Source organism: Lucilia sericata, unplaced genomic scaffold (assembly GCF_015586225.1).
Source record: "Lucilia sericata isolate MDLA Ls3-8-SP2 unplaced genomic scaffold, ASM1558622v1 Contig000813F_arrow, whole genome shotgun sequence".
Taxonomy (NCBI): Eukaryota; Metazoa; Arthropoda; class Insecta; order Diptera; family Calliphoridae; genus Lucilia; species Lucilia sericata.
In genome coordinates this window covers 30,453-174,631 of record NW_023994805.1, presented here as the reverse complement: position 1 = coordinate 174,631, position 144,179 = coordinate 30,453, and the positions used below count along the sequence as shown (strand labels likewise).

General features: G+C 30.4%; 1 protein-coding gene across 2 annotated transcripts; it reads left to right on the top strand.

Annotated features, from left to right (window-relative positions):
* The first annotated feature begins 42,379 nt into the window (after positions 1 to 42,379).
* LOC119608248 (transcription factor Sp9) lies at positions 42,380 to 113,578 on the top strand. 2 transcript variants are annotated; one of them, XM_037962577.1, is made up of 3 exons: positions 42,380 to 43,718; positions 110,878 to 111,233; positions 111,347 to 113,578. In XM_037962577.1, exons 1-3 carry the CDS (start codon positions 43,605 to 43,607, stop codon positions 112,755 to 112,757), a joined length of 1,881 nt encoding a protein of 626 aa, XP_037818505.1. In that variant the 5' UTR covers positions 42,380 to 43,604; the 3' UTR covers positions 112,758 to 113,578. The 2 variants fall into 2 exon arrangements, with proteins under 2 accessions (XP_037818505.1, XP_037818504.1); XM_037962576.1 differs by having other exon boundaries at positions 111,332 to 113,578.
* Positions 113,579 to 144,179: the final 30,601 nt, after the last annotated feature.

Below are 144,179 nucleotides of genomic sequence, written 5' to 3'. Positions count from 1 at the left end.
GAGAGTATTCGGTTAAAGGTTTCATACAATCCAATATGGTCATAGATTTAACATTGTCACCTGATATCGCCCTAATTGCCTTCTGGCTATCGGCAAATTTCTTTAATCCCTGTTGATCCATATTATTGCTTGGACTTCAGCCTGGAAGCTAGTATTATGTCTATTTCTGTGTCTTCAATTTAGAACCCCAAGCTCGCTTTGACCCCCAGTATAGAGCCATCCGAGTAGCAAAGGATTCCTACGGTTATTTGCGCTAATAAGATCAATGTTTCGAAGTTCCCATAATATTCTGTTTCAGGTATATGATTGGGCACGTCCGATGTTTGTATATAGCCTTCCAGTTCGTCCAGTATACATTGATGATGTGTCCTATAGCCGTCATTGATCAGTACGCCTAAAGTTATGAGTTTTAATGGGTGGACTATCTAGCAACGTTTCCAGAGCCTTGATTGTCTTAGTGCTTAAGGCAACGCTTTTACCCAAGCAGCATGTACGCTGAACTCTCTGTAGTGAATGTACTTACTTTCCCGGATTTAATCCCTGCCTTACAGTTTCTGGGTTTCTGTCTTTATTAATCTAATCGCTTACTCAATGCTTCTTTTGTAGTGCTATTTGGAATGATTTGAGACAACAAAATTAAATAATGATATTTATAACGACCACTCATTACCAAGTAATGTAAGAAATAATTGCATTATCTACTCATTACCATAATTTTATAGCTGCGATGTTTAAGACAAAAAATTCCTTTCAGAAGATATGTTTTTTAAAAACCTTATTTTTAAGTTATATACCCAATAGTGTTTGATAATTTAAAGAAAGTTCATGCTGACCATTGACCATCATTAAAACCCCCCAAAAAAATAATCTGCAAATATTTCGGTTTTTTACTGTTCATCTTAAAAAAAATCTATAAATATCAACAATTCCTCTTCAGAGCCACTACTGTGTTAAGTTTAAATAGTGAAATGTAAAAAAGCCAGTTTATACTCTTTGTTAAGCTTTCTTAACCAACTTAAGAAGACAACGCTTTGTTGTTTGTGTTGTCCTTCTTCTCTTGTATATTTCTTCTTTGTTTTTGCGCTTTTTGTAGGCGCAACTCGTTAGAGTCTAGACGTGATTGTATCACGATTTCTATCGCCATTTTTATATTTTATTTAGTTTCCTTTTTTATTATTTTTAAAAAGTTCCAAGTTTTTGTTTACCCGCACCATTAAACTCATCATCAGCGGCTGGTAATGTTTTTGTGTTTTTAATAAGGCTTTTGATTTTTTTTAAGTTTTAAAATCTTACTTTTTTCTTATTTAATTTTGTAGAAATTTGTTTTTATAGACATTTCTTTATGAGGTTAATTATAAAATTTCTCACAATATTAAGTTTGAAACTTATTTATTTGCGATAAATGTTTTAATAATAAAATTCCCAGTAAAAACTTTCATTACCATGTAAGCGGTTAAAATGCCAAAATTTACTTACACAATACCATTTTAAGTCATTATTTTAACACGGTGATGTTATTGGAGGCAAGTACTTACCACTAACGATTACAAGTAATTTGAAAAAGTAGTCATTGAAAATCGCCTGAAAAAACGTATACAGCTTCTATATCTTCACTGGCAAGATGACTAATGATTTAGAAAGTATTTATATAATACATTATTAGTAAGACCTTATTAGACTACTTCTATGTAATCCAGACGATATGTAGTAGTCATTGAAAAGTATATTGTTAGGTAAGTAGTTACAATTGAAAGCTATTACCCAGTTTTTGCTGGGTTATTTTTAAAAATATATTATATTAGTAAGTAATTTTTATTAAAAATGTATACAAAATCAAATCTAAAATTTTGTTATAAAAATAATATAATACATTATAGTTCAGACTTACCCAGTGACAAGCAACAATTCTGAAATGAAATAAAAAACAAAAAATTAGCTCAGAATTAGGACATCTTTAAGACATAATTGGAACAAATTTAAGAAACGTTTTGTTGGAGAATTTTTACTGAAATCAGATCCATAAAGGTTTGTATGTTAATTTTGAAGCCTTATTTATTTCTAAGACTAGATCTAGCCTTGTCTGTCTGTTGTACACACTATAGGACCTTAACGAGAGAATCTTCTTTCTTTGAGATATCTTCACCTAAAGCTGGAAAACTTATTGTTTTCAGTATTTTTATGGTGTTTATACCCTACACTACTATAGTGCGGAGCGTTTTATACTTTGTAGGTATTGTTTATAAACTAACAAAAATATTAGATCCACACCTACTGAGAATGTTATATTTGCTCAAAATCACTTCTGATTCGATTTACAGAAATTATAGTAAAATTTTAGTTCTAGTTCAGTTCTAGTTCAGTTCTAGTTCAGCTCTAGTTCAGTTCTAGTTCCGTTCTAGTTCAGTTCTAGTTCAGTTCTAGTTCCGTTCTAGTTCAGTTCTAGTTCAGTTCTAGTCAGTTCAGTTCTAGTTCTAGTCAGTTCTAGTTCAGTTCTAGTTCAGTTCTAGTCAGTTCTAGTTTCAGTATAGTTCAGTTCGTAGTTCAGTTCTAGTTCAGTTGTTCAGTTTAGTCAGTTCTAGTTCAGTTCTAGTTCAGTTCTAGTTCAGTTCTAGTTCAGTTCTAGTTCAGTTCTAGTTCAGTTCTAGTTCAGTTCTAGTTCAGTTCTAGTTCAGTTTCTGTCAGTTCTAGTCAGTTCTAGTCAGTTCTAGTTCAGTTCTAGTTCAGTTCTAGTCAGTTTCTAGTTCAGTTCTCAGTTCAGTTCTAGTTCAGTTCTAGTTCAGTTCTAGTTCAGTTCTAGTCAGTTCTAGTTCAGTTTCTAGTTCAGTTCTAGTTCAGTTCTAGTTCAGTTCTAGTTCAGTTCTAGTTCAGTTCTAGTTCAGTTCTAGTTCAGTTCTAGTTCAGTTCTAGTCAGTCTAGTTCAGTTCTAGTTCAGTTCTAGTTCAGTTCTAGTTCAGTTCTAGTTCAGTTCTAGTTCAGTTCTAGTTCAGTTCTAGTTTCAGTTCCAGTTCGGTTCCAGTTCAGTTCCAGTTCAGTTCCAGTTCAGTTCCAGTTCAGTTCCAGTTCAGTTCCAGTTCAGTTCCAGTTCAGTTCCGGTTCAGTTCTTGTTCAGTTCTAGTTCAGTTTGTAAAATAAAAAATAACTGCGATTTTGATGATACAATATCTTGAGATTCGATTAATATTTTATTCGCCAAAAATGTTAAAAAATTCCGTTTTGAAACAAATCTCATATTTAGTTTTCATATCTAACAAAAATTTAATAGATTCTTGTATGTAGTTTTATAAAATCTGAAAATATTCAACTAATTAGGACTTTGCTTAACTTGCTAAGAAAACTATAATTTCAAAAACATATTTGCTAATAAATAAATTCACACATTTTTGACAAACCAAAAGAGTAAGTTAAAAATCATAAAACAACCAAAAAGGCTTACAGACAGATAGTCATTCAGACAGGTATTGTACAACTAAACATTTACATTCCTACATACAAATCATCTAAAGTCTGTGAATATTTTGAGGCTATTTGTATGCAGTTGAAATACAACAAAGAAAATAAAGTGTAGGTCAAAATTCAAAGACGCATAATTACAGGTTAGAGAGCTGGTTGGTTGGTATGAGCCCTTTGGCCAAGTAGAAACAACAACTACGGCCACAACAAGACATATGAAACTATGCTGAAAGAAAGAAAACTATGGTTATGAAGTTACTAACGCTGTTTGTGCTATTGCTGGCTGCTGCTGTCGGTGCTTCTGTTACTTAAAACCACTACTGCAGAGGATTTCATAAAAAGGATACAACCAGAGACACAAACAAAATTCATATGAGATGAGAAACTAAGAAACTCAGCAACTCACACATAATGATGATGATCATTTGTTAGAAGGCATCACATTTTTCTTTTAGATTTTTTTTTCATTTTTTGGTTGATGGATGTTTGAAAAGAGAAACATACAAACAAAATGTTCATATAGTCCATGGGAGTATAAAGTAAAGAAAACTACAATAGAGTACATGAACATGATGCCTTCAATCTTAAAAGACAAACAGGTGTCAAAAGGATGTTTTCTTTTTAAGCAAAAAACTAAATATAAAGAACATTTTACATGTTGTTTTTTTGTTGCTTTGTGTTGCACTGCAAACAATTAGAGATGAAAGTATATATATTTTTTTTTGTACCTTAGACTAGTAACAATAGAAAGGGCGTTGTAACTGGAGCAATCTAAAGGTTGTCTTCACAACAGGAGTATATTTATTTATATGTTTTTTCTTTCTACTACGATGCATTAAAATTTTAGTTTAGTTTTTGAACATAAAAACGCCCTTTTGTTTGTTGTTCAATTAATTGTCTTTGAGGATCATCAAATTTTCCATTAACTCAACTACTGCATTCAGTTTTTCTTTTCATGCACTACAATTATCTCTCTAGTAAAATATCACACATCCTTTTCTTTTGGTTTTTTGCTCTGGCTGCTTAAAGACAGGTTAACAGTTGCAATTGGCAAATTACTGTCTGTTTGTAAAAATAATTTGTCAAAAATTGTTCTCTCAAAAAAAAAAATTGTTTTATGTTTTTGTAAATGATGTATGAATAAAAATGCAAAAAGGATATTTCTTTTAGCTTGTGAAATAAAACAGTAAACTGTTTTGTCTGTCCATCCTTACTTGTGTCTGTTTGTTGTGATAAATGATTCATTTATTATCAGTTTTTGTATTTCGACGTTAATTATAGGTGCTGGGTTTTTTCCTTCTTTTACTTTTAGTTCATGAAAGTCAATTCAGAAAGCTGTTTAGTCCATTTTTATTATTTATACGACTTTTTTTGAATAAAACAGCAGGCTTGCTGCTGCACTACTGGTCGTTATAAAGTAAAAGTTAATTGTGATAATGAATGAATATATTTATTCAAGAAGAAAGGTCTAAATGAAATTAATTTGACTGAAAAGAAATTTGTCAAAAGAGATATAAGCAATAGTATTTATTAAAATAACAATTTTTATAATATAGAGCACTTTACTGCATAAAACCAATGTTTAAAGCGACAATGATAAACCTATTACATTTTGATAAATTTTTTTTTATAGAAAATATATTTTTTTTTATAAAAATTTTTCGAGAAATTTTCTTTTTTGTAGATAATTTTGCTTAATTTTTTTCTAGAAAATTTTTGATAAATTTTTTATAGAAATTTGTTTGATTAATATTGTTTTCATAGATTTTTTTATAAATTTTCTTTTCCTAGAATAATATTTTGACCAATTTCTATTTTACAGAATTTTTTTGATACATTTGCTTTTAATATAAGTTTAGTTCTAGTTCAGTTCTTGTTCAGTTCTAGTTCAGTTCTAGTTCAGTTCAGTTCAGTTCTAGTTCAGTTCTAGTTCAGTTCTAGTTCAGTTCTAGTTCAGTTTTAGTTCAGTTCTAGTTCAGTTCTAGTTCAGTTCTAGTTCAGTTCTAGTTCAGTTCTAGTTCAGTTCTAGTTCAGTTCTAGTTCAGTTCTAGTTCAGTTCTAGTTCAGTTCTAGTTCAGTTCTAGTTCAGTTCTAGTTCAGTTCTAGTTCAGTTCTAGTTCAGTTCTAGTTCAGTTCTAGTTCAGTTCTAGTTCAGTTCTAGTTCAGTTCTAGTTCAGTTCTAGTTCAGTTCTAGTTCAGTTCTAGTTCAGTTCTAGTTCAGTTCTAGTTCAGTTCTAGTTCAGTTCTAGTTCAGTTCTAGTTCAGTTCTAGTTCAGTTCTAGTTCAGTTCTAGTTCAGTTCTAGTTCAGTTCTAGTTCAGTTCTAGTTCAGTTCTAGTTCAGTTCTAGTTCAGTTCAGTTCTAGTTCAGTTAGTCATTCTAGTTCAGTTCTAGTTCAGTTCTAGTTCAGTTCTAGTTCAGTTCTAGTCAGTTCTAGTTCAGTTCTAGTTCAGTTCTAGTTCAGTTCTAGTTCAGTTCTAGTTCAGTTCTAGTTCAGTTCTAGTTCAGTTCTAGTTCAGTTCTAGTTCAGTTCTAGTTCAGTTCTAGTTCAGTTCTAGTTTCTAGTTTCTAGTTCAGTTCTAGTTCAGTCTAGTTCAGTTCTAGTTCAGTTCTAGTTCAGTTCTAGTTCAGTCTAGTTCAGTTCTAGTTCAGTTCTAGTTCAGTTCTAGTTCAGTTCTAGTTCAGTTCTAGTTCAGTTAGTTCAGTTCTAGTTCAGTTCTAGTTCAGTTCTAGTTCAGTTCTAGTTCAGTTCCTAGTTCAGTTCTAGTTCAGTTCTAGTTCAGTTCTAGTTCAGTTTCTAGTTCAGTTCTAGTTCAGTTCTAGTTCAGTTCTAGTTTCAGTCTAGTTCAGTTCTAGTTCAGTTCTAGTTCAGTTCTAGTTCAGTTCTAGTTCAGTTCTAGTTCAGTTCTAGTTCAGTTCTAGTTCAGTTCTAGTTCAGTTCTAGTTCAGTTCTAGTTCAGTTCTAGTTCAGTTCTAGTTCAGTTCTAGTTCAGTTCTAGTTCAGTTCTAGTTCAGTTCTAGTTCAGTTCTAGTTCAGTTCTAGTTCAGTTCCAGTTCAGTTCTAGTTCAGTTCTAGTTCAGTTCTAGTTCAGTTCTAGTTCAGTTCTAGTTCAGTTCTAGTTCAGTTCTAGTTCAGTTCTAGTACAGTTCTAGTATTTGAAAAAGGTTTTCTATAAATTATATAAAAATGGAACATTGTTATAAAAGAAAATTTACGATAAGCTCTTTATTACGATACATTACGTTGTTGGACGCATCTGATATTTCTCTAGTATAGGTATCTTTAATATTTTGCCCCACAGCTTATGTTTATGCAATTTTGGTCCGATAATTTTAAATTTTAAACCTTAGAAGCTCAACAGTATTTAAGTATTTTTTATAATGTTTTCATTTATTAAAAAAAATTATACAAAACCATAAAAAGTTATCTTAATTAAATTATCAGTAATAAAGCTAATTTATATGATAATTTTTCATTGTCATGTTAATATTTTTAGCAGTAAATCTTTTTATCTATTCAATATTTAATTATGCAATGCAAAACAATAAATAAAAATCCTTAAAATCGCATGATAAACTTAAGTAAACTACAACATTTGTTATACGATTTTATTAACAAGACAAACATTTTGTCTAATCTAACAACAAAATGGAAAATTAAGCCAAGATAATGAAGTAAATAAATAAAATAACGAAAACAACAATGCAATGTTGATCGGCCATATTGTATAAATGTATTTAGATAAAAAACTTGTAGTTTTTGTTATTTTTTTGTTATTAAGACTGCAGAGTTGTCATGTTAACTTCAAGTGGTTTTAATACTTGTTGTACTCCTACCTCCAAATTCAAGCCTAAACGACTAAAATAAATAAAATAAAAAAACTTTTTATAGAAACGACAGCAACAATAACATGAAAAACACAAAAACATAATGTCTGCAAAAAGTTAAAACGTACATAACCATGGTTGGATTTTTATATTTTTTTTTTTAACATATTTTAATACTTATGAGCGCACCAAAGAAGACCAACAACCAATAAAGGCGGTTTTGGCGCGCACAAGCGAAAATAATTCACAAATTATGCGAATAAAATTTTTAATAATTCTCATGGTTTTAAAAGCAGAAAAAGAAAAAATTTGTATGAATGCAGATACATGGTTTTTTTTGTGCTAATTTTTTTAGATTTTTGTGTGTCTGTTTTATATGGAAAATTAAAAGTAAATGAGTCCTTAAGATAAATTTTAGATTTGCACAAAAAATTCTATAAGAATGTACATACATATTTTTAAATTTGTAAAAAAAAATGTACAAATGATGGATTGACTTAAAATTCTAAACGCTTTAGAAAACTATTGAAAATGTTTCTGTGAAATCAAAATTTATAGAAAATTTTCTACGAAAAGGAAATTTATCGAATAGTTTTTATACGAAGAAAATTTATCGAAAAATTTCTATGGAAATTTTTCTATGAAAGAAAAATTTATCGAGAATTTTCAATAAAACCAAAATTGTTCGAAAATTGTATAGAAAAGAAAATTGATAGAAAATTTTTTATAAAAAGAAAATTGATCTAAAATTTTCCATAAGAAGAATATTGATCGAAAATTTTCTGTAAAATAAAAATTGATTGAATATTTTCTAAAAAAGAAAATTGATCTAAAATTTTCTATAAAAGAAAATTTATCGAAAATTGTTTATAAAAAGAAAATTGATCGACAATTTTGTATAAAAAGAAAATTGATCGACAATTTTGTATAAAAAGAAAATTGATCGACAATTTTGTATAAAAAAAGAAAATTGATCGACAATTTTGTATAAAAAGAAAATTGATCGACAATTTTGTATAAAAAAATAAAATTGATCGACAATTTTGTATAAAAAGAAAATTCATCGACAATTTTGTATAAAAAGAAAATTGATCGACAATTTTCTATAAAAAGAAAATTGATCGACAATTTCGTATAAAAAGAAAATTGATCGACAATTTTCTTTAAAAAGAAAATTTGCCGACAATTTTCTATAAAAAGAAAATTGATCGACAATTTTCTATAAAAAGAAAATTGATCGAAAATTTTTTATAAAAAGAAAATTGATCGACAATTTTCTATAAAAAGAAAATTGATCGAAAATTTTCTATAAAAAGAAAATTGATCGAAAATTTTCTATAAATAGAAAATTGATCGACAATTTTCTATAAAAAGAAAATTGATCGACAATTTTCTATAAAAAGAAAATTGATCCATAATTTTCTATAAAAAGTAAATTCATAGACAATTTTCTATAAAAAGAAAATTGATCGACAATTTTCTATAAAAAGAAAATTGTCTATGAATTTACTTTTTATAGAAAATTATGGATCAATTTTCTTTTTATAGAAAATTGTCGATCAATTTTCTTTTTCTTTCTATAAAAAGAAAATTGATCGACAATTTTCTATAAAAGGAAATTGATCGACAATTTTCTATAAAATGAAAATTGATCGACAATTTTCTATAAAAAAAAGAAAATTGATCCATAATTTTCTATAAAAAGTAAATTCATCGATAATTTTCTACAAAAAGAACATTGGTCGACAATTTTCTATAAAAAGAAAATTGATCGACAATTTTCTATAAAAAGAAAATTTATCGAAAATTGTCAATCAAGGAAAATTTGTTGAAAATTGTGTATAAAAGAAAATTTATCGAAAATTGTCTATAAGAAGAAAATTTATCGACAATTGTCTATAAGAAGAAAATTTATCGAAAATCTTCTATAAAAGAAAATTTATCGATAATTTTCTATAAAAGAAAATTTATCGATAATTTTCTATAAAAGAAAATTTACCGAAAATTTTCTATAAGAAGAAAATTTATGGAAAATTTTCTATAAGAAGAAAATTTATGGAAAATTTTCTATAAGAAGAAAATTTATGGAAAATTTTCTATGAGAAGAAAGTTTATCGCAAATTTTCTATGAGAACAAAATTATCGAAAATTAAAAAACAAAAAATTATCGAAAATTTTCTATGAAAAGATTATTATTATTATTATAAAGATTTTATGATTTATTAAAAATTCATATTACAATTATTTTAAATTTTCTATCAAAAGAAAATTTATCTGTGCATTTCTTGCATTCCAGCTAAAAAATTTTAATATATAAATTAGTATCTAAATTTCAAATTAATTATAAATAAAATTTCTACAAATTAAAATATCAAACCGTTATAATAATAGTACTCGTGTAAATATCTAAATTCACTTGAAGATAATAATTAAAATCCCATTTGTTTTGAACAGCCCACTTTTTATGACTCTAATTGGTTATAACACCACCATACTCTCGCAAAATCATCATCATTTGCAAAAAGCAGCAAGTGCAAATAATTTAAAAAAAACATTCAATTCAAATAAACTTAAGTTATTAAAATAAAAAAACAAATCAACAACTTTGTTAAAACATATGAATACGAGTAATTAGTATAAATCTGTTACGCTGTCTGTCATTTCATGAAATTCAAGCGTGTGTATGTATCATTTCAAAAATATAAATATTCATTCATTTGTTATTTTTATACTCCAAGATCCATCATATTTTGTTGTTAAGATTAACTTATGGGGGCAAAATGTGTGAAGTATGACAAGTCTAAAGTCAATAAAGTGTATAAATAAACATCTCCACCTCCCTCCCCTTCCTTGATTTTGGTTATTTGTTAATGTGAACATATAAAATAATCAGTCAATATAGTTTTATGATATTTGTTTATATTTCGTTCACACTCATTATTGTTATTTTTACGAGTGTTGTTTTTAAAAATTGAAATACAAAAAAAGGCTGACATCTGTCAGTGAGCTGTCATAACAAATCAAATGGGTTAACACCCGCATACCACAGAAAATTTAAATGTTTTTATTAAAATCTGGACTTCACATCAAACAATCACTCATGTATGGAGAGATGTTTTATTAGCAGATGAACAGTAGTCATGATAAGTTTAAATGACTTTTTTTGAACATGATTAAGTGAAAAGTTTTTTTGGTAAATTTATTTCAGTTCATAGTTCAATTATCTGAGTTGATGCATTCTGCTGATTACTAAACATTCCTAAATTTGGAACTTCAGTATTAGATTTTTTTTTCAATAAATACTTTAGCAAAATATCTAATTACTTAATTTGCTTTGATTTCATTATTTGTCAAAATTTTTCTCTAATAATCGAAACTTTAATTGTTGCAATTGAAATTAAACGTATAGATCGCACTGGCAAGATCATTTCATGTGTCGTTCAACAATATCTGTCCATGTTTTTGCATACAAACAATTTCTATTGACTGATCACACTCATTTTGTTGAAGAATATTTTGATATTTTCTTAAAAAGGTAAATAAATCTTTCTTGATAGGAAATATGAAAGATCAGATATCATGTTTGATTAAATGCTTATTAACAACACCATTATAATGGGGAGGATATTATGCGCTTGTGCTGAAGTTGGAACACCCAAAAATATTGATCCTACACCCTCTCTAATGTATACCAATCGGCACAGAGTCACTTTCTGTGTCGATTAAGCTATGTCCGTCTTGCTGTCTGTCCGTCCGTCCGTCTGTGTGTCTCTGTAAACCTTGTGCTCACGCTACAGGACGCAATTTTAAAGATACTTTAATGAAATTTTGCACATACTCTTCTTTTGATCTAAGGAGGATTGAAAATTGTTGATTGATCGGGCCTCATTTGATCCTAGGCTCCATACAAAGTCCTCTTGTGAAAATGACTTAATGATCAATATTTAATTCATTTATAAACACTAGTATCATGATAAAATTCTGCAAAAACAACTTTAATAAAACGTAAATCCCAGTACCAATATTTTTACCCTTGCCCCCGTATAATCAATCCCATTTTCAGAAAAATAACTTTTTTGTCAACAAATTGTTAAAATATTTGGGAATTAAGGCAATAAACAACTTAAATCGTTTATTATTAAAAATAATTGATACTTTTTACATACTTCACACAGGTGTAGGGTATCATATGATCGGAAAGGTCCGACTTACTTGTTAAACGTGCATTTTTGATCTATAATATGTGTGATCATAAGACAAACTCGATTTTTGTTTAGGAATACTTGCAAATTGCAATCGATCAATATATTTTTTGAACAAAATAGTTGTAATATATCGATTTATTTCTAAATATTTGTGATCACCGTTCACGGTCCCTTTTTCTTGATTAAATGCAAATACATTACAAAGTATATCATGATTTAAGAAATATGTGTCTTTACAATTACGATCTAGTTTTTAGAAAACTCAATTTGTTCAAAAATGAAATGATCGCACATTAAAGGTTCTTGAGATTTTCATTAATTAATTTTTGGTTTATAAAAGAAATGATCACTGATCGATCTTGACTTTTGTACTGAAATATTTATTATTACAGATCGACCGCCTTTTTACTGTCATAATTTGCAAAGTTATGATTTAAAATTTTATAAAAATATACATTGTATGGCTGATTACCGATCGATTAGTGATCTCAGTTCAGATTTCACTATTAAAAGCTAATTTACAAACTTATTCATGATTTAAAGGTTTTTAAGATTTTCATTAATTAATTTTTGGTTTAAAAAAGAAGTGAACACAGATCGATCTTGATTTTTGTGTTGAAATTTTTATTATTACAGATCAGCAGACTTTTCACTATTAAAATTTTTCAAGTGTTGATTTAAAATTCTATGGAAATATACATTTTGGGTTTAAAGTTACCGATCAATCTTACTGATCGATTAGTGATCACAGATCGGATGTCAAAATATAAAAAATCACTAATCGATTTAGATTTTATGAATGATCACAAGGAGAATTATTTTTTCAAAATTTTCTGATTCTAGATCAGTAATATGTATGATCACTGATCGAGTATTTTTCCTCGCTTGTCGAAATATAGAAACAATATACATACATATGTATTTAAATTTAATGAGAGGAATGAATGTTCAGAAATCGATACTCTTTACTAAATATATAGGAAATTTTTGATCAAGCTTTCTTAACGATTGATCTTCTACTATCAAAAGTAATGCATAATGATGATATGTTTTGATTTTTTCTTCAATAATAGTTATCAGGTCTGAAACCTGAGAGATAACTGGTCAAGTTCTATGCAAACAGCATAGAAACAGTTATTATCAGTGAAATCAAAAATATGCTATAAGACAATAAAAACATATACATACATATGTATCAAAATATGCTATAAAACTAGAAGTATGCCTTAAATATGCTATTCAAATAAAATCATGGAAATGTATGCTTTTATTGGTTAAACCAATAAATACAAATTTAAATTCCATTCCCTTAAATTTGCATTCTTAAATTGTTTTTCTTTTTACAATTTCATTAAGCTTCTTGTTATTGCCCTCGTACTTGTATTTGAATTTACACTCATACATACATATATTTGTATATTTCTTAGATGTGTTGACAAATTTACTAGTTTTTCTATATTTCAGCGGCATCATAAAAAAATACGAAACATTTCTTGTTGATGTTGATGTCATTGTCGCATGTATGAAATTGTATTGTCACAACAACATCATCATCGTCGTAGTCGTCGTCATCATAGTCATCATCAACATTGCTGTAGCTGGCCACGCCCTTTTTAAGTTTTAGTCCAAATGAAAATGCTGAGTATTGCATAACAGTTTTTTTTTGCTGCTGAATTGTTGTTGTAGCCTATTTTGCATTTTCTGTACAAGTGTGTATTTTAACATGATGATGTTTATGTATGTGTTCTGTAAGTTTATTAAAGAAGGGGGAAATAAGATTTGTTGGAAATTATCATAAATTATGAGTTTCTCTAAATGCCGAAAATGCTTCTTTAAATAAAGCTAATTTATATCAGATTACAAATATGATTGGTGTTGTTGGCGGTTGCAATTGAATTATGACGAGTGAAAGAAAATTGATTATGTAGAGATTGAACATGAGGGATTACATTCCCAATATAAGTCCATATGTACTAAGAATAATTTAAAATACTGCCACATTTTCTTAAATTAATCTTAATAATTGCAGGGATTTAATGTACAACGTATGATTAATGTTAATCAAAACCATATAATGGCGTATGAGTAATATTTAATTACAATATTATCATCTTATTAGTTGGAAAAACCGACAAGAACATAAAAAATTGAATATGAAAAACCACAATAACTAAAACAAAATCATACAATTAATAGTAATTTAATATGTGTAATGAACACTTCATTGCTTTAAATATATGGCTACTGGTTAATTTTATACACTCCGTATGGTTTGCTGTTTTTTTGTTTTGTATTTTCTAGGCCAAACAACCCTATAACATATAATCTTGACTGTAATATCATTATAAAAATGCGCCAAAAACTGTAAGTAATAAAAGAGTTTTAAAAGAACACGTACTATTTTATACACAGAGAGAATTTTTTCTGAATTTTAAAAGAATATTCTAAGAAGCTGTTTTCAATCAGGTATCGGCAAAGAGTAATAAATGAGAGCGGAGAATGTTTTCTAAATTTTAAGAAAATATTCCATGAATTCGTTTTAAATCAGGCATCGACAAAGAGTGATAAATGAGCTCTCTGTTTTTTTAACATGAGTGAGTTTATGTATGTGCCGATGTCTTCTTTGAATGAGGGATGAATAACTTGTTTTCCAATCAAAAATCGTCCTGATGAACCTCTTGATTTTCGGTCGAAAATATAAGTGATCTTTTTCATTAAACTGTAAGAAAAAACGTTTTCTAATGGGAAATATCAGGGGAAAGATTTCAAATCTATTGCGTATTTATCGAATGAAATAATGTGAGGAAAATATTTTGAATAATTTTGGATAAAAGTATGAGTGATATGGTTTTTTTCTCTCCTTAATAAAAATGTTATTAAGGATATGGATTACGATTATGATTATGATTACAGTTTTACACACCAATTAAATATCACTTTTTGATCATAAATTAGATCAGCTATATAGTCAATAAAAATTATCAAATTTTATTCACCGGGGGAAAAAGGTACTGCCAATATTTTAAGTCTTGACGAGACTATAAACTGGCATTACCTTGAAGTCATCTGACTTGGAGTTTGACAAGAGAACCATTCAATCTGGTTCTATAGACCGCATCATTTTCCTGGTTTCCGGCTATTGGCTCAGGTCTCTTCGGGATTCACATAGAAGATAATAAGAACTAATATACCTCAGAAGAGTGACTTAGGGATGTTGGAAATTAGTTGATAGAAATAGAATTGAACTACACAATGAAGAAAATGAATGTGGAGCTCAGCCCACCGTGTACTCAGATGAATGTTTTCGATGTATTTATCTATGAAAGTGTCGGATAAAAGACAGGTTTGATGGTACTTTGTTATGGTTGTTCAGGGTTTTATTACGATTTTACCAATCTTACAAAAGAGTCTACCCTGTGAGTAAAAATCATGTCTCAACATATTTGACTTTTCGATCCACCAAATCTCTCTGAAAATTATCTCTTGAAGACTCTATGTGTTGTTCCATAAGTGCGGTTGTGTATTGCTATCGAAGAATATCTCAGATATGATTTGTAGATTGCTGATCAGGGAATATATAGCTGAAATACTTAAGCAAAGTGCTTATATATGGACCGGGTCGGTGGTAAGTCGTTTCTAGCACATCATTTGAGTAGAAATGTAGAAATGTATAGGGGTAGGGCTATACGACAGGTACCTAATAAAGCTTTTTTTAAGCTTTATCTGACTAATGGCTAAATCGCATACTGAAGCTACAAGTCAGTTATGTTGTTCATATGAAGCAGAACCTCCGTATTTCGATTCGAAATAAAAAACTTTCGAAACACAATGTTTTTTAACATAAAAATTCGAACATTTTTTCTTTCGAATCAAAATACGGAGTAACCGTCCTGGACGGAAAGTTATTGAAGTTTTTAAGAAATTTATAAACTTTCCTGTAAACTGAGTTGATTGGAGGGAATCGCACCACTGTACAACAACTTTTCTCTCGGTGTACACATAAATTTACTTTACAATGGAAAACACTTCAAGAAAACAAGAAAGAACAAAACAACATTTATGATTCCACCATACATGACGATTGTTGCACATACGATGCGACTGTTTGTGTAACCAAAGAAAACTGCCTCAAATAAGGAGTGGTAATAAAAAGAACTTGTTTTTTGTTTTAAGTAGAAAAAAGAAAGAACTTAAATATTAAAGTAAAAAAAAAAATACTTGTTAAATAACATTCAAAATATAAATAATAACCAAAAGATGATATCTAGAATTTAAAATTTTTTTTATACTTATAGCACAGCGATTCAACAAGAAATATGAAATATTTATAAAGAAAAAGAATTCTTAAGAAAAAACCTGACTGGTTTGGGGTTTATTTTTTTATTTGAAAAATATAAACATACATATATGTATGTATGAATGTATTGCAGTTGCAAAAAGAAAAAAAAAAAAGAGTTAAGTGCAGCATGCAACACATAATTCATGTAAACATATGTAGGATTTGCGCAAAAAAGAAAAACTTTTAACAGGCAGAGTTTTCAAGCAATAAAAACTTTCAGTTGAAAGCTTTTATAAGCTATATAGTTAAGTAGTCTTTATTAATAAGGCATATGGTGTTTCCTCTCAAGAGTGTTAGAATTAGAAATGGTCCTAAATGACCAGTTTAGGAACCAATACCACTTTCATTTCATCAACTCATCTTAGTTAGCAATTTTCAAAGCTTTCTATTGTATATTTTGTTTATTCCTTAGAGTGTATGAATTCATTGCTTTCCATTCATGCCACATCAAAAACAAGTAGTGCTACATGTTGGAGACTACACAATACACACAAACCAAAAAATAAAGATAAATGTTACCTTAGCATTCATTTCACTCTACTATTACTTACTCACTGAATGAAATGACGGACTGACTGCTGCTGCCGCTTTTTTTTCGATCAGTTGCTACTACTACTTACTATTCTTTCCTTTAAATCTATACGACGACCATTACGAATGTTGCAAAACTGACGTTATTTAAACTCTAACAGACATACGAGCAAGAAACCAAATAAAATTTATTAATTCACAATAATAAATTTGTATGTCTTTCATTTCGATTGGTATCGAACGATAATTACAGGTTTCATGCCACAACAAAATATTTTTGTTTCATTTTAGACTGCATTTTTATGTAGCAACATATAGCAGTTATGTGTATTCCTGCGTTACTGTGTCCATCCGTTTCTTGACCATTAATAATTAATTGTGCCGTTTGGTTAGTTTTTTTAGTACGATTGAGCTCAATTGAGCTTTATTGTGAGCTCATGTGGATGGTCGTTTGTCTTTGAAACAAAAAATACTAATACGGGACTAAAACAAAAGAAAAACAGGAATAAGTAAAGTAATGGTTGTACTAATAAAGGATATAAAGAAATGTTTTGGTACAGTGGTAAGACGAGAGCAAATTCTTTAGTCGAAGTTTTAACTTTTTTCGACTATGTATAGTCTAGTCAATAGTCTAGTCAATAGTCTAGTCAATAGTCTAGTCTATAGTCTAGTCTAAAGTCTAGTCTAAAGTCTAGTCTAAAGTCTAGTCTAAAGTCTAGTCAATAGTCTAGTCTATAGTCTAGTCTATAGTCTAGTCTATAGTCTAGTCTATAGTCTAGTCTATAGTCTAGTCTATAGTCTAGTCTATAGTCTAGTCTATAGTCTAGTCTATAGTCTAGTCTATAGTCTAGTCTATATTCTAGTCTATAGTCTAGTCTATAGTCTAGTCTATAGTCTAGTCTATAGTCTAGTCTATAGTCTAGTCTATAGTCTAGTCTATAGTCTAGTCTATAGTCTAGTCTATAGTCTAGTCTATAGTCTAGTCTATAGTCTAGTCTATAGTCTAGTCTATAGTCTAGTCTATAGTCTAGTCTATAGTCTAGTCTATAGTCTAGTCTATAGTCTAGTCTATAGTCTAGTCTATAGTCTAGTCTATAGTCTAGTCTATAGTCTAGTCTATAGTCTAGTCTATAGTCTAGTCTATAGTCTAGTCTATAGTCTAGTCTATAGTCTAGTCTATAGTCTAGTCTATAGTCTAGTCTATAGTCTAGTCTATAGTCTAGTCTATAGTCTAGTCTATAGTCTAGTCTATAGTCTAGTCTATAGTCTAGTCTATAGTCTAGTCTATAGTCTAGTCTATAGTCTAGTCTATAGTCTAGTCTATAGTCTATTCTATAGTCTAGTCTATAGTCTAGTCTATAGTCTAGTCTATAGTCTAGTCTATAGTCTAGTCTATAGTCTAGTCTATAGTCTAGTCTATAGTCTAGTCTATAGTCTAGTCTATAGTTAGTCTATAGTCTAGTCTATAGTCTAGTCTATAGTCTAGTCTATAGTCTAGTCTATAGTCTAGTCTATAGTCTAGTCTATAGTCTAGTCTATAGTCTAGTCTATAGTCTAGTCTATAGTCTAGTCTATAGTCTAGTCTATAGTCTAGTCTATAGTCTAGTCTATAGTCTAGTCTATAGTCTAGTCTATAGTCTAGTCTATAGTCTAGTCTATAGTCTAGTCTATAGTCTAGTCTATAGTCTAGTCTATAGTCTAGTCTAGTCTAGTCTAGTCTAGTCTATAGTCTAGTCTATAGTCTAGTCTATAGTCTAGTCTATAGTCTAGTCTATAGTCTAGTCTATAGTCTAGTCTATAGTCTAGTCTATAGTCTAGTCTATAGTCTAGTCTATAGTCTAGTCTATAGTCTAGTCTATAGTCTAGTCTATAGTCTAGTCTATAGTCTAGTCTATAGTCTAGTCTATAGTCTAGTCTATAGTCTAGTCTATAGTCTAGTCTATAGTCTAGTCTATAGTCTAGTCTATAGTCTAGTCTATAGTCTAGTCTATAGTCTAGTCTATAGTCTAGTCTATAGTCTAGTCTATAGTCTAGTCTATAGTCTAGTCTATAGTCTAGTCTATAGTCTAGTCCTATAGTCCTAGTCTATAGTCTAGTCTATAGTCTAGTCTATAGTCTAGTCTATAGTCTAGTCTATAGTCTAGTCTATAGTCTAGTCTATAGTCTAGTCTATAGTCTAGTATATAGTCTAGTCTATAGTCTAGTCTATAGTCTAGTCTATAGTCTAGGTCTATAGTCTAGTCTATAGTCTAGTCTATGTCTAGTCTATAGTCTAGTTATAGTCTAGTCTATAGTCTAGTCTAGTCTATAGTCTAGTCTATAGTCTAGTCCTATAGTCTAGTCTATAGTCTAGTCTATAGTCTAGTCTATAGTCTAGTCTATAGTCTAGTCTATAGTCTAGTCTATAGTCTAGTCTATAGTCTAGTCTATAGTCTAGTCTATAGTCTAGTCTATAGTCTAGTCTATAGTCTAGTCTATAGTCTAGTCATATAGCTAGTCTATAGTCTAGTCTATAGCTAGTCATAGTCTAGTCTATAGTCTAGTCTATAGTCTAGTCTATATAGTCTAGTCTATAGTCTAGTCTATAGTCTAGTCTATAGTCTAGTCTATGTCTAGTCTATAGTCTAGTCTATAGTCTAGTCTATAGTCTAGTCTATAGTCTAGTCTATAGTCTAGTCTATAGTCTAGTCTATAGTCTAGTCTATAGTCTAGTCTATAGTCTAGTCTATAGTCTAGTCTATAGTCTAGTCTATAGTCTAGTCTATAGTCTAGTCTAGTCTATAGTCTTTCTAGTCTATAGTCTGGTCTATAGTCTAGTCTATAGTCTAGTCTATAGTCTAGTCTATAGTCTAGTCTATAGTCTAGTCTATAGTCTAGTCTATAGTCTAGTGTATAGTCTAGTCTATAGTCTAGTCTAAAGTCTAGTCTATAGTCTAGTCTAAAGTCTAGTCTATAGTCTAGTCTATAGTCTAGTCTATATTCTAGTCTATGGCCTAGTCTATAGTCTAGTCTATAGTCTAGTCTATAGTCTAGTCTAGTCTAGTCTATAGTCTAGTCTATAGTCTAGTCTATAGTGTAGTCTATAGTCTAGTCAATAGTCTAGTCTATAGTCTAGTCTATAGTCTAGCCTATAGTCTAGTCTATAGTCAATTCTATAGTCTAGGCTATAATCAATTCTCATGCTTAAGACGCCTGAAAAGATGATCAATGTGACAGTAAACGAAAATGGATTATGACTTCTTTCGCAGATAAAAGTAGATATTGGTAATGTTATTTCGAAATGTAAGATTTGTGGACTATAAAATCAATCTATGGACACCGTAATTTCTCCTTTTCCCGCTTAAGCTACTGTTCATTAGACATTCAGTTTTTGCTGGCAAAAAAATACACAAAATCATGTCGAAATGCAGTTGTTAAACAAGTCAAATTCCTAAGAAATTATTTTATGAAATTAACACAAAAATATAAACTACAAACTAAAATGTGCATATTTATGATCTCAATCAGACGTGTAGGTAGAAGAAATAAATTTTGCAAAAATATGAGTGTGAAAAAAAAACTAAAAATACTAACGATTGCAAACCAATAAATATTTATTTCTTTTATAATAGATTTAAAAAAGCTCAAATCTTACTATAAATTAAAAATAATAAAAAATAATTATATACATTTAAAGCACCAAGTTGTAATTAAAAATAATTAAATAATTTATATTACCAAGAAAAATAAATTAAATTAAAATTCATTGTACACTAAAGTGACGAAAGATGACAGCTTTTAAAATTACATATAAAAACCCTTTTAAACACTTCCAGTCAAGCGTCTGTCTCTCTTATATTTCTGTTACAGTTTTCATTTTTAATGTTTATTGTAATTTAGTGTTTATTAAATGTTTCATATTTAAATAAAGTAAACAGTAGCGTTTATATTCTAAATATCAACATGCTATTAATTACAATAATTTTTATTTAGTTAAACATCTTACACACATCCATATGTAGTATGTATGAAAAACTTTAACACTTACTTTACTCTACATATGAATGTATGTAGGTACAATATTCTCGTGATAGCCTCCAGATATAATCCATCAATTGAGTACACAATTTATTCCATTCCATTTTCATTAATTTCTTTCATACCTTTAGTAATATTCAATCACTTTGTTTGGGTATTCACACTTACTTGCGAAACATACATCTGGAAAGTCGTTAACACATTTTTTTTGCACCAATCAATTATTGAACTGATTGTCCCTTTTTATAGTAAGTATTTGCAAAATTTTTGCATAAGGTTTGTATGATATCGTTTTTTTTTTTTTTTTTTGTATAACAATTCTACACTCTGTATTTCTTGAGAGGGGAAATATGCCGTGATATTTGTGATTTTTATTCTTAAAGAAAAATTGTGAATAAGACTTAAACACGATATAAATTTGGAGACTTTTACTCTCTAAGTAGATCGTAATATGAAGTACCATTAATTCATCCTGATAAAAAAGATCGTTACCATTGATCTTTAGTATTAGTTTACTATAAATGAATGAAGATCAGAAACCTTAATCAAGAATTTAGAAGAAAATAATCAAAACCTACATTTTTGATCATGAGCTTGACCAACATGATCAATATCGAAGTGGTTCCGGATTTTATAGTATCTATCTATTGAATATAGGCAATAAATAGTGCTTCCTGCTTGAAATATTTGTTCTTTTTTAACTATTGTTTATTATAAGATACGAGATTTATAGTCTAGTCTAGTCGAGAAAAAGTTTGAATTAATATGAATCCAGCGAAATTGCTCGGAAGCTTCTTGCTACATATTAAAACAACCATTGTATCTAAAACTGCGAAAGGCAGAAAGTAAAAAATTAGTTCTCTAACTGGTTTTGCTTGTTTTTTATACATGTGTGAGCATAGTACGTACGCGTGAAAGAGTACAAGAGAGCTCATTTGAGAGCTCACTGCGTTTCGCTGATCTAAAATAAAAATCCCTGAGAGAGACCTTCATCTAAGTATATGACCGTTAATATAGCAGTGAAAAATTCTTATCGGATCGTATCGTATTAGTTTACAAACACTGGATCTAGTTATCTCTTAAAACTTAAAAGATTTGAAGACAAGAACTTTAGAGAAAAATGTGTCTTAAACTATCAGAGTCTAGAACATTACTTTCCTTGAGAGATCCAAAATCCATATAAATGTCGATGCTTAATACCCAGACAGATTGAAATACTTAAGAACTAATTTGTGCAGACATTTATGAACTACACTAATTATCTCGGAAAACTAGTTCTATTGATCTAGTTTATAGAAAGATTGTGCCTCAAACTATCAGAGTCTAGAGCATTTGTTTTCTTGAGAGATTCAAAATCCATGTAAATGTCGATGCTTAAAATCCAAGGCAGATTGAAATATTTAAGAACTAATTTGTGCAGACATTTATGAACTACACTAGTTATCTCGGAAAACTAGTTCTATTGATCTCGGAGGGAACAAAATGCACTACTAAGCTTTGAAGGCAAGAGCTTTAGAGAATGATTGTGCCTTAAACTATCAGAGTCTAGAACATTTGTTTCTTTGAGAGATCCAAAATCCTTGTAAATGTCGATGCCTCAAAACCTAGGCAGATTGAAATATTTAAGGACTAATTTTACCAGTTTGTGCAGACATTTATGAACTACACCAGTAGAGCCTGGTTAGCATTTCAAGACGGAAAATTAGTTCTATTGATCTCGGAAGAAAAAAATGTACTACTAAGATTTGAAGTCAAGAGCTTTAGTGAAAGATTGTGCCTTAAACTATCAGAGTCTAGAGCATTTTTTTTTCTTGAGAGATCCAAAATCCATGTAAATGTCGATGCCTCAAAACCAAGGCAGATTGAGATATTTAAGGACTAATTTTACAAGTTTGTACAGACATTTATGAACTACACCAGTCGAGCCTGGTCTGCATTTCAGGGCGAAAAACTACACCTAGTTATATCGGAAAACGAGATCTAGTGATCTCGGAAGAAACAAAATGCACTACTTAGCTTTGAAGGCAAGAGCTTTAAACAATCAGAGTCTAGAACATTTTTTTCCTTAAGGGATCTAAAATCCATGTAAATGTCAATGCCTCAAAACCAAGGCAGATTGAGATATTTAAGGACTAATTTTACCAGTTTGTGCAGACTTTTATGAACTACACCAGTCGAGCATGGTCTGCATTTCAAGACGAAAAACTACACCTAGTTATCTCGGAAAACTAGATCTAGTATTCTTGAAGGAACAAAATATTCTACTGATTTCGCAGTGGATGTAAATGATTTATCAATTAGTCCTTCTCCAAATTTCAGAATGTGATCGCAGAGAAATTTCACAAGATCAAACAAAGATCGTGAAATATTTGGGCAATTGTGATAGCCAATTGGACGATTTTCCTTAGTATGTTTAATGATACGATTTTGAAATAGTCCAAATCAAAAATGATGCTTGAAAATGATAATTGCTTCCTCCAGAATCGCAGGACGAGAATTATAGAGATTTATTTTTCTCTCAAATATTCGACCTTATTCAAATACCGCTTGGTTATGTTTATCTATATGAACTTTTAATAAAACAACTAAAAACCCTTCATTAAAACACGAAAGAACATGTTTAAAATCAACATTAAGATCATTTATGAGTTGTCGTTTTTATATAGTTAACTGATATTGTTCTTTTCGTTCCTGTTGCAGTTGGTTTATGTTGTTGCTGTTGTCGTTGTTATTATTATTATTATTATCATTATTGTTATTATTGCTGATGTTGTTGAAGTCTTTTCATCATCGTTATATTTAAAACCGAAACAACTGAAAATTTATTTAAAACAAAATAATAAATTACAATAATTAAGAGTAAATGAAGAGCAAAAGGTTGTAATTCACACACAAAAGCGCCCATGTTGGCACCCTCTTAAAGTTAAACATAGGTTTTATACCACTTTGGTGTATTTACTGTTGTTTGCAGTTGTTGCTGCTGCTGCTGCTGATGATGATGTTGTTGTTGTTATTATTATAGTTGTCAGTGTTGCCTTAGTTTGAACCTTAACAATAACAGTTCAAGCAACAATTTTAAAGTGAAAACTTGTGATCTCCCAAATGATGTTGATCATGATGAAGACGAAAGAGAAAAAGACATCAACCATCAGCGTTCACAACATCAAACATGTACTTAAACAGCAAAAATACTTATAAAGAGTATTATTTTCTTTTTATAGACCTTATACCTTAAATATCAACTACTATGACTTTAAGTACTTTAAGACACTAACAACAAAAAAACAACACAATCAAACTCAACACGTCACTCCCTCAAACGTCAACGCAACCAAAGCATACCCAAAGCCAACTGCAACACTAACGGAGAGTAACTCTTTTTTTTATAGTTTTCAAGTTTCTCAAGTGGTAGCGCCATCATTGTGTTCTGGTGCTAGTGGTGGCAAGATCAACAACTTTTCAATGTGGAGAATGAGTCAATGTTTTAATGTAACCCAAATAAGCTGCATAACTGGCTAGCAGACAACTTAGCCTGTCGATTTTGATGTGTTGCGATTTTTTGTTGTTGTTGTTGGTTTGTTTTGTTCAGCTTTTGTCTTCTGAACTGTCCATAATGTTGGCTGTTGTTGGTAGTATGTCTGGTTTGATGCGTAGCATGGTAAAAACTAAATGAGTGGGTTTCCTTTCAAAATCTATAGCTTTGAGTCACAAGTTGTCATGAAGTTACTCAAGTTTGAAGTGGTTATTTAATGAAAATATATAAATTAATTTGATAGAGTTGCCAGCATTAGAGGGAGTAATGATTTATATAATGGAATAGGTAAAAATTGTTGTATAGTAGTTGATTATGCCGTACAATTGGACGAAATGGGTCTAAATAGCGACATGAATGTTAGTGCGTTTCGGAAGCGATTGTCCTAAAGAATTGATTAAAAATTTAAGATAAATGGCTTCTCTTTATATTATTTAGTGACACTAAAGTGACGATTAACTCTCCGTTGCATTACATAGAAACATAAAAAGACCGATTGTGGGAGTCTTTGCCTTACGCAGGGTTGGCACATGTGAAGTGATCATCAGCTATAGATACTTTAAACCACCAAGAAATCTTTTTAAAATTATTTTATATTTAGATCTATTAAACTTCAAAGTTTGCTTTCCTTTTCATTAAAAAAAACAAGTCTAAAACATTATTCTAATATTAATTAAAAATTGTTTATCACTTACAATGCTCGATCAGACATCAATAAATTTAAATGATTTCAATCTTGAACAGCTGTAGAAAAGGACATACACAAAACACACTATCGATTTGCCCTCAGAAACAACATAAACAACGAAAACCAAAAACTTCAACATCAAGTGATGATGTTTGACATAAACAAGCGTTGCATTTCATCAAGTTAATTTGCTTAATAACAATTATTAACTGGGTTGCGCCTGTGCAACCGCCGTTAAGCATTAACGCATGGATTGGGCTATAAAAATACAACAAACTTAATAAAATAATGAATAAACGGCATGTGTTTTTATTTTGGCAGATGATTACTATATACAAGAGTATATATATTAATGATTGGATAGATGGATATGTGCGTGAATGAATAATCAACTAAAAATGATTTGTCAAGTTTAGGCTATAGACAATTTTATTGCTCGAAATTATGATATATAGCTGGCAAAATACATGCAACTACTAATTTGAGATTTCTTTTGGAACATTTTAGGAATTTGTGGAAGAATATAATGAAATTAAAATTTATCGATTTTGCAATTTATGGAGAATTTGAAGAGTTGAGTAAGGGACGACTTTTATGCATCATAACTATGTATAGGAGTACTTCAATTCTCTTATTTCGTTTACACAGGTCAACGAAAATTGAAAAAAGTCGAAACCCTGGCCAGGGTCCAAGTTATACTTTTTAAAGGATTGAACCGCGCTGGGATTTGAGAAATCGTGTCCATTTTTGGACCTTTTTGAGATGATATAACAGTGCGAAGACAACTTTATTTATGAAATGATGTATGTCATCTGATAGTCCATTCTGACAACTTTAAAATACAGGCTTAATATCTTACATATCTTCTTTCTCCCTCGAGATATTTTCACTTGTGTTATTCAAGAAAGGGTTTCTTACCAAATAAACATATATATGGAACGTGAGGAGAGAAAAGTTATTGTGATGTTAAAGGAAGAATTATCGTTCGGTTTCAAAACTCAGTCTCCTACCGAAAAGAACATCTTTCTCAATGTGAGAAAGAAGAAGTGTTCTAATGTTTTAGTGTCCTCTAAGATAGCCTAACATTCATTAACGTCTTGTGGTCTACAAACTATATATTTATGTTCGTAACCCAATATGTTCTGTCGGAATAAATACTAAAATTTGTCCTCTAAGGTAGCTTAACATTCATCAAATCCAGTTGGTCTCAAATGGTATATTTCTGCTTGAAGTCCAATGTAACCTTAAACTAACTCCTCTTGTGAAGACTTCTCACCATGCTGTTGTTTGGATTACCCCCTGGGATCTTTATAGTCCCCTAGTTCCATTAGTTGCATTTGTTCCTATCGTCCATGCCTACGATTGCGCTCTCCTTGCATCAATGGTTTTTAATCTTTCAGTTCAATACTAATTTATTTTGAGGATGTTTCTAGTTTGTCGATCTTTATAGCCCAAGCTTTTAGCTTTGCTTTAGTTGTTAAAAAATTAATAATTTATCAGATTGACTTCCTTAAGTTTTCTACTCTTTATAGCAGGTACGTAAATTCTGTCATACATTATGACATAGTGGCCTGGTGCTCAAATGGTAAAGAGTTAATCTCTTTTAGAAATGTCGGTTAGAGCTTTCTTATAGTTCAATACAATCCTTAACATTATCGTTTGATATCATTGTAAAGCATTGGAATACATATTCAATCCTATATGTTTAGGAAGCAATATTTCTACCAGGAAGCCAGCGTTATGATTGGGAAATACGCTAGTAGATGTTAGTTTCTGGAAACTTATGACTCATCCTTTGTCAGTTACGCCAAAATTTGGAGATTGTAATCAAATATTTGAAATGTATTGATCATCTTTAGCTTAACAGTTAGCATCAACAGTTACAAGCTTAGCTTTCGTCATCTGAACAAACTTGAATGAAAAATTTAGGAAAAAGATATTAAAGGGTCGTATGTCCAGAGGAGGAAGGCCATCAAAGTTATTTTCGTATTTGCAGTAACACTAAACTCGTTCGTATCACGAAAGATATGAATATATTGGGAAACTTGTTCCGCACTTAGCCCGAACTTTAAGTCGATATTGAAATAAGTATAAGTCACCAACTAAGTAGCTTCAACAGACAATATGATCTTCTAGAATTGTCCTATTACCGAAAAGTGTTTCGGTGAAGTTTTGTGGAGAATCAAATTTCCTAATGAAAGGAGATAAGGGAGAATCGAAGTTTCCATAATAAAAAGAGAGAATCGCTTGATTAATTTCAAAGTTTTCTTGAAGAAAGGTTGGATATCTGAAAAATATTCAAGGGTCTTGAAAATAAGGTCAATATTTCAGAAATTTGTCTTACTCGGTTATTCGTTATAGGAAGAAGTGTACGGTTTATAAGGCGTAAGAAAATGTGTTTTTAAACATCTGTCTTATGCAGAATATCGTTGGCTACAGTAAACTTCATTTTATTTCAATATCATAGAAAATTCCCGTTACTTTTCTGCAATCTTGTCACCAACTTCTTCTCAAACCTAAAATTACCACAACTCTCTATACTGAGTTCTAAAATTAATTGAGCTCATAACTGTGATTTATTGTTTAAAGGAATATGTATATCTGTGTGGATATATGTATATCATCAGCAATAGAGTGTGAGTGTATTTTATTGAAGTCATCATAACACACATATGAAGAGTAGAACAAATATTTCAAGATACATTGTAACATGTCGCGCCATCTGTTGTGTTTTTGGTCAATTTGTGTGTTGATGTTTCTTCTCAAATTGCTTTTGATGTTGTTGTTGTTGTTTAATTGGTACGCTTTGATAAATGTGAGTGAGACGGAGTAGGAGTAGGAGGGGGTTTTTTCTACTCGCACTAAATATCAGATGTTTTAGTTTTTGTTTCTGTTTCTCTTGTTACTCCAACCACATACACTTACTATAACTTGTGCTTTTCGTTAAACAATTCATTTGTTAGACGTCTACGACCCACTTCAAAGTGATTTACGATTTTTTGACACGCCTTTGCCTAGCTAGAGAATTTAGAGCCTTCGAAGTTGTACAAAAAAAAAATTGTAGTATAATGAAAACATTCTAAACATTTTCAAAATAAACCCATATTTGAATGGAATGACTATTGTGGTTGTACAACACAAACAAACAGAATTTTGTATTTCATTTATTTCTATACTTTTTCAATCTCTTTTGAGAGAAGTTTTCTATTGTAAGCATTACTATTGTGGTTTTCATTTGTTTCGTATTTAACTGCAAATAAAAAAACTACTTGACTTTTTAGTCAAGTATCAAGTGTCTGTATAATGTATATTGTATTCACAGCTTTTAGTTGCAAGTATAGATATTGGACAGTAACAAGAAGGGGGCGGTGGAGTCCTTAGGCATAAGGGAGGAAGACTGATAGTGAGATGTTTTCTAATGTGTGTTTTGTATTGGATATTGTAGGCCTTAGTTAAATTCATTATATGGCTGGTTGTTGGATACAAATTAAACAGAGTTGTAAAAGACTTGACTCATTAAAGTTATTTATGGGAAATTTTCCTAGTGAAATTTTTTTCTATGGCAAACTTGTCCAATCAAAGTTTTTTATGAAGTTTTACTAAAGAAAACTATTCGATTGAAAGTTTTTCTATCGAAATTATCCACATTTTGTATAAAAAACTTGTCGAATGAAAGTTTTTCTATAAAAACATGTCGAATGAAATTTTTTTATAGAAAACTTGTCTAATGAAAGTTTTCTATAGAACACTTGTTGAATGAAAGTTTTTTTATACAAAATTTGTCGAATAAAAGTTTTTCTATAGAAAACATATCGAATTAAAGTTTTTCCATATAAAACTTGTCGAATGAAAGTTTTTGTTATAAAGCTTGTCGAATGAAAGTTTTTTATAGGAAACTTGTCGAATGAAAGTTTTTCTATAAAAACTTGTCGAACGTAAGTTTTTCTAAAGAAAACTTGTCGAATGAGAGTTTTTTCGATAGAAAACTTGTCGAATGAAAGTTTTTTCGATAGAAAACTTGTCGAATGAAAGTTTTTCGATAGAAAATTTGTAGAATGAAAGTATTCTATAGAAAAAACTTGTCGAAAGAAATTTTTTTATAGAAACTTGTCGAATGAAAGTTTTTCTATAAAAAACTTGTCGAACGTACGTTTTTACATAGAAAACTTGTCGAATGAAAGTTTTTCTATAGAAACTTCTCGAACAAAAGTTTTTCCGTAGAAAATTGTCAAATAAAAAATTTTTTTTTCTATAGAAAACTTCTTAAATAAAAGTTTTTCTATAGAAAACTGGTCGAATAAAAGTGTCTTACAGAAAACTTGTTGAATGAAAGTTTTTCTACAGAAAACTTGTCTAATGAAAGTTTTTTCTATAGAAAACTTGTCGAACAAAGTTTTTCTATAGAAAAAGTAGTCGAATATAGTTTTTCTTTGAATATTTAAGTCCTTTATAAATCTGGTTGCTGTATGGCATTTGATGGTATTTTTAGTAATAAACTTGTACTCAAAACATTTGATAACCATAAAAATGGCCTTAAGTTTAACATTGAAATTTTCTTACTCATTTTAGTTGTGGTCTGTCGGTCTGTCAGTTCTGTATGACCAATGTACCGCCTCTACTTCTTTTTAATGTTTTCTCTTTATTCTCTTTATTTGAACAAAAGTCCTCTGGGATTCATTGTTTTCTGTGGCTATTTTCAAGATTTCTGACAATATAACAAAAACAAAAAAGAAATCACAACAATAAACCCCCATCCTTTTTTTTCCCTTTCCACCCATTCATTGCTCTGATCGAAAGAAAAAAACACTTTCGCTTTTTCGTTAAGGTTTCATTGTCTCTTAGTATTGAAATAATTTGTATACAATAAGTACAATACTTGAACTTGTATTATTTGTGGTACGTTTTTCAAATTAATCGCAAATTGAGTTCGTTGTACGTTTTGTTGGTTTTAGTTTTATTTCTGTCTTTACTGCTCGTTTTTTTTGGCAATTTTTTGGTCCATTATTACGAGTATTATTATTAGTTTGTAGTAATGGAGTCATTTTGGGGTTGGAAAAATTAAAACAAATTTTTATTGTTTTACTCTGAAGATTGTTTTTTCGTTAAGCTTTTTGTTTTGAATTTTTATGTTTGCAGTAGATTAGAGGTTAAATACTGTGTAAGCTTTAGGAAATCATAAAGAGTTAATGATTATTAATATTTAAAGTAACTGGTGTAATTTAAATTTATATTTTTTATGGTGTTTTCGGCTATTTCAAAGTAGTTGCCTAAACTATAATTTTTTTGTATTTAAATATGACGACTTAGTTATGTAGAGCATGGGAATATTCGTTTGTGATTTAAGGTTTAGTTTGAAACTAATATCCGGCTTTTTTGTAACTTTCCCTTTGGCGTTTTTTGTAAATGTTCTTGTTTTGAGGGTGATCTTTAAGATTTTAGCGGTCTATACTTTAAATATAACTCTTCATTAAATAATTTAGCATAATTATATTATCGAGTGAGAAAATTTTCGAAGTAATGTATTCTATAGAAAACTAACCGAAACCAGGATTTTCTTGTCAATGGAAAGTTTTTCTACAAATAATTTGTTGAAATTTGGTATTCTATTGCAACGGTTCCCAAATGGGGTCCGCGGACCCCTAGTGGTCCGTAGTAAAATCCTAGGGGGTCCGCGAAGACGAACGAAAAAAACCATGAATAAACAATATTCTGCTTTTATATGTATGTACAAATATATCCAATTTTTGTGCAATAATCCCAAATTTTTGGTGACTTTTTGAATTTTATTTTTTCGGTTGTTTATCAGGAAGAAGCTAGGCCCTACAAATTTATTGTATAACTTTTATAAAGTAAAGTACTGCGTGATTTGTAATTTTTATTTCCTGTATATGTACTGAAATAATGGTTTTTATTTCAAACAAATAATACTCTGCCTTACAATTAAATTAGGGATACTGGTATTCCGGAGTATGAAGTTCAATTCAAAGACAAGCTTATTACAGATTTAAGTTATCAAATTGTAAGCAAAAGTGTTCTCGTTTGAAAGGACAACAATTATATATTTCCAAAACAGAGGTGACTCTTTATGCATCTCTTTATAAATATTACAATCTGACGTGATACACAGATTTTAACTTGATTTTGTCGACCAATACATATTATTAAATTAACATCAGAAAATCCATAGCGTTTCGCGTAAATATGTAGCCAAAAACCATGAAGTAAAATAATTCGTTGGTATTTTAAAATTCAAATTTAAGTTCCAAATTCACACTACTTTAACAAAGAGTTCAAATCATATATTATGCGGATAACGCATTCCGCAACAACATAGAAGAAGTCCAACTTTCTTACTCAGTTCACCCTTTGCAATCGCAACAAATTTTTGAAACGTGACTCCTTAAGCACATGTCGACAATATTTGATAAAGAACCTTTTCGCTACCTTGAAGAAAAATGAACATGAAAGATCTCACGATCATAAAATTAAACATCATGTTAACATATCAACAAAGAAGTCATTCTATCTTCAAAACATGCAATTGAAAACCTATCTGAAATATTATATATTCTCAATGTACGGGAAAAAAAATATGTATGGGGGTCCGCGAAATTAAATAAGCTCTTCAAGGGGTCCGCGAAGTAAAAATCTGTGGGAACCGCTGTTCTATTGGATACTTGTCGAGAGTAAGATTTTCTGTTGAAACAATAACTTCGTATAGAAAATTTGTCGAATGAAAACTATTCTATAGAAAACTTGTCGAATGAAAGTTTTTTTATTGAAAACTTGTCGAATGAAAGTTTTTCTAAAGAAAACTTGTCGAATGAAAGCTATTCTAAAGAAAACATGATGAATGTAAGCTCTTCTATAGAAAACTTGTCGAACGAAAGTTCTTCTATAGAAAACTTGTCGAATGAAAGCTTTTCTATAGAAAACTTATCGAAGGAAAATTTTTCTATAAAAACTTGTCGAATGAAAGCTCTTCTATTGAAAACTTGTCGAATGAAAGTTTTTCTAAAGAAAACTTGTCGAATGAAAGCTTTTCTAAAGAAAATATGTCGACTGAAAGCTTTTCTATAGAAAACTTGTCGAATGAAAGCTTTACTATAGAAAACTTATCGAAGGAAAATTTTTCTATAAAAAACTTGTTGAATGAAAGCACTTCTATTGAAAACTTGTCGGATGAAAGGTTTTCTATATAAAACGTGTGAAGTGAAAGTTTTTCTATAGAAAATTTCTCGAATGAAAGTTTTTCTATAGAAAATTTCTCGAATGAAAGTTTTTCTATAGAAAACTTGTCGATTGAAAGTTTTTCTAAAGAAAACTTGTCGAATGAATGCTTTTTTAGAGAAAACATGTCGAATGAAAGCTTATTTATAGAAAACTTCTCGAATGAAAGTTTTTCTTTAGAAAACTTGTCGAATGGAAACTTTTCTATAGAAAACGTGTCGAGTGAAAGTTTTCTATAGAAAACTTGTCGTAATTTCTTTTTTAAGGAGATCTTAACAAATTATAGCTTTTCTATATGTCGAATGAATGATTTTCTATAGAAAATTTTTCGAATGAACGTTTTTCCATACAAAACATATAAAGTTTTTCTATAAAAAATTGAGAATGAAAGTTTTTCCATAGAAAACATATCGAATAAAAGCTTTTTTTAAAGAGTATTTGTCAAATTAAAGTTTTTCTATAAAAATCTTGTCGAATGAAAGTTTTTCTATAGAAAACGTGTAGAATGGAAGTTTTTCTATAAAAACTTATTAAATGAAAGTTTTTCTATAGAAAATACTTCGTGTAGAAAACTTGTCGAATGAAGGTTTTTGTAAAGAAAACTTATCGAATGAACATTTTTCTATAAAAAAAACTTGTCGAATGAAAGTTTTTCTATAGAAAACTTCTCGAATTAAAGTTTTTCTATAGAAACTAGTCGAATAAAAGTTTTCCTAAAGAAAAGTTGTCAAATGGAAGCTTTTCTAAAGAAAACTTGTCGAAAGAAAGCTCTTCTATAAAAAACGTGTCGAGTGAAAGTTTTTGTATAGAAATCATGTCGAATGAAAGCTTTTTTTAAAGAGAATTTGGCTAATTAAAGTTTTTCTATAGAAATCATGAAGTATGAAAGTTTTTCTGTAAAAAGCTTATTGAATGAAATATTTTCTAACGAATATAAAACTTGTGGAACGAAAGTTCTTCTATAGAAAACTTGTCGAATGAACGTTGTAATATAGAAATATTTTCGATAATCTGGTCGAAAGAAAGTTTTTTTTTCTCTAAAAATTGTTGTAGGAAAGCCGTTCTGCAGAAAACTGCTTCAGGACATGACAGCCATAGACAGCTTATAGAATGAGTGCTTCTTAAGGAAGGATTTCCTTTAGAAAATTCGGCGAAGAATAATTGTTTCCATATAAAACATATCGAATAAAAGATTTCTGTAAAATATAACCATTTGAAACCTTAATTTAATGATTTAAATAAAACAATTTGCAATATTTTTAAACAATTATCTTAAATATTTAACTTTAACCCTATATTAACTGATTTACTGCACATTGTAATTGAGAAAAACTTTTAACACAAATAACGCCCATCATTTTCAACAACAATAATTTTGTATTTTCAATATTATATTTTTTGTTTTCGAAATACATATAAAAAACCCCTTTTTATTCGTAATTAGAAAACATTTATAGCTCAATTAAATTGACAAAAACACAGACACACACAAACCCAAATATTCCCGTTGAAACACCTACAAAATGAAAATATCTGCATTAGCACGTAACAATTAAATAAATAAAATGCAAAAAAGTCAAAAACAAAAAAATATTCTGGTGAAAATTAAACCATTTAATGATGATAATGATGTTGATGGCGAAGGCAATGAGGCAAACTTGTAGCAACAATTATTATTTTGAACTTCAACATGGTAAAATTTCATTATTATTTTTTATGTTTTTTTTTCTGTCTTTTTAATTAAAAAGCGCAATAATAAAAATAAAATTAATTAAGCAAATTTATACGTGAACAAGAGTTTGAAGAGGACTTCAAACAAATTTTATGAAAAAAAAGAGAAAAAATATGAAGAACTCAGTGTAACAACACGTCAACACCCCGAACAACAATAAAAACAACAAAAAATATGACAAAAGAACAAGTGGCTCATTCAAATTGAAATGACACAACTTGTATAATTAAATGTTGAATGAAAAATTTAATAGAAATGGAGAAGTAGCAGCAATTTAACTTTGAGTTTAAAGTATCAATTAAAAATTTTAGTTTATTAAAGAAAATAAAGTTTGAAAATTAGAAAGAAATTTTTGAATAAATTTTATAAGGATTTAAAGAGTTTGAGAATTATAGTAATTAAAGTTTTAAAACTTTAGAAGACATGGTATGTGAGTTTTTTTAACATATAGAGTAGTGATAGGAAACTTGTCGAAAGAAAGTTTTTTTATGGAAAACTTTTCGAAACAATGTTTTAAGTAGAAAACTTATCGAAGTATACTTTTCTATAGAGAACTTGTAGAAGGAAAGTTTATCTGTAGAAAACGATTTTGCATAGAAAACTTGTCGAAAGAAATTTTCTTTTAGGAAAAAACTTGTCGATTGATTTTTTTAAAGAAATCTTGTCGGAGTAAAGCCTTTTTATAGAAAACTTGTTTTTCTTGTTGAACTTGTCGAAGAAAAGTTTTCCTAAAGAAAACTTGTCGAATAAAAGTTTTTCTATAGAAAACGAGTCGAATGAAAGTTTTTCTATAGAAAACTTGTCGAATGAATGTTTTTCTATAGAAGACTTGTCGAATGAATGTTTTTCTATAGAAAATGAAAGTTTTTCTATAGAAAACTTGTCGAAGGAAAGTTTATCTGTAGAAGACTTGTCGAATGAAAGTTTTTCTATAGAAAACTTGTCGAATGGAAGTTTATCTATAGAAATCTTGTAGAATGAAAGCTTTTCTATGAAAAACTTGTCGAATGAAAGTTTTTCTATAGAAAACTTGTTGAAGGAAAGTTTATCTATAGAAAACATGTCAAATGAAAGTCGAATGAAAGTTTTTCTATATAAAACTTGTCGAATGAAAGTTTTTCTATAGAAAACGTGTAGAATGGAAGTTTTTCTATAAGAAATGTCGAATGAAAGTTCTTCTGTAGAAAACTTCTCGAATTGAAGTTTTTTTTTTATAGAAAACTTGTCGAGTGGAAGTTTTTCTATATAAAACTTGTCGAATGGAAGTTTTTCTATAGAAAACTTGTCTAAGGAAAGTTTTTCTACATAACACTTGTCGAATGAAATTTTTTCTAAAGAAAACTTGTCGAAGGAAAGTTGTTCTATATGAAACTTCTGGAATGAATGTATTTCTATAGAAAACTTATGGATGGATCGATGTTTTGAAAAAAATACTTGTCGAAGAAAAGTTTTTCCATCGAAAACTTCTTGAATTCTTGAAGCATTTCTATAGGAAACTTTTTGAATGATTTTTTTATAAAAACTTATCGAGGAAAAGATTTTCTATAGAAGACTTGTTGAATGAAAGTTTTTTTTACAGAAAACTTGTCGAAAATTTGTTAAAGGTATGTTTTTCTGAGGAAATCTGATTGCTCTCAGGTAAGTTTTTTTATAGAACACTTATCAAAGGAAGGGATAGAAATTGTTAAATAAAATTTTTGTGTTTTCAAAGAAAAGAAAGCAGGTCCAAGAAGAATTATTCTATAGTAAACATATGAAAGTAGAATTTTTCTTAGATAAATGTCCGATTCGAAACATTCGTTTTCTATTACCAGCCTTAATTTATTGAAAGGGTATTGTACTTAAGTTTAAAATATTTTAATTTTTTTAAGATCCCACATAAAATGTAAATTTTTCAATTGTAATCGTAAAATTGCCTTTTATGCTGATCTAAGTTTCTCTAAATTCCTTTTCAACAAATTGTGTCATTTTTTTAATGACACCATTCCTTCGAAAAAAGAATTGTGGAAAAAAAATAAATTTATATTTTTTTCCAAAGACACACCCAAAAGCATACACCCCCTAGAAATGAAACTGTTAAAGTGTATACAGTATACAGATGGGAACACGATGGAACGAGTATGGGTTAAAAAGGAGGAGAATGCCAATTGTGTAGTCTTACACACATACCCACAAACTTATAATAAAGTGCGTGTTAGAAACTCATAAAAAATTACTAAAAATAACTAAATAAAAACCACATTTTACAAAGAAAGTCAAAGGCAATAGGAATTTGAAGAAGAGTATGAGTGGAAGACAAAAAATACTAAAGATTAGTACATGCAAAGACATGCGTTAAGTACAAGTGGTTTTAAATGTTCAGACTCGTTGTATACGAGTATTACACAATATTTTCTGAAAACAAATTTTTGTTTGGAGAAAAAATATGGAAAATATATAGTTTTTTTTTCTTTCTTCGTTGGCAAGTTACCACCCATTTTTCTGTTGTTGTATTCAACTTTAGATGGTGGCATTGTGTTTTTGTACAAAAATTATACAGTTTCTGTTTATTCCAGTTTTATCGGGTTCTTTACGTTGTAGAATACATACTTTATTTAATTTTTCTTTTTTCTTCAGTTTTATTTAGGGAATGTTGTAAGAAGTAACAAAAAAGGCATCAACATTTGACGCACTTCAAGCGTAACCATGACGCATGCGATATTAATAGGAATGTTTTTTTTCTTGATTTCTTCATATTTTCGCTTAACACATTTACATATGACCGAATGTATGTGAATACATATTTTTTGGGGTTTTAATGGAGGTTACATGCCAAAGATTGCAAGCTGTTTGTGTGTGATGGTTAAGGCAAAAGTAATTTCTTGAATTCCTTTCTTTATAGAAAATTTGTCAAATTTGTCCATAAAAAAAACAACTGTTTTATAGAAAAAACTTGTCGAAAAACTGTTTTCTATAAAAAACTTGTCGTAAATCAGTTTTCTATAGAAAACTTGTCGAAAATCAGTTTTCTATAGAAAACTTGTCGAAAAACAGTTTTCTATAGAAAACTTGTTGAAAATCAGTTTTCTATAAAAAAACTTGTAAATGAACACTTTTCTACAGAAAACTTGTCGAAAAACAATTTTCTATAGAAAACTTGTCGAAAAACACTTCTCTATAGAAAACTTGTCAAAAAAAAGTTTCTCATAAAAAACTTGTCGAAAAAATGTTTTCTATAGAAAACTTGTCGAAAAACAGTTTTCAATAGAAAACTTGTCGATTTCAAAAAACAGTTTTCCATAGAAAACTTGTCGAAAAACAGTTTACCATAGAAAACTTGTCGAAGAACAGTTTTCCATAGAAAACTCGTCGAAGAACAGTTTTCCATAGAAAACTTGGCGAAGAACAGTTTTCCATAGAAAACTTGGCGAAGAACAGTTTTCCATAGAAAACTTGTCGAAGAACAGTTTTCCATAGAAAACTTGTCGAAGAACAGTTTTCCATAGAAAACTTGTCGAAGAACAGTTTTCCATAGAAAACTTGTCGAAGAACAGTTTTCCATAGAAAACTTGTCGAAGAACAGTTTTCATTGAAAACTTGTCGAAAAACTGTTTTTTTGGAAAACTTGTCGAAAAACAATTTTCCATAGAAAACTTTTCGAAAAATAGTTTTCTATGAAAAACTTGTCGAAAAATTGTTTTCTATAGAAAACTTGTCAAAAAATTGTTTTCTACAGAAAACTTGTCGAAAAACAGTTTTCCATAGAAAACTTGTCGAAAAACAGTTTTCCATAGAAAACTTGTCGAATAATTGTTTTCTATAGAAAACTTGTCAAAACTATTTTCTATAGAAAACTTGTCGAAAAGCGGGTTTCCATAAAAACTTGTCGAAAAACAGTTTTCCATAGAAAACTTGTCGAAGAACAGTTTTTAAAAGGAAACTTGTCGAATAACAGTTTTCTGTAGAAAACTTGTCGAATAACAGTTTTCCATAGAAAACTTGTCGGAAACAGTTTTCCATAGAAAACTTGTCAGAAACAGTTGTCCATAGAAAACTTGTCGAATAACAGTTTTTATAAAAAACTTCTCGAAAAACAGCTTTCAGTGAAAAACTTGTCGAAAAACAGTTTGCAATAGCAAACTTGTCGAAAAAAAAATTTTATATAGAATACTTGTCTAAAAACCATAGAAAAACTGTTACCTGTAGAAGACTTATAGAAAACTTTTCAAAAAACAATTTTCTGTAGAAAAATGCTGGAAAAACACACGAAAACAGTTTTCTATAGAAAGATTTTTAAAGAATTATATCCACTAGATCATTTGTCGAAAGAAATATATAAGCAAGTTGTTAATGGAATATTTTTATAGGAAACAATTCGAAGGAATGATTTTCTATAAAATCTGAAACTTTTCTATGAAAAATTGTCAAAGGAAAGTTGTTGAAAGATTTGTGGAAAAACAATTATTTTTAAAGCAACTCTCAAAAACAAAGAAAATACCTTTACCCTTACTCCTTCTTCAAATCTTTCAAAACATTTTTAGTACACTTTGCTAATTTCCTATAGGCCATTTAAGTACTTCCACTTCCAAGTTCAATTGAGTAGCATTATAAACAGCATGAAATTTTCCAAATCTTAAAGACATATCATAGTACAACAACAACAACATTTTCACTTTTTCCTTTCTCGCTTTACAAAGAAAATCAAAACAAGCAGAAACATTTTTCATTTTGTTTATATGATTTGCTTTCATCTTTATAAGAGGCTTCTTTTGGTTATAAATATTTTGCTTATTTTCCTCCCAGCATTCAGATCTTCTACACATGCGGAGTTAAACTACGCCTCTTAGGCCCACCTCAATCACCCGGTTGGAAAAGTTTGTTTATATGCTGCTTATAGTTGTTGTTCATTTCTTTTGTTTTTTGCCTTTTGGTGGCAAAAAGATTTGTTGCTTATGATCTCTTTTAACAATTGTCTATGTAAGAAATAGATTTTTTTTTACAAAACAGCAATTGTAAGATATTTGTTGCAACTTTGTGGGTTTTTAGAGTGTATGGCGTTTTTCTGTTGGTTTCTATTACATACGTGGCCAAAAGGAAACTGGCGCTTGATTTGTTATAGATGTACTCGTAAGTATGTAGCAAGTATGGAGGGGAGAATGTGTGTGTTTGAGTATGTATTGTTTGGCTTGCTTCAAGAAAACAACCAACCAACCTCCTCCTTTGGCCATATTCATGATGTGTATGATTTTCTTGTTTAGTTTTTTTTTCGTGTGCAAAATTTTCCTAAACTAGAAGTTGGCTAATTTTCAATACAAGTCTAAGTATTTGTGAGTTAAAGTGTGAGGGTTTTTTTTCTTTGATTGTTATTTGAAGATATTTTGAGGGCTTAGAACACGTGCTATAGTTTATCTTGTTGAAGTTTTTAAGTTTCTAAGTAGATTTTATTTGAAAGATTTAAATGAAAATGTACGAATTTATTTTTATAGTGTATAGATATAATTAAAAATTGTGGGTTCAGTTTATTATATTTATTTAAATGTTCTATACTATAGAAAGATTTTCTTATGGAAGTTTTTATCTTATCTATAGATAGATAGATAGATAGATAGATAGATAGATAGATAGATAGATAGATAGATAGATAGATAGATAGATAGATAGATAGATAGATAGATAGATAGATAGATAGATAGATAGATAGATAGATAGATAGATAGATAGATAGATAGATGATAGATAGATAGATAGATAGATAGATAGATAGATAGATAGATAGATAGATAGATAGATAGATAGATAGATAGATAGATAGATAGATAGATAGATAGATAGATAGATAGATAGATAGATAGATAGATAGATAGATAGATAGATAGATAGATAGATAGATAGATAGATAGATAGATAGATAGATAGATAGATAGATAGATAGATAGATAGATAGATAGATTAGATAGATAGATAGATAGATAGATAGATAGATAGATAGATAGATAGATAGATAGATAGATAGATAGATAGATAGATAGATAGATAGATAGATAGATAGATAGATAGATAGATAGATAGATAGATAGATAGATAGATAGATAGATAGATAGATAGATAGATAGATAGATAGATAGATAGATAGATAGATAGATAGATAGATAGATAGATAGATAGATAGATAGATAGATAGATAGATAGATAGATAGATAGATAGATAGATAGATAGATAGATAGATAGATAGATAGATAGATAGATAGATAGATAGATAGATAGATAGATAGATAGATAGATAGATAGATAGATAGATAGATAGATAGATAGATAGATAGATAGATAGATAGATAGATAGATAGATAGATAGATAGATAGATAGATAGATAGATAGATAGGATAGATAGATAGATAGATAGATAGATAGATAGATAGATAGATAGATAGATAGATAGATAGATAGATAGATAGATAGATAGATAGATAGATAGATAGATAGATAGATAGATAGATAGATAGATAGATAGATAGATAGATAGATAGATAGATAGATAGATAGATAGATAGATAGATAGATAGATAGATAGATAGATAGATAGATAGATAGATAGATAGATAGATAGATAGATAGATAGATAGATAGATAGATAGATAGATAGATAGATAGCTAGATAGATAGATAGATAGATAGATAGATAGATAGATAGATAGATAGATAGATAGATAGATAGATAGATAGATAGAATAGATAGATAGATAGATAGATAGATAGATAGATAGATAGATAGATAGATAGATAGATAGATAGATAGATAGATAGATAGATAGATAGATAGATAGATAGATAGATAGATAGATAGATAGATAGATAGATAGATAGATAGATAGATAGATAGATAGATAGATAGATAGATAGATAGATAGATAGATAGATAGATAGATAGATAGATAGATAGATAGATAGATAGATAGATAGATAGATAGATAGATAGATAGATAGATAGATAGATAGATAGATAGATAGATAGATAGATAGATAGATAGATAGATAGATAGATAGATAGATAGATAGATAGATAGATAGATAGATAGATAGATAGATAGATAGATAGATAGATAGATAGATAGATAGATAGATAGATAGATAGATAGATAGATAGAAAAAATAGAAAATCTGTTTAAAGACATCGGCACACCCCAAACTCATTAAACGTATGTCGCATTTTGGAGCTTGTTTTGAATTTACAAATATATACTTAACATAAACATTTAATAAAAATAAAAACATTTCAGGAAAATATTCCATTAAATTCTTAATAAAAACAATAAAATGTTCCTAATTTTTAAATTTGTGACATATTCCTCACGTGCCACAAAATTCAATTTTCAAATTTTGTCATAGACAAATTCACACACAATAGCGACAACCACAAGTTGACAATGGCCATTACAAATGCGAACAATAAAAAAGGGACACAAGGACATGATATTGAATAAAACCCAAAAAATAGACAAAGTCATTCAAAAACCATAAATTATAGAAAGTGTACTAAATAAATATTTAACTTGAAACCTTTAATAAAAAATTTTACAAACATAAACACATGTATTACATACATACATAACAGAAACAAAGGCGAACAATAAAGAGTTAATAGAAAAATAGCAAATAAAAGATTAAAATATAGAAAAGAAACAAAATTAATAAAAATAGAAAAAATAATATAAATAATAAGAATTTTTTATGAAACAAACAAAAAGGATAATAGGAATATGTTAGAGAGTGAGAGGGGGAATTGTATAAAAAAGCAAACTGAGAATATTTTGTATTGAAGAGAACATGATTGTGGCATGAGAGTGATTGAAAAACCGGAAACAGGGGTTATTATATGAAAGCAATAGTGTTGTGTGTGAGAGGAAAAGAGACAGCTATAGCTAGTGGTCTTTGTTGTTAAGCGGCCATCGTTATAATTATAGGTTTGATGATGCTGCTATACAATTGGTTGTTGCGCTAGCACCCATACTAGCACACTTATACGCCATGGGGCGTCTACTTAAATTAAAAACAGACAAAAAAGAGGAAATAAAACTAAAACAACAACAAAGTAAAAACGAGTTTTGTGTTAAATACAAAGAGATAGTGGCAAAAAGGAGAGCATTTTTGTTTAAGTGTGTGTGTGTATTGAGGAGTTTTTATGAATGAATTGTGTGTTAGTGTGTTTTGGGGTGATAATTTAGAGTTTTTGGGATTTTCTTTGGGTGCGACTTTTCCCTAACATAAGAGAGTATCTATAGTTGGGAGAAGAGAGTGTTTGTTTGAGAGAGTAGTTGAATATGCTGGGTTTTCAATGGTTGGGTCGGTCGGTCTGCAATTGTTTGTTGTTGTTGATATTGTTAGTAGTACTGGTTTTTTGATACCGGTATGTTTATAAAATTTATACAATTTATTAAGGCACAAAAACAGAATAGAGTGAAATAAAAATTTAAGCCATAAATAATACGAATGGGAGAACAACTATAGCAAAAAAAAACGATACAAGTTTAACGAGTTTGCACACACACACACATACATAAACTCATACAATTGTAAACATTCATATTAGTATCTGTGTGTATTATTGAGATATTGATGATTATTTTGCATGATTGTTTTTTTTTTGGTTTTTTTGTATTTTGCTGTTTTCTCTTTTAACTTTGTATAAGGCAAACGCTAATGCTGCTGTTTTATTGTTGTATATCATATTGTTTTGCTGCTGCTGCTGTTGGTGGTGCTGTCATTGTTTTCTTGTTATTGTTGTTGTTGTTTTGTATCGTGTTGAAAGCTTTTTGTTTGCCAACGTATCATGCGAAACAGTTGCAAGTACAGAAACGATCAGCTACGACGATTTTCAAATTTGCGCGGATAAAGTAACACACACAATACAAGGAATAAATAAACAAAAAAACAACAGAATAAACAACTTATACACTTAAAAAATATTCTAACTGACAGACAAAAACGCATCCATTTTGACTGGCAAGCAAACATCAATCAAATGATTGTTACAGTTTTTCCACCATAAAAGAAGAAAATAACAACGTCTTCAAACAAAAGTGCGAGTGAATGAAAGAAAAAACCTTAAAAAAAAAGGAAACAAACCCTTGATAACGAAATCAAACACCAAGAAAAAAGGGTTACATTTGCCACATACTGAGTTGCTATCTCATCATATGTGCGTAATTTGGCAGCTCACAACACTCTAGTGTTATAAAACAATTCTCTAAATAAACAACTATTTATTAACGGTTAAATCAATATAGTCCTTTTAAATTTATTTAAATAAAACTTTAAAGGTTAAAAAATCTAAAACAACAGTTTAAAAATTGTATTTTATTAAAATAAAATTTATTTATTTTTATTAACGAAAGAAAAATGCGCCATGCAGTGAGCAAATAACAAATAATTTATTTACTACCTGTCATCACTCCTCATCAACAACTTACACATGACGGATTACTATACGGTCTAACAAATTTCAAAAAATTCAAAAAAAAGAAAAGAAAAATCTAACTAAAAGAACAACAATTGCTGTAAAGAATATAATCTTTTAATACAAAACAAACAATAATTCATTCAAACTGTGGCACAAGTAGAAAAAAATCAAGTTTTATTTTTCTTAAACCCCGAGTGTGAGCGCACACAGTAAGAGGCCAATAAGTTTTTAGCAAAATCTTTTAACAAACAAAAAACAAAAAAAGTGCAACAATAGTTTAACCAGCAAGAGCAATAAAGTCCTTTTAATAAAAACAACCAAACAAAAGAAAATTATTACATTAATTTAAAACAAGAAACCAGAATTTATGTAAAAGTAATTTCTAAAGAATTTCCTAAGAATTTTGTTAAAAAGTGTTTGAGAATAAAAATAATCAATCTTTTTTTTTTTGTGTAATATTTTTTGCCATTAAGATCATTTTGTTTGAAGTGTTTACGGCTATGACAATACTTCCGGTTTAAAGTTTTACAAAAAAAAAAGAAAACAAGAAAAATTTAAATAAATTACAATATTTGACATTGTTGTAGAGAATAAAATTTAATTAAAAATTCAACAAACATGTTAACTGACATGACACCGACGGCTGGTCAATTATATGGCTCACAAATACCCACCATGGGCATGAATATCACTAACATAGCAACACATTTACAAAAGCCAACTGTTAATCCGGTAAGTATTTATATTTAGAATTTAAAAGGATTAAAAGAGGAAATTTTATAATTTGTATTAAAAAATTTCAAATCTTTAAATAAATATTGTAAATTTTGCAACTGAATAAGATAAAGTTACGTCTCCAAAGTTGCATCGGGTAATATATATGGAATTGTGTTTGTTCTTTGGATCATTAAATTTTATATTTCAGAAATCGAAAACTGTACACGATTAGCTTTCTAAAAAATTTAAATGACACCAATCGGTAGAATAGTTTTTGAGTCAATCGGTCAATTTGTCCGTAATGAACTTTTTTCTATAATGTTTTGAAATCGAGTAGAAATTGGGCTAAAATTAAGAAATCAATTCTTGAAATAAGAACATATTGGTATCATTTTAATCTTGATCATACTTAAATCAATGTTAGTTTTAACTCAATTTAATAAAACCGAAATTTTTAAAAATGTGTGATCAAATTGATTCAAAGAAGTGCCAATAACAGCTAAAATTGAGAATTTTTTTAGTACTTGATAACGTTTGCCCTGGAGTAGCATTTTTTGATTCTTCCTAAATTGAATACCCATTATCCAAACAAAAATTTTTCAAACTGAATTCAACACATAACATTTTGATTTGAATTAAGAAATTACCAAATTCTTCACAAAAAGGGATTTCTTTCGTAGAGAGATTTACGCCTACATCAGTTATTTATGCAGAATATCATCATGATATTAGTGTTTATATGTGAATTTTGATCATCAAGTCATTTTCTGAAGGGGGATACGGTCAAATGAGGCCCGAAAATCAGTATCATTAAGACTTATATAAAACTAAGTTTTGTCGTTTTTTGGAGAGACATTTAACATATTTATGAGCTCAAAAGCCTTATTCGAGGGGTAACGGTTGTATGAGAGCTATATGAAATAATGGGCCGATTTTAACCATTTTAAAGAAATGGTACCAAATATGTGACAAATTTCATCTAATTATCTTAAAAATTGCGACCTGAAGAGTGCGCACAAGGTTTACATGAACACACAGACGGACGGACGGATTGACAGACATAGCTAAATCGACTTTGAAAGAGTTTCTGACCCGATTTAAGGTGGATGTAGGACCAATATTTTTGGGTGTTACAAACACCAGCATAAAAAATTGTCGGAATTATTGTAGGACATCTTGTTTAAACAAATTTATTTTGTTGACGACATCATATTTGGCTGGAAATTATGTTTTTGCAACTGAAATTGTTTTCTCTGTGAGGAAATTCATTAAAGAATGATGCTCTTAATAAAAAAGTTTAAATGTTTTGAAATAAGTAAATTAAAATAATTTTCATTTAAAATAAGAAAACGTGATTTTTTGTTTACGAAAGTGGTAAAGTAAAAGCGTCTAGTTACGTAATCCATGACCTTAAAGATCAAACCTTTGGGATTCCGCTAGGGGTTTTCAGTCTTAGAATTGTCTAGAAGTAGCATATTTTGATTCTTCTTTAAGATTTGAAGATCAACTTCGCAAGATCAGAGTAGAAACGTTCATTTGTTTCTTAGAATCCTGTCAGAATCAATGGATCATAAAAATCATAATTACTACACGATTTTAATATTCATCATCATGGGGTTGTAGTGATTTTGTCATGGCATTGGTAATATATCGAAAAAGTATATTTTGAGCCCTAATTAGTATCTAAGACGATCTAGTCATGTCCGTCCTTCTGTCTGTCTGTCTGTCTGTTAAAAACATGATAAGTTCTAAACGAAAGCAGCTAGATGGCTGATATATTCCAGTTATATAGCTGTTTGGTATTGAACATTGAAAAGCGACCCATATTTGGTCCCTATATATACGTTCCCTTTAGAATCAAAATCTCCCAAATAAATTTGTTACACATTTGAGAGGTTTTAAGAGAAATTCAATAAAAATGTTTTCCATCGAATTCTGAAGAGTTCAGTCGATAATTGAGCCACTGCCCACCGAATAATATGGATATAAGAAAAGCTTTTCATGTTTTCTTATTTTTCCAAATCGCTATTGTCCGTTTTTAAAGGATGGAATTCTAAGATCAATTGAATTAACTGAATCGATAACTTATACGATCTGGGATATTGTTGCTATACCGTCGCAATGTGATTTGAATTCTACTAATAGCTGTTTCCGATTCTTTAAACTATTACTGATTACTTGGAAATCCGACGGGAAAATTGCTGCTGATATGATAAGAAACTTTATCTAATCAGACATCGCAATATAAGGTGCTCACGAAGGGCGCGGTAGTGGTTTTGGTGTATTTCATCGAATCAAATGTAATATAAACAATTATCTATTAGGATCTGAAGTCTTACATAAAATAGATTTCCATGCGGTTCCATCTTCAGCTTCGCACATTAAAGATGTTTCTCAACTTAATCTTTCCATTGGAGATTTGATCACTCTCTTTAGCCTCTTTTCTTTGGGACATATTCGAAGGATTTTATTGCTGGATCATTTCAAATCATTTTCTAGTGTTAACAGCTTTCTTAGTCTAATATCTAAAGGTTAAATCTTAAAAATTCAACAACAAAACCTTACAAATTTATAATTTTGTGGAACAACACAAAAATCCGGCATTAAAATAAAAACTGCAAAAAAAAAAAACATTAAAATAATTCGCAGCAGAAATAAACCATAAATTCCGTACTCCAGGTATTCAAACATTTAACGCCCTGGCCCCGTTTAATGTTGAAAATAAATACTCATGTACAAACAAACTAGAAAAACTTAATCGATTTGTTACACCTTATTGACTACATCAAGTGGAAATTTTATGCTTTAATACACAATAAATCTAACAGAAATAAAAGAATACAAAACAAAATATAAAAATTGAAATAGAAATAGAAAAAAACCCTTGTTCCGTTTTAAACATTAAGAAAAAAGATTAAACCAACAAGATATTGGCAAATATATTTATAAAATTATTTAACAATCTTTATTCCTATGAGTAATAAAACCTCAACCTTATTTAAATCTCTAAGAGAGAGTAGAGAAAAAGATCAGTTACGCTTCTTAACAGGATATTGAAATTAAGGTGTGAAGTGGTGATGTTTTCCTTTTCTTCTACAGATCGCTCTATCTTTTCGATCTATGTTTAACACACAATTGTTAGAGAAGAGTTTAGTTTACCATAAAGTGATTTTATTTTTGGGTTTTCTTAGATAAGATTATGACTTTTTCAATGATTGTTTTTCTTTTCTTTTTGCTTCTTAAATAGTTATAAAGAGCAAATGATGAGTTTTGATAAGATTTTTGATGATGAGAAAGATGCTTGCAAGAGTGTGATTTTTATCGGTATTTTTACTAGACAGAAGTTAGTTTTTATTGTTTTTTTTTTTTTTTTTTTGTACACAAAAAGATTTTGTGATATTTGTAAAAAATTAAACATGACTTTTTGATTTTCTTTGGTTTAATAATCTATATTTTTGTGGTAAGAAGATTAAGGATATACGCTTATTGTGTGGATTAAATATTTGAAATCATTAATAGATTTAGTGTGGGAAATATGAGATTTTTTGTAACTGTTGAAAATTTTGAGATCTTTTATAATAAAATAAGCAAATTTGTTGCAATAACAACTATATATACTTCGGATTTTGTACATTATCCCGTTCAATGGAATATAAGGATTTGGGTTGAATAAAGTATGTGTATGGAAGTGTATCCTAAGGTACTGTCGTTGAAGTCCTTCAAGTGTTTCAATTTTATTTTTAACGTATGGACGGACAACTTCTCCTAACATCCTAACATTCTCTAACATTAGGATTTTTTGGAGAACATTTTATATTTCTAGCTCTTAGATTCTATCGACAGATGGACGGACCTAGCTAGAACTACACTTTGCCGAAATTAGATCAAATATCTTGAGGGTAATGTTATTCCTGACATTACATCCCTTACACCGATTGGAAAGTTCTAAAAAACTACGTCCAGGAATCTGAGTTTCTGAACATTGGACGAAAACTCTTTTCTTAGATCGCTATATAAGGTTTTTGATTACAACTTTTTCACAATTTGAAACTTCAGACTATTGTACTTAATCATGTAGAGTTACACTTTTCAAGGACGTATACAAATTCTGCAATATATTTATCAAAATTCACTTTCTATCATTGTTAAGGCATCCGACAAGACGGACGGATATGGGATTTAACATCAAAAGACCGTTAATTGAAAAAAAGTAAATGTTTCGCTCTTAATGAAAGTTATGAAAAGTTAAGTTTCTCCGTTGGTTAGTTGGTAGTGTTCTAATCTATCAATACGGAGGTCTTGAGTCAATTCCGATCAGAGTTAGCAACATACGGCGCTCACAAAAGGCGTTCTTTTGATATATTTCTTCGGATTAGATGTAATATACATATATATTCTCCTTTCAAACTAACTAACCTTAGCAAATACAACAATTATCCATTAGGATCTTAAGCCGTACCTAAAATAGATTTCCATGCGCTTCGATCTTCAGCGTCCCTTCTCCAGCGTCGCATACTAAAGATGATCCTAAACTTTCTATGGAAGATTTGATCGCTCTCTTTACCCTTTTTTTCTGGGACATATTGGAAGGATTTTATTGCTATGTCATTGTCATCCTATCGCACAATAGGCACGAACCATCGTGTTGATTCACAATGTTCATGTCACCATGTAACAGTTCGTACAGTTAATGTTTCATACGGTGCCGGTATTCTCCATAAATGCATGAATGTTCTGCAGAGAGTGAATTTTGTCTATCGAGAGGTTAAGTCCGAAGGAACGCTCACAAAAGTGCTTTTGGTATATTAATTCAGATCAGATCAGAGATAATATACATATATTTTCCTTTCAAACTAACTAACCTTAGCAAATATAACAATTATCCATTGGGATCTTAAGACATGCCTAAAAGAGATTTCCATGCGCTTAGATCTTCAACTCTCCTTTTCCAGCGGCACATACTAAAGATGATCCTAAACATTCCATCGGAGATTTGATCGCTCTCTTTAGCATCTTTTTCTGGGACATATTGTCATCCAATCGCACGATAAGCACGAACCATCGTGACAATTCACAATGTTCACGTCATCATGTAATAGTTCTGCAGAGAGTGAATTTTTGTCTATCTAGAGAGGGATCTATTTCGAAATTCCTTGCCAAGTCCATAGGAACTTCTGTTCACTTTATCTCCTAAAAGTTATGACGGCACCAAGGTATATAAACTCTGTTACTACCTCGAAATTATAGTCACCACCATTCACATATTGATTTAGTTTAATGGATTCTCTGTTTGTCGAAACCATTAACTTTGTTATACCCACTTTTGTTGATTCCTTCGCTATCCTTATAAATACAGCAGTTTCTTCTCGCAATGTTCAACACAGAGGGAAAAAGAAATATACACGCCTGTTACCAAATTGACACCAAACTGCTTATAATTTTTCAATAACATCCGTTGTCAATGTATATACATACGTACGACAACACTATGTAATGTTGACATCAATTCAACAATTCGTTGTCGAAATCTAAATTTTATACACATCCGTTGTCTAGACGTTAACAAACGTGGTAAGCTCACTATTGACAAACAATCCGTTGCCAATAGAGAGCTTACCACGTTTGTTAACATTTAGACAACGGATGTGTATAAAATTTAAATTTCGACAACGACATAGTGTCGTACATGGTGTTGTCTTACGTATGTATAAATTTTGACAACGGATGTTATTGAAAAATTATAAACACGTTGAGGTCAATTTAGTACCAGGCGTGTATATTTCATTTTCCCTCTGTGAACCAATAATATTGATGTCGTCCTCATATCAGAGAATCATTTAGTTTCGTCTGTAGTTTGTATCTGTGCTTATTAATCGCAGCATAGCGAAATACCTTTCTGCGAGATCTTTACAATTTTAACTGATGATCACTAAAGGTCATAGGTATACCAAAGGTTAAGGGTATACTAAACTCCCGCATGGTTTCTAAGGTTTTTGCACAAATCGGACTATCGAAAGTAATCTTATAATCAACATAGACTGCGGCCGATAGTTCTATCCTGGGGAAAAGACTTAAAGTTGGTACATCTATATCTGAGTTGACAATCTTTGACTGAGTATGACTCAGGTCGTTCCGAAACAAAGAACAATTTGAAAGGAAATAATTTGGCGTTTTAACGACATCTAGATACAATTTTTTTGATACAATCTGAATGATCAGCACGTATCCTGTTGATCGACTTAGACTCTGATAGTTAGTTAGTTTGAAAAGAGCATGTATATACATCAAATCCGAAGAAATACACCTAGGCCTCTATCGGGCCTGTTGTGCGCTCCTTAACCAGTGCCTCAGGTGGGAATTGAACCCACCACCTCCGGTCTACCAGACTAGAACACTAACCACTAACCTACCGGAGGCCAAGTGAAAACTACTATAAAAGTGTCGTGCTCCCGGAATTGGTTCTACAATTAATAATCATTAATAATTTCTTATTTTATTCAATGAGAACGAAAACAAATTCTCCCTAATGTTTGAAACTTATCATAAAACTAACAAAAAGTACCGGCTTAAACTTTTAAATCTAATCTACTAAAGTAATTAATTGAATAAAAACGTATCTGTAAGCTTTATAAATGCACTCATAAATTTTTAAAAATATTTTTTCCCAAGTAATTTATCATTTTTTTTTGTTGTTCGTTACGTTTGTTACTCTAAACCTTATTCTTTCAACTTTGAGAAAAAAAATATATATTTATTGAAATATTAAACTTAATGTGTGTAAGCTTTAATTAAAACGAAAAATATGAACAAAACAACTACAAAATCAAAATCATAAGTTAAAATTACTAATATATACAAATTACCAATAATACAAACACACTCATAAATGTATAAATTAACTGATGTATGAGTGGATTTATATGAGTTTTGCATGAAGTAGATCCCTGTGCTTTTTTTTTAATGTTTAATGTGGCCTAAACATGGCTTATATGTAGTTAGTAGTTGTAAATAGCATTTAAGCCAACTTTTAAACAGACATTTCTGAAAGCAACAACTTTGAACTTGGCCGCTTCGATTGTTGTTAAATGATTGATGTGTTATTAATTTTTTCTTCTTCTTCAACTGCTGCCATCTTTCTCTTACAGTTTAAGTCTTTCTCTCAGTATCTGTGTTCTTTTTTTTTTCCTTTCTGTTTATATTTTAAATAAGCCGCTGTTTTTCTTTTTATACTTCGAAATATGATACATGTGTGTGATATTTAAACGATTATGAGTTTGTCTATGAGTTTGATTTTAGTATAGTTTTCAGCTAGACCTTACTAACTAGTTTAGATTTTTTGTATTTTGTGTGTTTTTGTTAAGAAATTTTTGCTTTAAGCTTTTACATGTTTCTTAAGCGTAAATGTCTTTAAGGCTTTTTACACACGCTGTGGCTCATGTTTCACTTTTTTCAGTTTGTTTCTAAAAAGTTGTTTATTTTTTATAATCATGTTGTTTAATAATTATTATTTTTTATAGTTTTTTTCTAATAATTTATTCCTTTCTATCAGCTGTTTTTTTCTTTAAGTTTTAATGAATTTGCATAACTGGTCTATTTTAGTGTTCATAGCTGGTTTTTGAGAATTATTGGAAATTGAGAGATTTATTAAGTAATGACATAAGTTAAAGTAAACCAGGGTTTTGGATTTCAAAGTTTTAATGTGAAAATGTCATAATATATGTTATAGACTGGAGTAGGAAAAGTAAAAAAATTAAAGAAAAAATATAATTTTCTCGAAAACGTTCTATTAAAAGAAAATTTTTTCGAAAATCTTCTATAAAAAGAAAATTTTCCCGAAAATCTTCTATAAAAAGAAAATTTTTTCGAAAATCTTCTATAAAAAAGAATTTTCACGAAAATTTTCTATATAAAGAGAATTTTCACGAAAATTTTCAATAAAAAAGAATTTTCACGAAAATTTTCTATAAAAAGAGAATTTTTTTACGAAAATTTTCTATAAAAAGAGAATTTTCACGAAAATTTTCTATAAAAAGAGAATTTTCACGAAAATTTTCTATAAAAAGAGAATTTTCACGAAAATTTTCTATAAAAAGAGAATTTTCATGAAAATTTCTATAAAAAGAGAGTTTTCTCGAAAAAATTTCTATAAAAAGATAGTTTTCTCGAAAAAATTTCTATAAAAAGAGAATTTTCTCGAAAAATTTTCTATGAAAAGAAAATTGTCTCGAAAAGTTTTCTATAAAAAGAGATTTTTCTCGAAAATTTTCCATGAAAAGAGAATTTTCTCGAAAATTTTCTCTAAAAAGAGAATTTTCTCGAAAATTTTCTCTAAAAAGAGAGTTTTCTCGAAAATTTTCTATAAAAAGAGAGAATTTTCCCGAAAATTTTCTAAAAAAAGAGAATTTTCCCGAAAATTTTCTAAAAAAAGAGCATTTTCTCGAAAATTTTTTATAAAAAAAGAATTTTTTCGAAAATTTTCTATAAAAAGAGAATTTTCTCGAAAACTTTCTATATAAAGAGAATTTTTTCTAAAAATTTCTATAAAAGGAGAATTTTCTGAAATTTTTCAATAAAAAGAGAATTTTCTGGAAAATTTTCTATAAAAAGGGAATTTTCTCAAAAATTTTTTATAAAAAGAGATTTTTCTTGAAAATTTTCTATAAAATTAGGATTTTCTCAAAAACTTTTTATAAAAAGAGAATTTCTCGAAAATTTTCTAAAAAAAAATTTTTCTCCTAATTTTTTATGAAAAGAGTATTATTTTCTAAAATTTTCTATAAAAAAGAAATATTCTGGAAAGTGAAATTTTCTCAAAACAATTTTTTAGAAAAATTAGAATTTATCGAAACTTTTTTTTTACAATTCATAGAAAAATTTTCTTAAATTACAAAAACTTATAATTAAATGCTCCCGTAATCTTATCTCTTAGAAACCCCATCTGAGTTTTTAAATTTTAAAAAATTAATAAATATAAATTTTATTATCAACTCTTGCAAGTTTGTGGTAATTTATTAACGAAAAAACCCTCAAAGTTTGATGGCCAAGAACACCCAAAGCAAAAACAAATATTAATAATAATAAATATTCATATAAATATTTTTCCCATGATCATCTTTCATAAATATATTTTTTATTTAATTTGTTTTAACATTTAAACAGCAACATTATACAAACATACATACAAATTTCTAAAGACAGAGTGGCAGAAAGAGAGAGAGAAAGATTGGCAGCAGCAGGCGGCGGCTTTGGTTATTTAATCAGCATAACAAAAGAAATTAAGAAATAAAATAATGATGATAATAATCATCATTATCATCAACATCATTGAAATACAAAAGAACCATCTACAATTCTTTCTCTCTTTAAGTTTTGTAACTTTTTAACTCTTGAAAATTAATTTAAAAAAAAAAAAACCGCCGTGTCATTTACTAATTTTTGTGATTAACACAATGAAATACATTTGTTTGAAAAAAAAAACCAAAAACTATTTTATTAAAAAAACATGTAGGAAAAAAAAAATAAATAAAGGAACCTACTAGAGTGTGTGCTTCAGTTTGGAAGCCACTGACTCGCCCCAAAAATATGCTGTTGCATTGTCTGCCAACAAGAGTATTGTTGGGCTTTAAAAAACGGCCTATAAGCGCCGCTCTCAGCTGGAGTTATGTAGAGTGAGTTTGTACCTCACTTTACGGTATCTACAAACAAAATGTATTTTGATTGTTCTTTATTATTATTAATATTAAAATATTTATAATTATCACTATGGTTTTAATGATCTTTTTTTTGTTGTATTTTTGAATATTAAATATTCAAAATACAAATATTTTCACTTCGTCACTTGGTGTGCGGAGAAGTGGATATTTAATGTTTGGGATTTTCAGTTTTATTTAATTTTCAAATATCAAAAATGACCGGCCACTTTCATTAAAGAATGTGGTAAAAGTAACATTTGGTGGCTTTAGTAATTACGTATGATGATTTAGCACAAAAATTAAAAGTTAATTGAAAAATTATACTTTTTAAAAGAATGGTCCTTCATTTTTGTAGTAATTAAATAATGCATTTGTAATTTATTAGAAAAATAATATGTAAATAAGTTTATATAAAAAGAGATTTTTTCGAACATTCAAAAAAAAAGAGATTTTTTTCAAAACTGTTTATAAAAAAAGATAATTTTCTTGAGTTTTCTCGAAAAATTTTCTATAAAAAGAGAATTTTCTCGAAAATTTTCTAAAGAAAGAGAATTTTCTTGAAAATTTTTCTATAAAAAGGGAATTTTCTCGAAAATTTTTTTATAAAAAGAGAATTTTCTCCAAAAATTTTCTATAAAAAGGGAATTTTCTCGAAAAATTTTCTATAAAAAGAGAATTTTCTCGCAAAGTTTTCTATAAAAAGAGAATTTGCTCGCAAAGTTTTCTATAAAAAGAGAATTTGCTAGCAAAGTTTTCTATAAAAAGAGAATTTGCTCGCAAAGTTTTCTATAAAAAGAGAATTTGCTCGCAAAGTTTTCTATAAAAAGAGAATTTTCTGGAAATTTTCTATAAAAAGAGAATTTTCTCGAAATTTTCTATAAAAAGAGAATTTTCTCGAAAATTTTCTATAAAAAGAGAAGTCTCTCGATCATTTTCTGTAAAAAGAGAATTCTTACGAACATTTTTTATAAAAAGAGAAATTTATCGAAAGTTTTCTATAAGAAAACAAATTTATATAAAAAGAGAATTTTCTCGAAAAATTTCTATAAAAAGAGAATTTTCTCGAAAAATTTCTATAAAAAGAGAATTTTCTCGAAAATTTTCTATAAAAAGAGAATTTTCTCGCAAAATTTTCTATAGAAAGAGAATTTTCTCGCAAAATTTTCTATAAAAAGAGAATTTTCTCGCAAAATTTTCTATAAAAAGAGAATTTTCTCGCAAAATTTTCTATAAAAAGAGAATTTTCTCGCAAAGTTTTCAATAAAAAGAGAATTTTCTCGCAAAATTTTCTATAAAAAGACTATTTTTTCGAAAATTCTCCGCACACCAAAGAGAAGAATTTTCTCAATTTTTTTTTTACAAAAAGAGAATTTTCTCCAAAATTTTCTACAAAAAGAGAATTTTCTCAAAAATTTTCTCAAAAAATTTTGTAAAAAAAGAGAAATTGCTCGAAGATTTTTTATAAAAGAGAATTTTCGGGAAAATTTCTTTCAAAAAGAGAATTTAAAAAAAAAATGTATAAAGTTTCTACAAGAGAAAAAAATTTCAAAAAATTTTCTACAAAAATTTTTTAACAAGAGAATTTTAAAAAATATTGGTTAAGATTCCAATTAGATAATTCTTTTAAACTTAATAGATTTCAACTTTATTACAATAAAACTTCAAATTTCTTTTTCATACAACTTTAATGAAATCATAAATTAAAAGTTAATGCGTATTTTGTTTACTTTTTATAACAATACCCAATATCAAAAACACACAACACTATATAAATTAATACAAAATAATTTCAAATGAAAAAAAAAACTGAATTGTTCATTAACATACAACAAGCCATAATTAAGCCCGCACAATCCACATGCTACAGCCGCCACTACTACCACACAATTCACTGGTAAAAAAATACAACCAATGTTTGAAGTCATTTGCAAACGACAAAATTCTTGTACAGAGTTGGTGGTTTAAATTACTCAGTTATTAAGGTTGAAAATTGGAAAAAACGTACGTATGCCACCAAGCATATAAAACCAACCCAGACAGCCTAAACTACCTCTCACTTACTTACTCACTTACCTCTAGTCAGTATTTGAACGTTTGAATGTAAATTTTTCATTGAATATTTGTAATGGCATAACTCAAGTCTGCTCTACTACTACTCTTCTCACTACTTACAATATAACTGAATTTTAATAAATATTATATGTACATGAAAACAACTGCAAAGGGGGAACCCCCTTTTGAGAATGAAACTCCAAAACATTGACTTGAATGTCGTCAGTTGTCACCTTGTATTACTTAATGTCAAACAAAATTAGTTTAACAACACAAGAGAGTAAAAGTAAAAGGAACAACAACAAAAATATCAGGGAAAAAAACAAGAGAAACAGGAGAAGAAAACAAAAGACCTTAATTTATAATGGGAAAAGTAATCACTCGTATATATTTACACAACACACCGTACACAGTTAAACAAATTATTCCAGTAATTAGGCTTATTACTCTACTCTGGGTTTTATTCAAAACAGTAAATTGAAATTTGAACTTTGAGATAAATTCAAATACAAAATACATGTAGACTTATAAAACACAAGTGAGAAAGTATGGTTGATTATATACGACTAGATTATGCGCTACAGGGGTTAATTCTGAATCAAGGCTCACAAAGTTCAGTATAGACATTTGCATCCTAACAGCAATTTTTTAAACTTAAACAATTTAATCGACTCAGGAAGTCAGATTTTGAGCAGATTGAAATACTTTAAGTTAATAGTGCAACCAATATATTTGAGGGTTACAAACAACAAAACAAACACATAATACCAGTTATAGTTGTGAGGGGTATAAATAATTTGAAAAATGCAAGTAACAAGAGAAATTTAATTAAAATACTTTATTAATTAATAACAATAGGGTTAATTTGTTAATAACATTAATATTATCCAAATTTACACAAGTTCAAGTACAGTGATATAAACAGCAATAAAATATATATTGTATAAATTTCTATTAAGATAATAGGTATTCTAAAATAGTTATTAAGTTGTAAAGTAATTAGCAAAACGTCAGAAGAAGAAGTGGTTTGTTGTTCTATTAATTGACTAATACCGACCTATTAGAAATATGTACAAAACAAGAAAAGTCAGGAACAACTTTTTCAATTACAAAATTTATAAAATTTTCTACCAAAACAGAGAATGAAAATATCTATTGAAATAGAATTGATTGATAATTTTCTATATAGAAGAAAAGTTTTGAAAATTTTCAACAAAAAGAGAATTTTCTGGAAATTTTTCAAAAATAAAAAAATTTTCTAAAAAACGAATAATTTTCTCGAAAATTTTCTAAAAAAAGGAAAATTTTTAGGAAAATTTACTATAAAAAGATAATTTTCTCGATAAAAAAAAATTTTCCAGAATTTTCTCGATAAAAAGAGAATTTTCTCGAAAATTTTCTCGATAAAAAGAGAATTTTCTCGAAAATTTTCTCGAAAATTTTCTCGATAAAAAGAGAATTTTCTCGAAAATTTTCTCGATAAAAAGAGAATTTTCTCGAAAATTTTCTCGATAAAAAGAGAATTTTCTCGAAAATTTTCTCGATAAAAAGAGAATTTTCTCGAAAATTTTCTCGATAAAAAGAGAATTTTCTCGAAAATTTTCTATAAAAAGAGAATTTTCTCGAAAATTTTCTATAAATAGAGAATTTTCTCGAAAATTTTCTATAAAAAGAGAATTTTTTCGAAAATTTTCTATAAAAAGAGAATTTTCTCGAAAATTTTCTAAAAAAAAGGAAAATTTTTAGGAAAATTTACTATAAAAAGATAATTTTCTCGATAAAAAAAAATTTCCAGAATTTTCTCGATAAATTTTCTCGAAAATTTTCTAAAAAAAGAGAATTTTCTCGAAAATTTTCTATAAAAAGAGAATTTTCTCGAAAATTTTCTATAAAAAGAGAATTTTCTCGAAAATTTTCTATAAATAGAGAATTTTCTCGAAAATTTTCTATAAAAAGAGAATTTTCTCGAAAATTTTCTATAAAAAGAGAATTTTCTCGAAAATTTTCTAAAAAAAAGGAAAATTTTTAGGAAAATTTACTATAAAAAGATAATTTTCTCGATAAAAAAAAATTTCCAGAATTTTCTCGATAAATTTTCTCGAAAATTTTCTAAAAAAAGAGAATTTTCTCGAAAATTTTCTATAAAAAGAGAATTTTCTCGAAAATTTTCTATAAAAAGAGAATTTTCTCGAAAATTTTCTATAAAAAGAGAAAATTTTCTATAAAAAGAGAAAATTTTCTATAAAAAGAGAATTTTCCATAAAAACAGAAAATTTTCTATAAAAAGAGAATTTTCCATAAAAAGAGAAAATTTTCTATAAAAAGAGAATTTTCCCGAAAATTTTCTATAAAAAGAGAATTTTCTCGAAAATTTTCTATAAAAAGAGAATTTTCTCGAAAATTTTCTATAAAAAGAGAATTTTCTCGAAAATTTTCTATAAAAAGAGAATTTTCTCGAAAATTTTCTATAAAAAGAGAATTTTATCGAAAATTTTTTATAAAAAGAGAATTTTCTCGAAAATTTTCTATAAAAAGAGAATTTTCTCGAAAATTTTCTGTAAAAAGAGAATTTTTTCGAAAATTTTCTATAAAAAGAGAATTTTTTCGTAGAATTTTCCCGAAAATTTTCTATAAAAAGTGAATTTTCTCGAAAATTTTCTATAAAAAGAGAATTTTCTCGGAATTTTTCTATAAAAAGAGAATTTTTTCAAACATTATCTCTAAAAAAGTGAATTTTCTCAAAAAATTTCTGTTAAAAAGAAGAAAATTATCCATAAGAATGAGAATGTTCTATAAAGAGAAATTTTCTATAAAAGAGAGAATTTTTAGAAAATTAAAAAAAGGAATTTTGCCGTTAATTTTATACAAAAAGTGAAATCTTGTAATTGAGCGATAATGATGTCCGCTGTAGGACAAGAGACTAGACACTCTGGTGGGAACTGAACCCATATCCTCAACCAGTCTTTTCTTCTTTAAAACTGAAAAACAATGATTGAAACCATATTAACGTTTGTTTTAGAATATCATAATACCCAGAAAGTTTCCCGTTTTACTAACACCCACTGTAGTCCCTTTCTTGAATAAATATGTATCACTTTTACTTATTCCTAAACGTATGTCTTATTTACGACAAAAAATTAAAATATAAATTTAAAAAACCTTGGCAGTAAATTTACCACAACACGCAATAAAATGTTAAAAGAAATATTTTGCAGCCACAAAAAAAAAAATTAAAATAAAACAGCAGAAGCTTTTTGTTAAAAAATTTCATAAAGAAAAATTGTTGAAAAAACAATTTAATGAAGCCCAAAGTGCTTTGCATGCATTTGTCAATTTAGCATGCCATCAAACATCCTTTCAATTGGAACACTACTACTGTTTAAACACACTTTCCTGCACCCTGAACAAATATACTTGCAACTTTGACTTAATGTGAGTTCTGGCTGGAAGTTTTATTTCCTAAATTCGCATACACGGGTATAAACGCATTAACAAGAGCATCATTAACATTTTGAAAAATGTTTAAATGAACTACAACACTTGTTTTTTTTTTGAAAATTTTTAACGACTTCATTTATGATTTAGCATACAATTTCTTTACTTTACAACAGCTAATAAAATGGATATTTGTATTTAAATATATTTTTGACATCAACACCAACTCAACTGAAACTAAAATTTGTAATAAAAAATTAAAAAACAAAACTTTACCACAGATTTGAGTTGTGTAGTTTTGAAAACGATTTCATTATGCGTTGACAAAAAAGTTGACACATTTAGCATGTGTTGGTAAATGTGGAAAACACATACTTCATACATATGCAAATAAGTATCTGTGTCTTTTTTTAACATGTATTTAGTACATATTTAATAAGCCTCATGATTTGTTTTCCACTTTCATGTCTCCTAAATGTAATAAATATTCGTCGCTGTTTAAACATCTCCTCTGTATGGTTGGTTGTCTGTTTGTATATATTTGTGGTTTGGTGCCAAACTGCTATAAATCAATGCAGTAAATGGCATAAATGAGTTCTAGTGTAAATCATTTAATGTTTTTCTTGTTTTATGTTCTTCTTGAAAGACAGATAACAAACCTGTAGCATGGGGGGGGGGGTGTAACTAAACAACTCCTTACTTATTTTATGTCATGTATAGTGTCAAGTAATAAGATACTGTTAGTTATGGTATTGTTGACATTTTTCTAAAACATTTATGATTTTCAATAATTTTTTTTATAGTTGTGGTGTTAAATTTACTTCCGTTTGAATTTTTTTTTAAATTAATTTCCTAATGGACAGATAAATATTTTTAAGTTTTTTTCAAGCTGAAGTTTAATATCATAATCTCCAAAAAGAAAAACTTCTCCAGTTGTCTCCAGTTTTCTCGATATAATAATTTTACAATCATTTTACGGAGTGCATCTATTGTTATAAGATCAAGTTCAATGTCATAATCTCCAAAAAGAAAAGTTTCTCCAGTTGTCTCCAGTTTTCTCGATATAAAAATTTTACAATCATTTTACGGAGTGCATCTATTGTTATGACTGTAGACTGCTCTGCAGTCTAGGCTGTAAACTGCTCTATAGTCAAGACTATAGACTGCTCTATAGTCAAGATTGCTCTGTAGTCAAGACTATAGACTGCTCTATAGTCTATAGTCAAGATTGTAGAATTTTCTATTCCCTATAGTCAAGCCTATACACTGCTCTATAGTGGTGTTTATAGACTACTCTATAGTCAAGACTAATACTTCTCTATAGTCAAGAGTATAGACTGCTTTATAGTCAAGACTATAGATTGCTCTATAGTCAAGACTATAGATTGCTCTATATTCAAGACTATAGACTTCTCTCTATACAAGACTATAGATTGTTCTATACAAGACTATAGACTGCTCTATAGTCAAGAATATAGACTGCTCTATAGTCAAGAATATAGACTGCTCTATAGTAAAGACTATAGACTGCTCTATAGTAAAGACTATAGACTGCTCTATAGTAAAGACTACAGACTGCTCTATAGTCAAGACTATAGACTATTCTATAGTCAAGACTATATACTGTTGTATAGTCAAGACTATGGACTGTTCTATAGTCAAGACTATAGACTGTTCTATAGTCAAGACTATGGACTGTTCTATAGTCAAGACTATAGACTGTTCTATAGTCAAGACTATAGACTGTTATGTAGTCAAGACTATAGACTGTTCTATAGTCAAGACTATAGACTGTTCTATAGTCAAGACTATAGACTGTTCTATAGTCAAGACTATAGACTGTCAAAACTTCTCTATAGTCAAGATTGTAGATTTCTCTAGACTTCTTCTATAGTCTGTATAGTCAGGACTATAGACTACTCTAGAGTCAAGGCTATAGACTATTCTATAGTCAAGACTATAGACTACTCTATAGTCAAGGATACAGACTACTTTACTATAGACTATAGGCTGCTCCATAGTCTATAGTCAAGACTTCTCTATAGTCAAGATTGTAGAATTCTCTATAGTCAATACTATAGGCTTCTCTATAGTCAATCCTACAGACTAGACTATAGACTACTCTATAGTCAAGACTATAGACTGCTCTATATTGAAAAATATATACTGATCTATAGGCTAGACTATATTCCTATAGTCAAGACTATAGGCTTCTCTATAGTCAAGACCATAGACTTCCCTATAGTCAACACTACAGGTTACTCTAAAGCCAAGCATAGAGTCTATATAGTCTATAGTTAAGACATCTCTATAGTCAAGATTGTAGACTTCTCTATAGTCCATTCTATAGACTTCTCTATAGTCAAGACTTTTGACTGCTCAATAGTCGAGACTATAGACTGCTCTATAGTCAAGAACACAGACTTCTCTATAGTCAAGACTGCTCTATAGTAAAGACTATAGACTGCTCTATATTCAAAACTGTAGACTGCTCTATAGTTAAGACTGTAGACTACTCTATAGTCAAAACTATAGACTACTCAATAGTCAAAACTATAGACTACTCAATAGTCAAAACTATAGACTACTCTATAGTCAAGACTATAGACCACTCTATAGTCAAGACTACTCTATAGTCAAGGCTATAGACTACTCTATAGACAAGACTATAGACTTCTCTATAGGCAAGCCTATAGACTTCTCTATAGTCAAGCCTGTTGACTACTCTATAGTCAAGGCTATAGACTGCTCTATAGTCTATAGTCAAAACTTCTCTATAGTCAATACTATAGGCTTCTCTATAGTCAAGACTATAAGCTACTCTATAGTCAAGATTATAGACTGCTCTATATTCAAGACTATAGACTGCTGTATATTCAAGACTATAGACTGTTTTATATTCAAGACTATAGACTGCTCTATAGTCAAGACTATAGACTTCTCTATAGTGAAGACTAATTTTGCCAATTTGTACACTGTACGTTGCACATTTGTATTTTTTTACTTTGGTTTTAACATTTGAAATATTTTGTATATTGTAAAGAAATTTAAAATTTTATAGAATTGTTTATATGAACAGAAATATTTTGTGCAATGTTATTTATTAATTTGCTAAATAACGTTATAAATTCTTTGCAGTTGTTGTTGTTTTTTTTTATTTCATTTCACATATCAGCATTTGTTGGGTATGATTATTATCACAATTATCTGTAATTCAAACGATAAATCATTTTTTTGTTTCCTTTTTTTAACTTTTTTTTGGAGAAGCTATTAAATTTTTGTGTGTTGAAAATAAATTGCAGCAAATTATGAAACAGAGGGCAAAAAAAAAAAAAAAAATGAACCTTAAATAAATGATAAACAACAAAAATCAGTGAGAGTGTTTTTATGTTTGTAAAGCATGGACGGTCAGGCGGTATTAAGTGAGTCATCTTAAAAAACGTTTATTATACATATAAAACTGTTCTATAATGTATTAAAATAAAAATTCAAAATAGCATTTTATTTGAAATTGGATCAGAATATTGCGATTTTAAATTGTAGCAAAAACAAGTAAATTGCTAAATTTACCCTTGAGAGTAGAGTAGTCGTTTAAAAGAGTACTATAAAAATATGACTATCAAAGTCCCTTTCTTGTTAAAGTACCAATATTTGATGTTCTTTTTTTACTCTCTTTCTCTCTCTCACTCTGCCAAAAACATCAAGCTAATCTTTTAAGTAAATAAATTATAAAAATCTTTGTACAATATGTAATGCCTGCAAAATCTGTTAACAAAAGAACAAGCTAACAAACGGGCGGACGGACAGACATACAAACAGTCAAATGGGACACAGTTACAGTAATCATCACACATCATGACACTAAGTAGCCGTAACAATAATAACAAAAACAACAATAACTATAGTATAAAATACAATAAACTATAAATTTTTTTTGTACAGAAAGAGCTCCTGCTGAGCTGGACAAATAAAAATACAGTGTTAAAAACACAGATACTAAGCACACACAAACTCATATACCTCACAGATATACACACAAGCCTAAGTTAAAATTAGGGATGCCAAACGGGACTGGCTTTTACAAATCCCGGGATTCGGGATTTTGAAAATTGCAATCCCGGGATCCCGGGATTTTTCGGGATCCCGGGATTTTTCGGGATCCCGGGATTTTTCGGTATTTCGGGATTTTACGGGATTTCGGGATTACATGAATTTAATTATTTTATATATGAAAATCTTTAAATCATCATATTTGTAAAGAAAATTGTTTAATTTTGTGGAAATTTAACAGACAGAAGATATATTTAAATTAAAACAATCCAATTAATTCCAATTTTTAAATAAAAACTTTCAGAATTGTATAATTTCTGAAACTTTTTAAATACATACTTACTTCCTAAATAAAAATAAATATCAAGTTCCGAAATTAGACATAAGCACTTTTTAAAACCTCATACTGTTCCATGTGAACTAATAATTATAACAGATACCAATTCAATTATTCGAACATCAATTTAGAACCTATTCTTTGAAAAATATTTGGAATTTTACTCAAAATACATATTAGTTTTGGAACATATTATTATATTCGTAACATTAATTTAAAATTTTAGGTGCATTCAGAACAAGGTAATTTACCTTTACCGGTATCATTCAGATTTGTAGAAAGTTAGAAATGTAAAATCCTCTAGTATTGAAAAATAAAGTTTGTTTTCGACTGTGCCGAAATTAAATACCCACCATCAAAATATTGTAATGTATTGATATTAATATCAGCATCAATGTGATTTTCAGAGGAGGTCCAATTAGGTTTTTTTGTGTCAATTTTGGTCCAAATTTGCAGCCCAAATAGAATGAGTCTTCTAACTCGTGTTTTCAGCTTACAGACACAGAATGTGTATACTTTTTGGGTCGGTCTACGACCAACATTGCAATGTGCTAACAAGTAAAAAGTTATAGTTGGGCGAAGCCTACCATATAATACCCTACACCAGTTATAAAAATAAAATGTGATTTATTGTTCATAATAAAGCATCTAAGTTGAATTGTACCTTGCCTCAGATATAATTTAGCTATTTTTTGTTGAATAAAATTGTGTACATTTAAGTCATATTTCGAAGGGGGCTTTGCATAGGGGCTAGGGTCAAATGAGGCCGCATCATCAAAAAATACATCAGGGTCATGAAGGCTAGTATAGAACTCGGTTTTGCAGCTTTTTGTCGAGTTACGAGTATATTGAACATAATTATGAACTTAAAAACCCTATTTGGGGGGTTCAGTTGTATGGGGGCTAGGTCAAATATTGGACCGATGTTATCCATTTTCAATAGGAGATCATGCAAAATTTCATTGAATTATCTTCAAAATTGCTGTAGTTTGATTACAAGGTTTACACGGACGGACGGACGGACATAGCTAAATTGACTCAGAAAATGATTCTGAGCCGATTGGTATACTTTAAGGTATAGGACCAATATTATTGTGTGTAACAAACATCAGCACAAACCCAATATACCCTCCCCACTAAAGTGGTGCAAGGTATAAAAACGAAGTGAATAAATAAATTTATATGTGCTATGTGTATGGACTCATACCACTTTAAAAAATAAAAGGTTCAAATATGTATAAAATTAGCTCTGCAGAATTTTGTTTTGCATGAGTCAAAAATAAAATAAGATCGTAATTTTCAAATTAATGAAAATTATGGCTCAAAAAAGAAAATAAAAACAGTTTTTTGAAACAAATCCTAATCCCGAAAAAATCCCGGGATTTATTTTCCAAATCCCGGGATTCGGGATTTGCCAATCCCGAAAAATCCCGGGATTTTCGGGATCGGGATTTCGGGATTGGCATCCCTAGTTAAAATCAAAACAAATAAATGTTGAAAATCGAAAAGAGAGCCTCTTAATAAAAGGACACTTTCATCTTGCAACACAATAGAATTATGTTTGTTCTATTGGTATCTATAACAATACTTGTACATTAATACATTTATTTATTTAACAACAAAACTAAGTGATATTTTTTTGGTCAAATATTTTTTGTGTTAAATCCCCTGTCTTTATAATGAAACACTTGAGATTAGCAATATCTGTATGTATATATATTTACTATTTTGCTCTTTTGTAAAAAAGAGGATTCTAAGGATTTGCTGGATAATGAAAATAATTTTGTTTGATTTTTGTTTAAAAATGTTGTAATTTGTTAAAACCAGAAAAAATGGCAAACATTATGTGTAAAACAACTAAATCCGCTTAACATTTTTTGGCAAAATCTATAGAAGAGGATGGTCGTGGAGGTATAAAATATATTATTTGTCAAATTATGTTTAATTTTAAATAATGATTAGTTTAGTAATGGGTGTAATATAATGCTTTAATTAAGGTTTTTATCATAATAGCATAAATGGAATAATGATATAATTTCGGGAAAATATCAACGTTTCTTACAATATATACAAGAATGAATGTCGAAGTGCTTTACGTGAAAAACTGCCGTGTTGGCCTAATTTCAAGGTGGTCTTTTTCACCCACTGGGTGAGCTTTTGTGACTACTCACCAAAGTCCCTTAGTGTATCTTACAGTTAGGTGTTAATTTTTGTACATGATTTTGCCAGTACATGTACAAGGACTTTGCTCAAGTACTCGAACTATCCAATCACCGACCATTGCTGTCCGTTGCTTAACTTCTGAGATGTAAAAACGTCACTTCAGTTTACAACCATGCAGATGGGATGGCCCCTGTTGAATCGGAAACAGCACCTAGAGACGTATTCGGTAGTCCAAAACACGGATCCATCAAATAACTCACAGAGATAACACTGTGGTAAATCTGGTATGAACAGAGATTTCCCTGAACATACCGGAACAAAAAAGGATCTCTTGTATAGGATACACACACTCCAGGTATACGGATCTTACCCGCCCGTAAATATAGATTTCACCGTGCATCAGATTTCACCGTGCATCAGTCCTTTAACCGACATTCTCTTCCCGAGGATTTGGGTTTAAACGACAGCCACCACGTGGATCCCGAAGGAACCTCAACCAACTGGACAAAGTCTTGGGGGCAACTGGCCACCCGTAGTACCAGATTATGTGGTTTTCTGATTCGACCCCATGTCAAATCAAATCTTTGAATGTTAGAAAAGATCTACATTACGCTACGCTTGGTTCCTATGTGGTATAGAGATTTTATAAGCATTCATTGAAGATGGTACACAGTTTAAAGTCCACTCTGTGTGTAGAATAGAATAGACAAATCCGACCAAAAATGAAATCCAACTCTCATGTATTGACTGGTGTTTCAAATTCTTTTTTGAGGTTACTCGTCTGCGTACTTCTGTACTTATCGGAGAATCTAGAATATCCAATTGATTCTTTTGATATTCGCCGTTTCACTATTCTCTCGATATAACAATGGAATGGGGTCGCCTGAAATTATGCAACTAATTTTCGATACTCTACAACGCACTGCAGGGAAACACGTTCTGTCCACATTTTTACCCAACACCTCTATAGTGGTTTGTAACAACCAAAAATATTGGTCCTACACCCACTCTACAGGCCGCAATTTTCAAGATAATTAGATGAAATTTGGCACATACTCTTCTTTTGACCCAAGCCTATTGAAAATGGTTAAAATCGGTCCATTATTTCGTATAGCTCCCATACAACCGTACCCCCCGAATAGGGCTTTTGAACTCATAAATATGTTAAATGTTATTGTATCACTCCAAAAATCGGCAAAACCCTAATATCACAAAGATATTCTGCATAAATAACTGATGTAGGCGTAAATCGATAATAATCAAAATTTGTAACACAATCACTGGTGTAGGGTATCGTATGGTCGACTATAAATTCTTACTTGTCTTAAATTATGTACATATCTTTTTGAATAGCTAAGAATTTGCGATTTAATTCAATCTGAAATCAATTTGGAGCTGTTTCCTTAAACCAAGTACAAAAATACAAAGAACGATTAACCTAATTTAGGCCTTTTTGGGTCAAAGTGATTTTACAACGTACTTATTTTGAGAATTTTCGGTCTGATATAACATCAAATGCTTACTAGATTTAAGATAAAAATTCTAGAGATTTAATTAAGTAAAATATTGAATTAATCCCAAAATGGTCTTGATTTGAGTTCTATTCGCACTTGAATTCTATTCGTACAGAATTAGAATTTTTTTTAAAATTAAGTAGGAAAAGAGACTAAGAATATCCATGTATAACTCGCTTATAAATAGATTCTCATTTTCAGTTATTATTACTAGTGATCACTCAATTCCGTTCTGTAAATATTTTATGAAAATTTTCAATCGTTCTTAATTTTTTAAATACGTTTTTGGCTAAAGTTAAGAAAAACAAAAGTTTAATTTACTATGCAATTTTTCTTTCGGTGTATTATTTACTTAACATTTTCCTACAACTTCTAAAAGTGTTTCTTTATCTTCAAATCATTATTTGTTACTTTTGTATTATTTTTAACTAAGTATTGTTAATGCTATAAAAAGTTTGTTATAATTACTGCCTAATGTGTGTTGCATAAATTAAATTTTATGTTAATTATTCCCCTTTTACACAAACCAGGCTTAATTTTTTTTTAGCGAATACTCAGTACTACAATTTCCAAATAAGAAAATATGTTTCTTTTGTTTATTGAAGAAGTCATGCAATCGTATTCGTTACTTTGAATACATTTCCCACTTCTAAACAAGTATTAAGTTTTTAATTTAAAATTGTAGCACCTAGTGGAAAATAGAACAAAAAAAAAAAAAACAACAACAATAATTTTGAAAAAATCGTGCATTAAGAGAAAAACAAGAGAAGTAGTAAAAAGAAGAACTATTACAATTATTAATTTCAAGTTAAAACAAGTGAATTGCCACATATTTTTGCGAAAATCAAAACAAGGGAAGGCAGAAAATAGTTGCTAAAAAAAAGGTGACCAGAAATGATAAAAATCTGGTAAAATTTTTTCACTAACTAAGTAACTCCAAAATTATAAGTCAGTCATCCTTACTATGTGATTTTCATTGCTTCTGATGCTCTCACTTAATCCTTTTAAACTTTTTAGGAAGCTCTTTTATCGTTGATTTGTTATAATACGGTCTTCCTTAAACAATCATCATCCTTGTGAAATCTTTAAAACATTTTCAGTACAATTTTTTGTTTCTTTCTTGTATTGTCTTTTTTTTCCACTCTGTGAACATTTAAGGTCATTCATAGTTTAAGAAAAATTATAAAAAAACTCTAAAAAACGCAACATCACAGCGTCATCATACGCCACATCATAAGCCAGTTACGTTTGTGCTTCAAGCTTTTTATATGCTTTTTTTTCTCCCAGATTTTATTTTCTGAATTGTTTAGTATTTTCTACATTTTGTATGGAATATTGTTGCAATATTAAGTTTATTGTTGTTGTTGCTGTTTCAGTTACTTAATTGTTGCATTATTCATAAACGATGCCAAAAGAGCAAGGCTGTTGTTACTTGAATTCATATTCATGTACTATCTGTGTTTAGTTCTCTAGGTATTTGTTAACTGTTTTATAACAAATACTTATACTTAAACACATACACTTATAGAAAATGTGGTTTACCTACAACTCGTCATCGTAAAATTGCCTTCAAGGCGCCAAATCAAAAATGTTTAAACAAAAGCTTAACTTTAAGTGCGCTTAAACTTACTTATAAAAGCCGGTATAAAGTTTTTTGTGTATTATTTAAACAATGAACGTGTAGTTAAAAATTTTTCATGCTTTCAAGTACAAGTTGGCATCTGAAAAAAAAATCAAACTGAAACCTACTGTCAGATGTTAGAAATACTGAGTAGGACTGTTGTGTGTATCGAAGAAAATAGAATAGTTTAGATGACAAATATTTGGGGAAAAGTAAATATTCAAAATTTGTTAGACAGCGTCGAAGTTTAAACTCCTTACACTAAAAAAAAAAGAATTGAGTAATTTCTACTTAAGTCAAACCAAGTTCAAAATAATTGTTCCAGTTACGGCTCCATTAAGTATGAAAACCCTAATTAAGGTTTTTTTGGTCAAAGTGATCCTACTTAAGAATGTACGGTTTGAATTAATCCCAAAATGGGCTTGATTTAAGTTCAATTCATACTTGATTTTAGAATTCGGAGCAATCCAATCCAGAGTGTTTTCGGAATTAATGTGAGTACACAGAGGGAAAAAGAAATATACACGCCTGGTACCAAATTGACATCAAACTGTTTATAATTTTTCAATACCATCCGTTGTCAAAGTATATACGGCCTTTAAGATAATTAACCCTTCTACACTCATGTAGACAAAAACACCCATTTTTTCTACTTTGACATTTTTAAACAAACTTTTCAAAATTAAAGAAATTTATTTTAAAATTTTTATTTTTTATCTTGACCTAATGGAAACATTTTTGACGAATCATTAAAGTTTATATAACGTTTCTTAAACCTTTTCGTCGGTTTTAGTGAAATTTTTCAAATTACGTCGAAAATTTCACCACTCATAGAGAGTTCGATTGTGAGTGAAGTTACGTAAATTTTTTTGTCGGCCTTTAGGATGGGCGGGCCTCTAAAGTTCAATATCATTGCGCCCGGCCGTAGGTCGGCTATTTTGGAAATCTTTATTATGTGAAGCCGGTATTGGACACACCATAGAGAACAAAATGCTTGCGCCCGCCGAAGGCCGCCTATTTAGGAAATCTTTATTAAGCGAAGCCGTTGTTGGACATACCACAGAGGAGAAAATCCTTGCGCACTCCGTAAGACGGCTATTTAGAACAACTTTATTAAGCGAAGCCGGTGTTGGACATACCATAGAGGACAAAATCCTTAAGCGGAATCTGACAACTCTGATGATATGTAAATTATCAGAGGTTTTTGAAATCAAATATCTCTTTCAAAAGCTTAATTCATTGGCTATTAACATATAGAAATTTAAAATATAGAATAGATGAAAAAAAGTCGGACAAAATGTATATTTTTCGGGAAAAACCCAAATTATCATATTTTATATTATTGGAAAGGTATTAATACCTTTAATTGATGTATAAATTTTTATTGTAAACAAAACAGTTTTCGAGATATAGTCAAAAATGTATTAAACTTTGGAGCCCCGCCCACTCAAAAGTAGGCGTGACCCACAAAACTTTTTTTATATCTTATATCCTCTCCAAATTTTCTATATTGTTTTATTTTATATTTTTTTAAGAAATGTCACTAAAACCGACATGATCCAACCTTTTTGACCCTCAATAAACATTTATCTCCATAACTTATAAGTCGCAAAGCAAGCGACCTTGCTTGATCAACAGGACAGGAAACATTGATTTATAACTAAAAATAAACATAACAACATCCAATTTGATCCTATTATGGTTCTTGTAAAACCCTAAGATGATCAAATAAAATTAGTTTGTGTTGATATTTGTTTAAGTAAGTAACGTAATGAAAACATCAGCGAAGATTTGAACATGTCATTAAATAATCGCCTCATAAACCTTTATAAATGTTCAATTAATCAATCCTAAAGAAAATCTAGAAAATTTATAAAATCCAAGAAAAATTTCATTTGAAAACAAACATCTAATTTTGAAAAAAAACATCTCTTTTTAAAAATATTATAAAATAAACATAACATTTAGTGATTTTCGCCGCCTTTAACTTTAATAGGCTTTTGGCAATTCCTTTTTATTTTGGCATGTAAACACAGCGACGTCATGGATCGACGCTTGGATCATGCATATTACTAAGATCTATATTAATTTCAAATTTTCTCTGTATACTCTGTATGTATAAAAACTTGTGTGTGTGTTGATTTTAAGAATAATGATGATGCCAGTTTTGCCAGGCTCTTTAAAGATTTCATTTGATGTCTGCGTTTCGTTTCATGGCAATGAAGCTTATGATGATGACGTTGATGAAGCATAGCAAATAGCGATTATCTCTACAATGCAAAACGAAAAAAAAAAAAATAAAAAAAAATCTGCAAAAAAATCAACACACATAAATTGATTGATTTGCTCTCGAGACGTTGTCTTAGCGAGACACAACACACCACAACACACCACAACACCTAGTGCCACAATATTTCGTCATTTAAGCCATAAAAAACAAGTTTTTTTTAATGTTTTAAGTTAAAATTCTGTGTTAACAGCAAGATCAGTAACTGACTGACTGACTGACTCAACAATCAATGTTTTGATTTTAATACAAAAAACAATTTTAATTAAAAGTAGTTTATTTCGATTAAAAACACCAAAAATTTATTAATATGTTTAATGTTATTTTGTGGCTGTTCAATAAATTTTGTTGCTTTTTTCTTTGTTGTTGGTGTTGTTGGCGGTGGTGTTGTTTTAATTTCAAAAAAATTATTAGCGGCTTAATTTAAAACTTGCTTGTTTTTATTATTAATAACAATTTTAATTTACGATGCGTTGTATATTAATTATTATATATTTTTTAAATACTTTTGCCCGGTTTTTTGAATTGTTGCATTTGTATTTATTTAAAATGTTGCAAAATTTATTTATCGTTTCTGGGGTCTTTTGTGTGTTTTAGTTGTTTGTTTCGCTTGTTTTCGGAACTTAGTATAGACATTGTTGTTTGTAGTTGGACGTTTTTATAACTCTTTTTTAGGTGAATGGTGTTGAAGTAAAAAGTTTATGATCTAAAGAGTTAACAGGTGTTGGTTATAGATTGTATTCTTAAGAAGATAAATGGATTTCTCTTTTTATAGGAAATTATCGACATTTCTCTTCGAAATGCTAATTTTTTTAGACAATTTGTATATATATATATATTTTTTTCTAATTTCAAATTTTCTCTTTTTAAAGAACTTTTCAAAAAATTTTTTAGAAAAAGTTTTAAAAATGATAATTTTTTTCTCTTTTCTTTAAAAAAATGTTTCTTTTTAAAAATTTTCGACAAATTATCTCTTCCCTTTACACAAATTTTTTTAAAAATTTCTTTCTTTTATAGAAATTTTTTGGAAAATTTCTCTCTTTAAAAAAAAATTCTCTTTTTATAGAAAATTTCTCTCTATTATAGAAAACTTGCGACAAATTTTTCAGTTTTAATAGAAAATATTCAGAATTTTTTTCTTTTTTCAGAAAATTTTCGAGAAAATTCTCTTTTTATAGAACATTTTCGAGAAAATTCTCTTTTTATAGAACATTTTCGAGAAAATTCTCTTTTTATAGAACATTTTCGAGAAAATTCTCTTTTTATAGAAAATTTTCGAGAAAATTCTCTTTTTATAGAAAATTTTCGAGAAAATTCTCTTTTTATAGAAAATTTTCGAGAAAATTCTCTTTGTATAGAAAATTTTCGAGAAAATTCTCTTTGTATAGAAAATTTTCGAGAAAATTCTCTTTGTATAGAAAATTTTCGAGAAAATTCTCTTTGTATAGAAAATTTTCGAGAAAATTCTCTTTGTATAGAAAATTTTCGAGAAAATTCTCTTTTTACAGAAAATTTTCGAGAAAATTCTCTTTTTATAGAAAATTTTCGAGAAAATTCTCTTTTTATAGAAAATTTTCGAGAAAATTCACTTTTTATAGAAAATTTTCGTGAAAATTCTCTTTTTATAGAAAATTTTCTTTTTATAGAAAATTCTCTATAGAAAATTTTCGAGAAGATTCTCTTTCTAAAAAAAAATTTCGAGAAAAATCTCTTTCTAAAGAAAATTTCAAAAAAATTCTCCTTTTATAGAAAATTTTCGAGAAAATTCTCTTTTTATGGAAAATTTTAGAAAAAATTCTGTTTTTATAGAAATTTTTCGAGAAAATTCTCTTTTTATAGAAATTTTTCGAGAAAATTCTCATTTTATAGAAAATTTTCGAGAAAATTCTCTTTTTAAAGAAAATTTTCGAGAAAATTCTCTTTTTATAGAAAATTTTTGAAAATTCTTTATAGAATTGTGTTGGCAACTCTAACATACTTTGTGGCTTAGTTAAAAGAACAAAAAAAGTCTGTATGTTTATACATGTTGATGATAAGTTGCATGTTGCAAATATGACACTAAGCGCCAGCTTGTAAAGTTTTTAAGTTTATTGTTATTGTTATTATTGTGGCAGCAGTATGGACCAAACTAAATAACAGGAATACAACACAAATTAAAAACGGCCACTTAATTTTTGAAATATGCCACTTAAAAGAAAAAAACCTTAAGTTTAAGGGCATAAAGTCTTAAGGAAATAACTCATAAACAGATTTTCTTTAAAACAAAATCAGCAAACCACAAAACAATGTTGCTTAAATATGCTTTTTTCAATATTATGTTTTAGCAGAGAAAATAACTTGAATGAAATACTTAGAACTAAAAAAAACTACTACTTGCTTTCATACAAGGAGTGTAATGTCAAACAAATTTGTCATGTCAACATGTTGTCAATGGTACAAACTTGACAGTTGATATACAACCATGGGGATCAAAGTTGATTGAAATATTTTTTCAGTTTTCTTTAAACTTAAACTTGATACAATGAATGAAATTTTGTTTAAAACTAAAATATACAATTAGTTCATTCTTAAATACATATTCTACTATATGTTTACATACTCTGTTTTAATTTAAAAATATGTAGTGGCAAGCTATTTGCCTGCAACAAATGCAAATACCCTTAAAGAATTGCACACAACATTTACGTTTATACAGCTCTATTGGTTGATAACTTTAAGTAAAAAATTTGTCGCAAAATATTTTTATTTTCTTTAATTTTATTCTTACAGAATTTTCTTTTACTCAAAGAAATAAAAAGTGGGCGTTGCAACATTTTGTGATGGTATTTTTATTTTTGTTCTTCTTTATTTTCCTAAAATTTATTTTAGTATTTTTACATGCATGAGAGTTGAGTTGCAAATTGAAATTGTTCACGTTTTTGTTTTCCTTTTGTACATACAAAGCATGTTTTGCATATGCCTTGTATATGTATTGATATGTTTGTGAGAGATAATGCGGAAATTCTTTTTTCAAAATACCGAATAAAAGAAAAATTATTTAAATATATTCATGTAGTTTTCCTTTTATCTTTGTATGTATGTCTCTTTAAAAGTTCATGTTAAGGTCTTTTGAGTTTAAGGTTTTCTATTTGCTTTATATTTGTATTCAAAATTTATTTAACCAACAAGAAAAAAATTAACTTGTTAACGCCCAGTTTTTCTATTTTTATATATTGAAATATTGCCAAGTTCCTTTAAACATTCAATTGTAGAAAACAATTTTTTATATCATAAAATTAATTCTTTTTTTTTTTAATTTATAGGAAAATATGGAAATCAATAAAATATTGTGTATTTTTAAGAAATTTTTAATAAATTTTATTTTTATAGAAAATTTTCGATTTTTTTTTAAATCAAATGGCTGATAAATATTTTTTTTTTTTTTTAAGAAATTTTATTTATTGAAAATTCCAAACGAATTTATTTTTGTTGATGAATTTTCTATTTAAAGAAAATACTCAATAATTTTTTTTCACAAAAAATTTTTAATAAAATATAGACTAGACTATTGTCCAGTCTATAGACTAGGCTATTGTCCAGTCTATAGACTAGACTATTGTCCAGTCTATAGACTAGACTATTGTCCAGTCTATAGACTAGACTATTGTCCAGTCTATAGACTAGACTATTGTCCAGTCTATAGACTAGACTATTGTCCAGTCTATAGACTAGACTATTGTCCAGTCTATAGACTGGACTATTGTCCAGTCTATAGACTGGACAATTGTCCAGTCTATAGTCTAGACTATAGTCCAGACTATAGACTAGACTATAGTCCAGACTATAGACTAGACTATAGTCCAGACTATAGACTAGACTATAGTCCAGACTATAGACTAGACTATAGTCCAGACTATAGACTAGACTATAGTCCAGACTATAGACTAGACTATAGTCCAGACTATAGACAAAACTTTAGGCCAGACCATAGACAAAACTTTAGGCCAGACTTTAGACTAGACTATAGTCCAGACTATAGACTAGACTATAGTAAAGACTATAGACTAGACTATAGTCCAGACTATAGACAAAACTTTAGTCCAGACTATAGACAAAACTTTAGGCCAGACTTTAGACTAGACTATAGTCCAGACTACAGACCAGACATTATTCCAGACTATAGACTAGACTATTGTTCAGTCTATAGACTAGACTTTTGTGCAGTCTATAGACTAGACTTTTGTCCAGTCTATAGACTAGACTATAGTCCAGTCTATAGACTAGACTATTGTCCAGTCTATAGTCTAGACTATAGTCCAGACTATAGACTAGACTATAGTCCAGACTATAGACTAGACTATAGTCCAGACTATAGACTAGACTATAGTCCAGACTATAGACTAGACTATAGTCCAGACTATAGACTAGACTATAGTCCAGACTATAGACAAAACTTTAGGCCAGACCATAGACAAAACTTTAGGCCAGACTTTAGACTAGACTATAGTCCAGACTATAGACTAGACATTATTCCAGACTATAGACTAGACTATTGTCCTGTCTATAATCTGGACTATTGTCCAGTCTATAGACTAGACTGTTGTCCAGTTTATAGACAAGACTATTGTCCAGTATATAGACTAGACTATTGTCCAGTCTATATACTAAACTATTGTCCAGTCTATAGACTAGACTATAGTTCGGACTATAGACTGGACTATAGGCCAGACTAGACTATAGTCCAGACTATCGACTAGACTATAGAATAGACTATAGCGCAGACTATGGACTAGACTATAGTTCAGACTGTAGACTAGACTATAGTCCAGACTATAGACTAGTGTATAGTTCGGACTATAGACTACCCTATAGTCCAGACTATAGACTACTCTATAGTCCAGACTATAGACTACTCTATAGTCCAAACTATAGACTACTCTATAGTCCAGACTATAGACTACTCTATAGTCCAAACTATAGACTACTCTATAGTCCAGACTATAGACTACTCTATAGTCCAAACTATAGAATACTCTATAGTCCAGATTATAGACTACTCTATAGTCCAGTCTATAGACTACTCTATAGTCCAAACTATAGACTACTCTATAGTCCGACTATAGAGACTATAGACTGGACAATAGTCTAGTCTATAGTCTAGACTAGACTGTAGCCCAGTCTATAGACTAGACTATAGTCCAGACTATAGACTAGACTATAGTCCAGACTATAGTCTAGACTATAGAATAGACTATAATCCAAACTATAGACTAGACTATAGTCCAGACTATAGACTAGACTATAGTCCAGCCTATAGTCCAGACTATAGACTAGACATTAGTCCAGACTGTAGACTAGGAAATAGGCCCTACTGTAGAACTGACTCAAGACTGAAATGTATACATTTCTTTTAATATAATTTATCAATTTTTTTTTTAATTTCACAAAAATCTTTCTCTATGTCTCACTTTAAAGTTTTTATTACACCCTAATTATAAATTTATTTTTTTGCAAAAACCCTCAATTTACTTCAATAAATCTTTTAAAATACAAAGAAAAAAATCAAACCAAATTGATCATCATATACAATTAGACAATATTTGAAAAACATTACTACACACACTCACTCTATAGCCAAAAGCTGAAATTTATAAATAATTCTTTAAAAAAAAGGAAAAACAGCATATAAGTCCACTATCTAAATGCTCTATAGCTTAAAGCAAAAACAGCTTAAACTAGATTTAGCTACTGAACGCTATTCATATAGATGACCACTCTATTAAAAAATCAGAACTGCTATTGAACACAGCCATGTGTGTTAGTTACATAGTTTATAAACTAGATATTTTATATATAAAAATAAATATTTCTGGCAATATAATTTATTAGGTTGTTGTTTTTTTGGGTAAGTTTTTACTACAAAAAATTGGTAACAGCCTTAAATGCCAAAACATAAAGCTACTGGTATTTTGCTGGTATTAAATAAAAAATATGTATAAACACATTTGCCTACAATAGTAGTAGTTCCCCCTTTCCAACTTACTAACGAAGCTAAGTAAATGCTTAAAAAAAATATGTCTACTACATTCACTTAAAATCTTGGTTGCAAATGGTGCAAAATGAAATAAAAAAGAAAAATGTTTTAATAAAAACGGCGACGTATTTTTATTTCTTTTTTGCATTTAAGAAAAACCACATCAGTAGCTACGGTAGCCACTTATGTTAAGGTTAACCCACTTGTATATTTCACTTCATTTAGAAACATTTAAAAAGAAAAGGTAAAAATTGTCTTACGTGCATACGTTTTTTGTATTTTTTTGTTCATACAATTTGCGGTGCAGATACATTTAGAATGCACAAATGTGAGTTTAATTTCAGCTGCCAACTGTTAAATGAAAAGAATGAATGAATGGCGAACAAACGGAATTGAATGAAAACGATGAGCTGGTTGTACTCTAGCAGTGTCAGCAGTAAAATAATTCACGTAGCATTACTCGTATGCAGAAAAAAAAAGAAAAATACACTTTAAATTGTTTATGCAAAACATGTCAGAGCAGTAAACCGCACAAATACGTACAAATGAGTATTTGTTGCAATTTTTAAGGAGTTTTTTTTGTTCTTTGCCTTCAGTTGAAACTGCGGGATACAAATGCCCATATAACGCCATTCACACATGTGTGACCAATAACGTCTTTGTGAATCGGTTAGAGTGAGTTTAAATGTTTTTCTTCCAATTGTCTAAATGGAGGAAACAAATCGTAAATGATTATAAATACGTTGGTTGTTTGTCCATTCATTTGCCGCATGGAGAAGAGCTGAATAATTCATACGGCCATAAGTCAATAAAGTAAAACACTGAGGACGGCCTTCACAAGATAGTTTGGAAAACAACAATCATGTTATAGAAATGTAATAAAATGTTTGAACCGATAGCCCAGTTATGCTCTAGCACACAGTCCCAACTAGAGACTAGACTATAGACTACTAGACTAGACTAGGACTATAGACTAGACTCTAGACTAGACTATAGACTAGACTATAGACTAGACCCTAGACTAATAGGACTTAGACTATAGACTAGACTATCGACTAGACTATAGACTAGACTATAGACTAGACCTATAGACTAGACTATAGACTAGACTATAGACTAGACTATAGACTAGACTATAGACTAGACTATAGACTAGACTATAGACTAGACTATAGACTAGACTATAGACTAGACTATAGACTAGACTATAGACTAGACTATAGACTAGACTATAGACTAGACTATAGACTAGATATAGACTAGACTATAGACTAGACTATAGACTAGACTATAGACTAGACTATAGACTAGACTATAGAGATTATGACTAGATTATATAGACTAGACTAACTAGACTAGACTATAGACTAGACTGTAGACTAGATTATAGACTAGACTATAGACTAGACTATAGACTAGAGTGTAGACTAGACTATAGACTAGACTATAGACTAGACTATAGACTAGACTAGACTATAGACTAGACTATAGACTAGACTATAGACTAGACTATAGACTAGACTATAGACTAGACTATAGACTAGACTATAGACTAGACATAGACTAGACTATAGACTAGACTATAGACTAGACTATAGACTAGACTATAGACTAGACTAGACTATAGACTAGACTATAGACTAGACTGTAGACTAGATTATAGACTAGACTATAGACTAGACTATAGACTAGACTAGACTATAGACTAGACTAGACTATAGACTAGACTATAGACTAGACTGTAGACTAGACTATAGACTAGACTATAGACTAGACTATAGACTAGACTATAGACTAGATATAGACTAGACTGTAGCCCAGACTATAGACTAGACTATAGACTAGACTATAGACTAGACTATAGACTAGACTATAGACTAGACTATAGACTAGACTATAGACTAGACTATAGACTAGACTATAGACTAGACTATAGACTAGACTATAGACTAGACTATAGACTAGACTATAGACTAGACTATAGACGACTATAGACTAGACTATAGACTAGACTATAGACTAGACTATAGACTAGACTATAGACTAGACTATAGACTAGACTATAGACTAGACTATAGACTAGACTATAGACTAGACTATAGACTAGACTATAGACTAGACTATAGACTAGACTATAGACTAGACTATAGACTAGACTATAGACTAGACTATAGACTAGACTATAGACCAGGCTAGACTAGACTAGACTAGACTAGACTAGACTATAGACTAGACTATAGACTAGACTATAGACTAGACTATAGACTAGACTATAGACTAGACTATAGACTAGACTATAGACTAGACAGTAGACTAGATTATAGACTAGACTATAGACTAGACTATAGACTAGACTAGACTATAGACTAGACTATAGACTAGACTGTAGACTAGACTATAGACTAGACTATAGACTAGACGACTAGACTATAGACTAGACTATAGACTAGACTGTAGCCCAGACTATAGACTAGACTATAGACTAGACTATAGACTAGACTAGACTAGACTAGACTAGACTATAGACTAGACTATAGACTAGACTATAGACTAGACTATAGACTAGACTATAGACTAGACTATAGACTAGACTATAGACTAGACTATAGACTAGACTATAGACTAGACTATAGACTAGACTATAGACTAGACTATAGACTAGACTATAGACTAGACTATAGACTAGACTATAGACTAGACTATAGACTAGACTATAGACTAGACTATAGACTAGACTATAGACTAGACTATAGACTAGACTATAGACTAGACTATACTAGACTATAGACTAGACTATAGACTAGACTATAACTAGACTAGACTAGACTAGACTATAGACTATAGACTAGACTATAGACTAGACTATAGACTAGACTATAGACTAGACTATAGACTAGACTATAGACTAGACTATAGACTAGACTATAGACTAGACTATAGACTAGACTATAGACTAGACTATAGACTAGACTATAGACTAGACTATAGACTAGACTATAGACTAGACTATAGACTAGACTATAGACTAGACTATAGACTAGACTATAGACTAGACTATAGACTAGACTATAGATTAGACTATAGACTAGACTATAGACTAGACTATAGACTAGACTATAGACTAGACTATAGACTAGACTATAGACTAGACTATAGAGTAGACTATAGACTAGACTATAGACTAGACTATAGACTAGACTATACTAGACATAGACTAGACTATAGACTAGACTATAGACTAGACTATAGACTAGACTATAGACTAGACTATAGACTAGACTATAGACTAGACTATAGACTAGACTATAGACTAGACTATAGACTAGACTATAGACTAGACTATAGACTAGACTATAGACTAGACTATAGACTAGACTATAGACTAGACTATAGACTAGACTATAGACTAGACTATAGACTAGACTATAGACTAGACTATAACTAGACTATAGACTAGACTATAGACTAGACTATAGACTAGACTATAGATAACTAGACTATAGACTAGACTATAGATTAGACTATAGACTAGACTATAGACTAGACTATAGACTAGACTATAGACTAGACTATAGACTAGACTATAGACTAGACTAGACTATAGACTAGACTATAGTCTATATAGACTAGACTATAGTCTATATAGACTAGACTATAGACTAGACTATAGACTAGACTATAGACTAGACTATAGACTAGACTATAGATTAGACTATAGACTAGACTATAGACTAGACTATAGACTAGACTATAGACTAGACTATAGACTAGACTATAGACTAGACTATAGTCTAGTCTATGGTCTAGTCTATAGTCTAGTCTATAGTCTAGTCTATAGTCTAGTCTATAGTCTAGTCTATAGTCTAGTCTATAGGCTAGACTATAGACTAGACTATAGGCTAGACTATAGACTAGACTATAGGTTAGACTATAGTCCAGACTATAGGTTAGACTATAGTCCAGACTATAGGTTAGACTATAGTCCAGACTATAGGTTAGACTATAGTCCAGACTATAAGTTAGACTATAGTTAAGATTATAAACTAGACTATAATCCAGACTATACTCTAGGCTATAGACAAGATTAAAGTACAGATTATAGACTAGACTCTAGTCCAGACTATTGACTAAAGTATTATAGTTCACACAAAGACTATAGTCCAGAAAATAGACAAGAATTAATTTCAAATTTTATTACCCAATAGGATATAATAGAACCGTTTATCAAGTTCTAAGTGTAACTTTAATAAAAGCAAGCAGAAAATAATTTCAAGCTGAATTTTATGGTCATTTGCATGTTTGTACGTCTCTTTGAAAATCACAGCAATTTATCAACGCATTCTACACGAACTAAATGAATGAATCAAAAACATTATTTATACTCGCCAAGACAACAAAAAAAAATTATAAAAACTGAAGCAAAATAAAATTTGTTAAATAAACCGATGTATGTGTTTCAGATATATACGGAATTGAATTTGCATTTCCAATTATTAACACAGATACGAAACAAATGTCTAGTCATATATCATGGCTATAAAAAAAATACAAAATCATTTAATAAAGTTTGCAGTATAAGAAACAAATCCCTAACTTTTCAAATATAAAAGTTTAAAGGATGTATAGCCATAAGAAATAAACACAAATCGTATTAAAAATGGTGGGTTGTTTCAAGAGGTTGGCAAAGTTAACAACATTTGGCAAATGTGAATGAGCTGCTAAAGCTGCTGTATTTTGGCTACTGTTTCAAAAAAAAAAAAAAAAAAACATTTCGATTTCAATATTTCCGACTTAATTATAATTTTACACAATAAACTTTATGACATTTTTATTAAGCTTTATTCCTTGTTATGAAGAGAAAAAAAAAGGTCATTGATATCTTTATTAAGTATTTGCATTTATAAATATTTAAACATAATTTAACAATTTATGTCAAATCATGCGATTTCTATGCTAGATATAGTGTAATCAATTTTAATTTAAAAATAAAATAAATAAGTGATTAGAGTGAGTAGCCCGAGTAGCAGTAAGTCTCAATGATTAATGGCCAAAATTGACATGTTATCAAAAATTTTAATCAAGATAATCTTGTTTTTCTTTAAGCCACTCATATATCTCAGTTATAAGTATCTGACAAATCAACAAATTTATATAATCAATCTATATTATGAGTGAGTGTAAGTGTATATATGTGTGTGTGTGTGGCCCAAAGGCAACAACAATTAAGATCTGATTAAAATAATCAAAGACGCGAGATAAAATATAAACAAATAAAAAACTCAACACAAAATTTTAAGAAGTTAAGAAAAAAAATTGCGTAACGCTTGCGGTTAAAAGAAAATTGATTTTGTTAATTTGTTTAAACATACAAAAATAAATTTGTTAAAAACATGAATATGTATTTTTTTCCATAAATAATTTATGTTTAAAAATTTATAAATTTGAATAGAAATTAATTTTGATATTTATGATTTAGGATGAAAATGATAAATGGGTTTGCTGCTAAGATTTGTATGGGATTTGAAATTAAAATGAAATTAATTTAAAATTTTAGCGAAGTTATAAAGAATCTCTTAATGCAAAGTTTTATATTAAAATTAAAATTGATATGACAGATATGTAAATTGTTTGTTAAGGGATAATTTAAAAAAATATATTTTTTTTTTATTTTAGAAAACATTTAAACTTACTTGTTGCCATATTAGTAAAAAGTTCCTGAAAATAAAGAACATAATATAAATATTATTTTAAAAATCTCTTTGTAATAATAAAATAATTAATGTTTTTAATTTCTATATCATTTTAGGTAAGTTAATGATACAATTTCGTATAAATATTTCTAATATTTGTTGGTAAGTACCAATACTTTTGAAAAGAAAGGCCGGAACCTTATGTTAAACCTAGAATAATTGATTGGTCCGTATACTCTAGTCTAGTTGAAAACTCAGCATCATCTAGATAGGAGGACTTGTAAGAGGGCTAGGTTGAAACGTGCTCCGATATTGCCCATTTTCAATACCACACAAACTGCAGCGAAAGAGAATATTTGTGCAAAATTTCAGTTCCCTAGCTCTTTCCGTTCGTACTCGTTCGTGCTTTTAACAAATAGACGGACAGATGGACGGACGTGGCTAGATCATCTTAGAATTTAATAAGGACCCATAACATATATGCTTTTGTGGGCCTATAACCAATATTTCGATGTGTTACAAACAAAATGAGAAAATCAAAATACCCCCATCTTTTTTGATGAGACCAAATTTAACTTTCCCAGGAAAAACTTTACTTACCCGGTAACCAGTCAAGTACAAAGAGGAAGTACTTACTTTTGAGGTGAATAACAAAGTATTTTTGTTCGACGAGGTTCCCGGGCATAAACGCGGCTCTATAATCCCATTCAAATAAAATAAATAATGTTATTGATAACGATTACTCATTACCCATTACCCACAGTTGAAGATTTCTTTCTGGATTTCTAAAGTATTTAGCTCTGATGGATTCGTATCTGGCACATTTCATATTTTGATGATATCGTGACGTATAGTTTGAAAAACCTGTTTTTCTCCCGCTATTTTAAGACGTTATAATAGCACGCAGATAACTTCATTTATAAATTTTCTTATGTCAACTGAAAGATTAATCTGTATACTTAAAAATAATGGCTTAACTTCTCTTATATCTTCTTTCTTCCTCAAGATATAAAGTTACTTTAATTGCGGGATTAATAATTAGTAGGTTTGAGCAATTCGGGCATTGAAACCTGGACTAAAAGAGAATTATGAAAACAATTCAATGGAGATTATGAAAAACTCTTCCCAAAATGGTGGCACACCAAGATTCCTAATGATACCGTATGGTAACTTCAGCGAAATAAGTATCGATGCATTTGAAACACATATTTCCACAGTTGTCACAGATAATGAAGTTATAATTTAGAAAAACTTGAGGCTTCCCTAATCCAAATATTTTTATTTAGTAGGCGATGAAAGAAGATCGTGGTCAGCTCTTTATATATACAGGATCGGATAACATGTCTCCAGCCTTGCTGCAAAGATTATTAACAATCATGAATGCCTTATTAGAATATTCAGGAGTAGGTGAAGGTGGTACTCATTTTTAAAGTTGGAAACCATAAACCATTCATGGGGGGTAATGATTACACAAAGTAATTCATTACATGGTCAATTACAAATACTTGTAATGTGTAATTGAGCAATAACCAATTACAATTACTTGTAATGTGTAATTGACCAATAACCAATTACAATTACTTGTAATTGTAATTGAAATTTTCCAATCAAAATTACTTGTAATTGTAATTAAGGTATTCCTAATTACAAATTACATGTAATTATAAGGAACAAAATTCTTCAATTACAAGTAATTGTAATTGGAAATTCTTCAGTTACAATTACAAGTAATTGTAATTGTCAAAACTGCAATTACAATTACAAATAATTGTAATTGGCAAAACTTCAATTACAATTAAAAGTAATTGTAATTAGTAAAGCTTCAATTACAATTGCTTCAAATGTAATTGTAATTGAAAATGTAGTAATTACCCCCCAAGCCATAAACCATTGTTCCGCAAAAGACTATAGACCTATAGGTAATCGTTTTTATTGACAACTCTAGAAAAAATAATTGATCTACATGTTATGTATATCATCACTTCAGCCAACAATTCAATAAGGCACAACACTCTTCATTCCGTCAATCTTGTTCAATCCGTGGTATATGGGCAACCATTTCAGATAATACATTCATATTAAATCGACAAAGTGTTCTCCAAGTTGAGATAAAGCAACATCAACAGAATATTTTTGTTGCACCTTGATTAATGACATATATTTAACGGATAACCCAAATCGTTAGAAAGTCGGAAAAAGACGAGGCTACTTCGGGCCAAAGAATATGTCTTTAGGTGTTGTTGTCAAAACAACTGATGCCACCGCAGTTATCCGACATTGGTCTAGAAATGTAACGGGGTTAGCGAAGTTAGACACTGTTGACTACACCTGAATGTTTCTTGCAAAACATTCGAAGGCATCGGTGGATCGTATGAGTAGCAGTAAAAGACTAGCATTTGATGAAATCCTTAAAACAGATACAAACGTTAAACTTAAATTTTTTGAAAGGACAACCAATTTTCCCCATTAAATATATTTTAAAACCCCTTTTTTCAACTTCTCAAATTTATCTTAAATTTTCATTAAAACCAATAATACTTCTATCACATTTTCTTAAATAAACGATGACGACTATAAGCAATAAATCACATGGTTATTTACAAATTATTCAAATTTGTATAATTACACCAGCTATACGACTATAAAAATTTCGTGATATCTAATTTATATATTAATTGATCAACAACAACAACAAAAAAACAATAAAAATTCCTCCTAACTAGCAAATAAACCATAATCATTATAAAAGTATTATATAAGAAAAATAAAGAAAAAACAACAACTAAATAGCAATAATAAAAAATATTTAATTTAAAACAATTTATGATCATTTAACAAGTTCCGTCATGATTAGACACATAAAAGTTGAAAAAAACTCTAACTACCAAAAAACAATATAAACACAGACAGCAAATACATAGCTGACTGAATCTAATAGTTAGACTTTGTGTTAGTTAGACAGTCAGTCATTTCATCTATTAGCCAGTTAGCTAACCATAGTAATCTATTGCCAACTAATGTTACCAACAGTTAACAACATAAACACTTTGAACACTTAACTGGTGGTGATGGTGTCTGAGATCTTTTTACTCATTTTGTTGATGTTGTTGTGTGATTTAATGATCGAAAAAATGTGATCATGTAAACAATTCTTTGTATGAGTTAAGAAAAAAAAAAACACACCAAAAAAAAAAACCAAGGCGCAAAGGAGAAAATTACAACCTGATGATAAACGTTAAAATAGTTTTAACCAAAAAAACACCAAAACACATTAAAAAGTTCAAAATGCTTCTTCTGCGACTGCAAAATGTTTGGAGGGGGGAAAACTCTAAAGTTTCAGCTAAAACGTACAATGAGTGGGTTAATACCACAGGTTAAAAATTGTGACTTTTTAAAGAGTTTTTTGTTTTTCTCAATTTGCTCAAACTCCTCTACGTGTTCTTATAATATTTAATGAATATTTTTTAGTTCGTTTATACTGCAATGAGTTTTACTCAGTGTTGGTGGTTTTGTTGTATCTATAGGAGATATCTGTGTATAAACTTTAGGGGCAACAACAGCAACAAAAAATTATCTATTTAATTTGGATATATTTCATCAAACATTTATGAGTGTGGTTTTTGTTCGTGTGTTTTGTTTTTTTCCATTTTTTTTGTTGTGAGTTGGAGGTTCATAACGATTCTATAATCTATCATTGCTATTGGCCATTTAATGGGTGTTTGAAAACAAGTAAAAACAAAAAACCCTTTATTGCCACCATCACACTGACTAGATGGCTATATGGCTGACGTCGATGTTGACGTTGTTACCAATGATGAATATTAACAAAACAAAGAGTATAGAAAACAAAAAGAAACATTTGTTAAAGAAACAGATAAGATTTCGTGACGAATGTGGGAATTTACAAAATGACGCCAGTTTGGGTAACCGATCAACGTACAAGTGAGTAAGTGACTGACTTACTTACTATACATTGTTTGAGTATGATGCTTTACAATAGTACTTGTTGTTTTGTTGTTGTTGTTGTTCTTCTGTTGATTATAATCAACATCATCATCTATGTTCATCATCTGGCTTATTGAGTATTGCCAGCTAATAAAGTATCAAGCACTTAAAACCACAAAAACGAATCATAGCTAGAAGATAAATCTCGCTTAAACACTAACGAAAAATTACAGCAACAACATAATAAAACGTGTTGGGGGATTTAAGTAATCACCTTTTTACAAATAGTTTTTAAATTTAATTAATGTACAACCTTTGACACTCGATATTTAAAGGTGTTTAGAAAAATTTTTGTTATATGGTCATTTGAATCCTCTAAGTAAAATTTAGAAGCTCTAAATCTAAATCGGAGCTATTCAGTTTTTATTTTCAATAAAAACTTTAATTGTTTTTAGGTATTTTTAATTAATAGTTTTAATTGTATAATCCTTTCAGGATCATGTACAACATCATATTTCCAAGTAAATTATAATGGTCGATATCTTGAGGTTAATTGAGAAATTATTTCAGCAGCAACGACGGCTAAATTTCCGCCTAAAAACTTAAGAGAAACCAGTTTAGAATCGGTGTAAGACTAAGAATGCGTCTTTACAAATGAACAAGTTAGCGATATTTCAGTTTGTCAGTTTTCTGATCTGACAAACCTTTAGGGGACTTTCACAACTCATCAGGCATGGAAAATTCAAAAAGTACCACGACATTTTTTGTACTTTTTATAACTTATACCATTTTGGTAAATAGTCCATATAGTAGTCAATATACTAGTTTGTAGTCTGTTCTAATCTATTGTATAGTCTATAATTTATTATTTATTTAGCCTGGCATATAACTTAGTCTATAGTCTAGTATATAATTAGTATATAGTATAGCGGAAGATTAGTTCAGTACTTTGAGACCTAATGTCGTCAATAATCAAAGAAAAAAACTTCCAAATACAGACCAATACATAAGAATTGTTTTCCAATATCACTAAAATGTTACGAACAGGCAAATTCGAAGGGAGCGGACTACTTTACTCGTCAGATGTGATATTACATAGTTTTAGATCCAATATGTTGCCTTAAGAAATATCAGGAGTTTGTTGACAAGGATACAGTTTCTCTTAACGGCTAGAGTAGAACATTCGTAGAGAAGATGGAAGGTCATTTCTTCTGACAGATGTAGTATTAGATCCATACTGTTGCCGTGAGAAATATCAGCAGGTCATTAAGTTTTGACCCACATATCTCACCAAGGTCGGAGGCGCTAAGAGAAACAAGGAAAGTGTTTCTCTTTGCGGCTAGAGCAGGAAGACTGTCTCTTCCGCTTCCCTGCCTGTGCAACTACGACGTTATTCATTGAGGGGGGGTTGTTGTCCAAACCAACTTACCCGTCTGCCTAGCACCCAGTGTCCAGTTATTACAGCAATAAACCTCGGTATATCTCGACCAGATTATTTCATATATTTTTAGCCTTTTTAAGAAAGAACCTGAGGATAATGCTTTTGATAAAACCTCACAGAGTTACTACTGAACTAGAATTGGAGATATCCAGAGCAGACCCTATTGCTAGCACATCTGCCTCTTCATTTCCACAATAGTCTCTACGGGCAGGGAAAGTAAAGTGTTAGCAGTTCCAAAAACCGAGACTCATTAATTATTCTTTCGATTCTTATGTGGGTCTCTGATCCACAGGATATTGTATTTTAAAGGTTAAGATGCAACTGTCGAAAACTGAAGTCTCATCTATTTAGATATTGTCCACAAAATTCTGGTTAAGCGAGTCATCTTTAATTTGACATTTGCCGACTAAAGAGAATCTTTTTCCTCTAGTATTGCATGAAGGGCCTCCAGATATCTTATGAACGAAAAAGGTTTCGGAAAATGCAGTTGCTATATCTGACTTTACAGATCTTTTTCTTTAAAAATTCATTATTCACTAGAGACCAGACTTTCCAAATAAAATTCAATTTTTCACTAAAAACTAAGATTTTTTCTCGAAATTTGATTTTTCACTTAAAATAAAATTTTTCACTAAAAATTCAATTTTTTTAAATTTTTAATGTGAATTCTATTTTTCACTAAAAATTTGATATTTTTTCTCAAAATTCAATATTTTACTAAAAATTTGATGTTTCGCTAATTTTTCCATTTTTCACTGAAAATATAATTTTTTACAGAAATTTTATCTTTCACAAAATTTTCTATTTTTCACTTAGAATTCAGCCTTTTAAATGGGTTGAAGGGGTTTCAGAGCCACAAAAAATTCAGTTAAAATTTAAGTGAAGAAGTGTCAGTTCTCCCTCTCGAGTTAAAAACTTTTGTCCAAATCGATGACAATGGGAAAAATCTTTAAAATTAAAAATTCCTTGTATATACATTTAAGCATATTTTGGAAATATTTCCTATAGTCCTATATACCCCCAAATTCCTTAGCTCCCCCAAATACCCCACCTCTGCCTATGAAAAAGATCATGATATTTTGATGATCATGTATCAATCAAACTGCATATAAAAAAAAACTGCATATAAAAAAAATATAAAAGGAGACGAGTGCAAGAAAATCATTTACGTCGTTTATAATTTTTTTTTATAAATAACTTTTCTCAAAACTTTGAATGATTTGTGCACTACAGCGTAACAAAATAATTCAAGATTCAAAGATAACCGAAAAAAAAACAACAAAATACAATCCATGTCTATGAAAGGCGAAAAAAACATCATACAAAACGATCATAAAGATAATAAAATCGTCTTTAAATCAATGATGAAAAAAATGGAAGAAAAATAAAAAATTGTGTTGGAAAATTGATGGAATGCGTTTAACGTACAAATATGAAAATGCTTGCAACATGGGCGCCTAACACTGTCTGGCTAGAAAACAGTCAGTGAGTTGATTTTTCTTTACTGTACTGTGGTTTTTCTAACCGCAGAGTTGTAAGTAATGATGAGTACGGAAATAATAACGATGATAATGATAATGATGAGTAGTTAGATGAAAAAGCCAGACTATGACGTTGATGATTCTAATATGGTTAAGATTAATGAATAGTTTAAATTGTTTAAATGTCTGTCTGTCCGTCCGTTTGTATATATGTCTATTTTGATACCTTCTTTAATACTGGGCGTTCTAAATATCTATCTTTTTTATTATTTGTTCATAAAGCTTTAACTTGTTTTTTCAACTATTGATTTAAATTGTGTTAAGGTTTGTTGTTTGTGGTTGTTCTGGTTGTTAATTGAATTGAATATTTTTTTTGTAAGTGTTTGTGTTACCAACTCTATATTTAACTTTAATTTCTGTATTTTATCTTTCTTTCTTTTGCTTTTTTTCATATGAAGAGGAGTGAAATTAAAAGTGTAGTGATTTATTTTTAATGATTTCAAAACATTACTTTATAACTTTCTTGCAAAGTTAAAATATCTTTATAGTATATGTATAGCTGTTTTTTTGTAAAAAAAAACTAGTAGATTAAAATTAAATCTAATCTTTATACATTCATCACTTTACAATTATTGCATTTATTTAAAAACAAAAAATTAATAATAAATTGCATGTTTGTTTATTTTACCTTTGTTTTTTTTTGTTGTAGCTACAATCATGTCATTTTGATAATAGTTTTTTTCGCTGTTAAATTACTAGAAAAATACACAGCAAAATTATATGATATTTAACATGAATATATATTTGTTTTAACAAAATATTTTAAATGTTTTAATTAGTTTGTTGTTAAAAATTGTTTTAACATTTAATTATTAATTATTTTTTATTTATTAGAAAAAAAAATATCAAAATATTTATTTACCTTTAACAACATGCAAGTTGTTTTAGGCTACATAAATATTTGCTTTTTGATGATCAAGTTTGATTTTTCAAAGTGATCGCAATTTGTTTTTAATTATATTGTGGGTGAAAATATTTATGGAAAATTTATAAAATTTATTTAAAAAATTTCTGTATATTTTATGAGTGAATCTGGTGAATTTTATATTTCTTTTAAATATTAACACAACTATAGATAAGACAATAGTCCAGAAAATAGACAACAATAAAGTGCAGACTATAGGCAAGACTATAGTCTAGATTAGAGGAATATAGTCCAGACTATAGACAAGGCTATATCAGATTATAGACAAGATTATAGCCCAGAATATGTACAATAGCCAAGAACTATAGTCCAGACTATAGACAGGATATAGACAAGACTATAGACAATACTATAGACCATACTATAGACAATACTATAGACAATACTATAGACCATACTATAGGCAAAAATATAGACCAGACTATACACAAGACTATAGTCCAGACTACAGACCAGACTATTGCCCAAACTATAAACAATTATATAAACTAGACTATAGTCCAGACTATCGACAAGACTATAGTCCAGACTACAGACAAGACTATAGTCCAGATTATAGACAAGACTGTAGTCCGGACTATAAACAAGTCTATAGACAAGAATATTGTCCAGACTATAGATAAGACTATATACAGTCCAAATTCTATAATGGAATATATTCCAGACTATAGACAAGGCTATAGACAAGATTATAGACCATACTATTGGCAAGACTATACACAAGACTATAGTCCAGGCTATAGACAACAGTAAAGTACAGTTTATAGACACGACATAACACAGATTATATAATCCAGTCTCTATATAGGAATATAGTCCAGAGTCAGAACTCCAGACTTTGGACAATACTATACCAGTCTATATACAAGGTTATAGCCCAGAATATGTACAATAGACTAGAACTATAGACCAGACTATAGATAAAACTATAGTCTGGTTATAAACAATAGTCAGGACTATAGTACAGACTATAGATAAAACTATAGTCTGGTTATAAACAATAGTCAGGACTATAGTACAGACTATATTCCAGATTATAGACAAGACGATAGAACTATTAACAAGACAATAGTAAATAGGCATGACTATTGTCCAGACTATAGACACGACTATAATACAGACTGTAGTCTATGTAGATAGATACTCCGGACTATTGGGTATATGTATTATGGATCACTGATTGACTGTTGTCTTGACTATAAAGTAAAATACTGAAAAGTCAAGATAAAATACCGAATATTATAGGCAATTGTCTTAACTATGAAATATTCTATAATCTGAATTATATTTTGTAGTCTTGACTTGATGACAGTTCAATTTGTAGTTCAGACTTCAAACTTCGCTATAGTTTTTAACAAAATGATTCAGCTCTACGTACTTTTTCAAATAGTAAACTTGTTTTATGGGAAAATTTTTTCTCAATTAAATTATTATATTTACATTATACATACGAAATTTATAATAATTTGTTTATTAATATGCAAAAATACTATAATAAACCTGTCACAAAATCTATTCTATTTGTTTTAATTTACATTCAAATTACAAATTTTATATTGTCTCATTCATTATTATTTAAAATTACATTTAAATAATAAAAAAGTAATAAAATGTTTATATGAATCGAATAAATAAATGTGGAAATCATACACAAATACCCAGTAAGCAATACTGCTTACCCTGAAGCAGTCATATAAGTTACATGGTTTACTGAAGGCCTGATTTTAAAGCCTTTATGTTGTCAAAAATTTATTTAATAAAGATTTCCTACACCTTGATCATGATGAGATCATTATTGCAAAGTAATAAAGAAATAATCAATATCCCATAAAATTGAAATAGTTAAAAGTAATCAAAAACTTGTATGGGCTTGTTTAGACATATACAATATAATAAATAATTTAAATAAAACATACACAGCAACATGCAAAAACAAATAAAATTTAAATTTCTCTATGGAAAACAATCATAATTAAATTGTTTGGCGTAGAAAGGTAAAGTAAATTGCAGTTAAACTTTAAATTAATAGTCAAGTAATTAAAACAAATGCAGTCTACTATAGATACTAGCAAAAACAGACAGACAGACAACCAGACGGACAGACTGTAGCCGTCGTTGTATGAGCAGGTTTATAACAGCACTCACATCCACAGCAAAGTTAAATAAAATTAAATCGAAAACATTCAACATTATTTAAAGCAAACAAACTATAATAACAACAACAATTCAAACAATTAAACTTGTACTTGCAACGTTCACTAACTCATTCACTCATTCATTTATTCATTCATACATTCACTATTACAATTAAGTACTCGCCAGTTTCAATTAAATTGCACAAATTTAACCACAACCTTTATGGTTTTCGAAAATAAAAAAAAAAAAAATAGACAACACTATATAGTCTCTATGGATGTTTCTTTTTTGCTAGTTCGTCCCTTACCAGTGCCTACAATATGGTGGTATTTAAATATACATTTAGTTTAAAAAAAAAAACAATATAAAAGTTCTATTTTTTATAAATATAAAGCCTGTGCGTGTTAAAATTTCTAGTTTGAAGTTTTTAACGGCATAAATATATTTTAGCACTAGTTAGTTACCACTACTGCAAGTCAGAAAATGTGGCAGCAGTGGCAATATTAGGTGGTGTAGCAAAAAAGTAAAAAAGAACTTAGTATTTAAACTGGTTAACTTGAGTAATCGTTTAAATTACTTGGAATTGTTTTAAATTGTAGAGAATGGTGTAAATATACTCTTGCAGAAATATTTAAAGAAACTAAAGGGTGTTGCAAAATTAGGGAAAGAGTTGAAGTGTATAATGTTACTTTTGAATTGAAACCTAAAGTGCATAATATAGGGTTGTATTTGAAATAGTAAATCGGTCTAAAGGCCATGTCTTTGTGGGCAAACATCAACTTTATCGAAATTTTCCATTAGCACCAATAACAATCTCTGCTTATTTTGAAGAAGTGCGTTCCAATGATATTTACAGATCAAAATTGACATTTGGCAGTGACATATTTTGAATATATTACAATTTTTATAATCACATGTGGGTTCCCTGAATCCCAACGACGATCATCAATTTTATTAATCGTATTCCGATCTTTTTAAGAATGTTAATGTTTCATTTTTACTTATCCTTAACTATAAGTTTACTAACTGTCCTCGGTTGACAACACTTCACTTGAGAAATGGCGTCTAACTCGCGTGATGTTTGTAACACCCTTTAGAGTATTTAGACAAAAAAAACTCAAGTGTTTTTTAGTTGTAATAGTGTTTACTAATGTGTTATAGGGTGCTATTTGCTAGAAAAGTTATTGCAAACACTTAATAAAGTACTTATTTATAAACAGCAAACAACTCCAGAACTTTTTTATACAAACAATTATAGGAAAACTTTAGTTATTGATAGGATACACTTAAAAGAAACTATAGTAAAGAGTGGTAATGGATAGTTATTCCAAAAGTGTAGGTTTTGTTTAGCTGGATATAGAACTCCTTCACTTTAAGAGATAACTTCCGAAGTCGTGAATCAAATCCGTTTATATTAGGTTCTGCTGACTAGTGACTAGTTACAAAGTTTAGTTATCTCGGAATCATTATTAAAAAAATCGCAATATCGATCGTACATTTTCAACCAATGGCGATTTAACGATCATGTTCGTGTCTCTGTTAGAGAATTCAAAGGAAACGAAAAGATCGATAAAACTATAAGTTATTTAATTAATATATTACTATATTGGATGGCCTGGTAGGCTAGTTGGTAGAATGCTATATTGGGTGGCCTGGTAGGCTAGTTGGTAGAGTGCTAGTCTGGGGTTGTGGTGTCGATTTCTACCAGACACTCTGGTCTGCTTAACTACAACCGGCGTATGGTCATCATCACCCTGTTTGGTAAATTAGATTAGAATATAATTTGTAATAGTATTGTAATGGAAAAATAAATAAATATTATTGTAAGTGTCATAATTCCCCCCGGGGGCATGTTACCTAGGCGAGACCTCCGCCTTGGTGTTATTGCAATCCCGGGGTATAAAGAGGTGGCCAATACCTCCAGTCTGACCGTGACTGAAAAATTGGTTACAGTCTACTGCCTGGCTTAGTCCTTGCATATATTGCCAGAGGTCAGACCAGAGCACCGCATAATCTGGTACTACGGGTGGCCAGTTGCCCGCAGGACTATGTCCTGGCTGGTCAGTTGGTTGAGGTTCCTTCGGGATCCACGTAGTGGCTGTGGTTTAAACCTAAATTCGCGGGGAGAGTAAGTTGCGGTTAAAAGACTGATGCATGATAATAGTCAATATTTCGGGATAGGTTCGGTGCTGTTGCCGAAAACAACAGATACCCCACAGAGGAGTGACTGTGGGACTAAGCGTTGGAAATGGGTTGGTGTCAATTGTATATGATACGGGATGAATGTAGAGGTATGCGGGCCTCGTCCACCCGTATATCTAAATGAGTGTGTCGTATGTTTTTCTCTTATGAATGTGTCGGATAAATGAGAAGTGTGCTGGTGATGAAAGGTATCATATACAAGTGATACCATTAAATTTTCCTTCCTTGTCCAGATATGTTCAGAGTAAACTCTTTTCATATCAGAATTACCACAGCGTGTCACTGTGAGTAAGAACAATGTCTACGGTTTATTGATGGATCGTGCTTCGGTCCACAGGCTACGTCTCTAGGTGCTGTTGCCGAATCAACAGAGCCATAGTAGTGTGGTTGGCGACATTATGTCATGGTGGATTGAGCTTGCTCTTTCCCCAACGTGACTACTTTGGCAAGAGATTAGATAGCTCGAGTACTCCAGCAAAGTACTTGTGCATGGACCGGTCAAAGGCAATGTACAAAAATTGCCACCTGAGTTCTTCATTGAAGAAAAAGGGGCGATGGTAGACCGTTCTCAAGTCTACCCAGTGGATGAAAAAGACCACAGTGAGATAAGGCCGTCAAGGCAGGTGCTCACGTTAAAACTCTCGACAGTCTGTATTGTGGGCATTGACAAAGGGGAGAACACGGTGAAGTGTCATAATATATATTGAGGTAATGACACACCAAAAAGGGTTACACCGTCCATGAGCGTAGTGACATTAATTTCATGGGTTACAAATAGAAACTATATCAAGAAGAAAGCTTAATTTCGCTAAAAAGGTGTTCGAAATACTACAGATTTAACAAAACCCACGAGTCCTACCAAAGGTTGTCTATTCAAGCCAGCATTCACAAAAGTTAGGAGGAATTAAAGTGCGACAACTACAGAGCGTTTCCCTAACGAAGGGGCTTGGGAAGAAGAATCGAATAAAAACATTTCAAAAACTTTCAAATAATATTTACAAAATATTATTTTTAAACAAATAATGTGCTTGAAATTAACCATATTTGGACTCTCTAACATAATTACAAACATAAATGTACAATAAACTCAATGTTAGAAATCCTGCTGTGATAATTTCCAGTTTTTATAATAAACCCCAAAATAACGTTTAATGGTTTTTCTGTTACAAATTTTATTCATATTAATTGTTTTCTATCACTAATACATATTTGTTTCAACAAATCTACACAAATAAGGATATGCGAGTCACAGGGTCAAAGGTGTTTAAAGCCGCTGCACGGCATGAGTAAAGATGCTGAATAAATGAATGAAATGATGCTCTTTTTTTTTTTGAGGGTAAAAGGGATTCTTGCTCCTAATATTAAAATTTTGGTTGCATTTCATCAAATTAATGATGCTGTTAAAAAGACGTCTAAATGGCACCACCAACAGCAAGCACTACATTAATAACAGCAGCAACAACAAAAACAATAATAAATAGTAATAATAAAATAATTTAGAGTATAAAATCAAGGTTATTTAAGGGGTGTTATAAGCGAGCGACCGAGATGTGAACAGCAAGCATCTCATCACTGTTGCCTGGCTGATGCTGATCATCATCAGCAAGCAACATACCAAGAATAAATGCCAATGAAGTCTACTGTTGAATGGATGAATATGTATGATGATGTCGGTATGGTTGGATGGATATATGGCAGGATGGTTGCTGCTTGGATACATTGTGTATACAAAGTGCAGTTATTGGTAATTATCACCGCAGGCTATAAATGTGTTTGTGTTTCTAGCTTGCTCATCCCAGAACGTTAAAGTAGTGAGTGCTTGTCGTAGTTGTTGTTAAAACTATAATCTCCATAAAAGATTAAAAATGTGTTTATGCACTTTTTTGTGTGTTTAATTTTGTAGTTTTGCACATTTTATAATGTTTACTTAAGCTTAGTGGTAAAAGTATAAAAATCGCCTCTTAAGTGCTACAAAACTAAAATCAGGGAAGATTTATAGTAAAACTCGCACAAACACTCATCATACTGATCTCGACTAACAATAGCTGCCTAGAGTTTTGTATCTCAAGTATTTGGCTCATGCGCTATGTACTCGACTTTGCCATAGTTATCCATAGTTCTTAACAATGCTAAACACTTGAGTCTGTTCATTGTTTATGGTTATTTATTTTCTATGCTAAAATAAACAAATATTTTGAATTTTAAAATATTCCACAAAATTCGTGTTTTAATTTAGTTTTTTTTTTTTTTGTAAGTTATGTTTATGCTAAAATGTATGCTAATCTTTGTGAAATGTCTTAGAATTGTGACAAGGATTTAGCAAAACATTTGGTTTAGGATTGATGTAGCATTCTAAAGAATTCTTTCTGTCTAGTTTGCAAGGATCGTGAGTAAGCTGTTTACTAATGCCGGGAAAAAATAAACAAACTTTTTTGTTTTTATAAAGAATTCAAGTGGTTTGGCATTGTTTGTGTTCTATGCTTTGTAATTGTGTTCTGAAAAAGTAGTTCTATTGTTTGGCAGAGATTAGAAAAGATCAAAAAATAAATGAATGTAAATATTTTAGAGTACAGTAGTAAAAATTGAACTACTGATCGTTAGTAGATCACTTGTTAGTTCGTATTTGTATCTTAAGGTTAAAGAATACTTTTAAGCAAGTGTATTTGTTCTTAAGCTGGTTTCTTTCATTGTATCCATTCGTCAACGGTCTTCTTCCAAGGTCGAATCCTTCATTGCAGTTCATAAGTTATTTGGAAAAACATTCAGTTTAAGTTAAGTAGAATTTAAGAATGATTTGAAATTGACAAAATATTTTCCAAAATTTGCAATTATTCCAAAGCTAATGCTTCTCAATATTCGTGACAACGTAGGCATTTTTGCCGATAGTCAGGCGGTACTTTATTCATTAAATTTCTGACATCCCTTTTAGTTAGACAATGCAAGAATGATCTATCAAGACTCGGTCGTCGGTCTGAAATTATCCTGGTTTGAGTCCCTGCATATAGAGTCTACATACTATGCAAATGAAGACGATCTAACCAGAACGGAATCTTTTTTGAATATCACCTACGCTGCTTTAGTCCCAGCTCTCCTGGGTTTTATTAAAAGCAGTATTTTTAGGTACTTTCTTCAGAAGGTTGGAAATATATAGGTTATTCGCACCCTTTAAAAACACAACAGACAACTTAGTACCTGGAACAGGTAGGTTTTTGGCAGTATATTCCTTGCCAAATACACAATGTCCAAATATGGTGAATTATCTGAGTACAAACTTAACGACCTATTGAGATATCTCTCTCCTATAGACAGGACCTAGTTCCACTTAAGTATGAACTACTATACATTGGACGAGTGAAATGGCCTTGCCAAAACAGAGACCTTACGACTCTACACGAAAGTTTGCGCGTATAAAACTACCACGGTAGCCATCCAACTATAAAAAAAAGTTCATTTAATTCCACTTGGAAATTATTCGGAAGTGTTAATACTGGATCCAAACTTTGTTAGGAAAAATGTCATTACAATTGCGATATATATGACTGTTCCAAGATCTGGATCAACATAATGCTTCGAATCTTCAATTCCAACGTGAAAAGTATTCTGCTTTTCGGTAGCGAATCGGGGAATGTTGCACCTAAAGGCACCACCAGAATGTTTGTGAGCAACAGCCCATTGAAATCCTACACATATTTTGGACGGAATGAAACATTGACCTTTGACACACCACCCAACAAATCCTCATTCAAACACAGATATGTAGACAAAAATGGCGTTGAATTGGGCACACACTAAGGAATCCGAAAGACGACATTATCAGAATGGCTATCTACAGGAATCCTCAGGACCATTATCATGTTAATAGATCTGCCCATGCATTAAAAAGGCAGCTGGACTATGGGGTAAGAACATCAAGACAAATAATAGAGATGATTGGAACAACTTTGTTTAGGACTGGTCACTTGTATAGTGACCAGGTGAAATCATGAAACGTTATTGCTAATCATCACCAAACACATTATAAAATAAAGAATTTTCGTGGGAAACTTCAGCACTCTAACATGTGCCATGAGGGCCTTCTCAAGCTTTCAACCAATAGTTGGACATTACCAGATAGTCTTACAATCTCAAAAGGATCCGGAATATACATACATATGTATGAACATACTGTTGTAGACCCAACCAATATTTTGGTATGCTACAAACCGAATGATAAAAAAGCCAAATAAAACCCAATTTTCTAAATAATTCAAAGGTTGATGTTTTAATTACACCGGCAGAAATTTTTTGCTGCAACAGAATCACTAGTTTGGCCAAAAAAAATCGAATAGAAAGTAAAAATTCACAACTGTAAAAGAGGTTATACCATTTAAATTAATCACGGCACTGCTGCAGTTGACATAAAATTTCCCTTATAATGAATAAATTTTATAAAAACCGCTAATCAACACAAATAAATTTTATTCAAATCTAGTTTTATTAACTGAAAATGATTTCAGAGTTTTAAACATACTATTTATAAATAATTTCTGCAAAAAAACAATAATTTCATTTGTTTGCGTGACTTTTGAGATATTAGTGCATGAGGTTTTTTTTTCGAAATATTTTGCAAAGAATTTTTAGAAAATTGTCAAAATCAAACATTTCATATTCATAATTTGTAGACAGTTTGTTTCTTGTGCGTGCGTCTGTGTGTGTGTATTTATTTAATATTTATTTCTATTTACAGTGTCTGACATTTTCGTGCTTCTAATTGCTGTTTGTTTATTTTAAATAATGGCACACTAGTCAGTCATTATAATTATAATTAAGAAGCGGGAGAAATTAAGCGACAGAGAGACATAATCAAAAAAATAAATTTAATAATATTTAAAATAAATTATAAAGATTTGATATATCAAAAATAATTTGTGTATAAATGTTGTTAATTTTTTTTTTAAATTTAGAAATGATGTAGGCAAGATATTTATTACTAAAATATGATTGCTACCGAATCCAGAAAGGGACTTTTTATAATTTTAATTAAATGTCAAAGTAAGTTAAATTGTAATTTTAGCTTAAAGGTCAAAGGTTATGTAGAAAAATATAATAAATTTTTTTTACATTAAATTTAAATCATTTTTAACTAGAAGTCATAAAATTGTTCTTCAATGGCGCCAATATTCAAATAAACTAAAACTTATTACAAAAACTCTTCCCTTAAAAAGCTACCGTATTTAACATAAAAACAGTAAATTAAAATTAAATACCAAACACAATCGGCAATTTTCATGCTTTCAAAATTAAAATTTTTAAAAACCAAATAAATACTAAAAAGTGAGTTAAACAACTGTAGTAAAATTGAAAGTTAAAAGTCAAAGCAAAAATAAATTAAATAAAAAAATATAAAAAATAATGCCTTAGGCCACCAAATGCAAGTTAAGAAATACAAGGAGCCACTAACGTTAAGCTAGAAAGACCCATAAACAGAAAGGAAAAGAAGTTCTTTAGACAAAATCTAGTTGTTTATGAGCAAAACTCGTAGTGTAAACTAATGGTTTTTCAACTCATCTTAAGCATTCAGTTCAAAATCTTGTTCTTTGGCTTAAAATTTTAATTTACTTACAAAATCCTTAAAAAAGAATAACAATATTAAAAATTTTTCTTTAACTAAAGCTTAACATGCTGAACACATTTTCTGGCAGTAGTAGTTATGAAAATGAAATTAAAAGAAGCGTGGGAACAGTAAAGTTTTTTCTTCATATTTTTTTTTGTTTAATATTAACAATAATAAATCGAACAACAAGTCACAAGTCAAGCAACAGCATCATAAAGTTGTTCCTCCAGCAGTAGCCCAATATTTTCAAAAGGATTCACTTTTATTCAACATCACATGTGTGTGCCTCTACGTCTTTTACTTACTGGGTTAAAAGTATGTTCAAGTATATGTAGTAGCATGATCATCGTCAGCATTTCTTGGACAGCCCGCTTGAATATGGTCTTCAAAATAAACTTAATTTAAGTTAAGAGTTTGAGCATAGGGCTCACAAGAATGAATATGTGGAAGAATTACGTTTTTAAGTCATTTTATTTAAAAGTTGTTTTTTCATTTTAACGGATTCAAAAGAAAATTGTATCGTGCCAGAAGTTCTTGTGAAGGTTGTTTGGTTAATAGTAATGACAGAGAAGGCCAATATTACAGCAAGTGTTTCCAACGAGTTAGAGTTAAACGATATTACATATTGCTTAGGTTTCTTTAAGAAAGGAGTTATCAATTCTAAAAGCATCTAGGATTCTGTGAAGGTATGGATCGGGTAAAAGGTAAGGGGTTTAAATGACAAAATTTATGTACACAATAGTATTTTAACTCATTATATTAACACGGATGTCATCACCGTGGACGCAAGTACTTACCACGCTCGCTTACAAATAGGGAGTTAGGTAAGTACTTATTACGATCGCCTTTAAATAAGGAGAGAGACTTGTAGGAAGTGATATATGATAGCCATGATATTATTAAACTTAGTTAATCTCGAAAGACTAACTTATACTAGGTTTTTCACTAAAAACTACGTCTTATACTAAACAATTGCACTTTACTTAAGACTACGTCTTCCATTAAAAACTACGTCGTATGCTTAAAACTAACTCCTATATTAAAGACTATGTCATACACTTAATGGTTCCTTATCCTACACAAGTTTTCTTTCTTAAGACTACGTCTTGTACTAAGGTCTACGATTTACACTTAAGAATACATCACAGAATGAAGAATATGTCTTATACTTCAGACTACATCTTATACTAAAGACTAATTATTATACTAATGATCTTATACAAGAGACTACGTCTTACACTTAAAACTACTCTACGACTTATACTAAAGACAATGTTTTATATTAAAGTCTTATTCTTGAAACTACGTCTTATACTAAAAGCTAAGGCTAATAGTAAAGACAAGTTCCTATACTAAAGGCTTCGCCTTATACTAAAGACGATGTCTTATTATAAAGACTACATCTGATAGTGGAACCAACATCTACAACAAAGCCCTTGTCTTATACTTAAGATTAAATATTAACTCTTATACTAAAAACTACTTCTGTTAAAAAAGACTACATCTTATACCAAAAACGAATAAATAGTTTCATATTCTGCCCCTCAGCTTAGCCACACCAGTCTTAAAGTTCGCTGAATTTTATTTAAAACAACGATTTTGTACTCTTCTAAGGAAAAATACGAAAATTGTGATTTTTTCGCTAAAAAAAACGGGAATCAACAAGAACTTACGCACAATCACGAGTTTAACAAGAAACAAAAACTCATTAACAGGAATAAGCAAAGGCAAAAGAACTTAACCAAAAAAATAAAAATTAATGAAGTTTCTTTCCTAAAAGACAACAACAAGTTTAAAAAATTTTTTTTTTCGTTTTCAAAAATTTTGAAAACTTATGAAATCTGTCCAAAAAAAAGTTAACAGATAATTACCCCTATAAATTGTATATGAAAAAAATAATAACACAAGACCTAAGCAGGACTTGGCCACGATTTTTCGAAATAATGCATTAAAGTGTCTTTAATGTGTTCCCATCATATTACCAGTTAACCCCAAAAAAAAAAAAAAAATTTAGATTTTTTTTGCTTTAAAGGAAGACTTAATAAATTTTCATTTTATTTTGGGTTTTCTGGGACCTTTATTGATAATTACTTTAATTTTCTTATTTACTTGAAGTTTGTTCTTTTACTTAAGTTAGTGGGTAATTTGTGGTAGTAAGTAATGGGGCAGAAGTTAGCAGGGGTGTTTTTATAGAATGGTCTGCAAATGACTGCGTTAAGTATGAACACAAAAAAGACAAAAAGCTGAAAATCATCATGATTAACTGGACACTTATTAAAAAGAAAAAAACTTTTATTTAGTTGTAGTAAATTTAATGTTGACTTAAAGCGAACATATGGTCAAACCCCCCAAAAAAAGTATCTAAAACAAAATTGTCATTGTGATTGTCATTAGAACCTTTTTAGAAGTCATTAAATGTCTGCTGTTATCTGACTCCCAGACTAAAGGCCAATTATAATGATACTTGTAGAACATTTTAATTAACTCTCTTAAGCTAATTAAAATGAAATCTAATCATTAAAGAGAACTAATTATTGATTTCAAAAAAATACAAAATGCGTGAAAAATAATATGATTTTTTTGTTGGAAAAAATCCTTGTTGTTTTTTTTTTTTTAATAAAATATGCGTACATGTTTAACAAACACGAGCCATTAAATAAATTAAATTTTTTTGTTTAATAAAAAGTGCATGTTTATTAAGTAAAAGTTGTTTAACAACCAACATATTTATGAGTATTTAATGCAAACAACAATTTACGTTGCCAACACATAACTTGTGACATAAACAACAACAAGTGCTTGAACAGACAATTTACACTTAAAATTTATTATAATTTTTTTTTTTTTTTTTTTTGAAAATATTAAATGGGAAAAAACAAAAAATCAAATATATTGCTAAAAAATACACTGAAAGAAATGTGATGCATTGAGGGGAAGAGAAACATCAAAAATGTTACTTAAACACAGAAGGTAAAAGAGATATACACGCCTGGTACCAAATTGACACCAATCTGTTTATCATTTTTCAATACCATGTAATGTTGACAACATTGCAACAATTCGTCGAAATCTAAATTTTATACACATCCGTTGTCTAAATGTTAACAAACGTGTTAAGCTCACTATTGACAACAGATTGTTTGTTGACAACGTTGAGTTGTAAATACGTCTTTTATAGAAGACTACGTCATACTAAAAATTTAATCTTATAGCAAAGACTACTTCCTATACTAAAGTCTACGTCTTATACTAAAGATTAAATCTTATATTAGTGACTATGTCTTATACTAAAAACTACACCTTATACTAAATTCTAACCCCTTTAAGTGTTATACTTATGACTACATCTTATAATTACCACAACGACTGCATCTTATACTATAGACTGCGTATTATACAAAAGACTACATCTTATATTATAGACTTCGTCTAAAAGACTACACTGGGTCTTACACTTTGTTCACTTGTTATACTATAGACTGTATCCTAAAGACTTTGTCTTATGCCAATGACTTCGTTTTATACATATGAATACATATAATTACGACAACGTCTTATTTTATATAACACGACTAAATTTTATACTAAAAAATACATCTTATATATAGAATGCGTCTTATACTATAGACTGCGTCTTACTCAATAGACTACGTCTTATACTATAGACTGTATCTTATACAATAGACTCTGTCTTATACTATAGACTGTATCTTATACAATACACTGCGTCTTTTACTATATATACTTATGACTACGTTATGGACTTATGATTTACTAAGTTAAATACGTATGGCTACGTCTTATAATAAAAAAGTGTATTATATTGTAAAGACGTTCTATACTTATGACTAGGTCTTATAATACAGACTGCGTCTAATACTATAGACTGCGTCTTTTAGTATATACTGTATCTAATACTATAAACTGCGTCTTATACTATAGATTGTGTCTTATACAATAGACTGCATTTTATAAAATAGACTGCGTCTTATACTATAGACTACGTCTTACACTATAGACTGCGTCTTATATTATAGATACGTATGACTACGTCTAGTTAAGACATCGTCCAATTTTATAGACTACGATTTACACTGAAGACCACGTTAAATACATATGACTACGTCTTATAATAAAAAATGCGTCTTATATTATAAAGACTACGTTCTCTACGTATGACTAAGTTTTATAATATAGACTGCGTATTTTAGTATAGACTGTATCTAATACTATATACTATAGGCTGCGCCTTATATTTATACTGTGTCTTATACTATAGACTGCGTCTTATACTATAGACTGCGTCTTATACTATAGACTGCGTCATATACTATAGACTGCGTTTTATATTATAGACCATCTTATACAATAGACTGCATTTAATGAACATTACTGCGTCTTATTCTATAGACTACGTCTTATTATTAAATACATCGTATTCTTTACTAAATATCACGTATAAGAAGTGATATGTGTTGTAACTTATACTATTTACTTCTTATACTAAAGACTATGCCTTATAATCAAGTATACATCCTTTATTAAAAACTATCAATTACCGAAAAACATTTTAATTTAGGCTTCAAATAAGTATTTAAATTAATTTTTCATTTCTCTAAGTGTATTTATAAAATATGTATGTTTAAGGAGAAGGCGTAAAGTTGTTGCAATATTTATAAATACAACAGTTGTTATGACAAGTATGACATAAAATTGAATGTAGATTAAATACATTATATATATATATTTTTTTGCATACAAATCACATAAAAAATAAATCAAAATTCAACAAATATACTTGAATTAAAGGTGTAAGCTAGCAAACAGCAACAACAAAACGAAAAAATAACATTAAAATTGACACAAAAACCAATTTGTTTAAAAAAATTCAATAAATAAAAAAAAATCAAAGCAAATAAATCTTGAAAATAAATTGAAGGTAAAAACAATTAATATTAACATACAAAAATAAACAAGAATTTCGAAAAAAATATAAAAATTAAAATAATTTTATAAGTAACAACTAAACAACCTGTCCTAATTTTTATTTCTTAGAAATCAGTTGCACATTTCTAGAGCACAACTATTTTATTTTATTATTATAACTGTTGTTTGGTTTGAACTTTATTTCTATTTAAGCACAAAAAAAAAATACGAAAGAAATTATAGTGTTGTTTAAAAAATTACAACAGTTATCCGCCTTAACTTTGGCCTTCTAAAGAAAATGTAACCCAACTTTAAACACAGTTGCAATTGAAAATTGCGGAAGCAATTCATTCTTTCATTCACCATGGCTACCAGTTGATAAATAATTACCAGACACACACACATCCACCACATGCAGTACAATTGAATTGAACTTGAATTTGTTTTTTGTTCAACTTTTTCTAAAATTGTTTGTCTATCCTGTCTTTAAAATCTAACTGCCACCATTTCTAGGAGTCTGTTACTTTTCTTGGTGGTTTATTATGGTATTTGGTTCATGATTTCAAGGAAAACCTTAAGTTTTTGGTTGCTTTGCAAAACGCACGTCTAGAGTTATAAAAATGTTCATATTATATGGTTGTTAACAAATTAAAATGATAGCAAATGGACAGACAATTGTAATGGAGCTTTATTTATATAATTTTAAGCCACCAAATAAAAAAAGAAAAGTGCTTTGTAAAAAAAATAAACTGAGAAAAAATTTAACGAAATAATAGGCATTTTTATAACTGTAGTTTTGTTTACCATATTTTAAGTGTAATTTGTATAATATTTTGGGTTATTTTTATGTTTAGTTCCTTTATTAATAAAAATTAATTGTTAATTTTAAATTTGTTTTAAAGTTTCAGTGTAAACTTTTTATTTTATAAATACCATAACGTTTGCTTGCTGGAATCATGACTTAAACTTGAAATTAATTGCTGCAATTACATTGTCGACTTAACTTACTCTACACAGACTTTTTTCTTAACGATTTTGCTTAAAATGCTGAGTCAACACTAATAACAACAAATAAAAAACATGCCACAATTGAAAGATTCATGTGTAGAGATTTTCTCAATAATTTTAAAGAAAATTTTGATTAATTTTTTTCTTTAAAGGAAAAAATTTTAATAAATTTTGTTTTTTTTAAGAAAATTTTTAAAAATTTTGTTTACAGAAAAAAATGTTATTAATTCTTTCTTCAATTCAAATAAAACGTTGGTGAATTTTCTATTGTAGAAAAAATTTCCTACACAAAATTCCATCCCTGACCCCATCGTTAACTTTGGCAATAATAAAGCAAATATATTGTTGCTGTTCTTCTCAAAAGCATGCCTGATAGACTTAGAACAAATTTGGATCCCGGAGATTTCTGGGGACTTTAGAACATTGATTTCAACAAACAGATTACAAACGGAATAACAAACATATCTCACCAAGTTGAAGGGTATACAAATATCTCTTTAGAAAAAATTTATAGATTTACAACATTTTAACTTAATAATTTAAATTCCATGATTAATCGTTATAACCACAATATTTAAACGTATTGAATACCTCTCCTCAAAGCCCACTAAATTCAATCAACAACGATTAAAGCGTGTTTATAACATTATTTTACGATTCAACATGTAAACATTGTTTCAAAAATTTGTTACGCATTTTTTTAGTTAATAATATAAATAAAACAAAAAGAAAACGCTTAACAAGTGAATACCAATTTGATTGCTTTTCTTCTGATTTAATTTCTCTTTTAAACAATAGACCGCCTTTATTGTTCAACAAGTTAAGAAAACGAAATGGGGAAAAAAAATATTCCCAGGCTATGCTTGCAGACTTAGTCTGGCGCCAGTTTGACATTTAATTTTGATTGACCGAGTCTGAGCCCTAATTTCTTTTCAAAATGAATAATGAATTGTTTTCCAATTTGTGGCGGTACATTTGTAAAGATCCAATCAAACAACAATAGAGCGAGAGAGCGGCCCAACAAGTAGAGATCGATCTTACAAGGTTGTATTGGTTATAGCAAATGTAAAAAAAAACTACCGTAACTGCACTCGCTATGATAAATCTCTCTCACCTTAAGTAATTAACCAAGAAGGGAACCTAAACCGAACAGGGGAAACTGTTTCGTAAAAACAACAACAATGTTAACCACCCGCTAACATCAAAGGTTAACACGCGCTTCTTATTGTATTCATTTGGTGTTGCATTGTACTAATGGGCAAGTGTACCAGTATCTTAACTGATTGTATGGTTTCGGACTCTCTCACTTCTTACATGATAGCAAATACATACTACCACACACTTGCTGCTGCTGCTGTCACTGCTGAATATTTGTTGTATTGTTCTGGTTCGTTTTTAATGTAGATGAATTTTGATTTTATAGCCTCATAAAATAAAAGTGTTTCTCATTTGGACCTCACCTCAACGAGCTGTCAAATTCGATTGACTTTTTGTTTTACTTATCTCTCTTCTCTTCACCCATATACCTCTCTCCCACATGCAAACTCAATTTGTATGTGTTTTGTATTCAAAATCATTAACAGTGACACCTGCTGTGAAAATTATGACACCGCCTTCCTATTGATGTTCTTCGTTCTCTACGGCAACTTGTTGCCGCTATCTTAACGTAAAGGTGCTGAACATGCCGAGTTGCACTGATAAGTTCAGCATTGTATGAATACAATATAAAAACTGCATGGCGTTAGTGGACAAACGAACAATAATAAAATCACCAACCGGCAGCAGCAATAGTAATCGTTAGCACCGGTAGTTAGTAATGGACCTTGAAGTTTGTATATTGCATTTTCAAACAATAGACTCTCAGACCACCATCAGCCTTTTTTATGTGTGTTAAATGTATCAAGAGAAAAATCTCGTTGCACTTGTTCAAATTCGAAATGAATTTCACAATAAGGAAACAAGTGTATTTTTGTTCCTTTTGTTAGAGATTTTTTTGCAAGTGCTGCGTAACGAATGTTTGTTAATGTTGACAAGTGCAATTTTTAGTTATTGTTCTCAAGGGATTTCTTTTCTTCAAGCTGGTGAAATTCTATTGTTCCATGTGGCACCAGTGGCATGTACTACAGGGTTTTGTGTTTTGTTGGTTTTTCATTAGTAAGTATAAAAGTGTGGGAATTTACCCTTGAATTCATCTGGGCAGTGATTAAATAAATTTTATAAAAATATAGAATCCTAGTATAATTATGTGACCCGGATGAAATTGTATACATATTAATTAAGAGGATCCTAGTGATATTAAGTCTCCAGGGTGAAATTGTGTGCAAGGGCCTTGAAACAATAACCTTTATATTTCAGATGTTGTCAATATTTTCAATGACTTATAACTAATTATTTTGAAGCTTATAGAACATCTCCAAAGTGGTCTTCATTCTTCGCCTTTTAACAGAAAGAAGAGAGCTGTCTCAGTATTAGTTTTTAGACGGTAGTCACTTGACCTATCCAGCTTTAGAGGATCTATCGTTTTAACAAGTGGTTGGCTGTGGGGGAGCTAACAACGTGTTCGTCTATAACTTTCCCCAATGGCAAGAAGGTATTCAAATGTTTCATATTCCTCATCCGCATTCCTCGGCACAGTTCATTCAACAGAAGTTTTGCAATTGTCTTCGTATTTCTACAAGATTGATCCACTCTCACCTTTACATGGTGAATGAATCACATTTAAGGAAGTATCATCCTATGTTCCACTCCTTAACATGTTACACTCAGTGTTCCTAAGGATGTTATATCCGATTTTATATAGCTACCAACGTCTTCGTCTATAACTTTCGCCAACGACGGAGAGTGTCATCCAGTATTTCATAATCCCCATCCGCATGCTCTGTACTCGACACAGTCCATTCGATAATTTTTTTGTAATTGTCTCCGTACTCCTACAGAACATAATTCCTTAACATAACAACGGATTTGCCAATGACAGAGAAAGTGTTCTAGAGTACTTCTACAAATATGATCTACATAGCATTATCAGACCATCACAAAATGATTAGATCAACGGCTTACGTATCGGCCCGTAGTGAAGGCGGGCGAGAAAACAAAACGTATTAACAATATTTTGCATTTCTAAATGTCTTGTCAAACTTGGTAAAACGTCGATGAGCTCCTTGTAATTATTTCTCGACAAATTTTAGAAGTCTCTGCAGTATCCACAACCTCAACACCACAGGCCAGTTCTCCTATCACGCCCTCACCTAGATCTCAGCGTAGATATGCTGGATATGCTACTTGTGATTGCCCTAATTGTCAAGAACCCGAACGTTTAGGACCAGATCTTAATTAAAAATCCACACACGTACTCCATCATAAATCGAGGGGAGTTAATTAACGATTCATTAATTATAATCCAGCTATTAATAGACTCATTCCATATTAAGTAAATAGTTATTTATCTTTTCAAATGTCATTATCCAATAATCGAGGAGGAAATAAAGGAAATAAATTCCCACAATGTTTTTTAAACTTCTTCAACATTATTAAAAACCATTGTGGACCAAAAATTTTACACTATATCATTCCTAAGAAAAGCTAACTAAAACCCTTATCAATCTATATCAAAAAATAAACCGCAACATTCACAATTCCAGTTAAAACCAATCACAAATCTGGCGCTTACTATTTTCACAAATCGCAAATCACACAAACTGGCTGATAAGGATATTGACGGCACAATTTGTTTGATGGCTGGCTGTAAGACAATACGATTAACAAATTAAACAACAAAAGTCAATACCACACAAAAGGAGAACAAAACTAAAGTAACAAAAAATAAATTTTAAAGGAAATAAAATTTTTAAAAAAGAAGAATCTTTTTAGTTTCTAAAGCCGCCGTTAAAGACAACTTCTTACAGGATGTATTTTTTAAACACCACATGAGATGATGTGTTTTTCGAAAATTAAATGAAACATTAATTTTAAATGAATTTGAAATGAAATAAAATTGTATTCAAACCGAAAAGAAGAGAAGGAACAAGTGTCAGGATTAATGCTCTTCCGTTATGCTTTTGAAATCCAACAATTTCAACAAACAGAGTGTTGAAGTCGGTTGTTCAGTCGTCGAACGAATCAAACTGTATAGATTGTTTGGTATAAAGGTGGTGGTTTTCTTTTGATGGTGGTTGTATCGGATGGTGGTGTTTTACTTTTCTTACTGTCTACTATATGTGTTTGCATGAGTGTGTGTGAGTGTCTATTGAGTGTTTGGGCTTAGTTTCTAAGCTAATAACTTCCTTTTTTGGGAAATTGTTAAACAGAAACAAAAGAGTTCTAGACAAGAATGGTTGTACAAAATCAAGAGGTAGGAAATAAAAAATAAATAAATCAAACAAATTGTGTTCTTTTTTTTAAAGAATTGAAAAAGAAATTAGGTAACAAACAAATTGATTTGGGTACAAGAGTTATTGTACTCGTTTCTTGAGAAATTTAAAATACCAAGTTAATTAAGAAAGATCTTGGGAATTATTAAACAATTTCCATGAGAATATATATTTTTTGTGTAGATGAGAAAATTTGCAAATTACTAATTGCGTTTTTTCTTGTTTCCTTATAGGATCATCCTAGCTTAAGAGGTACTCCCTTGGCTATGCTGGCTGCCCAGTGCAATAAATTAAGTAGCAAATCCCCACCACCGCTGGCAGATGCAGCAGTGGGTAAAGGTTTTCATCCCTGGAAGAAGAGCCCCACCTCACCAACATCTCAAGCGAATAGCAACAACAACACCTCCACTGGTTCAACGAGTTCAAACGCCTCAGCAGGTCAACATTCTCCCTGTGCTATATCATCGGCTTCCTCGACAAATTCTTCAGTGGGCAGCAATTTAGCAGGCATTTGCTCTTCAGCAGGTTCTAACACTTCTCGGAGTATACCCGGTAGCGGCATAAACACCATGGTTAATATAACAGCCAGGTAAGATTGTAACACAATATAGTTTACTTTTGACTATTATCTCTTTTTTTTGTTTATTTCTTATGAATATGATTTATTGATCAAGAAAATAATTTCAGCATTTATCCTTACAGTCGTCCCATAACCTCATCCTGCGCTGCTGTTACCACACCCTCAGCCTATGGCAGTGATTTATTTTACCCCAATACCTCTACCACTACCGGTGGCATGGTCACCGATAATCATCATATGCATCAGGGCTTGTTGGGAAAAGTGGAGGGGGCCACCTTTGGTTCGGTGTACTCTAGACATCCCTATGATTGGCCCTTCAATGCTGTAACTGCTTCAGCCCACAAAGCAGCTGAGGCTGCTAGTGTTAATTCGGGTTGGTGGGACATGCATAGTGCTGCTGCTGGCAGCTGGTTGGACATGGGTGGTGCAGCTGGTATGCATTCGACTATGGCCAATTATGCTACCGCGACTTCTGACTATTCTTCAGCCTTAAGCCATTCGCTTTCAAATACAGCTCATCTTTTGGGTTCTGGACAACATTTACTGCAGGACACCTACAAAAGTATGTTGCCTACGCAAAGTGTGGGAGGATTCTCGCTACCACACAGTTCTCCCTCTGCGGTATCCACAGCCTCAACACCACAGGCCACTTCTCCTACCACACCCTCACCTAGATCTCAGCGTAGATATGCTGGACGAGCTACTTGTGATTGCCCTAATTGTCAAGAAGCCGAACGTTTAGGACCAGCAGGTGTACATCTAAGAAAGAAAAATATTCACTCCTGTCATATACCGGGTTGTGGCAAAGTTTATGGTAAAACTTCTCACCTTAAAGCCCACTTAAGATGGCATACTGGTGAAAGACCATTTGTATGCAATTGGCTGTTCTGTGGCAAACGTTTTACCCGCTCGGATGAGCTGCAAAGACATTTAAGAACTCATACTGGCGAAAAGCGCTTCGCTTGCCCTATTTGCAACAAACGCTTCATGCGTAGTGATCACTTGGCCAAACATGTCAAGACCCATAATGGCACCACTCCACCGAATGGCATTAAAAAAGGTTCTTCCGAATCCTGTAGTGATTCTGAAGATGTAAACAATCAATCCAATGAATCTAATGGTTTAAATAATTCGGGCAATAGCAGCAACAATAACAACAATGGCAACAATAATAGTAACAGTCATCCTGGTACACCAAATTCCCATCAACCTGGTACTCCCACTCAAGGTCTTAATCAAAATCTACACTTGTCCTCGCCTCATCATATGTCGAGTGGTTCCCCGGTTATGTTTAACCATCAGCAGCACCAACTGCATCATCAACAACAACAACAGCAGCAGCAACAGGTCCAACATCATTTGCATCAACAGCAGCAACAACAACAGCAGCAGCAACAACAGCATTCTCATCCTCATTTACATGCTCACAGCCATCATCATCACCATCATTTAGTGGGTAGCAATTCGGCTGCCTCCAGTCCCGTGCTAGATCATCACAGTACTTTGGTTGACATAAAGCCACCCATGGTTTGAGGTTCACTAGGACCCTTTCTGTTTAGTAACTGAACAGAGGCCGGGTCCTATCTAAAGGATTTTATAACAACAATGGCTCTTTTTGAGGATGAAGAAAGGGGTGATTTATAAAGAAGGAAACAAATGTAATAAATTAAATACTTAATATTGTAAATAAAACAAATTATGGATTGTTAGTACTTAAACAATAAAATTACTAAATTAATTATAAATTATTAAGCTAAATTAAAAACAAAAAGAATTAGAAAAAGAGCACTTAAGAGAGGGTATAAAGAGTTCCAAAAGAGTAAAGAAAATGAAACAAAAAACTTAAAAAGCACAACCAAGCTCTAAGAGAGGAAAACGGATAACAAACTGAGAAAATTAACGTTATAGTTTCTCAAATAAAAAATATAATATTTAAGTAAAAATAAATGAATTAGTTAGAACTTTTAGCTAAAAACAAATAAATCCCTTTAACCAAAACCCCTGTATATTAATATTTACAATAATTTTACAAAATCAATCCAAACCAAACTCTCAACGAGCAATTCATTAGAAATATACAAATAAAATAAAAATAACAAAATTCTCTTAATCCGCTTTGGCCTTTTTTAAATTAAAAAAATAAATAAATAAAAACTAAAATAACAAAAAATATTTTTTAAAATTATTTTTAAAAACTACCAAGTATTTCTAGTCGTATTTAAAAAAAAAAATAAATATTTACTATATTATGTACCAATTTTTAATAAAAATGCTTACGTTTTTTCTAACTTGAGTTAAATAACATTTCTCTTTATTTTTTGAATAAAACCCTTAAGAGTTTTTTAAACCACTAAGAAAACTCCCTTAAATCATTCTAGTTGTATGTAATTTGAAATGTAGTTTAATATTGTTGTTCGTTTAGCTTAAAACTTGAAAAATATTAAATTAAATAAAATTAGTAAATAACTATAAATATTAATAACAAAAAAATAAATTGCTTATTTTTTCTAGTAATTTTAAAGTACCAAAACGTTTTTAAATAACCCCTCCCCACATTTTTTTAAATAAATCAAATTTGTCTTTGTAATTACAAAAGTAAATTTAATGAATAATATTAAAAAACAGATATTTGGATATATTTATATATTTTTATTTTGTAGTTTAAAATATTAATATTAAGCCTAACAATTTATTTGCAAATATGTAAATTTTAAATAAAACTTAAAATATTTAAGATTAAAAATAAAATAAAAACAAACAAAAAATATTAATTACAAAAATAATGATATTAAAAACAAATTTTCTTTATTACAAATAAATGTGAATCATTATTAAAATTAAAGTGATGGTAATTGTTTTATTATTTGAGAACTAGCTAAACCCAGTCTGTGTTACTGCCTAAAAATTAGTGGTATTTGTTGTAATTAGGGATGCCAATCCCGATCCCGAAAATCCCGGGATTTTTCGGGATTGGCAAATCCCGAATCCCTGGATTTGGAAAATAAATCCCGGGATTTTTTCGGGATTAGGATTTGTTTCAAAAAACTGTTTTTATTTTCATTTTTTGAGCCATAATTTTCATTAATTTGAAAATTACGATCTTATTTTATTTTTGACTCATGCAAAACAAAATTCCGCAGAGCTAATTTTATACATATTTGAACCTTTTATTTTTTAAAGTGGTATGAGTCCATACACATAGCACATATAAATTTATTTATTCACTTCGTTTTTATACCTTACACCACTTTAGTGGGGAGGGTATATTGGGTTTGTGCTGATGTTTGTTACACACAATAATATTGGTCCTATACCTTAAAGTATACCAATCGGCTCAGAATCATTTTCTGAGTCGATTTAGCTATGTCCGTCCGTCTGTCCGTCCGTCCGTGTAAACCTTGTAATCAAACTACAGCAATTTTGAAGATAATTCAATGAAATTTTGCATGATCTTCTATTGTACTAGAGACGGATCCTATTGAAAATGGATAACATCGGTCCAATATTTGACCTAGCCCCCATACAACTGAACCCCCCAAATAGAGTTTTTAAGTTCATAATTATGTTCAATATACTCGTAACTCGACAAAAAGCTGCAAAACCAAGTTCTATACTAGCCTTCATGACCCTGATGTATTTTTTGATGATGCGGCCTCATTTGACCCTAGCCCCTATGCAAAGCCCCCTTCGAAATATGACTTAAATGTACACAATTTTATTCAACAAAAAATAGCTAAATTATATCTGAGGCAAGGTACAATTCAACTTAGATGCTTTATTATGAACAATAAATCACATTTTATTTTTATAACTGGTGTAGGGTATTATATGGTAGGCTTCGCCCAACTATAACTTTTTACTTGTTAGCACATTGCAATGTTGGTCGTAGACCGACCCAAAAAGTATACACATTCTGTGTCTGTAAGCTGAAAACACGAGTTAGAAGACTCATTCTATTTGGGCTGCAAATTTGGACCAAAATTGACACAAGAAAACCTAATTGGACCTCCTCTGAAAATCACATTGATGCTGATATTAATATCAATATTTTGATGGTGGGTATTTAATTTCGGCACAGTCGAATACAAACTTTATTTTTCAATACTAGAGGATTTTACATTTCTAACTTTCTACAAATCTGAATGATACCGGAAAGGTAAATTACCTTGTTCTGAATGCACCTAAAATTTTAAATTAATACTACGAATATAATAATATGTTCCAAAACTAATATGTATTTTGAGTAAAATTCCAAATATTTTTCAAAGAATAGGTTCTAAATTGATGTTCGAATAATTGAATTGGTATCTGTTATAATTATTAGTTCACATGGAACAGTATGAGGTTTTAAAAAGTGCTTATGTCTAATTTCGGAACTTGATATTTATTTTTATTTAGGAAGTAAGTATGTATTTAAAAAGTTTCAGAAATTATGCAATTCTGAAAGTTTTTATTTAAAAATTGGAATTAATTGGACTGTTTTAATTTAAATATATCTTCTGTCTGTTAAATTTCCACAAAATTAAACAATTTTCTTTACAAATATGATGATTTAAAGATTTTCATATATAAAATAATTAAATTCATGTAATCCCGAAATCCCGTAAAATACCGAAAAATCCCGGGATCCCGGGATTGCAATTTTCAAAATCCCGAATTCGGGGATTTGTAAAAGCCAGTCCCGTTTGGCATCCCCAGTTGTAATTGACTAGAAATTTAAAACTACAACGCCATCTGACGAATGAATTGATCCTCACGGCTTTGAAAAATATATTAGAATTTTTTATAATGTATGCAATAGTTCCTGAGTTTATCGATTACAAATAAACATTATGCTTTTATTTTTATAGATTAATTTAAAATTGCTATATTTTATGTTTAAATCTTAAATTGATCATCAAATCTCACTTGATCGGTTTGCAGAACTACTGATCCTCGAGTAAAGAAAATCGTAGAATATATTCTTGGTACTTTAAACAATTAATCAACTTTTTTGAATTGTTCGTCATTGTTCTTGATAAGTCCTCTCTGTAATGAGCTAGAATCTTATCATAAACGATCATGCTCTGATTCTTATCAGTCTGTTTTCGGATTAAACTGACCTCTAAGTATTTCTTATTTGACAGGTATACCTATACAGGATATCGAAATATTACACCGAAGAAAACGCTTGTAGCCTTTGAGTTTTTTCCGTAAAATGTTTACAATTTTCCGTAATACGGCACAACTTCCACCGTCATTGGCAGGCGATGACCTTCGGACGTTGTCCGCATTTTACCTAAGTTTTTAATCATTTCAATCCCAAAAAGGAGTCATTCCGAGTGTAAAATATTTTGTCTAGTCATTAAGTGAACTCGGTAGAAGTAACAACTACGAAATCCCGTAGTATCGGTCCGGTAAATCATGATCAGAGCAGCCCCAGTATCACATAGACTGAGACCTATATCTGAGTACTAGAGTTATACTTGGAGAACTTAGTACCCTTCATATCTTATTTAGATGAGAAATAATGACATCGCCATATATAAGGAGATAAATGTATACGGGAGTAACCTAGCAGAAGCTAGATGGTCATGTACCCTTGAGACATACATATACTCAGTAGTTTCTCTTGATATAGGGAACAAAAAAAACTTTGTCGGGGTCGCAATAGAGTATGCAGCCCTTCTTAATGTTGACGGCGAATGTTATAAGGTAAGCGATTCGTAGTAATCCCCTCAAGGAAACGACCCCCCACAGTATGTAGTTGAAAGTCATACATTCATATTCTATCATTACAATTCTCATTTAGTTAATATTATAGCTGTAAAATATAGAGGCTTTACCAATTAGAACACTGAGTTGTAAGATCACTTATTTAAATCCAGTATTTTGTTTTAGAAAATTCTTACGTATCCCTCTGTCTTAATTTAAGGATGCATTAGTATTTGCTTCTTGATGGTTCACATTATAATTACTTCGGAAGAGGTTAAGACGAAATCGTATCAGTGCAACACCGTATATGGGTTCCCCGATCTACAAGATCACAGATTCTATCATGATCGACACGCTACAGTGCTTTTCCACTTAGAACACTGAGTTGTGAGATCACTTTGATTTTAAAAGGCTTAATTAGAGCCAAAATTAAAACATATGCCCTTTGCTGAATCCGTATTGATTAAAGGACATAATACACTTTGCGTTCTGAGGGTTCACATTATAATTACTTCAGAAGAGGTTAAGACGAAGTCTTGTACAAGTTAACATACGTGGTAAGCTCAAAATGCGTTGTAAGTAGTGGGCTTACCACGTTTGTTAACATTTAGACAACGGATGTGCATAAAGTTTTAGAACAACGAATTGTTGCAATGACAAAAATTGACAAAGTTGCGTGGTCTACATTACATGTTATTGTTGTATGTATGTATGTATATACTTGACAATGGATGTTATTGATAAATTTGGTGTCAATTTGGTACCAGGCGTGCATATTTTTTTCCCTCTGTGCTTATGTCATACATATATAATGAGTTTTTCCCTTGAGAACAATAAAGTCGACCGAATCGATAATAGATACTTAGAGAATATCATGGGCCAAATGGTCTATTTTATCCATACATGTTAAACGATTTATGGTACTAATACCATGTCCATAGATTTTTTTGGATTTTTATTGAATATTTTCTTTCCATTTCTTTTTTTTACTACCAAATTAACAGTTTTTTATATCAGATATTAACTATTTCTATGTAAATTAAAAATAACAATTTATTAAACACTTTGCCCTGAACGGCATTTACACTTGCCACTTTGAAATTTGAATATAACATAATGAACTCATAAAATTGGCATCCATTTACAAAAGAGAACACAAACCGGCGACAAAATTTGAAACCTTAATAACTGATAGTAACTAAATATGCGGCGTTTAATGCACAAAATAATGTAAAAAAAAATAATTTATCATATTAGTGCTACAAACATTCAACCATTGTATAGTAAAGTAGTATTAATTAATTAGAAAATTGAAAATAAAACTCCACTGCTACACACATGTCACCCTTGAGGAACCCTTGAGCTCAAACCAACTTCCCCTTTTCGATGTGTTTTGGTTTACAAATATCTCAAATCTCAGCATAATGAAATTTAAATCATTTTAAATGTTCAAAATAAAACATGTTGAAAATGTATAGTCCTGTTTTTATGATGGGGGGTACAAAATGATAAATAAACATTTCGAAAATCATTTCGATTTTTTATGACTCCCACTCCAAAAGACGGAAGATAAAATGTTAAGCTGTCAGTATTTGGGGTTGCACAAGATTGCTGTGCTTTTTTTTTGGAGTACAAGTATTTTACGTTTAACAACATCCGCCGTGTTTAACGACTCATCCATTTATGCCTGGTTTGTGTACTTGAACTGATTGCACAAAATTCACCCTCATAAATCTACTGTTTATTTTTTTTGCAAGCAACCATTAACGTGACTCGAAACATATTTTATGGTTATGAGTTGTTGACTTTTAAACCATTTACCATTTACAGTTTGTTCATGAAAATAAAGCCGTTTAAGTAGAGGTCCCCCTGCTTTAAAAATTTTCTAATTTCTATTGTGATTGCTGTTTTGATTGTTGTTGTCATCACCATCATCATCATCGTCATCACCAACCTTATCTGTAGCTTTTGCTAAATTCAAATATGTATTAACTCCCCCAAATTTCTGTTGGATTGTTTGGAATTTTTGTCTCCCCATCCTGTTGTGCAAAAAATCGTCGGTAAATTTATTTTTATTGAGTAACAATCGTGGGTGGCGTAGTGGGTGGTTTATTATATATTTTTGTCTTTATTACTGTTGTTGTTACTGTGACCCTGTCTGTTTTATTAAGCATACTTAATAGTTCGGTACTTCCCCTTTGGGCTGGTCCACAGATTAAACGCATTTGTTGCTTATTTACCAATTCAACTGACGTTTTTAGCTAAGGATCATTGAACAGTTATTAAAATTAATTGAAAAATAGACATTCTTTTGGAAATTGTAAAAGTTTCTGTTCAAATAGTAAAGCTTTAGATGATTGGACTAAATGGTCATGAAGCCTTTAAAAACGTTAAAAATATTTGTTAATTTTTAGAAGGAGTTTTCAAAAAGGTTTTATTAATGTTCAATTAGTTTTTTGGAATGTTATTTATAAATTTGATAAGTTTAAATCTAAGACCGTATTGGATTGTGAGACTTAACGGAATACTGTTTTAGAGGTAAGATTTGCATGTGATAACCACGTCGCTTGAGAATAATCAGCAACTATAGGACGAATGTACACCGTGTACAGTACAGGCTGCAATAGGAAGGGAACTCGAGAAAGTTGACCCGTTCGACGTACCGAGGACTAAACTAAAAACGAGAGAATCTCATACGGCCTTTGGTCATAATGAAAAAGGGGATGAAACCACAAGGACCTTATGGGTTAACGATAATGATAAGCCTCCTCAGAATGAGCAAGTCAGGAGCATGTGTAAAGGATACGGAAACACTTTCTTTGTCATTGCATGATTTCAACGAAATTAGATTCCTCACGTACACTGTTTTTAAGGTCCTGAACAACGGACAATAAAACCTTTATAAAGCACTATCAACAATTTCCATACCAAGGAGCACACAATAGGCCCGATAGTTTTCTAGATGTATTTATCTGGATTTCATTTATTATAAATCCACTTCTAAACCTAACCTAGTATCTATTATCCATTAAAATTACAAATATTTAACTATTAACTTAAAGCTTTTAAAGTTTTCTGTAATTCGGAAATCAAAAGTTGAAAAACACTTACAATTTACATAAGACTATCATTCATCCGCTTGACCATAAGCAAACATTCCAAAAAAACAACAGTTTAAATATTTATTTGCCGCAACCGTATCAAAATCCCACAAAACAATTCCCCAGAGTGTAATATACACAATACATTGTTGTTTTTAAACATTCATAACCAAAAAATATCAATAACTTTATAAATGATACTGCACAACAATAACAACAATAAAAAAAACAAATATCATTAAGAAACAGAGCGATATTCATGCATTGTTTGCCAACAATCACAACAACAGCAACAACAAAAGTGAAGTGAAAACAGCGACAGTTAATGAGATTAAAAACAACACAACAGGGTGTCTTCCCAACGGCATCATCGGTGGCATCAACAACTCCAGCTAGCAAATACATAAAATCAACAACAGTAACATTTGCAACAATAAAGTAACAACAGTTCAAACAAACAATATCCATGCAACAGCAGGAGATCACACATAACACGCGTATTAATAATATTTTCTTTTACATTATTTGTGCTTTTTGTTTATTTTATATGCAAAATTAATTTTTGGTGAAATGAAATATTAAGAAAAAAAAACAATCAATGAAACAAACCAGATGTAATTCATAACAATAAAAGATACATTTATTATAATGAAAATTGTAAAATGTGTGAATGCGAAATTTACTCATACTCATATATTTACCACAATTTGTAATATGCCCAGCAGTTTTTTTGGACAGTAGCTGCGATATTAAAACATTAACATATATCTATTTATACGACTCAGTATACAATGAACACCACACAGAACTAGTTAAATAATGACTGACTTGTAATTTATGAACTTATTACCTAGACATTGACACTGGTTTTCGGGACAATGCAATCCATCAGATTTCCTAATGCCTGTTCCGAAAGAGATATCGAGCATTAACATCTTCGTCAACAATCTAGCATCTCTCAAGGCTCTTACATTGAACGTTATAGCGTCGTTCAATGTCCCAACTTATATGACTGAATGCATAAACGTATTTCCTAGATGTATTGAACAAGATCGACGAATGAATAGTAAAGAAATTGTAACAGATCCACTATTACCACCTGCAGAATATCCCATATGTTCTGGCCCTGATTTTCGAAATTAATGGATCTCCCGTGAACGAAACTGTTATTATATATATAATCATATTTATCAGGCTTCGATATAGAATAAAATCGACGGATGGGAGACAGAAAAATCGTAAGTGGTTCACTTGCAGAATACAGAAATTGCTCTGGTTCTGTTTTTCACTGAAAAAGAACTTTGATTTTCTTGGTCCTTGATATAATTTGTTCAGCCTATGAGCACTGAACGATTGGAATGTCAGATAGTATGGGTTATCAACGTAACAATTAATGTAGAAGTTGTTTAGACGAAACAAAAGAAGAATCGGAACAACAACTTTTATGTGTCTGCCCCCAGGTCTAGAAGAACGCAGAGTTACAGATATATTGGTATGACCTTTCATAATTTGTACACTCATGGATTTGCCACTACGAATATAATTTAATTTGCTTCAAGGCCCATATACTTTTCTTTGGCACCATATTAGTATCAAAATTGCCCAAATCGGGGAGAATATATTTTAAAAGTATTATCTATCGCTTAATCACAAGCTTCACATATAATCGAATGTAGATATTGTCTTGATATCTTCTCAAAATTAAAATCTTTTATTAAATATTGTTAACTACGCTTTATCCCGAATTACGAAACAGACTGCAAAATATTTTTACCTTAATCCAGCCCGCTTTTCGGAGGAGAGTTTTGTCTACAGACAAAATCTTATTCTTGTACAAAAACTAAACAGTGACTAAGCAAATGTTCCTCGCGTCTCTCCAATGGCCCCGAAAGATGAATTCAACCATTTTGAGCCACTCATCAACTCAGGTTTTATAGACTTTAAAGTTTTCAGTCAACAAATTTTTAACTCAGAGACCAAGTAAACATTTCTAAAGAAAGTCGGAAGTCAGAATTTCTACGGGGTTTTCAATCTTAATGATGTAGCTGCCCAAACCTTGGGTTTCGAATTTTATTTAATATCTCTGATCGAACATACTCAGCATGTAATGGTTAGGGAGTCCGTAATATTATTTGGTATCAAGTTCATTTATACAGACACTTAGTCCAATTCATTTCCCGAACTAAGAGATATCCATGTATAATTGAGTCACCACAGACATTTGTGTTTAGGGTTCCGATTAATTGACATTATCTTGGAAGAGAGATTTAATTCACCAATTAAGGTGATACGTTATAGCTAAGTCCACCATTCAAAAGCTGATCGACAATACAAGTGCTTCAAGTTATTCGTTAATATGGAATAATTTCCCTAGACTGCAGGGTACATAAACGTATGTGTGTGTTAATTTCATATATAATCTCGTTATGAAAATTTTACATACAATTTATGTAAAATATTTAAATGATTTAAGAAAAATAATTAATTGTGAAGTCCAGCCCTCAAGACAAGAAAATAATCAAATGACAGATAACACCAAAATGTGTCACACATTTTTAAATTAGTTCAAATGGATTCACATTAAACAGAGTTGCCAGGGTAGTTCAAAACTGTCAAACATTTAAGTTATTAGATTAAGATATTTAGATTTTTTAGATTGACCATATTTCAAAACCTGCATTTGTTATGAAAAAAATGTTGAACAATGCCCAACCTCGAATTCAAAAATATGTTATGTTTTCAACTTGGCAACCATCAAAAAATATGTCTTATTGTTTTTCTTTCTTTTGCATAAATCACAATAGCATATAAATTAGTTTACTTTTAATTATGTTTATTATCACATTTAAAAGCGTATTTAACGCGCGATAAACATAAATTATAAAATGTCACAAACGTACAAAACAATGTGACAGATGCATTCCAACACCAAACTACAATAAACCAAAACCCCACTGCAGCAGAACTCCACTGACATAAATTGAGTCGTTTATTAAATGAAATTAAATCTCTGCGATGACATTTAACAATTTTAAACACATATTTTGTGATCATTATAGTGATTATGGTCGGTAGTGAACGAGCAGAGAACGTATTCAAAAGAATCTTAATGAATACAATGTGTGAACATGAATGCGATAATTTTCAAATAAATGAGACATGTCTTTGGCTTTTTTGTTTTTAAGGAAACCATTAATAAACTACTTTTTCCTTTAAATTTATGAGAATTTGAATTTCATTGAGAAATTTTCAAAATCCTAAAAACCGCCAACCTTAACATTAACATTAAGGAAATAAAAGTGTTGAACTGTTAGTATTTTAAGCGCCACTATAAATTTCTTATACTGGATATTTTAGGTTTCGTTTACTCCTGCTTTTTGTTTCTATTTAATGATTGTTAATCTCTTTTGCTGTTGATGTTTAAGTGTTTTATTTTGTATTTGTGTTATTTTGGGTTTAACTTTATCTTAGTTGCTGTGTTTTTGGGATAAAAACAACGTTTAGATTTTAATCTTTCTGTTCTTGACACTTTTTTTCGGTTGTCGTCGTTGGGTTTCTTTTGTCATCTTTTTGTTAATTATTTAATTTCTTCGTCGTTTGGTGTATGTGGTGTGAAATACTTGCTACCGAACAGTATGGCGCCAAAAGTTATAAATTATAATTCTTTATTTCGGTTTTTTAGTACATAATTCTTTTTTTGAAAACATGTGTAAGTTTGCTTTTTCGGCATTTGTGTAGTTTTTAGTGTTAGGTTGAGATAAATTTAAATTTTATTTTCAATGATTAGAGTTTGAAGGAAGGAATTGGAAATGAGGTACAATTCACTAAGGAAATTAGTGTCTAAATTCATCGAGATTGTCTTCTGAATATTTAAACTCGACTGTATATCTATCAGAAATCGATTTTTATATGAAAAATCAAACTCGGCTGAAGATCCTTAAAAAACGCTCCAATTGTGAAAAAAGTGAAAATCTGCGATCTCATATTTTCCATCCTCATTACTATCACTACTCCCACTGAACGGGAGAAGTAGGAATACGGTGATAACTTATTATACAAGTTTAAAGATTAGATATTTGATATCTGGTTAATAGAGATGGGGATGCGTGGGGAAGTGACGCGCAATTTATAGCCACTCCTTCTCAACACTGTTTTCACAGACTTGGTGCTCCCTGTCGCTAATAAACCACAATAGCATGTCTGGATGTATAGTCAGCAGCCCTGGCACCAGAATCGGACTCAGTGGACCAATCACCCGCTCGTCTCTAATACAACGATTAACGAAACCGAAACAACAGTCTACAAACACAGACTGCTTCTCCTTTGGGTATCCGAAACCAGATGGCCTGATTCTGGGGAACTCTTAGCCCCAAATCTGGTGACAAAGTGCTTTACAGAAGGGTCTAAGCAAAGAAATAGGGTGTTACGGACATTAATCTGTTCATTTATTCCTTTGCGATTCTTATACCAACAAGCTTAAGCATCAAAGCAAACCTTATGAAAGCCTAGACAGACAATGTGTCTAAGCTTTGATAAGTAATTACTTCTAGAAACTATGGTCTCAGATAACAGCAACTATTTCAAGACAATCTAGTGGATTGTATGATGAAATTTCAAAACTCTCCAAATCGGATCGAGTGTTTAGTACCTTCCAGCATCCCGGATGTCTCGAAAACACCGCTTGTTCGAAATTTTGTAAGAACAAAGCCAATTTATTAACTGATCCTTTTATATGTGATTTTTAAGCCTGAAAAATACCACACACATATAAGATTTTGAAGTTCAAGTCATTAACTAATTCCGTGTTATCCCTGATTAAGAAACACAGCTTCGAGATATGGCTGCGCGGTCTGTATCTTCTGGTATCCTATTCCTTGAAATTCCACATTGAATTTCCTCTAAAAACGTGTAATAGTTTCAATAAATAAAAGCTCTGCACATTCCCCGATCCCTGAAACTACAGATTACGAATATAGTTTAAATAATAGTCTATAACGAATTACATAATCATAATAATTACCCAAAAATAACCTAATTACATAAAGATATAAAACACTTCTGAGATTTGTCAAATCGATCAAATCCCACGCTATCCCAGTTACACCAAAAGGTGCAATATTGGATAGATGATCTCTAAAATCCCGAAAAACAAATGCACTTGTTCTTCCAAAAAAGATTTTCATCTGAGTAAGTAAAACGATCTTATTAAGCTACTTTACCTAATGAAACCTTAAACTTCTATTAGCTGATTAACAAAAGACAATTTAAAGACATCTACAGAAATAAACGATTAAAAACCTAGATAAAAATGGCCAAAAAAAGACAATAATGAAAACGGAACCAAAATGAAATAAGAGATAAAAATTCTCACACTTCCTGTCAAAAAAAGAAGAAGACAATTTCTAACACACAAATAGGAGACACAATTGTTAGGGAGTAAGAACAATAAATGTGATTAAATATCATATATCAGGAGAGAAATCATCAATGAATGAGTAGTTAGGTGCTGTTCTAAATAATAAAAAAACAAATGTGTTTTTTTTTTTTTTTCTTTAAAATACTTTGGTAAAGAAACGTGGGAGATTTGCACAGAACAAAACACAGGAACAGGTATTTGGGTGCGCAATTACTTTGAGACATACGATACCACTTCAAATGTTGAACAAACTCTAATAGGGTGAACAAGGCTAATAGAGGAGATCAAATTAAACTAAACTCATTCATACATACCATAGCCAGAACAAGACAGTCAAGATAATCATCTTGATTTCTTTACACAATACTCACTCACTCACATAACATCTGAAAAATAATAATAATAAAAAACGAAAACCTGAAAAGTGACAGCGGCAACAGCAGAAGCAGTTGTAGTAAAGTAATTGTCTACTAACTACTTGACGCTTTTTCTTATATGTTTGCAAGGGTTTAGTATAATAAAAAGGATAATATTATCCTTACAGACACATTATGTTATTTTATAATTTGTTTTGTCTTGTTTGTTTGCCATTCATGGCTTGTAATAGTATTGAGGGTAACCCAACTTCAAGAGAAGGTGCAATTTTACCTTGAGTTGAGGTTAAGGAACCTATGATTTCTGTCTGTTGCTGTTGCTCCTGTCTGTGTTAGAGGATACTTTTTTTCTTGTGCTTTATTAACTCTTTTTTTCTTCTTCTTCAGTTTTGGGTTCTTTTCTTATCTTATCACATACTTAGAGTCATATATCCTTTATTGTGTGAATGTTCTAGTGTAGATTGCGTGTTACGTGAGTTGCATTTTATGCAGGCCTTTTATGAAAATACCCAAAAGGACAGGAAATTCTTGCATATGTTTTTTTTATAAATTGTAGTTTTATAAAAAAAAAGAGTATTAAATATTAAGTATCTGTTAAAGATTAGAGACGCTTCATTATACCATAATTGTTGTTATAGATCCATCATATCTTGTCACAAATATCATTCGTTCATTCATACACATTTCTTTTTGAAACAGAAATTTGAAATAATTTTATGCTTTCCTTTTCTCTAGTGGACACGCTTAACCCTTTTCCAGGTCTTGTTGCGTGTATACTTTTGTTTGAGAATTGTTTTACACTGTTTAATTAATGTACGAGGGTCGCTATTGAAATTTAAAGTCTCAAAGTGTTTAAAGTCCTTACTGTTTACACCTGGCTTCCGGCAGATCCAGATATCTTGCAACTAGTTCAAACACTTGGTTGCATTGCATGTAGTCCTTTTGTCTGAATTTTACGGCGACACCAATAGCAACCGGCAGAATATTTGACCGAGAAGAAAGACAATTTCATTCCACAAGCGAAAGTTCCTGAAATATCAAAATTCGACTTTTGATATTTCGATAGTTTTAGTTCCGAACATCACCAAACCACTTTTGTTGAAATGTTTAAACAACCGTTTTTAACTCTGAAGAATACGGATTGAGGTGCTTAATTCCCTCCTAATGATTGACTTAAGAGTAGAAAAACTGTACAATCAAATACAACAAATCTTGAAAATCGTGTTCGACATTTCGCGAGGCCTAAGCCTAATATTTAGCTGATTCTTATATAGGTAATATTCTTTCGTATGCTTTCCGTGATGCGGAAAGGATTTCTAAGAGTAAGGCCCTCATCTCACCCCATGTTACCCTAGAGTGAGTTCGTTAATTTTATTTCCGATTACCAGACATCGCCCGTCCAATTCATGTAAAGTGTACAATACAATGTTTAAACTCTCCAAATGGAATTGCAAAGCTTGGTACTTCTCTAATCTAAACATAGAATTTCGAGATCATACATATACAACGTATCTCGACATTTTGTAATGCGTTATTAGCTGATGCTTTCATAGGTGATATTCTGGAGACCAACATGATACTCATTTGAAGCCATCCTTGTATACGAAAAAAAGAGAGAGATCTCTCTAATCCCGTGTTATCATTGATTAAAAAGCAGTGCTTCGTGATGAGCTATTAGGTGATGATCTATTTCTACTGGCATGTTATCGATCATTTTAGATCCGAATTCCTATTAGACATCGTCAGTCCACATGTTAAGTGTTAAGACAATCGCTTCTGAAGATCGAGAAGCTCAGATTTCTTCTAAAACAATCATTTTTAACTGGGAAGAATCCGGATCGATGAGCTCAGCACCAAATGGAATAGCAGAGCTTACTTTATCTCTTAACTAATCCTGAAATCCTGAAATCATTTCTCGATTTTACAGATATATATTCCGTAGATTTACGTTATACTTCTAGAGAGAGAGACGGAGACAGTGACTCTCCTCTTATCCAGTGTTAACATAGATTATGAAGCAGCTGGAAGATATTGTATCATGTGATGATCTAGTTATACAGACATGAGCATGTTCGATGTTTTGTAATGTCCTAGCTCCATTAGCTGATTCCATCATAGGTGACATTCTGCATGAACGTCTAACCTCGAATAATACATTCTGCTCATTTAGATCCACCCTTGTATACGGAAAGGATTTACAAAGGCAAGACCCTTCTCTAATTCCATGTTATCCTAGATTAAGAAACTTCATTATAATATATTACGTGATGATCCAGGTTTCACGTTACATAAGTTTCAGGCTTCATAAGTTTCTTAAAAAGGGAAATTCCAGATTGTATTTCTTTCAGTTTTTTTGGTACATGAACACTTGTACACGATCTTTCCTAAAGGATAAATTGGGAAATTTCTTCTCTGAAATTTATTAACAAACCTCGCATATCACCAAACATTTCATGTTTTACTTTTAGTTATATATTTTGTTTTTTGTCAACATCATGTCAATTGTTTTTCCATTTAATTTATTATATTAATTTTTCTATTATTTCTAGTTTTTTTTTGTAATTTAATTTCTTTTGATAACTTATATTTTATGCAGTTAACCAACCGAAAATACAATTTGTACATATTTATTTTACATTTTAATACAATAGATACAATTGTTGTTTTTTCTTTTTTTTTTTAATTCACAATTCTCGTGTTTAGTGTATTTAAATTTAACCCTTTTCTTCTAATACCGCACCGCATTTTGTTATGTGTGTCACCATGTGTCATTTGTTTTAAGTTTATTTTGAGTTAAATTACAGGTTTAAAATACAAATTTTGAAAACTTGTAAACGACGTTATTAGAAAAATTTTTTATAGAGTTTTCTATTAAATTAATAGCGTATGTATTTATTTTATTTGTATTACAATTATAATAAAGTAATTAGTATAAGTATATATATTTGTATTTTTTTGGAATATTACTGGGTTTAGCTGAAGTAGTGAAAGGGTTCATGTTAAAAGGTTTTTGTATTTCTTTTAGAAAAAGTTTTGGTGAGAAAATTTTGTTTAAATATCAGCTTTTTTGTCTTAGTTATTAATTGGCTTTACAAAGTATTAACCGTTTAATCAAGACATTTAAAAATAAATGTAGCTTAATAGTAAAAAGTTAATTATTTACTTAATAGGCAAAAAGTTTTGCAACGTGTGACAAAGAGTAAGCGAAATTATAGGCTTATTGTAGGTAAACTTTTTATCAAAGTAGTCATTTTTATTAAATGGTAGTAGTCCACATAAAAAGGTGTTAATTAAAGACTTGCCAATAAAGACTCTTTATTTATAGAAATATGTAGTCTTTCTTAGGAAGTTAATTTTTCAAAAGAAATAAGTTTTTAGTTTAAATTAAAGTAGTCTTCCTCAGAAATTCGACCAATTCTAACATACTCTTCAATACTCTTGGACAAAAAGTGCAACAAATACCAATACAGAATTTCAACGTACATGTTGCTTGGATATAAGTGGTGCCAGTAGATGGACATCCTTCTAATGGAAACATATAAAAGATAGGAGGAGGCACTAGCAACCGAACGGCTGTTATCTTTAGGCAAACTGAGCAAAGCTGATGACAGGGCAAGTCAGCAATGTATACTTATATTGGAAGGATACCAGAAACAGATATTGTTGGAAATTGTTAGACATTGATCCTAAATAGGAGATCATGGTCAAGCAGAACAAACCTCTGTGTGATTCTAAGCTGAGGGACAAAATTGTTCCACATTGAAAACCCGGATACCAAGATGTCCTATCGTCTACCTAATCAAAGACGTGTAAAATAAATTGGATTGTATTAGAAAGAAATTTGATAAGTATCAACTAAAAAATTAAATATGAGATCGCTCTGGTTTGTAAGATTCTTCCAGTGGCAAGATTTGCATCAGGACACTCGTAGATCATTTGCAACGACAGATCAAATGTACTTTGCTATATAGGAAAGGGAGTTTAATGACGTTAACTAGAAGAATACAAGACGGCACTCACTGTCGAATTGTCCAAAGCCGGATACGGAACTCATAACAGAATTGTTGGGGACTGTTGCACGTTGATAACACATAGGAGATCGTGTTCAAGCGGAACATTATTGTAACTTATTGCTACGCGGATGTCTTAAACTCTGAAATAAAAGGCTTAACATTGAAAACCCGGAAACCGGGACATACTATATTCTACCTAACCCAAACACTAGGCGAGAGTCCGTACTGTCTTTGTTGGGTGAAAAATCTACCACTCATATGTGGCCAAACGGAAGTCTATAGCGTCTCTAGACTGGGATACTATACCGTTCTACACTGAAAATCCGGCAAACGAAATGTACTTTCGACAACCTAATTCAAAACTAGATGAAAGTCCGTGCTTTCAGGGGTGTATAAATGGATTGGATTATACATATGTATTTATATGACTCCAACAGATGTTAACATATTTCCGACAGCCAGATAAGATCGCTATCTGAAAACCCTTCGAATGGTAAGCTCTGCAGTTGTGAGTATCAAGACACTCATGGATAATCCGGAGCTGTTGTGAACAACGAAGTCTGAATAAAAGGCAACGGTGGGTGAAATCTCTAAGATCTGCATAATATGATTATCGGTTCATGTTGGGTAGGACTACTACAAAACAATGGGGGAAGGGGGGGACAAGAAGCCTCTTTAGAATGAATAAGCCCAAAGATACTATGAAGGTAGGTATTATTAGTTAGAAGCAATAAAGGAAATGAAGCTTGCTACAGTTAAGCTGACGAATACTTTCCGACTTTGATTAAAGGAACGGTGGGTAGGACTCCCACAAAACATTGGTGGGAGGAGGACGAGAAGTCTCCTAAGCCCGAAGGTAGTATGATGGTACGTATTATAAGTTATCATACAGTTTTTAAAGCAGGTTCATACATATATAATCGGACTAACGGATTCAGACCATGTCGAGAGGAGAGGGAATTTCTGTAAAACTTTCAGACAACTTACGAAGAAATTAGATACAAATATCTTGGGAGCTATGTTATTATACATAGTTGTGATATCTATCAGGAACTTTGATTAGAAAGAATTATATACAAGAAACTGAGGTTCTGAACATTAACGATATATCCTTTATAAATCGCTATATAAGGGTTTTCCATTTTGCCCAATAGCGGCCTATGTGTATTTTTTAGATGTATATTGTCCTTTAAACTAACCTAACCCTCGAAATTTTAAATTCTAGAAAATAAGTCTATTTTCTTTAAAAAAGTTTAATTATATTTTTAAATAATCAATAGACCATTTAAAAATTATATATTCCTTTTAAAAAAGTATATAGACACAAATATAATTTGTCTGCGGTTGGGATAGGAATATGTATTTGAAACTACCAAAACCTACAAACAAAGATCGTTATCATTTAAAACCAAAAAACTTTTGATAAATTATAATTTCTAAAACAAAAAAATATTTATCAAAAGTTATATTACATAATGCCTCTGAAAAACACAATATGGCTAACAAGGCTCTGCAGTCTATAATTAACAAATTTCAACACCAATATTCCCAACATTTGAAGGCACTTAAAGTTTTCCTTAGAGAACTGGGAAAAAAAGTTTTGCGGTTATTTAAAAAAAAACTGTGTTGTTGAAAGAAATGATTGTAACGACATGCAAAGGACATCAATTATTAAGAATATTATGTGAGGACTCAGTAGTAAAACTATAACAAGGTGTAAGAGAAAAACACATAAAAACTTTTTATATTGTCTGCAATATAATTGTTTAAAGTACAATTGTATTGCTTTTTGCGTTATATTTCCTTAAGCTGAGAATTTAAAAGTTGTTAACAGTTGTTTTAAACTGGAAAAACCAACTGGATCCCTTATAATTATTACATGTTAGAGTATTCACAAAGACAATTAAAATTTTTTAAATATTTTTCCTAAAATGCGTTGATTTTTTTAAAGTCAATGGTTTTGCTTAAAACATACTTATATAAAAATGTGTTGAAACGAAAATAGAAACAACATCTATGAGAAATTTGTTTCTGTTTTTTTTAATATAATTGCTTATATAAAATATGTAGGTATTTATTAGTATATAAATAACCACCCTCTCATTAGTTTGTATATAATTTTAAAAGCGTGTGTGTGTCTTTGTCTGTGAAACATAAATATCCTGTCTCTCATAACGTGTGCAAACATTTTCCACGGTTTTTAGACTTTTGATGTCATTAGAACTTCCCTAGTAATTTTGGCAAATTATTTTTTTGTATACGTTCACATGACCTAACATCCATCCATTCATCTATCTTCCCATGCATCCTTCCACCTTCTTTCAATATTTTTTTTTCTTTTCAACAATATATTCACCCCCTCCTAAACTTATGCTACATTTTGCATGCGTTTTTCTTTCACAATACCAAAGTTGAAATTTTTTAAAATCAAAATAAACGCCCATCTTTCGCACACACATTCATAAATACACTCACGCATATGCTTTATTTTTAACGGACATATATTGCTACTGAGATTTTTGAAATCATAATTGATTTGATTATATAGAAAATTTTGAACTAATATCATGAAATTGTTGTCAACTTATTGTTTGTTGTGCAGAATGTTGGCAAATTATAATCCCTTGAAATTATACGAGTTAGAATATGTGTTAGAAAATCATAAATATATATTAGAGTGGCTTGGTTTTGTTATAAAATAAAATCATAATTTCAGTCACCCCTATAAATATAGTGAGATGGATTATTTCGAAATAGCATTTCTACTACATATACATATTTACTTGGAAAATAGGTAATTAGATAATGCAAATTCATCAAGTCCTTATGAGATCCCACTTAATTTTTGTGGGGTGACAAGCAATATATGAATTAATTCATATTGTCGTAATTTTATGACCGTATTGATCAAAACTCCACCTGAGAATGAAGACAATGTAGATGCGACTAATCCAAAGTCTGTATTCAATTCTAGCTTACATTTGCACTGCGATGGCATAGGCCGTACGATGGGCCCAATTCTACCGACATTGTAAGCGAAGGTCGGATGAGTACACATGAAAGGAAAAAACAAAAATTCTTCTCAGCAACGGCTGGGAATCGAACAAAGGGACACTCATAATACATAATAGTAGTACGAGTTTACAGCTGGATTATAAGGCGATTGAGTCAGGTTCTATGTGATGGTATGAACAGATTTCAGCACCTAATAATATTATTATCTAAGGACCATGGATCCATTAAGTCCATATGAGATCCAATTTAATTTTTGTGGGGTGACAAGCAATTCAAGAAAAACTAATGCAATTAGTATGTTAATTCCTATTGTAGTCATTTTATGACAATCAAGATCAAAACTGCGTTATGACCAATTTCGGATAACCTGTTCAGAAGTACAGATTACCCCGGAGACAGCGTTCTGCATCGATCAAAAAAAATACATATTGGTAGTTCGGAGTAATGCCTGGACTATAAGTCTGATGTCAGAGTGAGCGCTACAAGCGATTCGAAGCTTTGTGCTACAAACCTTTCCTTGTGTTTTCCTATGTGTCATGTCAGAGTGAACGCGAAGCTTGATGCGAGAAAACACAAGCAAAACTTTGTAGCGCAAAGCTTCGCATCGCTTGTAGCGCCCACTCTGACATCAGCCTAAGGTGATTGAGGCAGGTTCTATATGATGGTCTGGTCAGATTTCAATACCTAATAATATCATTATTTAGGACCATGGATTTGGAGAGGATTCGGCTCCTTGATTATGCTTCAAATACGATCTCTTACGTTTCGGGTTATCGAACCATTTTTCATTGCAAGGAATGATTCTGTGCAAAAACAATTTTCTTTTATAGAGTTCAATTAGCATTTAGAACATGCAAAATCGTCTTTGGGGTCTCTCGGCACATATTCGAAATATATCCAATTACTGCTTGAATAATGTCTCCAATTATTGGACCTCGACCTTTTTTATCTGGCCTGAACGATCTTTGCCCTTCCTTGTCAAAATCACAACTACTGAACCGCACAAACTGTCTTGCACTTTGAAACTGATGGAACACATTCCTCTATGTTTTAATAATCAAACGGTGTGCTTCAACGTCACTTTTTTTAAGCGAAATCGCATTCAAAAGTTACGCCATATTTTGTCAACTCCATTTTGTAATCGAAAACTTAAAAACACTTTAATCGCTTGTAACTGTGGCAAAACATATTTAAATTAACCTCCAAGATCGATGCTACAATAGGTTTATAAATTAAATATGTTTGACTTGGTGTTCAATAATTACCTCGATAGTACTGATATGCATACATATCAATGAAGATCTATGAAGCTTTTTACGTTAATGCAATGACACCACTAATTGGAGTGATTTCAAAATGTTTAAAATAAAATGTTAAAAATTTTTAAAATAAAATGTTAAAAAATCAATTAATTTAAAGAGTATAATATGCCAAATCTTACTTTTGTTTCACACTGTAACACGCATGTTAGATTTTATCTACGCACAACTGATGAACATTAGTTGTTCAAATGTACTGAGCTGGAATAATTTTCTTGTTGAAGATGAATAACGAAAAATATTGTCTAAACCCTGCGGCAACATTTTCTAATGCCTATCATTGTTGTTGTGATTTCTCTAAATTCATTTGGGACAAATTATGATTTTGACAGATTTATGAAACGTTGTCATAAATGATGGATAATTGGTGTTGTCTTGATTTGTGCTATTTTTAAGAATTACATAATTTTTGGTGTGGATAATATCTATCTGTTTATAGCAGCGCAAAACAAGGATATATGTATATGTATGTACCATTTAGGTATCACATAAGTACTTAACACACACATATTGTCAATCTTGCCTTAATACCGATTTTTCTCTGTTAATATTTTTTATTAGTTTCTTAAAATTTTCTTAGAATACTTATAGATCACAATTTGAAATAATTGTTCTTTTTTTTGTATTAAAACTACTGTTCAAATCAGCAACAATCATACAATTGTTACCAACATTTTTTTACAATCTTTTAAACTATTGTCTCTACCTTTCATATTGTTCCCAAAAAAACCCACAGTCTAATGGTATTGATTGGACTTTTATATTACAAATAACAAAAATTAATTGATAAATTTTGTCGCATGCTGTGTCATTGACATGATACTCGGACTACTAAAGGAAACCATTTACAGGAATTGAAAATTACAATAAACGAAAGGAAACAAAGCAAACAACATGCATCAATGAATGAATGAAAAAATGACCACAGTAACCAAGATCGAAGGACCATTTGAAAAGAACGACAGTTTTAGAAATAAAGAAATTTTTCTTTTTTTGCAAATTCTTAAGGTTTTATTTATAATACAGGCAATAAAATATTTTATACTTTTTTTTTAGGAAATTACTTCCTGGAAATTATTTGTGTTAAAAGTATTTCCGACAATTTCTAGGAATTTACTATGAATTTTTGTTTTGCAAGTAGCAATTATTGCTTATTTTTTTGTAATTTTTAAAATTAAATCATTAAATTAAATGTGAGTTAGAAATGTACCTACATATTATTTAAATTTATTTTTACAATACTCAAGTGTAACATAAATTTCTATAATTGACTAAAACATTTTTAATATCGAGTTTTTACCCATATGTCACTTTCTAATCTAATAGAATATTTAAGAACTTAAGTGTATTGCAACTATTTTAGTCAGTAGTTTAAAAGAATTCTTTCCGAAAATTTCTCGATATATGGATATATGTCGATCTGTTTGAGAACCTTGTCGATCATTATTGATCAATTTGGTTTCTATAAAAAATTTCTAATCAATGTTCTATTTGTTGAACATTTTCAATTAAGATTTTTTTAAAAGAAAATTTGAAGAATTATTTATTGATTATTGTCCTATTTAGAGAAATTTGTCGATAAATTTTCTATTTTTAGAAAATTGTAGATAAATTTTGTTTTTTTAAATAATACAAAATTTAAAATTTGTTGAAAATTTAAATAATTATAGAAATTTTCCAGAGACCCAACGAAGTATGTATATATATTCCGGGTCCTTATCAAATTATGTGTGGATTTAGCTATGTCCGTCTGTCTGTATAAAACACGTTAAACTAAGCAAAGGAAATCAACAAAGTTCTCAGAAAATATTCATTATTGGCCTGAGCAGTTTGGTGTTGAAAATCAGCAAAATCGGTTCACAACGTAAAAAGTTATGAGTAAAAATTTCGGACTACCTCGAAAAAAATTACGTATTTTTTCTTAAGTCTCGAGTAGTTTTCTCAGAAACTACCGAAGATTGTGCAATTAATTCTATCACACGTTATTTATTTTGCCCAGGGATCAATTGTGTTCAAACTCAAAACAATCGGTCTAAAATCTCCCATAGCCTCCATACAAAAGTTAATATTCTCGAAAATGGGTTTATCGTTAAAAACTTCGTCAGAAATATCGTTATCACCACGAAATTTTGCACATACATATGTATGTGTATAATATGAACAGAAATCTTATTACCAACGTAAATCTGTATCTGTCCATAAATGGTCATAGTTCTCATATAAGGTCCACTTAAGAAAATCACTTAAAACCCCATAACTAATTAAGAAATAAAGATATTCGACATAAATATGTTTTGTGTATACATGTATGACTCTACCAAATTTTTTCCGGATCGGTCATTAATTTTGGTCATACCTACCATATAATGGCCCACTTACGATAACCACGTAAATGGATATATTTCATTACTGAATGAAGATATCGGAATAAAATTCGTAATGAATGTGTTTAAAGTAATATTTTGCGGATCGGCCCATAATAGCTCATAGATCCAATTCCAAAAATCGCATATTTCATTGATAAATAAAGATATCGGACTAAAATTACTCATAAATAGGTTTTTGATTTATACAAATCACTCCTAAATTTTTTCTGGATGGGCCCATAATTTGTCTGGTCTCCGATATACGGTCCACTTCCGAAAATTACTTGGCCGCACATATTTCATTGACAAGAAGTGATATCGCTATAAAAATTGACATGAGAATTTTTTTGGATGTATAAATCATTCTGAAAAATGTTTGGATCAGTCCATAATTGGTCGAAGCTCTCATATAACATCCATTTCCTTAAGTCACTTTACCCGATATATTTCATTAGCATACAAGTATATATGGACAAAATCCGATGTAGTATATTTTGTGTATCGATAAATCATTCTGCGAAATTTTTTACGGATTGGCCATATCTTCCATAGCAGGTCCATAAACTAGATCAATGTTAGCTCCATAGGTGTATAAAACAAATACTAATAAAATTTATTAAAACTGTGAAACTATTTAGATGGGTTTCAAAAAGCTTACAGGTGGAGGGTCTTTAAGATTCGGCATAGCCGAAAGAAGCACTCTAACTTGTTCTATTTATAGAAATTTGTCGATCACTTTTAAATTTTTAGAAAATTTTAAATTTTCTATTTGTATAAAAATATCGATAAATTTTCTATAAATGGAAAATTGTTGATCGATTTTCTTTTTAAGGAAAATCTCGATCAATTTCATATTTTTATAAAATTATCGATCAATTTCATATATTTAAATAATTTTTGATCGATTTTCAATTTATATAAAAAAAAATTGATCATTTTTTATTTTTATAAAATTGTCGATCACTTTTAAATTTTTAGAAAATTGTAGATCAATTTTCTATAAATGGAAAATAATTCATCAATTTTCTTTTTAAAGAATTTTTTTAAATTTTCTTTTTATAAAACACTATCGATCGATTAATTCAATTGCCAGTTTACTGATCATTAAATGATCCCTTTGTCCTAAAACGTATTCCCATAAATACTCATAAGTTCTATTCTGATTTCTGTTTAAATATTCCTTGATCACGCTTAACTTAATTCTTAAACTTTTTATTACTCTTTGTTCACGCGAAGTGAGGATTTCATCATTATAATTTCTAAAGAAAAACCAAACAACCTATACTTAAAAATTTCGTTTAGCATTTTACATTCCATTTGTATTATTGGTAAAATTAATTATTCATAAAAAATGTTAGTCTAATTCTTTAATTTGCACTATTGGCATTCATTTGGAAATTATATAAAATATTACATATTTTAAATATAATTCATAGAAATTACTAAACAAAAAGAAGAACATTTACAATTTGTCAATTTTCATAATTTCAATTTGTCCTTCAGTCAATACACACATATGCCATATTCACAGAGTTATTAATGCCAAAAAGAAATTGTTTTATGTGTAATTCATACCCTCTAGGGATTTGATTCATTCACTGTGATTTTATACCATTTACCTGGATATGTTTTTTTCATTCATTCCCTCGGTGTGGCAATCGTCATTCATTTCTTTTGTTTAATTTTAAATATAAATGATTAATGCTTAATGGATTATGTCAAATTGCGTAAATGTCAATTTTATTTTACGGTTTCAGTATTTTATTTTGTTCGGTTGTGTTGTTTTTTTGTTCATTGTATATCGGTTGTTTGGGACAAGTTACCTCAAGAGAGCATTACAAATGAAATCAATTGATTAAATTTGTTTATTTGTTTTTCACTTATGAATGTGTTTAACAGCAGGATATAACCGAATGTGTTGATAAAGGTTAGGTTTTTTTAAGTTTTAAAGGATCTTTGGCAAAGAGAAATTTTAAATAAGATTTTGAAATTGTAAAAACTTAAAGGTAATAAAGGAAATGTTTTTCATCCCAATAAATTTTTCTCACTAAAATGCAAAAATTAATGAAAATATTAAAAATTCAAAAAATTATCAATTTAGAGAATATTTTTAAAAAATTATCGATTTAGAGAAAATTTCGAAAATTTGTCTATTTATATTTTAGGAATTTTTTTCAAATTTCTAGCTAATATTTTGGAATTTTGTACTGTATAAATTTATTGAAAGTACTGGCCTTTCTTGTCCATGGACTATACCCATCTTTCGGGAATGACTCCTCGTCAAAAGATTTGCTCATAGTTTGAGGCCAAGAACGAATCAATTCAATATCAGTTACCCTGTTCTTAAGTGAAGTATATCCCAAAAGGAGCGTTCTGCATGTTATAGTCGAACAGAGCAAGTTCTGAACTGAGTAGCCGTTGGGAGTAATGTCCCAAGTTCTTACTCCTCAAACTTGTTTGCTAGTCTGCATGTTAAAACCATCACTTCAAACCCGAACATTCTTTCGTACGTTGAAACTAACATTAAACGCTCTTACCTTAATGTTATTGTAAACCTGGGATATATAAGTGCTACTGGAGCATGTAGCTTTGTGGGCCTCACTCACCAGTATGCCTATAGTGATGTTTTTCTCAATGAGTGTGTCGGACGAATGATAATTGTGCTGGAATATGATGTAAGTTATCTTATACAAGTGATGCTATTCATTTTTTCAGCACTTCGACTTCTTGTAAATGCTCCAGTAAACTTTCTACCTGCGAGTTCCTTAAGCATTACAAGGAGACGTTGAAGTCGAAGTGTTTTACGTGAGTACCTGCCGTGTTGGCCTATCTCACGGTGGTCCTTTTTCAACTGGGTGAGCTTTGTAATGACTCACCACCGCCCCTTCAATGAAGAAATCAGGTAGCAATTTCTGTACATGGCAAAAGCCGGTCCATGTACAAGCAATTTGCTTAAGTATTCGAGCTATCTAATCTCTGACCATTGCTGCCCCGTTGCTTAACTTCCGAGATGTAAAACATCACTTCCGTTTACAACCACGCAGATGGAATGGCCTCTGTTGATTCGGCAACAGCACCTAGAGACGCAACCGTTAGACCGAAGTACGAATCCATCAAATAAGCAGAGACTTTGTTCTTAATCACAGTTACACACTGTGGTAAATCTAATATGAACAGAGTTTACTCTGAACATATCTGGACAAGGAATGAAAATTCAATGGTATCATTTGCATATGATACCTTTCATCCAGCACACTTCTCATTCATCCGACACATTCATAAGAGAAAAACATACGACACACTTATTCTAGGTAAACGGGTGGGTGAGGCCCGCATACTCTACATTCATCCCGTACCATATACAATTAACACCAACTCATTTCCAACGATTAGTCCCACTTCGGCAACAGCACCGAACTTATCCCAAAATATTAATTTTACCTTACATCAGTCCTTTAACCACCACTTACTCCCCGCGAATTTCGGTTTAACCACAGTCACTACGTGGATACCGAAGGAACCTCAACCAACTGACTAGTCAGGACATAGTCCTTCGGGCAACTGGGCAACGTAGTACCACATTATGTGGTTCTCTGGTTAGACCTCATGTCAAATCATACCAAGGACTAGCAGAGGAGTGAAGTGACATCACCAGCTTATAGTCCCGGCAAACTAGAGGTGCTGGTAGCACCTCACAAGGATCACTAGATTCATCTCTAGTTCGCCCTGTGATTGAAAAAACCACCGTGGAATAAAGACGATAAACACCTACCTTGTTCATGTAAAGCCCTCCGGGTTTATAAGCTTTGGAGCGCTTCGGAGGGTTTTTCAAATTAAAGGTGTAAAATAAAACCGTATACAACGCTTTATTGAAAACCTTTCCCAACATTAAATATTATTAGCGAAATCATTATTATGGCTTAGAAAATTTCTCACCATAAATTTGTAAAAGCTATAAAAATGTGAATCAATCCGACAATCGTCGCAAAAACTCAATAAATAATGACAAATTGTACATTTATTGCGGGAAAATTGTAGAAATCATTGATAGAAAAGCGAATGTTTGTTCATCTCTTGAAAATGACTTTGTGACTTTGATACGAAAACAAATAGACGTATAAAATACACAATCACCGTGACAGGGGTGACAATTGAGGGGAACAAATTTCCACTTCATTGTCAGTTTTTTTTCTTTAGTTCACAAAAGGGACATAAATTCCCGTAATACATGTCAATTTTATGATACTTTAACTCGGGGTAATACACACACAAACACAGAGATACATATTCACAGAGCAGGATCACAAAGAGATAAAATAAAATATATACAATTTGTCTAGAGAATGACAATTGTTGTTTTAGAAATAAAGGAAAGATTTAAATGATTTTTTTTATTGCTGCTTGTAGTTTTGATGTGGGAATTGTTAGCCATTGTGGTCTGTTTGAATCAATAGAATTTTAAGGAATTCTTTTATATTCGCTATCATTAAGAGGAATAATAAATTGTGGCACTAAATACTCATAATGATGTACAATTTTAGACAAATGTTTAGGGCTTAGGAATTGTGTTCTAACTTGTACTAGTTATATAGATGATTCCATGAATCAAATTGTTTTATTTTTTACAAATTTTCATTTTTCTTTTCTTCATTTGTCCATCGACAGTAGCACGTACTGACAATGCAATTTTGGTTTTGATTTTATAAAATTTCATTTATAAAAATTCGATGGAATATGTTTCCATCGCTCATTGTTAGAATCAAAGGTTGGCTGGTAATTGTTTTCTTTAGGGTATCAGGGTACGCGCTACTTTCAATAGCCCGGCATGTGGTTTGAACTTAAATAGACCACGTGTAAACCATGATTTGATTGTTTGTTTTTGATTTTTCACTTTTGAAAATAAATTAATGAAAAGGAATTATTGATCAAAATTTTGTGTCGAGCTAATGCTGCTTTTGTATAAAATTATAAATCGCGCCTGATGTGTTTAAACGTTAATTTTCGTATTATGGTTTTCTTTGTTGCTTCATTGTTTAATTTTAGTTTTTTTAAACATTTTATGTTTTTTTTAATATTTATTTTGTTTAATTGCTGCGGACATTTTAATTGTTTTCAAAATATTTTTGCAAAAAATAAATTGCATCAATCTGTAACGCAATGTGTGTGAGTTCAATAAAAAATGCTGGCACTTTGACAGGTTCTTGTACCGTGTTGTATGCATAAATTTTAAGCCTGATTAAACATCAATAGATTGACGTATTAGTGACACTTCAATGCTTCGTAATTATAATTAAGGGAAAAGTTTATTTTATTTTTTTTTGTGCACATCACACTTATTTAAATAAAATGATTTTTTTTCATTGATGTCAATCACTAGAGGTATGTGTGTGAAAAGAAATAAAGGTGAGATTTTCAGAAAAAATCGGAAACCCGAATTTAACAACATATGGCTTGCAAGACTGGTATAACTAAAAAAACATTTAAAAAAACGGTTTTGAAAACATGAGTTTTAATTTAGTATTTTACAACAAAAACCACTGTTTAGAGCTTTCGGATCCTTATTTTTGCTTGGTCAATTCTTTTCAATCTGCAAGAATCTTAGCCACACTAATTCGAAAACAACATTAGTAATATGTCAATTAAGTTCTCAAAGCCCCTGCTATACCTACTAGGCTAACATCATTATTTCCACAACTGTTGCAAATACAATTTTTATAACTTTATCAAGTGTCGTGACCAGAATACCGACAAGGGATAATTGGGCCGCGAACACTGTCCTAAGGGATGACATGATCTCAATGTACACTGATGGTTCAAAAACAAAAAAGGGCATGGGATCGGGAATCTTCTCCTGTCTCTTCGACTACCTATCACCTATACGGTCCTTTAGGCAAAGATATATGCCATCGATACAGCCGCGTGAAGAATCCGGAAACTGAATCTCGAAAATTCGATTATAAATATAAACTTGGACATCCTTTCATCAATTAATGCTCTTAACTCAAATGTTATTAAGTCGAAATGTCTTCTCAATTGTATTCAATCCTATACAACATCACGTTAAGTTGATATGGGTTCCAGGACATGAGAGCATCCGGTGAAATGAAATATCTGATGAGTGAGCAACCAAAGGGTCGTCCCTAGACTTAACCCTTGCGCAAAGGAATATTCACACTCCCCTGGTGACCCTACCAAAATTGAAAGATAACTGGGCTTTGAATGGGACGGAACTCCGGTGGTCAAATATCACCACTTGTAGACTATTGATACTGCTCTGGCCCACTCTGACAACGGATAGGACTAGGACTCTCTTGTCTCTTTGTAAGAAATCGATTAGGCTTCCTACTGGTATAATTACTGGGAACTGTATGATTGGACATACATATGTCGGAAAGTTGGACGAGGAAGAAGAGGAATCGGTGCAACACCTTCTATGAGACTGCCCAGCCTAACAACAGCACAAACTACTCTATCTTAGTAGAGCTTGTTTCCATAATCTGTTTCATTATAAATACCGGCTAGTTTTCAGGGAGACCGCAAGTACCAAGTAGTCAATGAAATAAGGGGGGAAACCATTCTTTCAACATAAAGGAATAAGGAATGGCAATTCTAAGGATATCACAATGAACTCGGTAACTAGCAAGCTACCCTCGTAACCTAACCTTATCAAGTGTCCTTCAATCTTATCAGATTCCAAAATGTTGTAACGAATATGATTTCATAGCAGCTTTTATCGGAAAAGCTTAATACAATCCAAATAAAGCGTCCAATACTGGACAATGTATTCATTATGTTGGATTGATAAGGGTTCCTGAAAATTTGGGGAAATGAAATTACGAATGCACGATCAACGTATCGCCCTTCGACGAAGAATGGGGTTGCTTTCAAAAAATTCGAAATGCTCCGAAACTTCTTGGGCCTCCGTTAAAATTCGACATACTGTATGATTGGAAGAACATCAGATCGTATGAACTACCCACATAAGTTGAATAAGATCCGGTACAGTTGCTATTACGCTACTGCAACGCTCTATTAGAAGCCTCTTCAGAGAGACTGATATATGTTGTTAAAAGACTCTTTCAAAATCTAGATTTGCTCAAGGATTTGAACCTTCACATGTTAGATGTATCCGATGATTCTCTCTTGTTCCATAGGATTCAAATTAGAGAGTAATAATTTTTAAATTATGGACCAAATAGCTTCAAGTATTCTCACTAAATTCTGATCTTCCCATATAACTTAACATTAGTCATTTGATTTGCAGTATTATTTAGGTTGGATTCAGACGTTTAAGAAGTCATCCATTTAGTGTAAAATTCAATCAAAGATTTCAAGCTTTCAAGTACTCCAGAATAAGTAGTATTAAAATCCATATTTCATTACCAAAGTGAGTGGTGATATTGATCAACTGTCAGTATGATGATCAACAGTTTATTGAAGAGAATTGTTTTTAAATTATTGAGAACATTGTTGAGATCAAATATGATTACTTTTGTAATAATTTAATAATTAACCTCACTTGGTTCACCAGATTTAACAAAATTAACTTCCAATCAAACAGATACTATATTGATTGTTAACTGAAGCATACAAATGAGCTTTATAGTTAACTAGTGTTGCGCGGTACGCGTTGCAGGCCCTCGATTGGACATGTAGA

What these genes read in the sequence shown, in the direction of transcription:
- LOC119608248 (XM_037962576.1), top strand. Translation starts at nt 43,605, where the DNA reads ATGTTAACTGACATGACACCGACGGCTGGTCAATTATATGGCTCACAA. An exon ending in AAAAGCCAACTGTTAATCCG is followed by an intron (nt 43,719 to 110,877) that starts GTAAGTATTTAT and finishes GTTTCCTTATAG; the next exon opens with GATCATCCTAGCTTAAGAGG. An exon ending in ATGGTTAATATAACAGCCAG is followed by an intron (nt 111,234 to 111,331) that starts GTAAGATTGTAA and finishes AAATAATTTCAG; the next exon opens with CATTTATCCTTACAGTCGTC.